Source organism: Manis pentadactyla, chromosome X, assembly GCF_030020395.1.
Source record: "Manis pentadactyla isolate mManPen7 chromosome X, mManPen7.hap1, whole genome shotgun sequence".
Lineage (NCBI taxonomy): Eukaryota > Metazoa > Chordata > Mammalia > Pholidota > Manidae > Manis > Manis pentadactyla.
The window spans coordinates 72,346,073-72,490,251 of record NC_080038.1 but is presented as its reverse complement, the minus strand read 5'-3'; the positions used below and the strand labels follow the sequence as shown (position 1 = coordinate 72,490,251).

The 144,179-nt window shown below is 37.3% G+C and overlaps 1 long non-coding RNA gene across 3 annotated transcripts; it reads left to right on the top strand.

The window, feature by feature from the left end:
• The first annotated feature begins 68,299 nt into the window (after positions 1-68,299).
• On the top strand, positions 68,300-131,758 carry LOC118934487 (uncharacterized). 3 transcript variants are annotated; one of them, XR_008995064.1, is made up of 8 exons: positions 98,119-98,846; positions 98,953-99,026; positions 112,549-112,646; positions 117,054-117,122; positions 117,205-117,299; positions 120,423-120,465; positions 128,823-128,963; positions 131,230-131,758. It is a non-coding gene; the product is annotated as an uncharacterized LOC118934487 (long non-coding RNA). The 3 variants fall into 3 exon arrangements; XR_005033488.2 differs by lacking the exons at positions 98,119-98,846; positions 98,953-99,026 and adding an exon at positions 68,300-68,568 and having other exon boundaries at positions 112,569-112,646; XR_008995065.1 differs by lacking the exons at positions 98,119-98,846; positions 98,953-99,026 and adding an exon at positions 68,301-68,568 and having other exon boundaries at positions 112,582-112,646.
• Positions 131,759-144,179: the final 12,421 nt, after the last annotated feature.

Here is a 144,179-nt window from a genome sequence, read left to right as displayed (position 1 = left end):
TTGCTTTTAAATGATAGAAATGGGATAAAAATCCTAGGCATATTTGGTTCCAAATACCATAGACATTTATCTATACCAAATTGCCTTTTAAGATATTTGCTATAATATCCTATGCTAGGAGTATACAAGTATAATGTTGCTTTATGAATGAAGATGCCTAGTGGCACTTAAACTAAACTTCTTCAGACAAGGTCTTGGGATGTACTATTACTACTCTATGGAGAATAATATAATAATTTCTCATTTTATTTAACTTGCATCTTCTTCTATGATAATACTTTTCTTTTACTACAACTTATTTTAGGTTTCAAGGATGTTTAGTACAGAACTCTGATCTTTTTATAATGTGTGTATATTATATCTATACACTCAGGGTTCATTTTTTCAACATGATATTTTTACTACCATAGCAGAGTTGATGCCCATATCATTTCTATGGAACGCCAAGGTAGATATCCAAGGAAGATTTTGAGAAAGGAAGATGGTCAGAATTTGTGGAACTGAAATTGCTAAAATTTTTATCAATCTTGGAAGAATATATTAAAAAATAAGGATGCATAGTAATTTAGAAAGAAGTTTTTACTTAGAGCTGGATTAATGAGCTTGAACCATAATTGAGAGGGTTCAAGTATAAAAAGAAAGGTTATGAAATATTTAGTGTAAGATATATAAAGTAAGTTTATTTAATTCCTGTTTGATTTTATCTCTTAATATATTTTGATAAAAATAAAATATTAATCTAAATTTTAGAAAACCTACATCTATAAATAAACCAAGTGACACTAAACACTACAAGATTATATTAAAGAGTACCAAAAGTATAACAAAGAGCCCCTCTTGACTGCTTAGGTTGCAATATGAACTTATCAAGTAAGCTAACACAAATGGAGTTCAGTATAAAGAAATTGGTTGTTTGCTAATTGTGTAATTAATAGATGAATTATTTATAGCACATAAAGAGGATGGAAGGCTACTGAGGAGCACCAAAATGAAATGACATTATCACTTTATTTTAATATAAGCTCGGAATATCTTTTAATATGATGTAGAATAAAAAGTTATTTTATTTTCTATGAAGTGATATCCATATGCTCCTAGAGTTTCATGAATGACACTCAATAGATGCAAAAATCCTCAACAACATATTAGCAAACTGAATTAAAAAATACATCAAAAGGATCATCCATTATGACAAAGTAAACATGGTAGAATATTCAGAAATTAATCAATGTGATATACCGCATTAACAAAAGGAAGGATAAAAACCATATGATCATCTCAATAGATGCTGAAATAGCATTTGACAAAATTCAACATCCATTCATGATAAACACTCTCAACAAAACGGGTAGAGAGGGAACATACCTCAACAAAATAAAGGCCACATATGACAAAGCCACAGCTAACATCATACTCAATGGTGAAAAGCTGAAAACTTCTCTGATATCAGGAAAAAGACAAGTACGCCCACTCTTTACACTTTTATTCAACATAGTACTGGAAGTCTTAGCCATGGCAATCAGAGAAGAAAAATAAATAAAAACATCCAGATTGGTCAGGAAGAAGTAAAAGTGTCACTATCTATAGATGACATGACACTATACATAGAAAACACTAAAGACTCCACCAAAAATCTATTAGAATGAATAACAGGATTCATCAAAGTTGCAGGATACAAAATCAGTATACAAAAATCTGTTGCATTCCTATATACTAACAACAAGCAGAAAGAGAAATCAAGAAAACAATTCCATTTACATCAAATAATTCCATTGCATCAAAAAGAAGAATATACCCAGGAATAAAACTAACCAAGGAGGTAAAAGACCCATACTCTGAAAACTGTAAGACTCTGATGAAAGAAATTGAAGAAGACACAAATAAATGGAAATCTATCCTATGATCATGGATTGGAAGACTCAATATTGTCAAAATGGCCACCCTGCCCAAAACAATTTACAGCTTCAATGCATTCCCTATCAAAATTCCAATGGCATTTTTCAATGAACTAGAGCAAACAGTCCTAAAATTTATATGGAACCACAAAATGCCCAGAATAGCCAAAGCAATCTCGAAAAAGAAGAACACAGCTGGGTATCATGCCCCCTGACTTCAAGCTATCCTACAAAGCTACAGTAATCATAACAATATGGTACGGGCACAAGAACAGACCCATAGATCAAAGGAACAGAATAGAGAGACCAGAAATAAGCTCATGAATATTTGGTCAATCAATATAAAGGAGCCATCAATATACAATGGGGAAAGACAGTTTCTTAAATAAATGGTGTTGGGAAAACTGTACAGCTACATGCAAGAAAATGAAACTGGATTACTATCTGACACCATGCACAATGTAAACTCAAAATGGACTAAAGACTTAAATATAAGACATGAAGCCATAAAACTCTTAGAAGAAAACTTACACAAACATCTCTTGAACATAAGCGTGAGCAATTCTTTTCTGGACACATCTCCCCAGGCAAGGGAAAAGCAAATCAAACATGTGGAACTACTTCAAATTTAAAAGCTTTTGTACAGCAAAGAGCATCATCAACAAAACCAAAAGGCAACCTGTAGTATGGGAAAATATATTCATAAATGATTTATCCAATAAGGAGTTAACATCCAAATTATATAAAGAACTTATACACTTCAGCACCAAAAACAAATAGCTCCATTAAAAAATGGGTTGAGGACCCAAACAGACATTTTTCCAAAGAAGAAATAGAGATGGCCAACTGGCACATGCATGATGTCATTTTTAAAAAGGGGGACCAAAAATAGGAACAAAGAAGACAGAAATTTATAGAATAAGGAAAAAAATCCCCCAACGAAAGGGTAATGTAATGTTGTGAGTAAAATAAGATGAATAATAGAAGGCATTTAGGAAAAGATAATAAATTCTGTATAGACCCATTCATTGCAATCTTCAACAGCAACTGTAATTATTGTATTTTGTACATTTTTTTTCATGGAAGGCTAATGACAGAAAGGAAATTTGACATCACTGAGAAAAGCTAACCATCTATCATAGGGTTAGCATAACTTCAACTGAATAGTATATAGTTTATGTATTTATGGTATCATATATAGTATTTAACATTTTTAATGATGATCCTGAGATCCTAAAATTCTAAAATGTGTCCTGAATTATAAAAGATTATGTTTAAAACAGTTATGGTACTAAATATAATTTATTATAACTGATTTATCTGAGAAATTATAAGCCATAAATGATTATCTGTGGCAACTTAAAGTTAGTCACAGTATTTCATTAACTTAAACATCTCACTGCTCAACATTGTAACTATATTGGATTTACTGCATAAAATTTAAATATAGTCAGCCAGCCCTCAGGTTTCCAAATTTCCAATTACAATAAATTTGGTTGTGACCAAACTATGTATTTTCCTCATTTGCTTACATGATGTGTGGCTATTGCCATGTCACTATCAGAGAAGGGAAAGGAAACAGGTAAGATCCATTTGTTAGAAAATATCTCCTGCTGAATTGAAAAATTTGGCTTTAGCTGATTTGATCAGGGAAGAAAGAGAGATCAATGTATCTGACAGCTGTGTCATTGTATTGCACACTAACTTTTGTGGCTCCCATGCTGGCCCTTGCTGTGACATAAGGAGCTTATGAGTCAGTTGTATAAGACAAGAACATAGTAGATGCCACTTTATAAACACAGTAAGTACAGGACAGTTAACTGGCTTGAAGGGTTCTCCTCTCAAAGAAACAGCCTGGATTTTTTTTTAAAAGAAATGTTTGCAGTTATCGCAATATCTTTAGGGAAATAATTTAAGTTATCACAGAACAATTATTACGTGTGGGTTTTTTTCCATTTTTTTTTCCTTTTCAGGGCTCTACAATTTCTATAGCCTACAATGAAAATAAGATAATAAGATATGGCTAAACAAAATACTGAAAACATAAACACCAGGAGCTACTTTTATAAACTAAGAAGAAAAGAGATTCACCTTGGATTTAATCCAGCATTTTCTACTTTTAAAACAGCAATAGATGTAGACTGTGTGTAAAATATATATTGTCAAATACGTCAAATAAAATCCTTTATCAACCAAATAATACAGCATGGTAATTCAATGATATTCAGCCAACTATGAATAAACCATGACCTAAGGGGGCATTTTCCTTTGATTACTCCCACCTTGTGTTTTGTAACATACCAGAATGATGATACTGATGGCAGCATTGTAACAGCACCAACCTCATTTTTAACAGGAAGTAAATATCTATGCATGAAGAAGAACCTAGTATTGAGTAACTATTACTTGTAGACACCATTCTACGTGCTTTATACATGTTGTTTCATTTATCTCATAGAAACCCCATGAGATAGATTACCTTCCCATTTTAAATGCATAAACCAAGGCTCAGAAAAGTATCCTGACTAACAGTTAATGAGAAACAAGGGATTTAACCTAGGTACCTGGGAACACAAGTTCCAATACTCTTTATTATAATCATCTATTCTTTCCACTCAAGTTATCTTTGTTTGCAGCTTTCATTGAGCACCTGATGCAACTAGTACCTGTGGAGATTTAATTTATACTGATACTTGGGTTCCAGAGAAAAAATTCTGATGGAATTGGCCTGGTCACTAGAAATCTAAAGATTCCCAGGTAATTTTAGCATGCAGCCAGAAGTGAGAACCAATGCTCTATGTGCTCATCTCATTTTCTAGACTTGATAGTTTGTGAGTAAAAATAGACCATTCCTTGCCTTCAAAATAGATATGAAACATATGAAATCCAACTAAATGTACAACCTACATTGTAGAAAAAAAAATTCTATAGATAAAAGCCGAATACTGTTTCTATAGCTGCACACAATATGGTACAAATGAATATAGTTTGGTTCTTCCTTAAGCAAACAAAATATTTACAAAATAGATGAATTACTGAGCAATTATAAAATATTTCCCCACTGTGTTTCTTTAGTGAGCTCCCCTATGAACTTAAACTATAATTTAACTAATTTTTTCACATTTGTGAAAGCAAAGTACATGAATTGCAAATGAGACAAAAACACATCCAGTGATGATGTAAATCCAATTTAAAAGCATCAATAACAAAAATAACCAGGTAATAAACTACTAAAACAGTATATAAATATTCATGAAGGAGTATTTAAAATAAAGTGGTGTTCATCAGGGAATATTTCCTAGAAAATAGGAATTTGAATGAGTGCTGCATGGAGCATGACACTCAAATCAAAGAAGAAGAAAGAGATGACATTACAGACACAAGATAAAAAAAAAAGCAAAGCCTGTAGAGGAGAGGGAAATGGAGAGAATAAGGAAATAGGAAAGGAGAAAAGAAGAGGGAAAAGGGAAGGAGGGAGAAATACATACTAAGTGGAAAGTTAAAATATAGAGCTCACAAACTTCAAAGTGTTAGTATAATATTGCAGTAAAAGTGTGTGCGAGGCGGCGGAATCTAACTGAATTTACTTCCAGGTTCTAGCACTTATTAGCTGCCTGGCCTTAAGGTAAGTTACATCCTTAACTTACATCCTTAACATAAGATATTTTGCATCCCTTTAAGTAAGTTTCAGTATCTGTAAAAAGGGGGAGAATAGTGTCTACACTTCATAGATTATTTTGAGGATTATATGAGTTATATATTAAATCCTTAGGACAGTCCCTAAGTGTTAGCTTTGTGTACGTGTATGTGTGTGTGTATGTAATCAGGCATGTCTGTGTGTACAAAAACAGGCAATACTTTCCATTTACATCAGGGAAAATGAAGTACACAAATGACTTGTTTAAGGCCAAACAACTGGAATGGATTATTCAATAAACTTTATAATGAAGGTATTGCAACTAATTTTCTGAATTAATTTGACATAAATGTAAATATTTGTGCTTGGAGATAAAGCAGTTGAAGAGGAAAATGTTTTACACTATTTAGAGACATGGATGATAAGACAGATGAGAAAGTCAGGATCTCTACTAAATTAGACAGTGAAACAAACTGAATTATTGACAAGAAAGGATTTCTTAGTTGTGCTGAACAAGAAAGGGATAATTTATTCAGTATCTTTGAAGGTCTAAGATAATCTTTGCAAAGTCCTTGGGAAAATTAGGGAAATAAGCAGAGTGGCCCCAGCAGCACTTATGATGGTTTTCAGCCCTACTGATGGTGTCTTCTCCCCTGACTCAGTTGCTCATTATTCTTAACATGTCATGAATTTCCCATTTTAATTGACTCTGTGTCATGATACAGGAAGTTAACTTCACTATTGAGTAAGTGTGCTAGAATGGGAGTGAAAAGACACAAATAATTAAAAACAACGGATTATCTCAATATTACGTTTAACTTTTAAATGCATGACATATTTTTATAGCAAATTGACCTTTTTAACTGTCTAATAAAGAGAAAGAATAAGATTAAATTATATCTTTAAATAGACATACATTGGCTAATAACTAGCAAGGAAAACCTACATGATAACATAATGACAGAAGGAGAAAACTAAAATCTAGACAGGAGTTTTTCCATAAAATAATCAACACATGAAAATTGAGACCTGACTACAACTATAATAACCAACTTCAAAATAGGTTTTTAAAGACACATATACCTAATTCATGTTCTACTAAGTCTGAAAAGAATGTTGGGCTCAAAGAAAGATGAGACAGGAGTAATTGGAAGAGGAGGATGAAAAGTTACTAAAATACACAAAGTGACCCATTGAACAAATAGATAAATTGTAGTCATCAGTGCTTAAATACAAGAAATAACTCCCTGACTCTACCGATTCCTAGCATATTTTTGTTCCATAGACTATTTTCTAATTATCATAGAGAAAAACTGCAAAACTATAAAATATAAGAAGAAGCTTTTCAGAACTTTATTGATTTTATGAATGGAGAATTTTTAAAAAAGGAAAAAATAGGATGTATATTACAATGAGTAGATTTTTTGCCTTTTGTTCCTTCAACAGAAGAAAAATAAATCTAATAGAATAGTCAATTTGGCCATAAACTTTAATCATTACAAGTAGCAAAATACTAACCTGTCCTAGGAATCTATCATATACCACCCAAAAAATCAACATTGAAATTTATTACCTACTTCAACAGTGTGAAGATTTCAGAAAACTGTTGTTATTCCATTTACTACCTAGAGATATAAAAATCTATTTCAATTGAATAAGGTGTAAACAACATATGGCACATAATATTTATTGCCCTCTTTATTACAATCAAGTATTCCATTTCACCACAACATCAATAGGCACAATGTTAAATTCCTAAAAGGATAAAAATAATACCAGTACTTAAGGAGGGTGGAGCCAAGATGGCGGCATGAGTAGGAGAGAGGGAATCTCCTCCCAAAAACATATATATTTTTGAAAATACAACAAATGCAACTAATCCTAAAAGAGAGACCAGAAGACACAGTTCAACAGCCAGACTACATCCACATGTGCAAGAGCCCAGCGCCTGGTGAAAGGGGTAAGATACAAGCCCCAGCCCGGCGGGACCTGAGCGCCCCTCACCCCAGCTCCTGGCGGGAGGAGAGGAGTTGGAGCGGGGAGGGAGAGGGAGCGCAGAACTGCTAAACACCCAGCCCTAGCCATCCACACCAGAGCGCAGAGACAGTGCATGCATGGAGGGCTGGAAACTAGGGAAACAGGGCAGCAAGACTTCTGAGTGGGTCCCGAAGCTGATGCCCCTGTGATAAAATAAAGCCAGGGCTTTTTGAAAGTGTTAAAGGGACAGGGACACAACAGCTGGACGGAAACAACACAGCTCACAGTACAGCAGCTGGAAACTCCAGGGAAACCCGGGCACACTAACCCCCTGGGCAACAGCTCTGAGACCCCTCACAGAGGTAAACAGCCAAACAGCCCCCCGTCCATTACCCCTCTGGGACACGGCCATAGCAGAGAAGCAGCCTGAGCCTGGCCATGCCCTCAGAAAGGGAGCTTCCACCATACCGGCCGGGCAAGACACAAAGACCCAGTCTACATGCAACTGCCCAACACAAGCCACTAGGGGTCGCAGTTGTCCCAGTAAAGAAAGGCCAGTAGCAAGTGGAAAGTTTGGCTCTCCCAGCTGACAGTCAATAGCACCTATCAACATGAAAAGGCAAAAAAATTTGATCCAGACAAGACTAACCCAGACAGCTCCGGCATCTGCTACATCTTCCTCTGAGAGGGAATCTGGGGAGATAGATTTAACCAATCTTCCTGAAAAAGAATTCAAAACAAAAGTCATAACCATGCTGATGGACTTGCAGAGAAATATGCAAGAACTAAGGAAGGAGAATACAGAAATAAAACAAGCTCTGGAAGGACTTCAAAACAGAATGGACGAGATGCAAGAGATCATTAATGGACTAGAAAACAGAGAACAGGAATGCAGAGAAGCTCATGCAGAGAGAGATGAAAGGATCTCCAGGAATGAAATAATTCTAAGAAAGCAGAGAGACCAATCGAAAAGGAACAATATCCACATTATAGGGGTACCAGAAGAAGAAGAGAGAGAAAAAATAGAAAGTGTCTTTGAAGAAATAATTGCCAAAAACTTCCCCAAACTAGGGGACGGAATGGCCTCTCAGACCACAGAGGTACACAGAACTCCCATGACAAGGGATCAAAGGAGGGCAACACCAAGACACATAATAATTAAAATGGCAAAGATCAAAGACAAGGACAAAGTATTAAAGGCAGGCAGAGAGAAAAAAAAAGGTCACCTACAAAGGAAAACCCATCAGGCTATCATCAGACTTCTCAACAGAAACCCTACAGGCCAGAAGAGAATGGCATGATATACTTAATGCAATGAAACAGAAGGGCTTTGAACCAAGACTACTGTATCCAGCACGATTCTCATTTAAACACGAAGGAGGGATTAAATAATTCCCAGACAAGCAAAAGTTGAGGGAATTTGCCTCGCACAAACCACCTCTACAGGGCATCTTACAGGGACTGCTCTAGATGGGAGCACTCCTAATGAGAGCACAGAAACAAACACCCAACATATGAAGAAGGGAGGAGGAGGAATAAGAAGGAAGAGAAATAAAGAATCATCAGACCGTGTTTATAATAGCTCAACAAGCGAGTTAAGTTAGACAGTAAGATAGTAAAGAAGCTAACCCTGAACCTTTGGTAACCACAAACTTAAAGCCTGCAATGGCAATAAGTACATACCTTTCAATAATCACCCTAAATGTAAATGGACTGAATGCACCAATCAAAAGACACAGAGTAATAGAATGGGTAAAAAAGCAAGATCCATCCACATGCTGCTTACAAGAGACTCACCTCAAACCCAAAGACATGCACAGACTTAAAGTCAAGGGATGGAAAAAGATATTTCATGCAAACAACAGAGAGAAAAAAGCAGGTGTTGCAATACTAGTATCAGACAAAACAGACTTCAAAAAAAAAGTAAAGTAACAATAGATAAAGAAGGACATTGCATAATGATAAACGGCTCAGTCCAACAAGAGGATATTACCATTATAAACATATATGAACCCAAGACAGGAGCACCAACATATGTGAAACAAATACTAACAGAATTAAAAGGGGAAATAGAATGCAATGCATTCATTCTTGGAGACTTCAACACTCCACTCACTCTGAAGGACAGACCGACCAGACAGAAGATAAGTAAGTAGACAGGGGCACTGAAAAACACAGTAGAACAGATGGACCTAACAGACATCTACGGAACTCTACATGCAAAAGCAAAAGAATACATATTCTTCTCAAGTGCACATGGACCATTTTCAAGAATAGATCATATACTAGGCCACAAAAAGAGCCTCAGTAAATTCCAGAAGATTGAAATCATACCAACCAACTTTTCAGACCACAAAGGCATAAAACTAGAAATAAACAGTACAGAGAAATCAAAAAGGCTCACAAACACATGGAGGCTTAACAACATAATCCTTAATAATCAATGGATCAATGACCAAATCAAAATGGAGATCCAGCAATATATGGAAACAAATGACAACAACAACACAAAGCCCTAAGTACTGTGGGATACAGCAAAAGCAGTCTTAAGAGGAAAGTATATAACAATCCAGGCATATTTAAAAAAGGAAGAACAATCCCAAATGAATGGTCTAATGCCACAATTACCGAAACTGGAAAAAGAAAAACAAATGAGGCCTAAGGTCAGCAGAAGGAGGGACATAATAAAGATCAGAGAAGAAATAAATAAAATTGAGAAGAATAAAACACAAGCAAAAATCAATGAAACCAAGTGCTGTTTCTTCGAGAAAATAAACAAAATAGAAAAGCGTCTAACCAGACTTCTTAAGAGGAAAAGAGAGTCAACACAAATCAACAGAATCAGAAACGAGAAAGGAAACATCACGACGGACCCCACAGAAATACAAAGAATTATTAGAGAGTATTATGAAAACCTATATGCTAACAAGCTGGGAAACCTAGGAGAAATGGACAACTTCCTAGAAAAATACAACCTTCCAAGACTGACCCAGAAAGAAACAGAAAATCTAAACAGACCAATTACCAGCAACGAAATTGAAGCGGTAATCAAAAAACTACCAAAGAACAAAACCCCCAAGCCAGATGGATTTACCTCAGAATTTTATCAGACATACAGGAAAGACATAATACCCATTCCCCTTACAGTTTTCCAAAAAATAGAAGAGGAGGGAATACTCCCAAACTCATTCTATGAAGTCAACATCACCCTAATACCAAAACAAGGCAAAGACCCCACCAAAAAAGAAAACTACAGACCAATATCCCTGATGAATGTAGATGCAAAAATACTCAACAAAATATTAGCAAACTGAATTCAAAAATGCATCAAAAGGATCGTACACCATGACAAAGTGGGATTCATCCTAGGGATGCAAGGATGGTACAACATTCGAAAATCCATCAACATCATCCACCTCATCAACAAAAAGAAAGACAAAAACCACATGATCATCACCATAGATGCTGAAAAAGCTTTTGACAAAATTTAACATCCATTCATGATAAAAGCTCTCAGCAAAATGGGAATAGACGGCAAGTACCTCAACATAATAAAGGCCATATATCATAAACCCACAGCCAACATTATACTGAACAGTGAGAAGCTGAAAGCTTTTCCTCTGAGATTGGGAACTAGGCAGGGATGCCCACACTCCCCACTGTTATTTAACATAGTACTGGAGGTCCTAGCCAAGGCAATAAGAAAAAACATAGAAATACAAGGAATCCAGATTGGTAAAGAAGAAGTTAAACTGTCACTATTTGCAGATGACATGACATTGTACATAAAAATCCCTAAAGACTCCACATCAAAACTACTAGAACTGATATCGGAATACAGCAAAGTTGCAGGATATAAAATCAACACGCAGAAATCTGTGGCTTTCCTGTACACTAACAATGAACCAATAGAAAGAGAAATCAGGAAAACCATTCCATTCACAATTGCATCAAAAATAATAAAATACCTAGGAATAAACCTAACCAAAGAAGTGAAAGACTTATACTCTGAAAACTACAAGTCACTCTTAAGAGAAATTAAAGGGGACACTAACAAATGGAAACTCATCCCATGCTCGTGGCTAGGAAGAATTAATATCATCAAAATGGCCATCCTGCCCAAAGCAATATACAGATTTGATGCAATCCCTATGAAACTACCAGCAACATTCTTCAATGAACTGGAACAAATAATTCAGAAATTCATATGGAAACACCAAAGACCCTGAATAGCCAAAGCAATCCTGAGAAAGAAGAATAAAGTAGGGGGGATCTCACTCCCCAACTTCAAGCTCTACTATAAAGCCATAGTAATCAAGACAATTTGGTATTGGCACAAGAACAGAGCCACAGACCAGTGGAACAGATTAGAGACTCCAGACATTTTCCCAAACATATATGTTCAATTAATATTAGATAAAGGAGCCATGGACATACAATGGCGAAATGACAGTCTCTTCAACAGATGGTGCTGGCAAAACTGGACAGCTACATGTAGGAGAATGAAACTGGACCATTGTATATCTCCATATACAAAAGCAAATTCAAAATGGATAAAAGACCTGAATGTAAGTCATGAAACCATTAAAGTCTTGGAAAAAAACATAGGCAAAACCTCTTAGACATAAACATGAGTGACATCTTCTTGAACATATCTCCCCAGGCAAGGAAAACAACAGCAAAAATGAACAAGTGGGACTATATTAAGCTGAAAAGCTTCTGTACAGCAAAAGACACCATCAATAGGACAAAAAGGAACCCTACAGTATGGGAGAATATATTTGTAAATGACAGATCTGATAAAGGCTTGACGTCCAAAATCTATAAAGAGCTCACACGCCTCAACAAACAAAAAACAAATAATCCAATTAAAAAATGGGCAGAGGAACTGAGCAGACAGTTCTCCAAAACAGAAATACAGATGGCCAACAGACACATGAAAAGATGCTCCACATCGCTAATTATCAGAGAAATGCAAATTAAAACTACAATGAGGTATCACGTCACACCAGTAAGGATGGCTGCCATCCAAAAGACAAACAACAACAAATGTTGGCGAGGTTGTGGAGAAAGGGGAACCCTCCTACACTGCTGTTGGGAATGTAAATTAGTTCAACCATTGTGGAAAGCAGTATGGAGGTTCCTCAAAATGCTCAAAATAGACTTACCATTTGACCCAGGAATTGCACTCCTAGGAATTTACCCTAAGAATGCAGCACTCCAGTTTGAAAAAGACAGATGCACCCCTATGTTTTTTGCTGCACTATTTACAATTGCCAAGATATGGAAGCAACCTAAATTTCCACCAGTAGATGAATGGATAAAGAAGATGTGGTACATATACACAATGGAATACTAATCAGCCATAAGAATCTGGAAAATCCTACCATTTGCAGTAACATGGATGGAGCTGGAGGGTATTATGCTCAGTGAAATGAGCCAAGCAGAGAAAGAGAAATACCAAATGATTTCACTCATCTGTGGAGCATAAGAACAAAGGAAAAACTGAAGGAACAAAACAGCAGCGGAATGTCAGAACCCAAGAACGGACTAACAGGTACCAAAGGGAAAGGGACTGGGGAGGATGGGTGGGTAGGGAGGGATAAGGGGGGTGAAAAGAAGGGGGTTATTAAGATTAGCATGCATAATGGGGGGGTGGGAGAAAAGGGAGGGCTGTACAACACAGAGAAGACAAGTAGTGATTCTACAACATTTTGCTATGCTGATGGATAGTGACTGTAAAGGGTTTATAGGGGGGACCTGGTGTAGGGGAGAGCCTAGTAAACATAATATTCTTCATGTGAGGGTAGATTAATGATAACAAACAAAAGAAAGAACGAAAGAATAGGGGGATTACTCCCTGATAGGATAAAGCTAACTGTAAATCAACGATTAATGCATGCTTTAAATATCCTTAATTTTTATCACTTAAGGGTGTTAGATGCTGGCTATGGAGGTACATTTTTCTGATAATATTCCTTTCTGTTAAAAAATTTAAAAAAAGCAGTTCCTGTGTGGTGACCTCCAGTGAGTTCTACACAATGGTATAAAGGGCATATCAAAGTGTGGGCAAAGGGTCTGTTTGTGTTTATACAGAGGATGAAAGCCTAATTTGGCTACCCAGAAAATGAACTAAGATACGATATGAAGAAGAACTTCCAACATCAGCACTCTCTGGAAGAGTCATACCAGAAGATGATCATCAAAATACTCAACAAAGATCCTGGCGCTGTTGCAGTTGTAGCTGCATTCATCCCACCGGTTCCTGGACTTGCCATGGGAATGAAGAAGGAGATATCTAAGCTGGCCTGTGCATACAGTAAAACAACAAATTTGTCTGGATCTATATTGTTGGAACTCAACCAAGAATTAGGAGAAGTGCAAGTTGCAGCACTCCAAAATCTTACAACTACAGACTATCTACTGTTAAAAGTATATATGGGATGTGAACAGTTCCCAGGATGGGTTGTTTTAATTTGTCTGATTTCTCTCAGACTGTTCAAGTTCCGTTGGACAATATCCACCATATCATAGATAAGTTTTCACAAATGCCTAAGGTGCCTAACTGGTTTTCTTGGTTTCACTGGAGATGGCTGGTAATTACAGGTATGCTTTGGTTATGTAACTATACTCCTATTATGTTAATGTGTGTGCGCAATTTAAGGAGTAGCTTAAAACCTATACATGCTGAAGTTACTCTACAAGAAGATATGTCAAAGAAATAATCAATCTTCCCATGATTTCTTCCATCTGCTACTTCTATAGCTTTTCTTCTTCCTTCCTAATTACAACCCTTAAATAGAATTCTTGCCTCATATCAAATTTACCGAGTATCATAATTCTTCCAAGTGGTAAAGATACCTCAAGACAAATGCTGGGCATAGAAGCTACAGGGCATAAATATGCAAAGAAATAAAAAGCTAACCATTTCAAACAATAAGGCTTCTCTCTCACTTACCAACTTTACATTTCCCTGTATGGCCCCGGAAGATGACTGGTTAGCCAGAGACGGGTAAGAGTCCTCAAGGGAGGAACAACCTAAGACAGGCACAGTCGCAGGGGGGCCATCAGGTGAGAAATTGGGGATCAACAGAGGTAAGCTTAGAACCTAACCCCCCCTGTTTTGAGATAAATCTTCTGCATCCGTGGATGTTTTATTGACCCTGTCTCGCTTGGATTAACACTTAGTCTACAGGCACACACGTGATCATCTACATTTGCTCTCTTACAACACTAAACTATGTTTTCTACCTTTATCTTGCATCTACCTACCACTTCAGCATTTTATTAAAAATAACAATAATAATAATAATAAGGGAGAAATGTGGGATTCACATATAAATCAAGTATAAAAATCAAATGAATATTCATATTTGACCTGATTGTTTATAGATCATAATGGGTGATCAAAACCGAAAGTTTCTGTGATGACTGCCCTTGTACTGTTCACCATGTAAGAACTTAGTCACTATGTAAGAATTTGTTCACCATGTAAGAACTTGTTCGTTATGCTTCAGAAGATTGGTGACTGACAAGAATTAGGCTTGGGGTGGATTAATGATTGTGCATTGAGCATTGAGTCCCCTATACAGAATTTTATTGTTGATCAATAAATATGAGAGATGCCCTCTCAAAAAAAAGATAATAATAATAATACCAGTACTCTACAAACAGGGCTATGTCTTTTTAGAACTCTGTAGGCTAGAAATTCACATTTTAACAGTATTTGTCATTAAAGGCCTCTGCTGTTTTTTTTTTCATAAATAACTGCTTGAATTACCACATAAGGTTTCACTACAAATTAGCATGAGTTATACTACCATCATAATACAAATATTTTTTCAGAGAGTTTTCTTGTCTTCCAGAAATGAGCACACAGAGGAGGTAGAAAACAAATATAACCACAAAGCAAATGGGTGAAAAGTTCACTTTAACTAAATTGGCTGAAAATGTACATGTACAAACTCTGCAAAGTATAAACTAGTGCACAGTTAGGAATTGTTCACTGCAGCAAAAGTTAGAGTTACCAAGTTATTTCTGAAATACTACAAATCACCACTTTATTGAGCACCTATTACATTAGAGAACACAAGAAAACATAAGCCATTATCCTTGCCTACAAAACGTGACAACTTAGTTAGGAAAGTAAGATACATACACCCAAAAAGTCATCTCACAACGCAAGCAGTACATATAATTAAGTACCCAATGAACTGCACAGAAAATGTGTACAAGGGTTTAGGAAAGGGAGAGTTATGGTGAGAAAAGCCTTCTAGGTATATACATTAAGTTTTATTTTGAAAGTCTGGTAAAATTCTGATGAATAGGTAATGCAGAGGGGGTGAATATTCCAGGAAGGGAAAATTATTAAAATAGAAGTGGAAACAGAATGTTAAAGACAACAGTAACAAAAGGGAAAGAAATGGAATACACAAGGCATGCACATGGGAGGCATAAGTAAACCAGACTGGTTTATGTAAAGTAGAAGAATTACAGGGGATATGTTTAAAATACAGTTGTCAGGCCATAGACACTAAAGCTTCTGAGCATGAAAGTGACATGATAAAAATGATGTCTTTTGTGAAGATTAATCTAGAATAATACAAAAGTGAATTATATGGAATAAAGCAATAAGGGAAAGTGAAGGAGCATGATGACAATAACGGAAAACAAAAGAATGAGGAGATGCAAAACATTTTAACTTCAGAGCCAGTTGCAGTTGGTGATGAATATGTATGAGAAATCAGGAGAGAAGGATTAACCAAGAGGACTAGATATTTGGCTTTTGTTAAATTATTTAACCTTCTGTGCCTCAGTTTCCTTATCTATTATAATGAGAATATTCTCTTGAGTTTGTTCCAAAATCAAAATGATTCCATGATTCAGTGACTACAGGATTTCAAGTTTGGGTGACAAGGAGAAAGAGGGTATTGATGACAGAAATTGTTTCATTTAGAACAGTGGTTCTTAAACTTTAGCCTGAATCAGAATCATCTAGAATTTCTGATTGGGAAGATTGGAGTGGGGCCACAGAATGTGTATTTCTAACTTTCCAAGTGACATTGATTCTACTGGTCCAGGGAGTATATTTTGAGAATACCTGGTTTAGGAAATGAGAAAAAATCCACCCAAATGAAAACTGTATACACTATAATTTGTAATGATTCTTATGAAAGCACTCTCAAATATTCAGGATATTATTATTCTTATCATTGGCACATATACTTAATAAATAAGTTTAGTAAAATTTTACATGAGAAAATGAAAGCACAGAATTATATAGTTCATATATCGTTATAGTTGATTTTTGTTTTCATAGCACTTTCTGCATAATATTTGTTACTTCATATTATTAACACTTCATATCTCATTATCATATTATTTGCTTTCGTGTCTGTCTCTTTCAATAGACCCTCAGGTCCTAAGGCATAGGCACATCTTATGTTTTATTATCAACATCCAATTCCTCAAACATACCAATAAAAGGAAAATAACAATGAGAAAGCATTTTTGCTTGAAGTAGCAATTTAAAAACCAGCTGTACACAAAGATTTATGCACAAAGATAATTAATGAAACTTAAATATCCAATTAAGGAAACGCTAGGTACATTATGGATGACAGACTATTAAGCATTTAAAATTATTTTAAAAGGATAATTAATAGTATTAGAAAATGTTCAGGATATCAAAATTGGTTACAAAATTTTATATAATATGATCCAATTTATGAAAAATATGACATATATAATACATATATAGGTAAAAAATATAAAATAACTTGGGTCACCTTTTGGTAACATATCAGTTTTTTAAAACTTTTTGGGCAATTTTGAAATTTTCTAAAACTAACATATATTTTATAACCAGGAAAGTATTTTAAATGAGTAAAAAAAAGTATGTAATAATTTCATCATCAACTTGAGGTTTAGTTGTGGTATATCAGAGTTGGAATAAATGATTTTTCAGTGCTTTTATTTGCTTCTTACAATCAATAAACATGTACAGAGAAATTGGGCAACCATAAGGCTGGGTGCCAAGGATAAACAGTATTCTGAAATCACTTTCTTTGGAATTTATCAATTGGCATATGAAGTTTCCTTCTAAATGCTAGATAACTCATTATTTCAAATGTTAGGGGTCTATCATATTTCCATCTTGAGCTTTAGCTGATGTATTTTCAAAATCTTTTCATTTCAGACATTCAGAATGGAATGTTTCTTCGGGATGAAGATGAAATCTAAGTACAATTCTTACTATGATTCTCCTTAAATTTGGATTTTTAGTTTATAATTTCTATTTGAGAATATTTATATTTGCTATAAAACATCTCTTCCCTTTTGATCATTATAAAGAATGAAGAGTGTTCATGACCATGAAAAACTTTCCTTTAAAACTTATTAATTAAGATGTCTAGCACAAAATTCAATAGCATTTATTTAAATAGGATACTATTTGAACAATCCAAGCCCCCACAATCACTTGTGCCTGGTATCATCAGATACTTGAAGCAAAAATCATCACTATGTGCATAAACAAGTACAAATCAATATAACTTTCATACCTCTGTGTTTCCTTACTAACACCTACTGAAAGGTTTGACAGAAAATATAAAATAAGAGCTCATTTAACATTAGCTGAAACAACATAGCTATAATATTTAATTACCATTCACTAGTGCCAGTAACTGGTGTTATAAGAAAAAATGATATTAACAGAAGGAATCAGTTTCTATTTTCCATAACTCTCAGTACAAGGTAATGGTCCCCAAGCTTTTTAAGTATGAAATACCCTTTTTTAATATGAAAAACTTTCCTAGAAGCCCATGACAGTTGTTGTCATATTCAGTGTTACTGACTAACTATAACAATAACAACTTTGATAAATTCAGTAACACTTAAGTAATTGTGTTTCGGGAATTTTATTGAAACTACAGTCAGTTCTTGTTGCAAATAAAAACCTGGATCACCTGCAGTAACTCAGAGCTCTTGATCCCTTAGGGAATTACTGCTCAAAGTTGTATATGCTAGGTAAAAATACACATAATGTAAATCAAAATGTTTGAAATACCTACCAAGTACCAGGCACTATATGATCAAACCTAGGTGTTAAAAGATAGACTCCCTATCTTCAGAAAGTTCAATATAGTGGGAAACACTAACCAAAAATTATGACTACAATGTGTCAGTATGAAGAATTATATAATTAATTATACAAGGAAGTAGTGAGGTGTTCAAGGTTCCTGTGGATGACATCTGAGCCAAGTCTTAAATGAAGAATAAGAATTACTGGAGTTTAAGAGAAGATGGAATTCCAGACTGAGTGAAAGCACAAAGCAAGGTCACAGAGGTGATAAATAACATCAAATGGACTTGGAGACAAAGCTCTAGATTGGTGCTATAAAGTAATGTATGAAGTGAGAAATTATAGAATATATGGCTAAAAGAGAGGAAAACGCCTAATCATAAAGTACCTTATATGCCCATGTTAAGGAGCTTGAATCTTATGCTGCAAATGATGGGGAACTATTAAAGGGTTTTTAAGCTGAGGTGTGGCATCATCAGACTTCTGCTTTAGATAGAGATTTCTGCTAGCTGTATAGATGGACTTGAAAGAGATAAGAATACAGGTAATGTTGAATAAAATGACTAAGTTAAGGAAGTTATAATAGTCCAGAAAAGAGATGGTGAGAGTCTGAGCTATGATTGTGGTAGCAGGAGTAGAAAGGAACAGATTCAAGAAATATTTGTTATCAAATCAGCAGGACCTAGTGACTGAGTATATGTATGTGAAATATAAAGGAGAAGAAATATATGATAAATCCTATTTGAGTAACTGGGTAGAAAATGGTGCCTCCAAGCTAGACTGAAGATACAGAAGGAAGAGCTCTTTATTTGAAAGTCAATTTTAAATATGTTGAAGTGCCTGTAAGAGATACCTAGCAAGGGTTGAATAATGGAGTATAAAGCTCAAGTGAGAAAAATATGGGCTAGACAGTTTTCTGAGTCATCATCATACAGGTAAAAGAAGATAAAAAAGCATTAATTAGTTCAGCCAAGGAGATAGTGTAAAAGCAGAAAAAAAAAGGTGTGTAACAGAATCCTGGAAACACCAGTATTTAAAGGTTGGAGAGAAGAGTCTATGAAATGTATAGAGAAAGTATAAATATGTACAAGGAGAGCCAATAAAATGGTTGCTTAAGAGTACTATAAAGTAGTGAGCTTCAGAGAAAAATGCAATCAACCTTGTGAAATAAAGTTGTGTTATCTAATAAGACATTTAAAAATGTTCATCAGACTTAGAAATTAGATATATACCAACAATATAAATAACAATAGCAGTTTCTATGGAGTGCAAGAGAAAATAAGGTTACAGTGAGCCATAAATTATTTTATTCATTCAACAGATATTTACTGAGTGCCTTCTATTTGCCAAGCATGATGCTATATATTGGGCATAGAGTGGTGAGCAAAACAGACATGGGTTCCTTTCCTTATGGAGGAACCATGTCATTATGCGCTTACCTCACCAATTCTCTGGACAACGGAGAAAAATAATTTTAATAAGGAATTTTTTTAATTAAGTAAATGACTTGAGACCATTTTCCTGGTTGAAGAAATACACTATATTCTCTGTTAAAAGGAAGACAGGTTATATATTTACACACACACACACACACACACACACACACACACACACACACACACACTATGCCATGATCCTGAATTAGCTGAGCTCCAGGAAAACCTGAAAGTAGCCTGGATTTTTTGCTTTCCTTTCTTTTCCCCCATTTTAACAAATGACACTGACAACACTTCCAACTTTTCTTGTAACATACCAGGAGAAACTATGAAACAGCACAAAGGAAGACTTATGAAATAATCAGTCAGTGAACTAAATGTTTGCTAGGAAAGATTTCATATTTGCTGTGACAATATATTGCTATGACAAAACAAACTATGGCAACAAGAGCAACAATTGATACTATTACAATTAGTCTACTACAGGAGCTGCTGCTCTTGATAAAATAATGACTATGATCTTTAACTGAACATTAGCTGTGTTTCTTGTGGTCTGCTAAGTACTGCTAAGTATATTAATCTCACTTAATCCTTTCTACAAGTACACAAAGAAGGTATAACTACTCTCATTTTATAGATAAGGAAATTAACTTGCCAAAAGTCACAGGTGGCAGAGTTAGGATATAAAAATAAGGACTAACTAAAGCACATACTTTTAAAAACGACCTTTTATTGCTTCTTAATATCTCTAGAAGCTTTAGGCTTAGACTGCTTTTTTTTTCAGATGGAGATAAATGAACACATTCAGAAATGTTTTTGAGGTAGAGTCATTGGACTTGGTGACATTCTGTGTGGAATGTAAGAAAGATGGAGGAGTGAAGAATTAATCTCTGTCTTCTGGCTGGAGCAGTATGTGCTAAAGTTGATATCATTTACTAAATTTGATTAAAGAGGGAAAACGGGTGTGTGTCCTGTGTGTGTGTCTATCTGTGTGTGTGCCTTCATGTTTGTGTCTGTGTTGAAAGTAGATGGAATTGTTAGGGCAGTTATAGACATGTTAAATAGGCAGTGGGATTTTTAAGGCTAGTTCAGAGGAGAGGTTCAGCCTGGAAATCTAGATTTGGGAGTAATCTCTGTATAGACGGTAATAAAAGTTACAGAAATGGAAGAAGCAATCTAGGAAAAGAGTATATAGACAGAAGAGGAACCAAGACAAATGCTCTATGAAATCCAACTTTAGAGGGCAGATAGACAAGGAGAAGCCAGCAAAGTAGACTAAGGAGTGGGCAAGAGGCAGGAATAAAACAAGAATATGTCATCATGGAAACTAAGAGAGGAGAGTGTGTTGTTAAAAAGGATATAGCCAACTTTGTGGCATATTCCAATGAACACTGGAATATGTAGTTCATCAAATAAAACATTAAATAAAGGCTGCTAAAACTTTTTGTAAGAAAAGAACATAAATTAAAACTATGTACCTTCTGAAGTCACTGTTGGCAGAAAGGCTTAAAACAAGAACTTTTTGTAAAATTCATGGCATTCAAGATAAAATTTTAACATTTATCAAACATTCTGTTCTAAATTGGATACACTCAAAATGACTGCTAAGTTCTGTTTGGTGTTAAGGATGTTAATGCAATAGGAAACATGGGGTTTATATTCAATATCTTCTAAGTTAATGCCATAAGTTAGGAAAACGCAGTAATCATGAAGCCAATAATTACAAATTAAAATGTCATGGTATTTTGAGATATTCAATTAACAAGTAACCTATTCTAAGCCTGTCAAGAACACAGAAAAGCACAGCTATCTATAGCTGGTTAAAATAAATGTTAAACAAGAATCTTAAAGACCCATGTTTCTCATATCACCAATGGTTGTTATAAGCACCTCCAAAATTTCTGATTATAATTACATTTTGTTAAATTAATAGCAGCTTAAGCAAAATAAAAATCTTACTGCATAACTAGATTGGTTTACATAGCATATATGAGGTTTTTCTATGTGTTAATTTATCTTTAAACAGGCTTGGAATTTTTTATTCAGTCATGTTTATCCTTTACATTTACCCTTACCTAGAAATGCTGTCACCTTTTTCTGACAATTAATATATGAGGGCACTAACACTGATTAATCACATATAACGGCTGCCCAAGGCATTTGGCTGATTCGTGTTTTATTTCATAAACCATAACAAATGTTGAGGCAACTTCTTGATTGAATGGAAGAGAATCTCATTAGAGAGGAGGAGCTCTTGGACCAAAAAGAGCTGTATTATTATTCCTTATTTTTTAAGGTAGAGATTCTAGGAAGGACAGGATCAATTGATAAGGAAATGGTTAGATGGGAGAAACTGACATAGAAGATCTGGAGTATGGGGAACATGAAAGGCAAGGGCAAAAACTGTGAAATTCTGGCAACTGTATACTATGGAGGGAGGAGAAGAAAACTAAAATGGTCAAAAATACTGCTAAGTGACTTTTATTACGGCTTTAGACTCATGCCCAAAGGTTGTGTCTAATTAGATGGCATTGAAATATTAAGAACATCTGACACAACTGAGCTTACTTACATGGTTATATAATGTAAATTGGGATATCTTTTTGGATAATTCATATTTAATTCCACAAAGTGATCATCAAAAAACAACTTTAACCTGAGAAGACAAAATAGAAAATGAAGAGATAACTCCACAGATTTACTAAAGATTCAGAGAAGCTATCTATCACTAACTTGCCAAAAAGAAATGATAAGAAACATACAGAAAAGAAGACTTTTTTCCCATCAGCTTAGGAGGAATACATACAGTTGATAATCTTCACTTTCAGGAGTTAGGTTTTATAAAGTCTTCACAAATGCTGAATTAGTGAATATTGAAACATAGTTCCTAGGGGAAATACAAGGTAAGATTCCTCAAGCCTCTTTTTCATCAACCAATTGTTTTCATCAACCAATGCATACATAACCTTGTTTGCACATGTTTCTGCTTTAACACATCTTATTTTATATATAACATTGACTCATTAACTTTGACTCAGTAACCAACAGGACTGGAACTCATGCCTGAATGAAGCTTATTAACACATGTATTTTCTCTCTAATGTATATCAGTTTTATTTGGCTTAGAAACAATAGACAGCACTTCAGCACAACACTTTAAACAGCAAAATCTAAAAAAGAAAAGTACAAAAATGTGAAAAACATGGCACTTAATAGATGGTGAAAAGAACATTAGTTTACAGTATGAGAGCTGAAATAAGAAGATAGAGCATTGCCTTATTTGACCTCATCTGGTAACCTGAATATTAGACAACTCAAATTTTTTACTGTTTTATGCACGTCAGTAAAGGACCAAAAAAAAGTTAGTTAAAACACTGAAAATATTCATTTGAAGTAACAAATAGATTTTAGTGAGTAGGCTAATTTGGAAATACGGAATTCATAAATAATAAATATCTACTATGCCTGGAAGTTATCACTCTATTTCACTAAGGATATGTAGGTTCATATGCTATACCTAAACCTGGAATTGCAGGATAGTAGCAGGTTTATAAAAAAATTTATTTGCCCCAGACCTACATCCAGTTAATTAATTCCCATCATATTTGCAGCCTTCTATAGAGGGCACAAACAATAAACATGGTCAATAATCAATACTTTTATCAATTAAAAGATATACAATATAAGACCAAGTTATTTTCATTGCCCAATTACTTCACAATAGTGTAATTAAAAGTAGATAACTTGATTTTGTAAAATGAAATAAATCTTTGGTTATATACAGCATGCTCTGACAATATGTACACACTGCACTTACACCCAAGCCAAAGGGGTAAAAATACCAGAACCAAAGCATTTTGAACACATGTATATTTGCCTATATAGAATATATCTCCTTTTTGCTCAGTCACTCATTAAATTAGTTCATACCATTCAATTATAGACCATAAGATTTTATTTTCAAATTATATTGGCGTATATAAAAATAGATATATGAAGACCCACATGGTTAAAATGTAAGACAATCTATTCCAGCCAGGAAATTGATTTCTTAAGCTTAGAGAGACCACATGTTCTCTTTTTCAAAAAAAGAAAGGAAATAAAAGTAGCACATCTGAGACCCATTTTTGCTAGATAGAACCAAAATTCAGTAACCCTAGTCATTTTTTTTTTGACACTCTGTTGTAGAATACACTTTCTGTCATTGTCTTGCTTATACAATTAGTTTTCTCCTTCACTTTCAGGAACAAAGTATGCACTTTAAAAACATTACTTTTTCCCTTTTAGGAAATAAACTTTTAATACTTTTATAATAAATGAGATGGAGTTAGATGTAACATAACATCACGGAGGGTGGAAGAAGACTTCATAGCAAAGGTAAAAATAATAGGATTTAGTGGTTCAATTACTTTGCACCATTCAAAGAAACAATAAATATAAAAATACAAAATACTAGGCTCTTTGATAACAAGCAATTACTTTAAATATATGGTCAATCTAAAATTCAGAGCTTGCCCTGTCTATTCTTTGGGTATTTTCTTCTGTAAAGCCATGTATAGTTGAGTCTCATTCATTTCTACTACTTAAAATAAGAGTCATTCATATACTATTATATAGTTAAACGTGTAGCATCTCCATCCTTTCCCCTGAATCTGCAGCCAGCTTGTCAAAAATAACAGTCTGTTTTTAAGGTAGTGCTTGTAATAAAAACCAGTTGTTCAGATGGCTCTGGAGCTTTTCTCTTAAAACCTTACTTATCTCCTCTCACTTCTGTGAAGGAAATGATCTTCATATTCAGTGCCATTCTACTTCCACTTCCCATTTCTGCATACTACCCTCTTTCAATGCCCCATTCTGATTCCTAAGGAGATACCAAGGTATAATTTCCCTTCTGGGCCTGCCCTTTCTAGACACCAATATATATTCCAGACCTTTCTTTTTCCTTCCTATATTGAAATTTACCTGTGTTCCATCTCTAGTTTTTAAAGTTTTTAGCCCTTAATAAACTAATTCATGCTACAAAGTTGCTGCCTATAATGTGCTATCCCTTTTGGGAATATTAAAACAGGATTATATAAGAATAACATTGGGACTTTCTGGTGTACAAAAGGATGGTAAAAATATTTGCCAGGATTAACATCTTTTTAACAACAACCTTCAAATCATACTGTGTCACATATAGGCAATAAGTTATAGTAAAAACAAAAAGACTAGAAGGGAGGAAATCTAGATTTTAATATTGACTCTAACATTATGTGTGGGATTTGGCAAGTTACCTCACCACTTTGAACCTGTGTTTCCTCCTCTGTGAAACGACAGGCTTGGACTAGATCATTAAGAGTCTTAGCATCCCCAACTTTATGTGATTCTATTCTACATAGACAGAAGGTCAACTATACTGATGACACTTCACAAAACTAATTGGCTTGCCTTGAAGGTATCTTTATTATAGTTTCCAATTCTGTAGTTATCAGTGAAGCATTTCATTCCCTTTGTTCTTCCAATATACATATGCCTTTGCCACAAAACTCCAGAGAAGCTGGGCTACTATTCTGTAGCCTATCTGAACACAGATTATTAAATATCACATACAATTTTTCTCCTATATCATGTGCCACCAACAATCTTCAATCCTCCTAGTTACTTCTACAGACCAAGAACTTGAGTTGAAGTTTATTTTATACTTTAAAAATAATCATAATTTCCTGAAACCTATTTTAGTTCTAGTCTATACCAAATCTAAAATCAATTTTATTTATACAAATTCTCCTTTAAATCACACCCAACTGACCAGTCAGAACAGGACCCAATGCTTTCAATTTCTAAAATGAATGATTCAATCTTAAAATATTCTCCAAACCTACCGAAACCAAAATGGTACTTCGTTTGGTTCAAATGCCTAAATTGGGTTCTTCTTCACTCTTCTATTAGAACTGTGTGGTAACTTGATCTTCTATTGAAGAAGACAGTTTTAGTTTAAAATTTAAATTTAAAAATTAGCCTAAAGTTAAAGGGACAAATAAAAAATACATGTTTGATCAATCCAAATTGTACTCACAACTTGTAAATTGTCTCAATCTTCTGCCCACTGAGTTTTTAAGGCATAATGAGATCTTAGAGTAGCATCAATGTGAGTTATAAAGTTGAAAGGGAAAAAATAATAATGTTAACTATTAGTACAGTAAAGTCTCTAATGATTTGCATTTGAATTTATGTAAAATAGTATAATGATGGCAAAAACGTCAACCAATAAACAAGGAACAACTGATTTCTCAGTCTCACTCATCTGGTTCTGCAATCTGTAAAAATATTTTAATATCACACGACTGTGAACTAACTTTTTTTAAAAATTTTATTTTGGTATCATTAATCTACAATTACATGAAGGACATAATGTTTACTAGGCTCCCCCCTTCACCAAGCCCCCCCCGACATACCCCCTCACAGTCACTGTCCATCTGCACAGTAAGATGCTGTAAAATCACTACTTGTCTTCTCTGTGTTGCACAGGCCTCCCGTGCCCCCCCACACTATACATGCTAATCGTAATGCCCCCTTTCTTTTTTTCCCACCCTTATCCCTCCCTTCCCACCCATCCTCCCCAGTCCCTTTCCCTTTGGTAATTATTAGTCCATTCTTGGGTTCTCTGCTTCTGCTGCTGTTTTGTTCCCTCAGTTTTCTTTTGTTCTTATACTCCACAGATGAGTGAAATCATTTGGGACTTGTCTTTCTCCGCCTGGCTTATTTCATTGAGCATAATACCCTGTAGCTCCATCCATGTTGTTGCGAATGGTAGGATTTGTTTTCTTCTTATGGCTGAATAATATTCCATTGTGTATATGTACCACTTCTTTATCCATTCATCTACTGATGGACACTTAGGTTGCTTCCATATCTTGGCTATTGTAAATAGTGCAGCGATAAACATAGGGGTGCATCTGTCATTTTCAAACTGGAGTGCTGCATTCATGGGGTAAATTCCTAGAAGTGGAGTTCCTGGGTTAAATGGTATTTCTATTTTGAGCATTTTGAGGAAACTCCATACTGCTTTCCACAATGGTTGAACTAATTTACATTCCCACCAGCAGTGTAGGAGGGTTCTCCTTTCTCCACAACCTCGCCAACATTTGTTGTTGTTTGTCTTTTGGATGGTAGCCATCCTTACTGGTGTGAGATGATATCTCATTGTGGTTTTAATTTGCATTTCTCTGATGACAAGTGATGTGGAGCATCTTTCCATGTGTCTGTTGGCCATCTGAATTTCTTCTTGAGAGAACTGTCTATTCAGTTCCTCTGCCCATTTCTTAACTGGGTTATTTGTTTTGTTTTTTTGAGAGGGCATCTCTCATATTTATTGATGAAATGGTTGTTAATAACAATAAAATTCTGTATAGGGGACTCAATGCATAATCATTAATCAACCCCAAGCCTAATTCTCAACAGTCTCCAATCATCTGAAGCATAACGAACAAGTTCTTACATGGTGAACAAATTCTTACATAGTGAATAAGTTCTTACATGGTGAACAGTGCAAGGGCAGTCACCACAGAAACTTTCGGTTTTGATCACACATTATGAACTATAAACAATCAGGTCAAATATGAATATTCATTTGATTTTTATACTTGATTTATATGTGAATCCCACATTTCCCTACTATTATTATTATTATTATTTTAAATAAAATGCTGAAGTGGTAGGTAGATGCAAGATAAAGGTAGAAAACATGGTTTAGTACTGTAAGAGGGCAAATATAGATGATCAGGTGTATGCCTATAGACTAAGTATTAATCCAAGCTAGACAAGGGCAACAAAACATCCACGGATGCAGAAGATTTCTCTCAAAACAGGGGGGGTGAGGTTCTAAGCCTCACCTCTGTTGATCCCCAATTTCTCACCTGATGGCCCCCCTGCGACTGTGCCTGTCTTAGGTTGTTCCTCCCTTGAGTACTCTTACCATCTCTAGTTAACCAGTCATGTTCCGGGGCCATAAAGGGAAATGTAAAGTTGGTAAGTGAGAGAGAAGCAATATTGTTTGAAAAGGTTAGCTTTTTACTTCTTTGCAGATTTATGCCCTGTGGCTCCTATACCCAGCATTTGTCTTGAGGTATCTTTACCACTTGGAAGAATTATGATACTCAGTAATTTCAATATGAGGCATGAATTCTACTTAAGGGTTGTAATTAGGAAGGACGATGAAAAGCTATATAAGTAGCAGACGGAAGAAAACATGGGAAGATTGATTATTTCTTTGACATATCTTCTCGTAGAGTAACATAAGCATGTATAGGTTTTAAACTCCTAATTAAATTGCGTACACACATTATCATAATAGGAATACAGCTACATAACAAAAGCAGACCTACAATTACCAGCCATCTCCAGTGAAACAAAAAAAAAACAGTTAGGCACCCTAGGCATTTGTGAAAACTTATCAATGATATGATGGATATTGTCGAACTGAATTTGAATAGATTGAGAAAAATTAGACAAATTAAAACAACACATTCCTGGGAACTGTTCACATCCCATATGTTCTTTTAACAGTAGATAGTCTATAGTCGCAAGATTTTGGAGCGCTGCATCTTGCACTTCTCCTAATTCTTGGTTGAGTTCCAACAGTATAGATCCAGTCAAATTTGTTGCTTCACTGTATGCACAGGCCAGCTTAGATATCTCCTTCTTCATTCCAATGGCAAGATCAGGAACCAGTGGGATGAATACAGCTACAACTGCAACAGCACCAGGATCTTTGTTGAAATTTTTTGATGATCATCTTCTGGAATGACTCTTCCAGAGAATGTTGATGTTGGAAGTTCTTCTTAATATCATATCTTAATTCGTTTTCTGGGTAGTCAAATTAGGCTTTGATCCTCTGTATAAACACAAACAAACCCTTTGCCCACACTTTGATATGCCCTTTATACCACTGTGAAGAACTTATTGGAGATCACCACACAGGAACTGCTTTTTTTTTTTAAGAGAAAGGAGTATTATCAGAAAAGTGTATTCCATAGCTGATCATCTGACACCATTTAAATGATCAAAGTTAAGGATATTTAAAGCATGCATCAATCATTGATTTACAGTTAGTTTTATCCTATCATGGAGTAATCACCCTATTCTTTCTTTTTTTTTATTGTTATCATTAATCTACAATTATATGAAGAATATTATGTTCACTAGGCTCTCCCCTATAGCAGGTCCCCCCAACAAATCCTTTTTGAGTCACTGTCCATCAACATAGCAAAATGTTGTAGAATCACTACTTCTCTTCTCTGTGTTGTACAGCCCTCCCCTTTCTCCCACACCCCCATTATGCATGCTAATCATAATAACCCCTTTCTTCGTCCCCCCCTTATACCTCCCTACCCACCCATCCTCCCCAGTCCCTTTATCTTTGGTAACTGTTAGTTCATTCTTGGGTTCTGTGATTCTGCTGCTGTTTTGTTCCTTATATTCCACAAATGAGTGAAATCATTTGGTGCTTGTCTTTCTCTGCCTGGCTTATTTCACTGAGCATATTACCCTCTAGCTCCATCCATGTTGTTGCAAATGGTAGGATTTGTTTTCTTCTTATGGCTGAGCAATATTCCATTCTGTATATGTACCACATCTTCTTTATCCATTCATCTACTGGTGGACACTTAGGTTGCTTCCGATTCTTGGCTATTGTAAATAGTGCTGCGATGAACAAAGGGGTGCATCTGTCTTTTTCAAACTTGAGTGCTGTGTTCTTAGGGTAAATTCCTAGGAGTGGAATTCCTGGTTCAAATGGTAAATCATTTTGAGCATTTTGAGGAACCTCCATATTGCTTTCCACAATGGTTGAACTAATTTACATTCCCACCAGCAGTGAAGGAGGGTTCCCCTTTCTCCACAACCTCACCACCGTTTGTTGTTGTTTGTCTTTTGGATGGTAGCCATCCTTACTGGTGTGAGGTGATACCTCATAGTGGTTTTAATTTGCATTTCTCTGATAATTAGCGATGTGGAGCATCTTTTCATGTGTCTGTTTGCCATCTGTATTTCTTTCTTGGAGAACTGTCTGTTCAGTTCTCTGCCCATTTTTTAATTGGATTATTTGTTTTTTGTTTGTTGAGGCGTGTGAGCTCTTTATGTATTTTGGACGTCAAGCCTTTATTGGATTTGTCATTTACGAATATATTCTCCCATACTGTAGGGTACCTTTATGTTTTATTGATGGTGTCTTTGCTGTACAGAAGCTTTTCAGCTCGATATAGTCCCATTTGTTCATTTTTGAGTTTGTTTCCCTTGACTGGGGAGATATGTTCAAGAAGAGGTCTCTCATGTTTATGTGTAAGAGATTTTTTGCCTATGTTTTTTTCTAAGAGTTTATGATTTCATGCCTTACATTCAATTCTTTGATCCATTTTGAATTTACTTTTGTGTATGGGGTTAGACAATGGTCCAGTTTCATTCTCTTACATGTAGCTGTCCAGTTTTACCAGCACCATCTGTTGAAGAGACTGTCATTTCCCCATTGTATGTCCATGGCTCCTTTATTGTATATTAATTGGCCATACATGTTTGGGTTAATGTCTGGAGTCTCTATTCTGTTCCACTGGTCTGTGGCTCTGTTCTTCTGACAGTACTAAATTGTCTTGATTACTGTGGCTTTGTAGTAGAGCTTGAAGTTGGGGAGCGAGATCCCCCCCACTTTATTCTTCCTTCTCAGGATTGCATTGGCTATTCAGGGACTTTGACGGTTCAATATGAATTTTTGACCTATTTGTTCCAGTTCATTGAAGAATGCTGTTGGTAGTTTGATAGGGATTGCATCAGATCTGTATATTGCTTTGGGTATGATGGCCATTTTGATGATATTAATTTTTCATAGCCAGGAGCATGGGATGAGTTTCTATTTGTTAGTGACCTCTTTAATTTCTCTTAAGAGTGTCTTATAGTTTTCAGGGTATAGGTCTTTCACTTCCTTGGTTAGGTTTATTCCTAGGTATTTTATTCTTTTTGATGCTATTATGAACTTAATTGTCTTCCTGACTTCTCTTTCTATTAGTTTATTGTTAGTGCATAGGAAAGCCACAGAGTTCTGTGTGTTAATTTTGTATCCTGCAACTTTGCTGAATTCCGATATTAGCCCTAGTAGTTTCGGAGTGGAGTCTTTAGGGTTTTCTATATACAGTATCATGTCATCTGCAAATAGTGACAGTTTAACTTCTTGTTTACCAATCTTGATTCTTTGTATTTCTTTGTTTTGTCTAATTGCCATGGCTAGGACCTCCAGTACTATGTTGAATAACAGTGGGGATAGAGGGCATCCCTGTCTTGTTCCCGATCATGGAGGAAAAGCTTTTAGCTTCTCGCGGTTCAGTATGATGTTGGCTGTGGGTTTATCATATATGGCCTTTATTATGTTGAGGTACTTTCCCTCTATACCCATTTTGTTGAGAGTTTTATCATGAATGGATGTTGAACTTTATCGAATGCTTTTTCAGCATCTATGGAGATAATCATGTGGTTTTTGTCTTTCTTTTTGTTGATGTGGTGGATGATGTTGATGGACTTTTGAATGTTGTACCATCCTTGCATCCCTAGGATGAATCCCACTTGGTCATGGTGTATGAATGATCCTTTTGATGTATTTTTGAATTCGGTTTGCTAATATTTTGCTGAGTAATTTTGCATCTATGTTCATCAGGGATATCGGTCTGTGGTTTTCTTTTTTGGTGGGGTCTTTGCCTGGTTTTGGTATTAGGGTGATGTTGACTTCATAGAATGAGTTGGGGATTATTCTCTCCTCTACTATTTTTTGGAAAACTTTAAGGAGAATAGGTATTATGTCTTCTCTGTATGTCTGATAAAATTCTGAGGTAAATCCATCTGGCCCAGGGATTTTGTTCTTTGGTAGTTTTTTGATTACCGCTTCAGTTTCGTTGCTGGTAATTGGTCTGTTTCGATTGTTTGTTTCTTTCTGGGTCAGTCTTGGAAGGTTGTATTTTTCTAGGAATTTGTCCATTTCTCTTAGGTTTCTCAGCTTGATAGCATATAGGTTTTCATAGTACTCTCTAAAAGTTCTTTGTATTTCTGTGGGGTCCGTCGTGATCTTTCCTTTCTCGTTTCTGATGCTGTTGATGTGTGTTGACTCTCTTTTCCTCTTAAGAAGTCTGGTTAGAGGCTTATCTATTTTGTTTATTTTCTCGAAGAACCAGCTCTTGGTTTCATTGATTTTTGCTATTGTTTTATTCTTCTCAATTTTATTTATTTCTTCTCTGATCTTTATTATGTCCCTCCTTCTGCAGACCTTGGGCCTCATTTGTTCTTCTTTTTCCAATTTCGATAATTGTGACATTAGACCATTCATTTGGGATTGTTCCTCCTTCTTTAAATATGCCTGGATTGCTATATACTTTCCTCTTAAGACTGCTTTTGTTGTATCCCACAGTAGTTGGGGATTTGTGTTGTGTGTTGTCGTTTATTTCCATATACTGCTGGATCTCCATTTTGTTTTGGTTATTGATTCATTGATTATTTAGGAGCGTGTTGTTAGGCGTCCATGTGTTTGTGAGACGTTTTGCTTTCTTTGTACAATTTATTTCTAGTTTTATACCTTTGTGGTCTGAAAAGTTGGTTGGTAGGATTTCAATATTTTGGAATTTACTGAGGCTCTTTTTGTGGCCTAATATGTGGTCTATTCTGGAGAAAGTTCCATGTGCACTTGAGAAGAATGTGTATCCTCTTGCTTTTGGATGTAGAGTTCTGTAGATGTCCATTAGGTCCATCTGTTCTAGTGTGTTGTTCAGTGCCTCTGTGTCCTTACTTATTTTCTGTCTGGTGGATCTGTCCTTTGGAGTTAGTGGTGTGCTGAAGTCTCCCAGAGTGAATGCATTGCATTCTATTTCCTCCTTTAATTCTGTTAGTATTTGTTTCACATATATTGGTGCTCCTGTCTTGGGTGCATATATGTTTATAATGGTTATATCCTCTTGTTGGACTGAGCTGTTTATCATTATGTAATGTCTTTCTTTATCTCTTGTTACTTTCTTTATTTTGACGTCTATTTTGTCTGATACTAGTATTGCAACACCTGCTTTTTTCTCTCTGTTGTTTGCATGAAATAACTTTTTCCATCCCTTGACTTTAAGTCTGTGCATGTCTTTGGGTTTGAGGTGAGTCTCTTGTTAGCAGCATATGGATGGGTCTTGCTTTTTTATTCATTCTATTACTCTGTATCTTTTGATTGGTGCATTCAGTCCATTTACATTTAGGGTGATTATTGAAAGGTATGTACTTATTGCCATTGCAGGCTTTACGTCTGTTGTTACCAAAGGTTCAAGGTTCGCTTCTTTACTATTTTACTGTCTAACTTAACTCGCTTATTAAGCTATTATAAACATGGCCTGATGATTCTTTATTTCTCTCCCTTCTTATTCCTTCTCCTCCGTTCTTCATATGTTGGGTGTTTTGTTCTGTGCTCTTTTTAGGAGTGCTCCCATCTAGAGCAGTCCCTGTAAGATGCCCTGTAGAGGTGGTTTGTGGGAGGCAAATTCCCTCAATTTTTGCTTCTCTGGGAATTGTTTAATTCTTCCTTCATATTTAAATGATAATCGTGCTGGATACAGTATTCTTGGTTCATGGCCCTTCTGTTTCATTGCATTAAGTATATCGTGCCATTCTCTTCTGATCTGTAGGGTTTCTGTTGAGAGGTCTGATGATAGCCTGATTGGTTTTCCTTTGTAGGTGACCTTTTTTTTCTCTCTGGCTGCCTTTAATACTTTGTCCTTATCTTTGATCTTTGCCATTTTAAATTGTTTGTCTTGTTGTTGCCCTCCTTGGATCCATTGTCAATGGAGTTCTGTGTACCTCTGTGGTCTGAGAGGCCATTCCGTCCCCTAGTTTGGGGAAGATTTCAGCAATTATTTCTTCAAAGACACTTTCTATCCCTTTTTCTCTCTCTTCTTCTTCTGGTACCCCTATAATGCGGATATTGTTCCTTTCCAACTATTCACACAGTTCTCTTAAAATTCTTTCATTCCTGGAGATCCTTTTATCTCTCTCTTCATCAGCTTCTCTGCATTCCTGTTCTCTATTTTGTAGTCCATTAATGGTCTCTTGCATCTGGTCCATTCTGTTTTGAAGTCCTTCCAGAGCTTGTTTTATTTCTGTATTCTCTTTCCTTAGTTCTTGCATATTTCCCTGCAAGTCCATCAGCATGGTTAAGACTTTTGTTTTGAATTCTTTTCAGGAAGACTGGTTAAATCTATCTCCCCAGGTTCCTTCTCAGGGGAAGATGTAGAAGATGTCGAAGCAGTCTGGGTTCGTCTTGTCTGGATCAAATTTTCTTGCCTTTTCATGTTGATAGGTGCAGTGGAGTGCTATTGACACGTCTATCAGCTGGGAGAGTCAAGCCTCTTTCCACTTGGCTCCTGGCCTTTCTTTACTGGGACAACTGCAACACCTAGTGGCTTGTGTTGGGCAATTGCGCTTACACTGGGTCTTTGTATCTTGCCCGGCCGGAATGGAGGAAGCTCCCTTGCTGAGGGCGTGGCCAGCCTCAGGTGGCTGCTCTGCTATGTCAGGGCCCCTGAGGGGTAATGGACAGGGGGCTGTTTGGCTGTTTACCTCCATGAGGGGTCTCAGAGCTGTTGCCCCGGGGGTTAGTGCACCCGGAGTTCCCTGGAATTTCCAGCTGCTAGACCTGGGAAGCTTCCGTCCAGCTGTGGGGTCCCTGTCCCTTTAAGACTTTCAAAAAGCACTCTCTTTTCATTGTCAAAGGGGCACAGGCTTTGGGACCTGCTCACGGGTCCTACTGTCCTGCTTCCCTAGTTCCCAGCACCCCATGCATGCACTGTGTCTGGGCTCTGGTGTAGATGGCTAGGCCTGGGTGTTTAGCAGTTCTGGGCTCCCTCTCCATCCCCACTCCGACTCCTCTCCTCCCGCCGGAAGCTGGGGTGAGGGGCGCTTGGCTCTCACCAGGCTGCGGCTTGTATCTTACCCCTTTCACCAGGCGCTGTGTTCTAGCAGGTGTGGATGTAGTCTGGCTGTTGTCCTGTGTCTTCTGGTCTCTTAGGATTAGTTGTATTTGTTGTATTTTCAAAAATATATATGCTTTTGGGAGGAGATTCCCACTGTCCTACTCATGCCGCCATCTTGGCTCGGCCCCATAACTATCTTTTAAAGATTGCCATCTTTAATCTCTACTACTTGGGACAGAGCTAACAAGGAAATATTACTGACATATTATCCTTGAAATGCTTGTTTGGTAGTGTTTTCAGTTGGTGGATATATGCCATGGAATAAACTAGAAATATATTACTTAACTATATAAAATTTATAGTTTTAGGAGGGATCGCGGGAAGATGGTGGCATGAGTAGTTCAGAGGAAATCTGCTCCCCAAAGCATATATATTAATGAAAATACAATAAATACAACTATTCCTAAAAGAGACACCAGTGGATGCCGTACAACAGCCAGGATACATCTACATCTGTGAGAACTCAACATCACACAAAGGGGGTAAGATACAAGCCACGGCCAAGCGGGACCCAAACACTCCCCAACCCCAGAACCTGGCGGGAATAAAGGAGTTGGAATGGGGAGGGAGTGAAAGACCAGGACTGCTAAACAACCACCTCTAGAAATCTGCACCTGGAGTGCAGACACAAGGTGCATGGGGTGCTGGATATTAGACAAAAGGAAAAGCAAAACCTGTGGGCAGGTCCTTGCAACTGGCACCCCTTAGACAAAAGAAAAGCGAGCACTTTCTCCAAGTCTTAAAGAGACAGGGACCCCATTGGTGGATGAAGTTGTCCCGGCACACTTAGCTAGCAGCTGGAAATCCCAAGGAACCTTAGGCACCCTAAACACTGGGAAGGCAGCACAGCTCTGAAGCCCCTCACAGCTCTAAGCAGCCTGCCAGTTATTCCTCCAACTGGCACGGACCCCGACACACCGACCCAGTAGCGGGAGGGTGGCAGCGTGTTCCGGGGGCGGCAGCGCTGGAAGGGAATGGGAGAAGATCGAGTGCGCCAACGGCGCCAGAGGGGACCAGGAGAGGTTTGTGTGAGCATGCAGCGGCGGCAACCAAATAGCCTGGGTGTGGCTTGCACGCACCAGCGGCAGTGGAGCCAGAGGAGCCCAGTAGAGGCCCATGCGGGAGAGCCACACACACACCTGAAGCAGAGACAGAGGGAGTAGGCATGCACCCAGCAGCCGACCGGAATCCCAGCCCAACGCACAGCCACCAGGGCCAGACCCAAAGACTGCTGCTGGCACACAGCTGCCAATCACAGGCACCGCTGTTGTGGACGAGTGCACCTGGCATGCCTGACACTCCCCACAGGGCTCCGTTCTGCTCTGACAGAGACCCCGCCCACAGCAGCTTAGGGGACTAAGCCAGTGGTGGCTCCAGGAGTGCGGGTAACCGACACAGGCAGTGGAGAAGGGCAAGGCATACAGCAAGCAGGAAAGGACTTTCTTCTCCCAGCTGACACACATGCAACCTGCCTAGAGCCACTGCTATCACCATGAAAAGGCAAAAAATTTAGTCCAGTCCAAGATAGTTTAGAAAACACCTGAGAGAGGATCTGCAGAGACAGACCTAACCAGTCACCCTGAAAAAGAATTCAAAGTAAAAATCATAAACATGATGACAGAGCTGCAGAGAAATATGCAAGAGCTAAGGAATGAAGTCTGGATGGAGATTACAGAGGTCAAGAGGGAGACTACAGAAGTGAAACAAACTCTGGAAGGATTTATAAGCAGAATGGATAAGATGCAAGAGGCCATTGATGGAACAGAAACCAGAGAACAGGAATGCAGAGAAGCTGACGCAGAGAGAGACAAAAGGATCTCCAGGAATGAAACAATATTAAGAGAACTTTGTGACCAATCCAAAAGGAACAATATCCACATTATAGGGGTCCCAGAAGAAGAAGAGAGAGAAAAAGGGATAGAAAGTGTCTTTGAAGAAATAATTGCTGAGACTTCCCCAAACCGGTGGAGGAAATAGATGCTCAGACTATGGAGGCACACAGAACTCCCAAGAGATGGAACCCAAAGAGGACAAAAACAAGACACATAATAATTAAAATGGCAAAGATCAAGGACAAGGACAGCGTATTAAAGGCAGCCAGAGAGAGAAAAAACGTCACCTACAAAGGAAAACCCATCAGGCTATTATCAGACTTGTCAACAGGAACCTTACAGGCCATAAGAGAATGGCATGATCTATTTAATGCAATGAAACAGAATGGCATTGAACCAAGGATACTGTATCCAGCACGATAATCATTTAAATATGAAGGAGGGATTATACAATTCCCAGACAAGCAAAAGCTGAGGGAATTTGCTTCCCACAAACCACCTCTACAGGACATCTTACAGGGACTTCTCTAGATGGGAGCACTCCTAAAAAGAGCACAGAACAAAACACCCAACATGTGAAGAACGGAGGAGGAGGAATAAGAAGGGAGAGAAATAACCATCAGACTGTGTTTATAATAGCTCAATAAGTGAGTTAAGTTAGACAGTAAGGTAGTATACAAGCTAACCTTGAACCTTTGGTAACCACGAATCTAAAGCCTGCAATGGCAATAAGTATATATCTTTCAATAATCACTGTAAATGTAAATGGACTGAATGCACCAATCAAAAGACACAGAGTAACAGAATGGATAAAAAAGCAAGACCCATCTATATGCTGCTTACAAGTGACTCACCTCAAACCCAAAGACATGTAAAGACTAAAAGTCAAGGGATGGAAAAAGTTATTTCATGCAAACAACAGAGAGAAAAAAGCAGGTGTTGCAATACTACTATCCGACAAAATAGACTTCAAAATAAAGAAAGTAACAAGAGATAAAGACGGACATTACATAATGATAAAGGGTTCAGTCCAACAAGAGGATATAACCATTATAAACATATATGCACCCAATACAGGAGCACTAATATATGTGAAACAAATACTAACAGAATTAAAGGAGGAAATAGAATGCAATGCATTCATTTGGGGAGACTCTAACACACGACTCACTCCAAAGGGCAGATCCACCAGACAGAAAATAAGTTAGGACAGAGAGGCACTGAACAACACACTAGAACAGATGGACCTAATTGACATCTATAGAACTCTACATCCAAAAGCAACAGGATACACATTCTTCTCAAGTGCACATGGAACATTCTCCAGAATGGACCACATACTAGGCCACAAAAAGAGCCTCAGTAAATTCCACAATATTGAAATCCTACCAACCAACTTTTCAGGCCACAGAAGTATAAAACTAGAAATAAATTGTACAAAGAAAGCAAAAAGGCTCACAAACACATGGAGGCTTAACAACATGCTCCTAAACAATCAATGGATCAACGACCAAATTAAAATGGAGATCCAGCAATATATGGAAACAAGTGACAACAAAAACAGAAAGCCCCACCTTCTGTGGGACACAGCAAAAGAAGTCTTAAGAGGAAAGTATATAGCAATCCAGGCATAGTTAAAGAAGGAATAACAATCCCAAATGAATAGTCTCATGTCACAATTATCAAAATTGGAAAAAGAAGCACAAATGAGGCTTAAGGTCAGCAGATGGAGGGACATAATAAAGATCAGAGAAGAAATAAATAAAATTGAGAAGAATAAAACAATAGCAAAAATCAATGAAACCAAGAGCTGGTTCTTCAAGAAAATAAACAAAATAGATAAGCCTATAACCAGACTTATTAAGAGGAAAAGAGAGTCAACACAAATCAACAGAATCAGAAACAAGAAAGGAAAAATCACGACGGAACCCACAGAAACACAAAGAATTATTAGGGAATACTATGAAAACCTGTATGCTAACAAGCTGGAAAATCTAGGAGAAATGGACAACTTCCTAGAAACATAAAACCTTCCAAGAGTGACCCAGAAAGAAACAGAAAATCTAAACAGACAAATTACCAGTAATGAAAGTGAATCAGTAATCAAAAAACTACCCAAGAACCAAACCACTGGGCCAGATGGATTTACCTTAGAATTTTATCAGACATACAGAGAAGACATAATATCCATTCTCCTTAAAGTTTTCCAAAAAGTAGAAGAGGAGGGAATACTCCCCAACTCATTCTATGAAGTCAACATCACCCTAATACCAAAACCAGGCAAAGACCCCACCAAACGAAAACTACAGAACAATATCCCTGATGAAAATAGATGGAAAAATATTCAACAAAATATTAGCAAACAGAATTCAAAAATACTTCAAGAGGATCATACACCATCACCAAGTGGGACTCAACCCAGTGATGCAAGGATGGTACAACATTCGAAAATCCATGAACATCATCCACCACATCAACAAAAAGAAGGACAAAAGCCACATGATCATCTCCATAGATGCTGAAAAAGCATTCGACAAAATTCAATATCCATTCATGACAAGCTCTCGACAAAATGGGCATAGAGGGCAAGTACGTCAACATAATAAAGGTCATATATGATAAACCCACAGCTAACATAATGCTGAACAGCAAGAGGCTGAAAGCTTTTCCTCTGAGATTGGGAACAAGACACGGATGCCCACTCTCCCCACTGTTATTCAACATAGTACTGGAATTCCTAGCCACAGCAATCAGACAAAACAAAGAAATACAAGGAATCCAGATTGGTACAGAAGTCAAACTGTCACTATTTGCAGATGACATGATATTGTACATAAAAATCCCTAAAGATGCCATTAAAAAACTACTAGAACTAATATTGGAATTCAGCAAAGTTGCAGGATACAAAATTAATACACAGAAATCTGTAGCTTTCTTATACACTAAAAATGAGCTAATAGAAAGAGAAATCAGGAAAACAATTCCATTCACAATAGCATCAAAAAGAATAAAATACCTAGGAATAAACCTAACCAAGGAAGAAAAAGACCTTTACCTTGAAAACTACAAGACACTTTTAAGAGAAATTAAAGAGGTCACTAACAAATGGAAACTCATCCCATGCTCCTGGCTAGGAAGAATTAATATCATCAAAATGGCCATCCTGCCCAAAGCAATATACAGATTCGATGCAATCCCTATCAAATTACCAACAGCATTCTTCAATGAACTGGAACAAATAGTTCAAAAATTCATATTGAACCGTCAAAGACCCCGAATAGCCAATGCAATCCTGAGAAGGAAGAATAAAGTGGCGGGGGGGATCTCACTCCCCAACTTCAAGCTCTACTACAAAGCCACAGTAATCAAGACAATTTAGTACTGTCAGAAGAACAGAGCCACAGACCAGTGGAACAGAATAGAGACTCCAGACGTTAACCCAAACATGTATGGCCAATTAATATACGATAAAGGAGCCATGGACATACAATGGGGAAATGACAGTCTCTTCAACAGATGGTGCTGGTAAAACTGGACAGCTGTATGTAAGAGAATGAAACTGGATCACTGTCTAACCCCATACTCAAAAGTAAAATTGAAATGGATCAAAGACCTGAATGTAAGTCATGAAACCATAAAACTTTTAGAAAAAAATATAGGCAAAAATCTCATGGACATAAACATGAGTGACTTCTTCATGAACATATCTCCCCGGGCAAGGGAAAGATAGACAAAAATGAACAAGTGGGACTATATCAAGCTTAAAAGCTTCTTTTCAGCAAAAGACACCAGCAATAGAACCAAAAGGTACCCTACAGTATGGGAGAATATATTCATAAATGACAGATCCAATAAAGGATCGACATCCAAAATATATAAAGAGCTCACACACTTCAACAAACAAAACGCAAATAATCCAATTAAAAAATGGGCAGAGGAACTGAATAGACAGTTAGTTCTCTAAAGAAGAAATCCAGATGGCCAACAGGCACATGAAAAGATGCTCCACATCGCTAATCATCAGAGAAATGCAAATTAAAACCACAATGAGATATCACCTCACACCAGTAAGGATCGCCATCATCGAAAAGACAAACAACACAAACGTTGGTGAGGTTGTGGAGAAAGGGGAACCCTCCTACACTGCTGGTGGGAATGTAAATTAGTTCAACCATTGTGGAAAGCAATATGGAGGTTCCTCAGAAAGCTCAAAATAGAAATACCATTTGACCCAGGAATTCCACTTCTAGGAATTTACCCTAAGAATGCAGCACTCCAGTTTGAAAAAGACAGATGCACCCCTATGTTTTTTGCTGCACTATTTACAATTGCCAAGATATGGAAGCAACCTAAATGTCCATCAGTAGATGAATGGATAAAGAAGATGTGGTACATATACACAAAGGAATATTACTCAGCCATAAGAAAAAACAGATCCCACGATTTGCAACGGCATGGATGGAGCTAGAGGGTATTATGCTCAGTGAAATAAGCCAGGCAGAGAAAGACAAGTACCAAATGATTTCACTCATATGTGGAGTATAAGAACAAAGGAAAACTGAAGGAACAAAATAGCAGCAGAATCACAGAACCCAAGAATGGACTAACAATTACCAAAGGGAATGGGACTGGGGATGATGGGTGTGATGGGAGGAATAAGGGCAGGGAAAAAGAAAGAGGGCATTACGATTAGCATGTATAGTGAGTGGGGGGCACGGGGAGCGCTGTGCAACACAGAGAAGACAAGTAGTGATTTTACAGTATCTTACTGTGCAGATGGACAGTGACTGTAAGGGGGTATGTGGGGGGGGGACTTGGTGAAGGGGGGAGCCTAGTAAACATAATGTTCTTCATGTAATTGTAGATTAATTATACCAAAATAAAAAGAAAAAAAAGTTATAGTTTTATTGTCTCCCAGTTAGAATTTAAAATGGAGTTACTGACTAAACCTAGAGTGGAAACAGGTATTAATCCTTACTCCTGTGTCTTAATTCTTGCCATTCTACCTATCTAGAATTATGTTCCTTTTCCGCTTTTCCTATCCTAATCTTTTAGGTCTGGTGGCTTCCATGAAACGTTGAGCATTCCAGTCAACACTGATCTCTTCTATATCAAGCCAGTGCTAAAAAGTTACCACTTAATGTTTCCTAACGGTTTAATATATGCTTTTTATTTCTACAACTGAGTTGTAACTTCCTTGAAGACAAGATTCATGTCTTAAATTTGTTTTTCATCCAGAGTTGCGGAAGAATAGAAGGTATCCAAAAATGTGCAGTAATTGATTAGATACAATAAAGGTATCTCCTAGTACGACATTAGTACAAAGGCAATATAGGGAGAATCTTTCTCCAAAGAAAAATTCCCAGGTTAATTAAAACTTTGACAGGTCTGCTTCATGAAGGAGAAACTACTGGTTGCAATAAAATCAGTGTATTCTCTGTGAACTCTGTTATCCCAATTTTTCCCATGACTATAAGCTTGAAAATGATTGTGTAGTCCATTATAGAGAGGTCCAATATTTAAGAGCTCTTACGACATTTCTTTCTGTCACTAAAATGCTTCCGATACTGTTATGATAATAAAACAGGACTTGTTTCCTGTGACAACTACATGTCATTTTGACATGGTCTTTTTTAGCTATTCACAATGAAAACCGTCTTTTTTTGTTAGGGGAAAGGTATTCTAACCAGAAAGGTACTTTAATACATGATATTTAATAACTGTAAAATTGCAGGCTTATAAGTCAACTAAGTTGTAATGACAGCGTTCACAAAGATATCAGAGTCCTAAAATCAGCAACAACTTTACTAGCACCAAAACCGATTAACTTTTATCATTATCAGACGAAAGACACCTAAAGTTCAAAAGAGAGTATTTTCCACTGCTAATTCTATTGGAAGTTGATTCATGCTAAGTTAGTAACTTGATCAAAAGTACTAGATATATTTGCTTAAGGAGAAATGTTTTTAACAGAAATTTTGGCTGTTAACAATAAGGGTTTCTCTTCTCTTAGCAGCCATTAATCTGTTCTAAATCTCTTATTCCTCAAACGTTTGCATATTTCTCCCAATCACAGAAATGTAACCGGATATGAAAACAGTTCTCTGAATGAAAGGAATAGCTCTAATATAAAAAGTAATAATAAAGCCTCATCAACATTTAAAGTGTTCTAAGCTTCAACTATATGCAAGGAAATCAGTTGGTTCCAAAGGTCAAAAGTCATGTAAGGACTAAAATGCCTGGATTCTAGTGAAGCTTATAAACTAACTGAAAAGATAAGACACACAGATAAAAATATAATAATTTAGGTAGTAACCGAAGTTGTTTACCATGGTGATGACCACAATGATTGTATCGTTCTGAATATTTGGTACCAAATTTCTAAATGATACCTTTTCAGAAGTTGATAGGCTTTTAGTAAATATTAAGAAACATGTGGTATCAGAACATTTATAAATTCATGTACCTGGTGTGGCCCCTCTTTGCATAATATAAGACTATTAACTAAATATTCATCTTAATTGAACTGCATCTTATGAATTCCTGTACAGCCTTTTGGGTCTAAACTACAGAAATCTAGGTTGAGCTTGAGATTCCTTGGTCAGGCATGACTTTAAGTATCCAAAGGGTTGTACTGAGGATGAATATAAGAATTATAGAAAGAAAAGTTAGAGAAAGGCTAAATACGAAAGGAGAAAGGAACACTAGTAGAGAAATACTGCAAGTTTAAACAAAAGAAAGAAAAAGTATAAAAGGATAATGTAATGGATAATATGCTTGTCAAATATATGTCCATAATCTTTCTTTCTCCCTCTAACCAAAGTGGAACTGCTTATTAAAATCATACTTTATTTATTAATGTACTTATCAGAAGGAATTTTTAGGATGATCCTTTCTACCCTGTTCATAAATTCATCTTAAATGATGGGTTATCTGAAGACTGAAATAAAAAATGAAAAGCTTAATTTACACCAGTTTGATATATGGTCTTTAACAAGTTATATAATCCCTCTGTTTTCCTCCAATTTATAAATTTATGTCTCTCTAAACTTTATATCTTACCTGCAGTTAGTGAAACTTCAGTTAGGTAGATGTGAAAAGTTGGGTGATTTCTTTTTTACAAAGAATTAAATCTGAAAAAATGAAATAGAAGATTATTAATTTTTGTGTTATCTGGATCATTGTCTAGTTCTGATTAAGCTTCAGTTTAGAACTTGACCTTAGAAAAGGGTCAATTTAATTCAGTTACCATAGAAACTCACTGTTTTTGTTTTCAGGCAACTGAGATACTTAGGTCTGAATAATTTGTGAAGTAAAATTTTAAGCTTTTTTTGGCCGAACAAAACATGGAATTTGAAACTTGTTATGGCCAAAGTGGTTATCTCAATAAAAGGTTCTATGAAAAGTCTGATAAATAACATTTGACTAAGTTGCTGTCAAGAATGCCCACAAGATTAGCTTTCATATTTCTACATTTTTTTCATAAATTCTTATTTTTTCTCTACATTCTTATCAGAATTTGCTTTTAATTGACTGCCTCTTTTATGCTAGTTTTATGGTGGATCAAATGATATGTATTTCCCTCTGTATCTTCATATGCCTTACACAATACCTATTTTAGGAAAGAATTATATAAATGGAAATAATTAACTTCCAGTGTATCTCAGCTGCAACTGACCAACCATGTTCTTTAAAATTGTGAGGTTCAGAGAGTATTAAATCATATGACAAACCTTCTAGACCAGGACTATGCAAATAAAGAGGCAATTAATTTGATATGCTTACATTTTGTAGGCTTTTGCCTAACACTGATCTTGTCTTATAGTCTTTCCTTTTGACTGACTAAGAGGATAACAAAGGATCAGACTCATAGTCCCTCCAATTCACTATTCTGTTTCTGATGTCAGTTGTGCAGTGCTACGCACAAAATAAGCAATCAATATTTCATTGTACTGTTTTTGAAATAAGCAGACAGGTCTGATTTCTAAGACACCAATCCCAAAGCCATAAAATGCATGTAAATTTAACTCCTTTTTGAAACTTCATTTTCAGCATATAAAACCTTTTAACATATATAGTACTTCTTTTATTTATCTTAAAATCACTATTTCTACCCTATGTCCCAGTAATTCCACTTCCGGTATACACCTTAGAGAACTTTTGCAAATATGTATAGTGAGACAGCATGTCATTGAAGCACTGCTTGTAATTGAAGAAAAAAATGAAATCAACCAATAAATGACTAAAATATGCCATATTTATATGATGGATTATTACATATACAAATGTAGACACATCAACGTGTAGATCTCAGAAACAATGTTGAGTAAAAAGTATGGAGCCTAGACATACAGTAAGTATAATATTTATTAAAATTAAAAACAAAATTTTACACATTACCCACGAATGCATATTCATGCATGGAAGGGATACACAGTACCTTATGAATGTAGTCTTCTGCAGGAGGGAGAGCAGCCATTATTGTGTGCGGTCAAAGCAGACTTCAATTTCATCTATATAGTTTTATTTATTTTATTTTAAAAAGGACTTAAATATGATAAAAAATATTAACTGTTATATATTATTCTTAGAGGAGGTAGAAACATGGATGTCTAATATATTATTCTTTATATTTCTATGTTTAAAAAACTCATAAACATAAAACTTCTTATAAAACTATGAAGAAAATCATGCAATATTGAGATAATAGGCTATTAAGCTTATTAAAAACAAAAAACAATGAGTACATCTGTCTAACATTGAGTAGGCTGTCATAGGAAGATCACTTGCACTTAGTTGCTCAAGATGCTAGAAACAAATTCTTATTTACTCTACCCAGATACTCCCATGATTTTTCACACTGATTCAATCCATACCTACTCATCCTTTCTATGTAGAAAAATATTAAACAGTCTATTCTGATCAAAGCCTTTTGAGCACTTGTAACTGACTTTCTTTGGCCCTTCTCCTAACATTATTTTTTACTTAAGGCATGGTGGACAGAAATGCCTAAATTTTTCAAGCATCAAGATACCAGGTTTTTATATCAATATGGCTTTCTTTTGTTTCAAATAACTTTCTTGATGATGTTTATGTCTTTGTTGAATGTGCTTTTTTTTGGCTGCAAAGGACATTACTTGGCTACCATTTCCAAGAACCTCTATTCTAAGCATTCTAACATTGAGGAAATCTCATTTAATCCTTGCAATAAACCTAGGAAATAAACATTATTCATGTCATATGCAAATATAGAAATTGAAACACAAAGAGGTTAAATAACTTGTTCAGGATAATCAGCTATTAAATGTAAGAACCAGAAATTCAAACCTAGCTTTGAACAACTTCAAATGCCCTGCTCTTTCCACTTCCTCCAAAGTGCACAATTTTATAACGACTTCAAAATCTCTTGCCTAGATTATAACTTTACCAATTTTAGTAAAGAATTTCAAAATCTAAAGATGATGTTGTGTTTTCCTCTTGTTATGGTTATTCCTGTAAAAGAGTAAGCTGAAAGATGTTTTTGTCAGTACTATTGTTATGTGTCTGTTGGTTTAATATAAAGGCAGGGATAGATGATTCCAGAGCTAGAACAGTGGTTGTTAACTGGAAGTGACTGTATCCTCCAGAGGATATTTGGCAATGTCTGGAGACATTTTTGATTGTCACAACTTGAGGTGGGGGGAGCTACTGGTATCTGGAGAGAAGAGGCCAGACATATTGCTAAGCATCCTACAAATACAGGACAGCCCCCCAAACAAACAACTGACCAGCCCAAAATGTCCACAGTGCTCGTGAGAAACACTGATCTGGAGGTAAGAATTGTAGACCACACTATAGATGATTTAAGAAAACATTTAAAAATCACAGAATGTGTGTTGGAAAATGTAAAGGGCTCAGAAATTTACAAAGCATGCTAACTCTACCTTAACCAATTACAAAATAAAGTTCTAAAACAATGGGAATGACTTTGACAGAATTTTGACTTAAGATTCCAGAATTTATCTAGGATGACAAGTGGTAAGAAAGTAATAGTAAATAAAAGCAGTATTTCGAACTAAGTGTGTAAGTTTTGTGGCCAGTAAAATGTGATACACGAGTACAGAATAGTAGTCTTAAGAGAGCCAGTGTTTTTTGAATTTTTACCTTGCCATTACCTGCCCTTCTGATAAGTCTTTTTTCCCCTTGCTTTTTCTTCTCTTAAGAGTTTTCTTCCAACAGTTCCTGGATGGTTAATAATAAAAATAAGGAAAAGGTTTATTGAAAATGAGTTTCTTTATGAGCACTTACCCCTATATTAAATAATTTCTGAATCATACAACTCTCAAACCAATTTGGAAGCTATTGAAGTGGGAAAGTATCTTTAATAACAGCAAGTGCTTTATTTTTTCTCATCCTATCATCCATCGACTCAGCTAATGATAACAAATTATAATTTTATTAGTCAAGTTTTAAAAAGGTTTCCTGGAAAAGAGAAATTTGTCTCAAATGATCTTAAAATCAAATGTTTCTAGAGAAATGTTCTGATAACTGTATTATCACCAAATATCACCATTTATTAAAATAACAATGAAACCTTCAAAATTGTCACTTATAAAAATGGTAAGTGGATGTATTTTTCCTAACTATTCAAGAGTATTTTTCAGTATTTTTCTATTCACTTGAGTCTTATATTCAGCTTCTCATCTTGTCTCCTTGTGCTCATCTCTCACTAACTACAAACTGAATAATTTTTCAGATCACCTATGGCAGCCACTCAATCCCATTCCTCCTGTCTTTGAAATGTTTGTTCCCACCTCATCTTCTATTTGTCTCAGCTTATAGACTTTTACCTCTTCTGTAGCTCTTCAGGCGGTCATTTGAAGAGTTCTAGACTAGAAAATTTTGCAAATCTAGTGAAAAAGCGGAACAATGTTAACAGCAAGGTGTTCTCTGCCTGTCTAGGAAAAAAAAAAAAAGGTCATAAGGTTTCCATTATCTTAATTTCTATTGCTATGTGATTTCTAGCAAAGTGCATCTTACAGAAACCAGAAAGACTGCTGGCCAGCTGGAATAATCTTTCATTTTACTGTTATAGTGAATGGGTACCTGAGCTATAGAAATCAAGAAACAGAAGTGGTCTTATTTATGATTCGTCTTTGCCAATTTGGTATACATACTCAAATGTACCAGATTAGAAATCAAGGAGTCCTGAACTGAATACAGACTACTATTTGCTCAAAACTTGTGTGGGCAAATCATATAATCTCTCTGAGCTTTATTGTTTTCCTTTTTTTCTAATTGGTAAAAAGAGGAGGAAAATGCCTTCCCAGGTTGCCTCAGATTACATTAAGTATCAAATGAAATGATGTATAAGAAGTATTTTGTAAACAATTAAGTTCCATCCAAACTGAGCTATTTTAGGTAACATAGGATTTATATTACTATTAGAATGTTAATTTCCATTACACAAGCAGAGGCAAAATATAGACTTCTGGGCCCTACTCCAATCTTATTCTATCAGAATCCATTGAGGTGAGGCCTGTATTTTTAACAAGGACACCAAAGTTTGAGAAATACTATATAATACTACACCATACTCATTTCTGGTATACTCCTTTCTTTCTACTTCAATGGAAGTGTAACAGTCATGTAGCATTTAATTTTCCAATCATTTTGAAATCATTTGCTAAAAGATAACCAAAATGTCTTGTCAGAAACCAACTAAAATTGCATTTAAAAATTAAGTAATTTAGAGAGGGATCGGAAGATGGCGGCATGAGTAGAGCAGCGGAAATCTCCTCCCAAAACCACATATATCTATGAAAATATAACAAAGACAACTCTTCCTAGAATAAAGACCAGAGGACACAGGACAATATTCAGAACACATCCGCACCTGAGAGAACCCAGTGCCTCACGAAGGGGGTAAGATACAAGCCCCGGCCTGGCGAGAGCCGAGCGCCCATCCCCCCAACTCCCGGAGGGAGAAGAATAGGCAGAGCGGGAGGGAGACGGAGCCCAGGACTGCCAAACACCCAGCCCCAGCCATCCGGGCCAGAGTGCAGACACAGTGCATGCACAGGGGGCTCTGGATACTAGGGAATCAGGGCAGCAAGAACAGTGAGTGGGCACCGGAGGCCGGGCGCCGGAAGACATAAGAAAAGCGAGCGAACAATTTTTTCTTTTTTTCTTTTTTGTTTTGGCGAGCGCTTTTTGGAAGTCTTAAAGGGATAGGGACCCCAATATTAGGGAAACAGGGCAGCAAGAACAGTGAGCGGGCACCGGAGGCCTGGCGCCGGAGGACATGAGAAAAGCGAGCGAACAATTTTTTATTTTTTTCTTTTTTGTTTTGGCGAGCGCTTTTTGGAAGTCTTAAAGGGATAGGGACCGCAATACTACGGAACAAGTGCAGCAAGACTGGTGAGCAGATGCCTGAGGCTGGCACCGGAGAATAAAGAAAAACAAGCGGCCACCTTTTTTTTTTTCTTTTTTTAATTCAAAAAAAATTTTTTTTCTCTTTTTGTGGTCATTGTTTTGTTCTGGCGGGTGCTTTTTGGAAGTCTTAAAAGGACAGGGTGGGACACATAATCCAGAGGTAGGGAATCCGGGGATCCCTGGGCACCCTAACCACTGGGCTGCAGGGAGCAGGGAGGCCCCTTATGGAGATAAATAGCCTCCTAGCCGCTCCGCCTCCAACGCGACTCCACCACATTGGAGCAGCTGTCCGAGCCAGGCCATGCCCACAGCAACAGCGGAGATAAACTCCATAGCAGCCAGGCAGGAAGCAGAAACCCTGTCTGCATGCAGCTGCCCAGCACAAGACACTAGAGGTCGCTGTTCTCCCAGGAGAGGAGGGCCACAAACCAACAAGAAGGGAAGTTCTTCCAGCCGTCACTCGTCCCAGCTCTACAAACTATTCCTATCACCATGAAAAGGCAAAGCTACAGGCAGACAAAGATCACAGAGACAACACAAGAGAAGGAGACAGACCTAACCAGTCTTCCTGAAAAAGAATTCAAAATAAGAATCATAAACATGCTGACAGAGATGCAGAGAAATACGCAAGAGAAATGGGATGAAGTCCGGAGGGAGATCACAGATGCCAGAAAGGGGATCACAGAAATGAAACAAACTCTGGAAGGGTTTATAAGCAGAATGGACAGGATGCAAGAGGCCATTGATGGAATTGAAACCAGAGAACAGGAATGCATAGAAGCTGACATAGAGAGAGAGAACGATCTCCAGGAATGAAACAATATTAAGAGAACTGTGTAACCAATCCAAAAGGAACAATATCCATATTATAGGGGTTACAGAAGAAGAAGAGAGAGGAAAAGAGATGGAAAGTATCTTAGAAGAAATAATTGCTGAAAACTTCCCCAAACTGGGGGAGGAAATAAATGAACAGAACACGGAAATACACAGAACCCCCAACAGAAAGGATCCAAGGAGGACAACACCAAGACACATAATAATTAAAATGGCAAAGATCAAGGACAAAAGAAAGAGTTTTAAAAGCAGCTAGAGAGAAAAAGTTCACCTATAAAGGAAAATCCATCAGGCTAACATCAGACTTCTCGACAGAAACCCTACAGTCCAGAAGAGAATGGCATGATATATTTAATGCAATGAAACAGAAGGGCCTTGAACCAAGGATACTGTATCCAGCACAACTATCATTCAAATATGATGGTGGGATTAAACAATTCCCAGACAAACAAAAGCTGAGGGAATTTGCTTCCCACAAACCACCTCTACAGGACATCTTACAGGGACTGCTCTAGATGGGAGCACTCCTATAAAGAGCACAGCACAAAACACCCAACATATGAAGAATCGAGGAGGAGGAATAAGAAGGGAGAGAAGAAAAGAATCACCACACAGTGTATATAACAGCTCAATAAGCGAGCTAAGTTAGGCAGTAAGATACTAAAGAGGCTAACCTTGAGAGGGGCGGAAGATGGCGGCGTGAGTAGAGCAGCGGAAATCTCCTCCCAAAACAACATATATCTATGAAAATATAACAAAGACAACCCTTCCTAGAATAAACACCAGAGGACACAGGACAATATCCAGACCACATCTGCACCTGAGAGAACCCAGCGCCTCGTGAAGGGGGTAAGATACAACCCCCGGCCCCGAGGGAGCCGAGCGCCCCTACCCCCAGCTCCCGGCGGGAGAAGAGCAGGCAGAGCGGGAGGGAGACGGAGCCCAGGACTGCCGAACACCCAGCCCCAGCCACCCGGGCCAGAGTGCAGACACAGTACGTGCCCAGGGGGCCCTGGATGCTAGGGAAACAGGGCAGAAAGAACAGTGAGCGGGCACTGGAGGTTGGGCGCCAGAGGACATAAGAAAAGCGCGCGACCATTTTTTTTTTTTCGCTTTTTTGCTGTTTTGTTTTGGCAAGCGCTTTTTGGAAGTCTTAAAGGGATAGGGACCCCAATACTAGGGAAACAGGGCAGAAAGACCGGTGAGCAGAGGCCTGAGGCTGGCACCGGAGAATAAAGAAAAACGAACAACCACCTTTTTTTTTTTTTTTTACTTAAAAACTTTTTTTTTTTTAATTAAAAACTTTTTTTTCGGTGGTCGTTGTTTTGTTTTGGCGGGTGCTTGTTGGAAGTCTTAAAGGGGCAGGGCAGGTAACTTAATCCAGAGGTAGGGAATCCGGGATCTCTGGGCAACCTAACCCCTGGGCTGCAGGGAGCAGGGAGGCACCTTATGGAGACAAATAGCCTCCCAGCAGCTCCTGCTCCAACGCCACTCCACCATTTTGGAGTAGCTGCCCGAGCCAGGCCATGCCCACAGCAACAGCGGAGATTAACTCCATAGCAACCGGGCAGGAAGCAGAAACCCTGTCTGCGCGCAGCTGCGCAGCACAAGCCACTATAGGTCGCTGTTCTCCCAGGAGAGGAGGGCCACAAACCAACAAGAAAGGAAGTCCTTCCAGCCATCACTCGTCCCAGTTCTGCAGACTATTCCTATCACCATGAAAAGGCAAAGCTACAGGCAGACAAATATCACAGAGACAACACAAGAGAAGGAGACAGACCTAACCAGTCTTCCTGAAAAAGAATTCAAAATAAGAATCATAAACATGCTGACAGAGATGCAGAGAAATACGCAAGAGAAATGGGATGAAGTCCGGAGGGAGATCACAGATGCCAGAAAGGAGATCGCAGAAATGAAACAAACTCTTGAAGGGTTTATAAGCAGAATGGATAGAATGCAAGAGGCCATTGATGGAATTGAAACCAGAGAACAGGAACGCATAGAAGCTGACATAGAGAGAGACAAAAGGATCTACAGGAATGAAACAATATTAAGAGAACTGTGTGACCAATCCAAAAGGAACAATATCCGTATTATAGGGGTCCCAGAAGAAGAAGAGAGAGGAAAAGAGATGGAAAGTATCTTAGAAGAAATAATTGCTGAAAACTTCCCTACACTGGGGGAGGAAGTAATCAAACAGACCATGGAAATACACAGAACCCCCAACAGAAAGGATCCAAGAAGGGCAACACCAAGACACATAATAATTAAAATGGCAAAGATCAAGGACAAGGAAAGAGTGTTAAAGGCAGCTAGAGAGTAAAAGGTCACCTATAAAGGGAAACCCATCAGGCTAACGTCAGACTTCTCGACAGAAACCCTACAGGCCAGAAGAGAATGGCATGATATATTTAATACAATGAAACAGAAGGGCCTTGAACCAAGGATACTGTATCCAGCACGACTATCATTCAGATATGACGGTGGGATTAAACAATTCAAAGACAAACAAATGCTGAGGGAATTTGCTTTCCACAAACCACCTCTACAGAACATCTTACAGGGACTGCTCTAGATGGGAGCACTCCTATAAAGAGCACAGCACAAAACACCCAACATATGAAGAACCGAGGAGGAGGAACAAGAAGGGAGAGAAGAAAAGAATCTTCAGACAGTGTATATAACAGCTAAATAAGTGAGCTAAGTTAGGCAGAAAGATACTAAAGAGGATAACCTTGAACCTTTGGTAACCACGAATTTAAAGCCTGCAATGGCAATAAGTACATATCTTTCAATAGACACCCTAAATGTTAATGGGTTGAATGCACCAATCAAAAGACACAGAGTAACAGAATGGATAAAAAAGGAAGACCCATCTATATGCTGCTTAAAAGAAACTCACCTCAAACCCAAAGACATGTAAAGACTAAAAGTCAAGGGATGGAAAAACATATTTCAAGCAAACAACAGTGAGAAGAAAGCAGGGTTTGCAGTACTAATATCAGACAAAATAGACGTCAAAAGAAAGAAAGTAACAAGAGATAAAGAAGGACACTACATAATGACAAAGGGCTCAGTCAAACAAGAGGATATAACCATTCTAAATATATATGCACCCAACACAGGAGCACCAGCATATGTGAAACAAATACTAACAGAACTAAAGGGGGATATAGACTGCAATGCATTCATTCTAGGAGACTTCAACACACCACTCACCCCAAAGGATAGATCTACTGGGCAGAAAATAAGTAAGGACACGGAAGCACTGAACAACACAGTAGAGCAGATGGACCTAATAGACATCTATAGAACTCTACATCCAAAAGCAACAGGATATACATTCTTCTCAAGTGCACATGGAACATTCTCCAGAATAGACCACAAACTAGGCCACAAAAAGAGCCTCAGAAAATTCCAAAAGATTGAAATCCTACCAACCAACTTTTCAGACCACAAAGGCATAAAACTAGAAATAAACTGTACAAAGAAAGCAAAGAGGCTCACAAACACATGGAGGCTTAACAACACGCTCCTAAATAATCAATGGATCAATGACCAAATCAAAATGGAGATCCAGCAATATATGGAAACAAATGACAACAACAACACTAAGCCCCAACTTCTGTGGGACACAGCAAAAGCAGTCTTAAGAGGAAAGTATATAGCAATCCAAGCATCTTTAAAAAAGGAAGAGCAATCCCAAATGAATGGTCTAATGTCACAATTATCGAAATTGGAAAAAGAAGAACAGATGAGGCCTAAGGTCAGCAGAAGGAGGGACATAATAAAGATCAGAGAAGAAATAAATAAAATTGAGAAGAATAAAACAATAGCAAAAATCAATGAAACCAAGAGCTGGTTCTTCAAGAAAATAAACAAAATAGATAAGCCTCTAGCCAGACTTATTAAGAAGAAAAGAGAGTCAACACAAATCAACAGTATCAGAAAAGAGAAAGGAAAAATCACGACGGACCCCACGGAAATGCAAAGAATTATAGGAGAATACTATGAAAACCTATATGCTAACAAGCTGGGAAACTTAGGAGAAATGGACAACTTCCTAGAAAAATACAACCTTCCAAGACTGACCCAGGAAGAAATAGAAAATCTAAACAGACCAATTACCAGCAACGAAATTGAAGCGGTAATCAAAAAACTACCAAAGAACAAAACCCCCAGGACAGATGGATTTACCTCGGAATTTTATCAGACATACAGGGAAGACATAATACCCATTCTCCTTAAAGTTTTCCAAAAAATAGAGGAGGAGGGGATACTCCCAAACTCATTCTATGAAGCTAACATCACCCTAATACCAAAACCAGGCAAAGACCCCACCAAAAAAGAAAACTACAGACCGATATCCCTGATGAATGTAGATGCAAAAATACTCAACAAAATATTAGCAAACCGAATTCAAAAATACATCAAAAGGATCACACACCATGACCAAGTGGGATTCATCCTAGGGATGCAAGGATGGTACAACATTCAAAAGTCCATCAACATCATCAACCACATCAACAAAAAGAAAGACAAAAACCACATGATCATCTCCATAGATGCTGAAAAAGCATTTGAGAAAGTTCAACATCCATTCATGTTAAAAACTCACAGCAAAATGGGAATAGAGGGCAAGTACCTCAACATAATAAAGGCCATCTATGAGAAACCCACAGCCAACATTATATTGAACAGCGAGAAGCTGAAAGCATTTCCTCTGAGATCGGGAACTAGACAGGGATGCCCACTCTCTCCACTGTTATTTAACATAGTACTGGAGGTCCTAGCCACGGCAATCAGACAAAATAAAGAAATACAAGGAATCCAGATTGGTAAACAAGAAGTTAAACTGTCACTATTTGCAGATGACATGATACTGTACATAAAAAACCCTAAAGACTCCACCCCAAAACTACTAGAACTGATATCGGAATACAGCAAAGATGCAGGATACAAAATCAACACACAGAAATCTGTGGCTTTCCTATATACTAACAATGAACCAACAGAAAGAGAAATCAGGAAAACAACTCCATTCACAATTGCATCAAAAAAAATAAAATACCTAGGAATAAAACTAACCAAAGAAGTGAAAGACTTATACTCTGAAAACTACAAGTCACTCTAAAGACAAATTAAAGGGTACACTAACAGATGGAAACTCATCCCATGCTCGTGGCTAGGAAGAATTAATATCGTCAAAATGGCCATCTGCCCAAATCAACATACAGACTTGATGCAATCCCTATGAAACTACCGGCAACATTCTTCAATGAACTGGAACAAATAATTCAAAAATACATATGGAAACACCAAAGACCCCGAATAGCCAAAGCAATCCTGAGAAAGAAGAATAAAGAAGGGGAGATCTCACTCCCCAACTTCAAGCTCTACTATAAAGCCATAGTAATCAAGACAATTTGTTACTGGCACAAGAGCAGAGCCACAGACAAATGGAACAGACTAGAGAATCCAGACATTAACCCAGACATATATGGTCAATTAATATTTGATAAAGGAGCCATGGACATACAATGGCGAATTGACAGTCTCTTCAACAGGGGGTGCTGGCAAAACTGGACAGCTACATGTAGGAGAAAGAAACTGGACCATTGTCTAACCCAATATACAAAAGTAAACTCAAAATGGATCAAAGACCTGAATGTAAGCCATGAAACCATTAAACTCTTGGAAGAAAACATAGGTAAAAACCTCTTAGACATAAACATGAGTGACCTCTTCTTGAACATATCTCCCCGGGCAAGGAAAACAACAGCAAAAATGAACAAGTGGGACTATATTAAGCTGAAAAGCTTGTGTACAGCAAAAGACACCATCAATAGAACAAAAAGGAACCCTACAGTATGGGAGAATATATTCGAAAATGACACATCCAATAAAGGCTTGACATCCAGAATATATAAGGAGCTCACACGCCTCAACAAACAAAAAACAAATAACCCAATTAAAAAATGGGCAGAAGAACTGAACAGACAGTTCTCCAAAAAAGAAATACAGATGGCCAACAGACACATGAAAAGATGCTCCACATCGCTAATTATCAGAGAAATGCAAATTAAAACTACAATGAGGTATCACCTCACACAAGTAAGGATGGCTGCCATCCAAAAGACAAACAACAACAAATGTTGGAGAGGCTGTGGAGAAAGGGGAACCCTCCTACACTGCTGGTGGGAATGTAAATTAGTTCAACCATTGTGGAAAGCAGTATGGAGGTACATCAAAATGCTCAAAACAGACTTACCATTTGACCCAGGAATTCCACTCCTAGGAATTTACCCTAAGAATGCAGCAATCAAGTTTGAGAAAGACAGATGCACCCCAATGTTTATTGCAGCACTATTTACAATAGCCAAGAATTGGAAGCAACCTAAATGTCCATCAATAGATGAATGGATAAAGAAGATGTGGTACATATACACAATGGAATACTACTCAGCCATAAGAAAATGGCAAATCCTACCATTTGCAGCAACATGGATGGAGCTGGAGGGTATTATGGTCAGTGAAACAAGCCAAGCGGAGAAAGAGAAATACCAAATGATTTCACTCATCTGTGGAATATAAGAACAAAGGAAAAACTGAAGGAACAAAACAGCAGCAGAATCACAGAACTCAAGAATGGACTAACAGGTACCAAAGGGAAAGGGACTGGGGAGGATGGGTGGGTAGGGAGGGATAAGGGGCGGAGAAGTAGGGGGGTATTAAGATTAACATGGATGGGGGGGTAGGAGAAAAGGGTGGGCTATACAACACAGAGAAGGCAAGTAGTGATTCTACAACATTTTGCTATGCTGATGGACAGTGACTGTAAAGGGGTTTATAGGGGAGACCTGGTATAGGGGAGAGCCTAGTAAACATAATATTCGTCATCTAAGTGTTGATTAGTGATACCAAAAACAAAGCAAAACAAAAAAGGGCAGTTCCTGTGTGGTAACCTCCAATGAGTTCTACACAAGGGTATAAAGGGCATATAAAAGTGTAGGCAAAGGGTCTGTTTGTGTTTATACAGAGGATCAAAGCCTAATTGGGCTACCCCGAAAATGAACTAAGATACGATATGAAAAAGAACTTCCAAAATCTGTACTCTCTGGAAGACTCATGCCAGAAGATGATCATCAAAAAATCCCAACAAAGATCTACGCACTGCTACAGCTGTAGATGCACTCATCCCACCAGTTCCTGGACTTGCCATGGGAATGAGGAAGGAGATATCTAAGCTGACCTGTACATACAGTAAAAAAAAAATTTGACTAGATCTATACTGTTGGAACTCAACCAAGAATTTGGAGAAGTGAAAATTGTAGCGCTCCAAAGTCTTACAACTACAGACTATTTACTGTTAAAAGAACATATGGCATGTGAACAGTCCCCAGGAATGGGTTGTTTTAATTTGTCTGATTTCTCTCAGTCGGTTCAAGTTCAGTTGGACAATATCCACCATATCATAGATAAGTTTTCACAAATGCCTAAGGTGCCTAACTGGTTTTCTTGGTTTCACTGGAGATGGCTGGTAATTACAGATATGCTTTGGTTATGTAACTATACTCCTATTATGTTAATGTGTGTGAGCATTTAAGTAGTAGCTTAAAACCTATACATGCTGAAGTTACTCTACAAGAAGATATGTCAAAGAAATAATCAATCTTCCCATGTTTTCTTCCGCCTGCTACTTCTATAGCTTTTCTTCTTCCTTCCTAATTACAACCCTTAAATAGAATTCGTGCCTCATATCAAATTTACCGAGTATCATAATTCTTCCAAGTGGTAAAGATACCTCAAGACAAATGCTGGTCATAGAAGCCACAGGGCATAAATATGCAAAGAAGTAAAAAGCTAACCTTTTCAAACAATAAGGCTTCCCTCTCAATTACCAACTTCACATTTCCCTGTATGGCCCCGGAAGATGACTGGTTAGCCAGAGACGGGTAAGATTCCTCAAGGGAGGAACAACCTAAGACAGGCACAGTCGCAGGGGGGCTAACAGGTGAGAAATTGGGGATCAACAGAGGTGAGGCTTAGAACCTCACCCCCCCTGTTCTGAGAGAAATCTTCTGCATACGTGGATGTTTTATTGCCCTTGTCTAGCTTGGATTAACACATAGTCTACAGGCACACACCTGATCATCTACATTTGCTCTCTTACAACACTAAACTATGTTTTCTACCTTTATCTTGTATCTACCTACCACTTCAGCATTTTATTAAAAATAATAATAATAAAGAGAGAAATGTGGTATCCACATATAAATCAAGTATAAAAACCAAATGAGTATTCATATTTGAACTGACTGTTTATAGTTCATAATGCATGAGCAAAACTGAAAGTTTCTGTGATGACTGCCCTTGTACTGTTCACTATGTAACTTATTCATTATGTAAGAATTTGTTCTACATGTAAGAACTTGTTTGTTATGCCTCAGAAGATTGGAGACTGACGAAAATTAGGCTTGGGCTGGATTAATGATTGTGCATTGAGCACTGACTCCCCTATACAGAATTTTATTGTCCTTAACAACCATTTGATCAATAAATATGAGAGATGCCCTCACAAAAAAAAAAAAAAAAGGACAGACTTCCAATGGTAAAATAAATAAGTAACCGGGATGTAATGTATAGCATAAGGAATATAGTCAAGATATTGTAACAGCTTGGTAGGGTGATAACTGGCACCTAGAATTATGTATATAAATGTTTTACCACTGTGTTGTAAACTTGAAACTAATGTAATGTAATACTGTGCATCAACTACCCTTCAATAAAAAATAATTATTTAAAAAAAAAAAAAAAAGAGGCTAACCTTGAACCTTTGGTAACCACAAATTTAAAGCCTGCAATGGCAATAAGTACATATCTTTCAATAGACACCCTAAATGTTAATGGGCTAAATGCACCAATCAAAAGACACAGAGTATTAGAATGGATAAAAAAGCAAGACAAATCTATATGCTGCTTACAAGAAACTCACCTCAAATCCAAAGACATGTACAGACTAAAAGTCAAGGGATGGAAAAACATATTTCAAGCAAACAACAGCGAGAAGAAAGCAGGGGTTGCAGTACTAATATCAGACAAAATAGACTTAAAAAAAAGAAAGTAACAAGAGATAAAGAAGGAAACTACATAATGATAAAGGGCTCAGTCCAACAAGAGGATATAACCATTCTAAATATATATGCACCCAACACAGGAGCACCAGCATATGTGAAACAAATACTAACAGAACTAAAGGGGGATATAGACTGCAATGCATTCATTCTAGGAGACTTCAACACACCACTCACCCCAAAGGATAGATCCACTGGGCAGAAAATAAGTAAGGACACGGAAGCACTGAACAACACAGTAGAGCAGATGGACCTAATAGACATCTACAGAACTCTACATCCAAAAGCAACAGGATATACATTCTTCTCAAGTGCACATGGAACATTCTCCAGAATAGACCACATACTAGGCCACAAAAAGAGCCTCAGAAAATTCCAAAAGATTGAAATCCTACCAACCAACTTTTCAGACCACAAAGGCATAAAACTAGAAATAAACTGTACAAAGAAAGCAAAGAGGCTCACAAACACATGGAGGCTTAACAACACGCTCCTAAATAATCAATGGATCAATGACCAAATCAAAATGGAGATCCAGCAATATATGGAAACAAATGAAAACAACAACACTAAGCCCCAACTTCTGTGGGACACAGCAAAAGCAGTCTTAAGAGCAAAGTATATAGCAATCCAAGCATCTTTAAAAAAGGAAGAGCAATCCCAAATGAATGGTCTAATGTCACAATTATCAAAATTGGAAAAAGAAGCACAATGAGACTTAAGGTCAGCAGAAGGAGGGACATAATAAAGATCAGAGAAGAAATAAATAAAATTGAGAAGAATGAAACAATAGCAAAAATCAATGAAACCAAGAGCTGGTTCTTCGAGAAAATAAAATAGATAAGCCTCTAGAAAGACTTATTTAGAAGAAAAGAGAGTCAACACAAATCAACAGTATCAGAAATGAGAAAGGAAAAATCACGACGGACCCCAGATAAATACAAAGAATTATTAGAGAATAGTATGAAAACCTATATGCTAACAAGCTGGGAAACCTAGGAGAAATGGACAACTTCCTAGAAAAATACAACCTTCCAAGACTGACCCAGAAAGAAACAGAAAATCTAAACAGACCAATTACCAGCAATGAAATTGAAGCAGTAATCAAAAAACTACCAAAGAACAAAACCCCCGGGCCAGATGGATTTACCTCGGAGTTTTATCAGACATACAGGGAAGACATAATACCCATTCTCCTTAAGGTTTTCCAAAAAATAGAGAAGGAGGGGATACTCCCAAACGCATTCTATGAAGCTAACATCACCCTAATACCAAAACCAGGCAAAGACACCTCCAAAAAGGAAAATTACAGACCAATATCCCTAATGAACGTAGATGCAAAATTACTCAACAAAATATTAGCAAACCGAATTCAAAAATACATCAAGAGGATCATACACCATGATCAAGTGGGATTCATCCTAGGGATGCAATAATGGTACAACATTCGAAAGTCCATCAACATCATCCACCACATCAACAAAAAGAAAGACAAAAACCACATGATCATCTCCATAGATGCTGAAAAAGCATTTGACAAAGTTCAACATCCATTCATGATAAAAACTCTCAGCAAAATGGGAATAGACGGCAAGTACCTCAACATAATAAAGGCCATCTATGAGAAACCCACAGCCAACATTATATTGAACAGCGAGAAGCTGAAATCATTTCCTCTGAGATCGGGAACTAGACAGGGATGGCCACTCTCCCCACTGTTATTTAACATAGTACTGGAGGTCCTAGCCACGGCAATCAGACAAAACAAAGAAATACAAGGAATCCAGATTGGTAAAGAAGAAGTTAAACTGTCACTATTTGCAGATGACATGATACTGTACGTAAAAAAACCTAAAGACTCCACCCCAAAACTACTAGAACTGATATCAGAATACAGCAAAGTTGCAGGATACAAAATCAACACACAGAAATCTGTGGCTTTCCTTTACACTAACAATGAACCAACAGAAAGAGAAATCAGGAAAACAACTCCATTCACAATTGCATCAAAAAAAATAAAATACCTAGGAATAAACCTAACCAAAGAAGTGAAAGACTTATACTCTGAAAACTACAAGTCACTCTAAAGACAAATTAAAGGGTACACGAACAGATGGAAACTCATCCCATGCTCGTGGCTAGGAAGAATTAATATCGTCAAAATGGCCATCTGCCCAAATCAATATACAGACTTGATGCAATCCCTATGAAACTACCAGCAACATTCTTCAATGAACTGGAACAAATAATTCAAAAATACATATGGAAACACCAAAGACCCCGAATAGCCAAAGCAATCCTGAGAAAGAAGAATAAAGTAGGGGAGATCTCACTCCCCAACTTCAAGCTCTACTATAAAGCCATAGTAATCAAGACAATGTGGTACTGGCACAAGAACAGAGCCACAGACCAGTGGAACAGACTAGAGAATCCAGACATTAACCCAGACATATATGGTCAATTAATATTTGATAAAGGAGCCACGGACATACAATGGCGAAATGACAGTCTCTTCAGCTGATGGTGCTGGCAAAGCTGGACAGCTACATGTAGGAGAATGAAACTGGACCATTGTCTAACCCCATATACAAAAGTAAACTCAAAATGGATCAAAGACCTGAATGTAAGTCATGAAACCATTAAACTCTTGGAAGAAAACATAGGTAAAAACCTCTTAGACATAAACATGAGTGAACTCTTCTTGAACATATCTCCACGGGCAAGGAAAACAACAGCAAAAATGAATAAGTGGGAATATATTAAGCTGAAAAGCTTCTGTACAGCAAAAGACACCATTAATAGAACAAAAAGGAACCCTACAGTATGGGAGAACATATTTGAAAATGACACATCCGATAAAGGCTTGACGTCCAGAATATATAAAGAGCTCACACGCCTCAACAAACAAAAATCAAATAACCCAATTAAAAAATGGGCAGAGGAACTGAACAGACAGTTCTCCAAAAAAGAAGTACAGATAGCCAACAGACCCATGAAAAGATGCTCCACATCGCTAATTATCCGAGAAATGCAAATTAAAACTACAATGAGGTATCACTGCACACCAGTAAGGATGGCTGCCATCCAAAAGACAAACAACAACAAATGTTGGCGAGGCTGTGGAGAAAGGGGAACCCTCCTACACTGCTGGTGGGAATGTAAGTTAGTTCAACCATTGTGGAAAGCAGTATGGAGGTACATCAAAATGCTCAAAACAGACTTACCATTTGACCCAGGAATTGCACTCCTAGGAATTTACCCTAAGAATGCAGCAATCAAGTATGAGAAAGATCAGTGCACCCCTATGTTTATCGCAGCACTATTTACAATAGCCAGGAATTGGAAGCAACCTAAATGTCCATCGATAGATGAATGGATAAGGAAGAGGCGGTACATATACACAATGGAATACTACTCAGCCATAAGAAAAGGGCAAATCCTATCATTTGCAGCAACATGGATGGAGCTGGAGGGTATTATGCTCAGTGAAACAAGCCAAGCGGAGAAAGAGAAATACCAAATAATTTCACTTATCTGTGGAATATAAGAACAAAGGAAAAACTGAAGGAACAAAACAGCAGCAGAATCACAGAACTCAAGAATGGACTAACAGGTACCAAAGGGAAAGGGACTGTGGAGGATGGGTGGGTAGGGAGGGATAAGGGGGGGAGAAGTAGGGGGGTATTAAGATTAACATGCATGCGGGGGGTGGGAGAAAAGCGAGGGCTGTACAACACAGAGAAGGCAAGTAGTGATTCTACAACATTTTGCTATGCTGATGGACAGTAACTGTAAAGGGGTTTATAGGGGGGACCTGGTATAGGGGAGAGCCTAGTAAACATAATATTCATCAAGTAAGTGTAGATTAGTGATACCAAAAAAAAAAAAGGCAGTTTCTGTGTGGTAACCTCCAGTGAGTTCTACCCAAGTGTATAAAGGGAATATAAAAGTGTAGGCAAAGGGTCTGTTTGTGTTTATACAGAGGATCAAAACCTAACTGGGCTACCCCGAAAATGAACTAAGATACGATATGAAAAAGAACTTCCAACATCAGCACTCTCTGGAAGACTCATGCCAGAAGATGATCATCAAAAAACCCCAACAAAGATCCATGCACTGCTACAGCTGTAGATGCACTCATCCCACCAGCTCCTGGACTTGCCATGGGAATGAAGGAGATATCTAAGCTGGCCTGTGCATACAGTAAAACAACAACTTTGACTGGATCTATACCGTTGGAACTCAATCAAGAATTAGGAGAAGTGCAAATTGTAGCACTCCAAAATCTTACAACTACAGACTATTTTCTGTTAAAGGAACATATGGGATGTGAACATTCCCCAGGAATGGGTTGTTTTAATTTGTCTGATTTCTCTCAGACTGTTCAAGTTCCATTGGACAATATCCACCATATCATAGATAAGTTTTCACAAATGCCTAAGGTGCCTAACTGGTTTTCTTGGTGTCACTGGAGATGGCTGGTAATTACAGGTATGCTTTGGTTATGTAACTATACTCCTATTATGTTAATGTGTGTGCACAATTTAAGTAGTAGCTTAAAACCTATACATGCTGAAGTTACTCTACAAGAAGATATGTCAAAGAAATAATCAATCTTCCCATGTTTTCTTCCGTCTGCTACTTCTATAGCTTTTCTTCTTCCTTCCTAATTACAACCCTTAAATAGAATTTGTGCCTCATATCAAATTTACCGAGTATCATAATTCTTCCAAGTGGTAAAGACACCTCAAGACAAATGCTGGGCATAGAAGCTACAGGGCATAAATATGCAAAGAAATAAAAAGCTAACCATTTCAAACAATATTGCTTCTCTCTCACTTACCAACTTTACATTTCCCTGTATGGCCCTGGAAGATGACTGGTTAGCCAGAGATGGGTAAGATTCCTCAAGGGAGGAACAACCTAAGACAGGCACAGTCGCAGGGGGGTCATCAGGTGAGAAATTGGGGATCAACAGAGGTGAGGCTTAGAACCTCACCCCCCCTGTTCTGAGAGAAATCTTTTGCATACGTGGATGTTTTATTGCCCTTGTCTAGCTTGGATTAACACATAGTCTACAGGCACACACCTGATCATCTACATTTGCTCTCTTACAACACTAAACTATGTTTTCTACCTTTATCTTGTATCTACCTACCACTTCAGCATTTTATTAAAAATAATAATAAAGAGAGAAATGTGGTATTCACATATAAATCTAGGATAAAAATCAAATGAGTATTCATATTTGAACTGACTGTTTATAGTTCATAATGCATGAGCAACATCGAAAGTTTCTGTGATGACTGCCCTTGTACTGTTCACCATGTAACTTATTCACTATGTAAGAATTTGTTCTCCATGTAAGAACTTGTTTGTTATGCCTCAGAAGATTGGAGACTGACGAAAATTAGGCTTGGGTTCGATTAATGATTGTGCATTGAACATTGACTCCCCTGTACAGAATTTTATTGTTGTTAACAACCATTTTATCAATAAATATGAGAGATGCCCTCACAAAAAAATTAAGTAATTTAGATTACAACTGCAGTTGTTATTATATTTTTAATTTTAAAGAGAGAGCTTATTCTTTCTAACACAGTGGATTGCAAAATATTCAGAGAACTAGGAATGATAAACCATGAAAATAACTCAGTTTCCTGGAGGAATTATAGTAATTTACATTAGCTTTACTCATGTCAAATTTTAACATAGTCAGTAGCTGCTGAGTGAACTTTAGATACCATATTGACTATGGATATCTCATTATCCCAGTGAAAAGTCAGAGATCTTTAAAAAAAAATCTTTTAGTGTCCATAGATGAAATTTACTGTATCTGAATTTATCAATATGTGACTGATGTTGCTTCAGGTTAAACCTTCACATTTAGAGTTAAGTTCCAGAAAAACAATTTGGGAGGCTCCCATACCTATTCTTTTTATCATTATAGTCCTGTTCTAAAGGTGAGGAGAAAAAGGTAGTTGCCTAGTTAGGTGCAACAGGGGAAGGAGGTATTACTAAATCTGGTTGAGTGGAATAAACAAAGCCAAAATCCAAGACAACCCAAAACAGTAAGAAAGATGAATAAACAATGAATGAAAAATTGTGCCTAGAGTGAGAGAGTAAAGTTACATTTTTAAACATTACATCTGACTTTAAAAAAGGTTAACCTTAATCATCACTTTGATAAAATAAGCATTTCCAGATTTCATCCTAACATGTTTAGGAGCCTGTAGATAAAATGAGAGTTCCTGTGGCCAGGATTCTCACCTGGCCCTGGTTGACTAGCTCACTGCACACCTGTGGGCAATACATGGCTGTTGACTCTATAAAAAGAGCTCCGCCCAGTGCTCTGGGCACGACATGGTGGCAGGGCTGCAAGGCTGCAGGAGAGCAGAGTAGAGGCTGGAGTGGTGGCAATGCTGAGGACAGAGGTCCAGAGGACGGCTGTGCAGGCAGTGAGACCCAGAGGATGACTGTGCGGGACAGCTGTGCAGAAAAGCTCAGAGGACAGCTGTGCAGACAGAGGGGCCCAGAGGCAGAGACTGGCTTGCTGCATACAGACTCGCTCTAAGTGAATGGGATTCTAGTGACTGACCTGCCACCTGGAAATAAAGATGGGTATAACCCTTTCAACCCCAAAGAGCATTCTGCTGTCAATTTTTTTTGGTCACACTGAATCCACAGTGAACTTGCCCGGGGCTGAAACTCACTGGCAAGACAGACTAAAATTAAGTTCTTGATCTTAACTGTTAAATCAGAGTTTGTGTTAATATAACACTAATATATTCTTAGAGGCTGTATTAACCTGGGCATGACCCCTAATATTCCTTATCAGGAGAATGGATGAATAAATTATGATATATTCATACAGTGGAATACTTTACAGCAAAGAAAGTGAATGACCTATGGTTACACACAATAACACAGATAAGTAATATTATGATGAGTTACAAAAGCAAGCCCAAGAAGAAAAAGCAGCATTTACACAAAGCACAAAAACATGCAACACTAGCATATTGTTTAGGGATGCAAATACATGGTGAAACTATAAAGAAAAATGGAAATTTTACATAAATTCTAGACAGCTGCCTTTACAGAGGGAAGAAAAAAATGTGATTAGGAAACAGGTATACAAGGGAATGTAAAGGGAATGGTAATTTTCTTAAATTAGGTGATAGGTCCCAGGTGTTTGCTATATTGCTTCTTATTTTGTACTCATGTTTTACAAATATTAGTTTATAGGTATTAAATACTTAAAAACAATGAAAACTTCACGTCTTCCCATTCTAGGCTTTCTCTGCACTAAAATCAGTTTATGATCTTAACAGATTTCAACTCTGCTTTCAATGGCAGCAGTTATAACTGAACATACATATACTTTAAATAGTTCCATCACTGTGCCTAGGATCAAAAAATTTTCTTAATCTAACTTTCAGAAATAAGATAGCTAAGAAAAGAACTGGAGGGCAATTTTTGGAGTCAAAATTAATTCAGACCTCATAAAAGTTCTTAATCTTCTAAGTTATTAGTCAAGCAAAGATACAAAGTATGTTTTTCACTTAAGATGGCCATCAGTAAAAATTTTCCTAACACATATCTTCAGATCTTAATTTTACTGAAATCTTCATCCTATCCTAAGGATCCTTCTCTTACGAAGTTCTACAATACGCAAAACACTTTTAAAAACACTGCTTTAAAAAGGTCTATTCTTCTAAGTTACCTACATATAAGTAAAAAAAATGTCTTTAGTAAAACTTGGAAATGTTTGTTTTAATGGATTGTTGTGGTTTACCGCTGGACTTATTGAGAGAGCTGTGTTAATACATACTAAGCATCTAGTGATGAACATTTTAAGAAATATGTTTTATCTTTACACCAAGAAGAAAACTTCTCAGTAACAAAATTATTTATCTAGCAAGGAAAGTGAGGAAACAATAATTAAATCTGCCAAGTTTTGCTGCTCTCTATAAAAATAAATCTTGCATCTCAAAAACAGATATCGAGAGATCAAAAAGTAAAAGAAATCTTTACACAGTTTCATTTATGGTAGTGGTTTCCAAATTGCACTTTTCTACAATATAATATTCAAAGAGGTTTGTTTTGCCAGCATCCAGGGTTTATAATTAGTTAATAATCTGAAGCCTACCAACCATCATTAACACAAACAAGTAAAACAAGAGCTTTTAGAACCATTTTGGTTCTATAGGAAATAGTCTTAAAGAGAAAAAGAAGCTTAGTCAATTATATATTCACTATTTTCCCCACATACTGAAATTTTAAAGATGAAAACATTTTAATGTCAAACTTATAAAATTTCTAAGAGAATATTTATTTTAGCTATTTTTTTTCAAAGTAGTATCTGTTAGCTCTTCCTTGCAATGTCCAAGAGTTTGAATTGAAATGTAGCCACACCAGTGCCTGATTCCCTTCTTTCCAATAAATCTAGATATGGCGTCTAATAAATTACTTTGTCTATTTAAAAAAGCCACATACAAAACGGCAACCACTATTTAGTGTTTCAATTAACCTCCCCGCTCATTATAGTTCAGATTTCATAGAATTTTCATATTTTGCCATCTAACAAAAATATTAATAATCTATTTAATATGAATACATATTTCACAGAAACTGCACCTCTTAAACCTAGACTTTCTTGTCCTCCTCTTCTAACTTAACATTTTAAAGATAATAATCCTTTCTAAAACTTCAGCTGAACCTCACAACTCAAAATTACCAACCCCGCTAGTCACGTAGGCCTGTATATCTTACGATCATACACATTTTTAAGTACTTTAAAAGCCCTATACCTTTTTCCTTCATCGGTAAGACTTAAGCTCTGAGGACAGGAATGAGGGGCCAAGGATAGTGTGAAATCTGAGGGAAGAGGTGGGACGGAATGATAAGAAGAGTTCGGAGCACGACGAAAGAACTAGGAGGTTAGTGGGGTGACGAAAACCGTTAGGCGCTGGGCTGGAAGAGGGTGCACGCGACTAACTCAAGGGGGAAGGGCGGATCTCCTGCCCTCGAGCCCGCCAACGCCCCCAAGCGACCGCAACCCGACCTAACCGCCTCTTCCAGAAGGAGCCATTTTGGCGCTGGTCCAGCCCCGGCCCCCGGGCACAGAGGTCTCCACCCCCACCCCCGGCCCGTCGCTCACCGAAACAGGAAGTGGGGCTGCAAACCTGGGAACCCGGCGGACCGCCGCTACGAGCTAGGACCGCACTCCGAGCTCCCTCCCATCAAACCCGTCCAGCTGTCCCGGGCTGTCGCCTCCCGAGAAGAGTGGTGGGACCTTGTCGAATATGGAGAGTATCCTTTCCCGTCTGAAAGCTGCTGCTGGGGCTTAGGGAAGCGGGGGCAGGGGCTCGGGCCGTGGGAGGCGCCTGGTAGTGACCTTTCAGGTCTAGTTGTGGAGGGGTGAGGGCACTGACGCCGATTGGTAGGCGAGGGCAGCTTGTTTTGTTTTGTTTGTTGTTTGCCTGGGAGCCGCCGCCATCCTAGAATCGGGACGTGGGGGCTGCTTTGGCAAGAGTCGGAGGAGTTACGGTACCGTTTAGAGAAGACTCTAAACGCGAACTCTCCCTTGTGGAGGGCTGCTGTCACCTGTCCTCAGTTAATGGAGCTTACTTCTTAGAAATCGAGGGAAAGTGGTGCAGAAACAGGCAGCAGGAGTTGGACAGAGATTTGGGGCGGAGATATAGATTCTGAAGGTATAGGGAGGGCAAATAGCTTTTGTGGAACTTTTTCCTTTTTCTGGATGGACATGACTGTTAATGAGGTAAAGTGCTTAATACCAGCCCTCCAAAGTGCTTGTTTGTTAAGAATCTTACTTGACACACATGGAGACTCAGAATTCCCTAAAGCTATAAAAATTAATCACGTGTTTATTCAAGTTTGCACACGGGTTACTAATTAAGCAGTGAGGTCGGAGTTAGGACCCAAGCTCTGTGAGACTCTGAATTAAAGAAGGATGAAATTGTTCTTCACAACTGAAATACTATCACATGATTTCCGTGTGTCTCTAATTTCTTCTCTTTCCAGGAGTTGGCATTGTAGAAAATAAGAGTAGCTTGGTATCTTGCCATTGAATGAAACTTGGCAAAATGACAAAATGTGGGTAATAGTAATTGTTTGATTGCGCATATTAAAGCTCTTTGTCCTTCATTAGTTTTTTTTTTTTTTTTTTTTTTTTAAATAATTATTTTTTATTGAAGGGTAGTTGACACACAGTATTACATTACATGAGTTTCAAGTGTACAACACAGTGGTAGAACATTTATATACATAATTCTAGGTTCCAGCTATCACCCTACCAAGCTGTTACAATATCTTGACTATATTCCTTATGCTATACATTACATCCTGGTTACTAATTTATTTTACCATTGGAAGTCTGTCCTTTTTTTTTTTTTTTTTTTTTGTGAGGGCATCTCTCATATTTATTGATCAAATGGTTGTTAACGACAATAAAATTCTGTATAGGGGAGTCAATGCTCAATGCACAATCATTATTCCACCCCAAGCCTAATTTTTGTCAGTCTCCAATCTTCTGAGGCATAACAAACAAGTTTTTACATGGAGAACAAATTCTTACATAATGAATAAGTTACATAGTGAACAGTACAAGGGCAGTCATCACAGAAACTTTCGGTTTTGCTCATGCATTATGAACTATAAACAGTCAGTTCAAATATGAATACTCATTTGGTTTTTATACTTGATTTATATGTGGATACCACATTTCTCTCTTTATTATTATTATTTTTAATAAAATGCTGAAGTGGTAGGTAGATACAAGATAAAGGTAGAATACATAGTTTAGTGTTGTAAGAGAGCACATGTAGATGATCAGGTGTGTGCCTGTAGACTATGTGTTAATCCAAGCTAGACCAGGGCAATAAAACATCCACGTATGCAGAAGATTTCTCTCAGAACGGGGGGGTGAGGTTCTAAGCCTCACCTCTGTTGATCCCCAATTTCTCACCTGATGACCCCCCTGCGACTGTGCCTGTCTTAGGTTGTTCCTCCCTTGAGGAATCTTACCCGTCTCTGGCTAACCAGTCATCTTCCGGGGCCATACAGGGAAATGTGAAGTTGGTAAGTGAGAGAGAAGCCTTATTGTTTGAAAAAGTTAGCTTTTTACTTCTTTGCATATTTATGCCCTGTGGCTTCTATGCCCAGCATTTGTCTTGAGTTATCTTTACCACTTGGAAGAATTATGATACTCGGTAAATTTGATATGAGGCACGAATTCTATTTAAGGGTTGTAATTAGGAAGGAAGAAGAAAAGCTATAGAAGTAGCAGGCGGAAGAAAACATGGGAAGATTGATTATTTCTTTGACATATCTTCTTGTAGAGTAACTTCAGCATGTATAGGTTTTAAGCTACTACTTAAATTGCACACACACATTAACATAATAGGAGTATAGTTACATAACCAAGGCATATCTGTAATTACCAGCCATCTGCAGTGAAACCAAGAAAACCAGTTAGGCACCTTAGGCATTTGTGAAAACTTATCTATGATATGGTGGATATTGTCCAAATGAACTTGAACAGTCTGAGAGAAATCAGACAAATTAAAACAACCCATTCCTGGGGACTGTTCACATGCCATATGTTCTTTTAACAATAAATAGTTTGTAGTTGTAAGACTTTGGAGCGCTACAATTTGCACTTCTCCAAATTCTTGGTTGAGTTCCAACAGTATAGATCCAGTCCAATTTTGTTGTTTTACTGTATGCACAGGCCAGCTTAGATATCTCCTTCCTCATTCCCATGGCAAGTCCAGGAACTGGTGGGATGAGTGCATCTACAGCTGTAGCAGTGCGTGGATCTTTGTTGGGGTTTTTTGATGATCATCTTCTGGCATGAGTCTTCCAGAGAGTGCAGATGTTGGAAGTTCTTTTTCATATCGTATCTTAGTTCATTTTCGGGGTAGCCGAATTAGGCTTTGATCCTCTGTGTAAACACAAACAGACCCTTTGCCTACACTTTTATATGCCCTTTATACCCTTGTGTAGAACTCGTTGGAGGTTACCACACAGGAACTGCCCTTTTTTTTTTTTTTTTTTTTTGCTATCACTAATCTACACTTACATGACGAATATTATGTTTACTAGGCTCTCCCCTATACCAGGTCTCCCCTATAAACCCCTTTACAGTCACTGTCCATCAGCATAGCAAAATGTTGTAGAATCACTACTTGCCTTCTCTGTGTTGTACAGCCCTCCCTTTTCTCCTACCCCCCCATGCATGTTAATCTTAATACCCCCCTACTTCTCCCCCCCTTATCCCTCCCTACCCACCCATCCTCCCCAGTCCCTTTCCCTTTGGTACCTGTTAGTCCATTCTTGAGTTCTGTGATTCTGCTGCTGTTTTGTTCCTTCAGTTTTTCCTTTGTTCTTATATTCCACAGATAAGTGAAATCATTTGGTATTTCTCTTTCTCCGCTTGGCTTGTTTCACTGAGCATAATACCCTCCAGCTCCATCCATGTTGCTGCAAATGATTGGATTTGCCCTTTTCTTATAGCTGAGTAGTATTCCATTGTGTATATGTACCACATCTTCTTTATCCATTCATCTATTGATGGACATTTAGGTTGCTTCCAATTCTTGGCTATTGTAAATAGTGCTGCAATAAACATAGGGGTGCATCTGTCTTTCTCAAACTTGATTGCTGCATTCTTAGGGTAAATTCCTAGGAGTGGAATTCCTGGGTCAAATGGTAAGTCTGTTTTGAGCATTTTGATGTACCTCCATACTGCTTTCCACAATGGTTGAACTAACTTACATTCCCACCAGCAGTGTAGGAGGGTTCCCCTTTCTCCACAGCCTCGCCAACATTTGTTGTTGTTTGTCTTTTGGATGGCAGCCATCCTTACTGGTGTGAGGTGATACCTCATTGTAGTTTTAATTTGCATTTCTCTGATAATTAGCGATGTGGAGCATCTTTTCATGTGTCTGTTGGCCATCTGTATTTCTTTTTTGGAGAACTGTCTGTTCAGTTCCTCTGCCCATTTTTTAATTGGGTTATTTGTTTTTTGTTTGTTGAGGCGTGAGAGCTCCTTATATATTCTGGACGTCAAGCCTTTATCGGATGTGTCATTTTCAAATATATTCTCCCATACTGTAGGGATCCTTCTTGTTCTATTGATGGTGTCTTTTGCTGTACAGAAGCTTTTCAGCTTAATATAGTCCCACTTACTCATTTTTGCTGTTGTTTTCCTTGCCCGGGGAGATATGTTCAAGAAGAGGTCACTCATGTTTATGTCTAAGAGGTTTTCGCCTATGTTTTCTTCCAAGAGTTTAATGGTTTCATGGCTTACATTCAGGTCTTTGATCCATTTTGAGTTTACTTTTGTATATGGGGTTAGACAATGGTCCAGTTTCATTCTCCTACATGTAGCTGTCCAGTTTTGCCAGCACCACCTGTTGAAGAGACTGTCATTTCGCCATTGTATGTCCATGGCTCCTTTATCAAATATTAATTGACCATATATGTCTGGGTTAATGTCTGGATTCTCTAGTCTGTTCCATTGGTCTGTGGCTCTGCTCTTGTGCCAGTACCAAATTGTCTTGATTACTATGGCTTTATAGTAGAGCTTGAAGTTGGGGAGTGAGATCCCCCCTACTTTATTCTTCTTTCTCAGGATTGCTTTGGCTATTCGGGGTCTTTGGTGTTTCCATATGAATTTTTGAATTGTTTGTTCCAGTTCATTGAAGAATGTTGCTGGTAGTTTCATAGGGATTGCATCAAATCTGTATATTGCTTTGGGCAGGATGGCCATTTTAACGATATTAATTCTTCCTAGCCACGAGCATGGGATGAGTTTCCATCTGTTAGTGTCCCCTTTAATTTCTCTTAAGAGTGACTTGTAGTTTTCAGAGTATAAGTCTTTCACTTCTTTGGTTAGGTTTATTCCTAGGTATTTTATTTTTTTTGATGCAATTGTGAATGGAGTTGTTTTCCTGATTTCTCTTTCTGTTGGTTCATTGTTAGTATACAGGAAAGCCACAGATTTCTGTGTGTTGATTTTGTATCCTGCAACTTTGCTGTATTCCGATATCAGTTCTAGTAGTTTTGGGGTGGAGTCTTTAGGGTTTTTTATGTACAGTATCATGTCATCTGCAAATAGTGACAGTTTAACTTCTTCTTTACCAATCTGGATTCCTTGTATTTCTTTATTTTGTCTGATTGCCGTGGCTAGGACCTCCAGTACTATGTTAAATAACAGTGGAGAGAGTGGGCATCCCTGTCTAGTTCCCGATCTCAGAGGAAATGCTTTCAGCTTCTCGCTGTTCAATATAATGTTGGCTGTGGGTTTCTCATAGATGGCCTTTATTATGTTGAGGTACTTGCCCTCTATTCCCATTTTGCTGTGAGTTTTTAACATGAATGGATGTTGAACTTTGTCAAATGCTTTTTCAGCATCTATGGAGATGATCATGTGGTTTTTGTCTTTCTTTTTGTTGATCTGGTGGATGATGTTGATGGACTTTCGAATGTTGTACCATCCTTGCATCCCTGGGATGAATCCCACTTGGTCATGGTGTATGATCCTTTTGATGTATTTTTGAATTCGGTTTGCTAATATTTTGTTGAGTATTTTTGCATCTACGTTCATCAGGGATATTGGTCTGTAGTTTTCTTTTTTGGTGGGGTCTTTGCCTGGTTTTGGTATTAGGGTGATGTTAGCTTCATAGAATGAGTTTGGGAGTATCCCCTCCTCCTCTATTTTTTGGAAAACTTTAAGGAGAATGGGTATTATGTCTTCCCTGTATGTCTGATAAAATTCCGAGGTAAATCCATCTGGCCCGGGGGTTTTGTTCTTTGGTATTTTTTGATTACCTCTTCAATTTCGTTGCTGGTAATTGGTCTGTTTAGATTTTCTGTTTCTTCCTGGGTCAATCTTGGAAGGTTATATTTTTCTAGGAAGTTGTCCATTTCTCCTAGGTTTCCCAGCTTGTTAGCATATAGGTTTTCATAGTATTCTCCAATAATTCTTTGCATTTCTGTGGGGTCCGTCGTGATTTTTCCTTTCTCGTTTCTGATACTGTTGATTTGTGTTGATTCTCTTTTCTTCTTAATAAGTCTGGCTAGAGGCTTATCTATTTTGTTTATTTTCTCGAAGAACCAGCTCTTGGTTTCATTGATTTTTGCTATTGTTTTATTCTTCTCAATTTTATTTATTTCTTCTCTGATCTTTATTATGTCCCTCCTTCTGCTGACCTTAGGCCTCATCTGTTCTTCTTTTTCCAATTTCGATAATTGTGACATTAGACCATTCATTTGGGATTGCTCTTCCTTTTTTAAATATGCTTGGATTGCTATATACTTTCCTCTTAAGACTGCTTTTGCTGTGTCCCACAGAAGTTGGGGCTTAGTGTTGTTGTTGTCATTTGTTTCCATATATTGCTGGATCTCCATTTTGATTTGGTCATTGATCCATTGATTATTTAGGAGCGTGTTGTTAAGCCTCCATGTGTTTGTGAGCCTCTTTGCTTTCTTTGTACAGTTTATTTCTAGTTTTATGCCTTTGTGGTCTGAAAAGTTGGTTGGTAGGATTTCAATCTTTTGGAATTTACTGAGGCTCTTTTTGTGGCCTAGTATGTGGTCTATTCTGGAGAATGTTCCATGTGCACTTGAGAAGAATGTATATCCCGCTGCTTTTGGATGTAGAGTTCTATAGATGTCTATTAGGTCCATCTGCTCTACTGTGTTGTTCAGTGCTTCCGTGTCCTTACTTATTTTCTGCCCAGTGGATCTATCCTTTGGGGTGAGTGGTGTGTTGAAGTCTCCTAGAATGAATGCATTGCAGTCTATATCCCCCTTTAGTTCTGTTAGTATTTGTTTCACATATGCTGGTGCTCCTGTGTTGGGTGCATATATATTTAGAATGGTTATATCCTCTTGTTTGACTGAGCCCTTTATCATTATGTAGTGTCCTTCTTTATCTCTTGTTACTTTCTTTGTCTTGAAGTCTATTTTGTCTGATATTAGTACTGCAACCCCTGCTTTCTTCTCACTGTTGTTTGCTTGAAATATGTTTTTCCATCCCTTGACTTTTAGTCTGTACATGTCTTTGGGTTTGAGGTGAGTTTCTTGTAAGCAGCATATAGATGGGTCTTGCTTTTTTATCCATTCTGTTACTCTGTGTCTTTTGATTGGTGCATTCAACCCATTAACATTTAGGGTGACTATTGAAAGATATGTACTTATTGCCATTGCAGGCTTTAAATTCGTGGTTACCAAAGGTTCAAGGTTAGCCTCTTTAGTATCTTACTGCCTATCTTAGCTCGCTTATTGAGCTGTTATATACACTATCTGGAGATTCTTTTCTTCTCTCCCTTCTTGTTCCTCCTCCTCGATTCTTCATATGTTGGGTGTTTTGTGCTGTGCTCTTTCTAGGAGTGCTCCCATCTAGAGCAGTCCCTGTAAGATGTTCTGTAGAGGTCGTTTGTGGAAAGCAAATTCCCTCAGCTTTTGTTTGTCTGGGAATTGTTTAATCCCACCGTCATATTTGAATGATAGTCGTGCTGGATACAGTATCCTTGGTTCAAGGCCCTTCTGTTTCATTGTATTAAATATATCATGCCATTCTCTTCTGGCCTGTAGGGTTTCTGTTGAGAAATCTGACGTTAGCCTGATGGGTTTCCCTTTATAGGTGACCTTTTTCTCTCTAGCCGCCTTTAACACTCTTTCCTTGTCCTTGATCTTTGCCATTTTAATTATTATGTGTCTTGGTGTTGCCCTTCTTGGATCCTTTCTGTTGGGGGTTCTGTGTATTTCCGTGGTCTGTTTGATTACTTCCTCCCCCAGTGTGGGGAAGTTTTCAGCAATTATTTCTTCTAAGATACTTTCCATCTCTTTGCCTCTCTCTTCTTCTTCTGGGACCCCTATAATACGGATATTGCTCCTTTTAGATTGGTCACACAGTTCTCTTAATATTGTTTCATTCCTGGAGATCCTTTTGTCTCTCTCTATGTCAGCTTCTATGCGTTCCTGTTCTCTTATTTCAATTCCATCAATGGCCTCTTGCATTCTATCCATTCTGCTTATAAACCCTTCCAGAGTTTGTTTCATTTCTGCGATCTCCTTTCTGGCATCTGTGATCTCTTTCCGGACTTCATCCCATTTTTCTTGCGTATTTCTCTGCATCTCTGTCAGCATGTTTATGATTCTTATTTTGAATTCTTTGTCAGGAAGACTGGTTAGGTCTGTCTCCTTCTCTGGTGTTGTCTCTGTGATCTTTGTCTGCCTGTAGCTTTGCCTTTTCATGGTGATAGGAATAGTCTGCAGAACTGGGACGAGTGACGGCTGGAAGGACTTCCTTTCTTGTTGGTTTGTGGCCCTCCTCTCCTGGGAGAACAGCGGCCTCTAGTGGCTTGTGCTGCGCAGCTGCGCGCAGACAGGGTTTCTGCTTCCTGCCCGGCTGCTATGGAGTTAATCTCCGCTGTTGCTGTGGGCGTGGCCTGGCTCGGGCAGCTACTCCAAAATGGTGGAGTCGCGTTGGAGCAGGAGCTGCTGGGAGGCTATTTATCTCCGTAAGGGGCCTCCCTGCTCCCTGTAGCCCAGGGGTTAGGGTGCCCAGAGACCCCGGATTCCCTACCTCTGGATTAAGTGACCCGCCCTGCCCCTTTAAGACTTCCAAAAAGCACCCGCCAAAACAAAACAACGACCACAAAAAAAAACAAGAAAAAAAAATTTTTTTAATTAAAAAAAAAATTTTTTAATTAAAAAAAAAAAAAGGTGGTCTTTCGTTTTTCTTTATTCTCCGGTGCCAGCCTCAGGCCTCTGCTCACCGGTCTTTCTGCCCTGTTTCCTTAATATTGGGGTCCCTGTCCCTTTAAGACTTCCAAAAAGCGCTCGCCAAAACAAAGCAGCAAAAAAGCAAAAAAAAAAAATGGTCGCGCGCTTTTCTTATGTCCTCTGTCGCCCAGCCTCCAGTGCCTGCTCACTGTTGTTGCTGCCCTGTTTTCCCAGTATCGAGGGCCCTGCGCTCTGGCCCGGATGGCTGGGGCTGGGTGTTCGGCAGCCCTGGGCTCCGTCTCCCTCCCGCTCTGCCTGCTCTTCTCCCGCCGGGAGCTGGGGGGAGGGGCGCTCGGCTCCCGCGGGGCCGGGGCTTGTATCTTACCCCCTTCGCGAGGCGCTGGGTTCTCTCAGGTGTGGATGTGGTCTGGATATTGTCCTGTGTCCTCTGGTCTTTATTCTAGGAAGGGTTGTCTTTGTTATATTTTCATAGATATATGTTGTTTTGGGAGGAGATTTCCGCTGCTCTACTCACGCCGCCATCTTCCGCCCCCTCCCTTCATTAGTTTTTAAATTTGAAATACAGAAAGACATTTGGTGAGAGGACTGAAATACATAAGCCATATTGATAACATACTCTATCTGAACTGCCCAGGGTAAACCAAGAATAAAAGTAAATCCCTTGATGAGGTGCAGAAATAGGTCATGTCACCAAGAGTAGATAACTAAAAGGCCTAGTTATCACTACAGTTTAAAGGATATAATGTATTGAAGTGTCAGATGATTTTTTTAAAAAGCAGCATCAAAAAGGAAAGAGCGCTGAACTGGGAGTCAGAAGATCACCTTCTAATCCCAGTTCCACCTCTTGAGAAACATGTGAGTTAGGGCAAGTCTTACAGCCTCTTGTCAAGCATCCTTCACCCCTCTGTAAACATACTAACTGATCTGCCAACCTTATAAGGTTGTTATGAAGATAAAATGAAGTGAGAGGGCTTATGAAATTGTAGTTTTGAACGAAATAGAATGCGGATTATTATCTCTTTCCCCAGAACTTTTGGAAGGATTTGAATAGCTCTAAAATTGCTTTTGTTTTCTAATAATGCAAGTTGTTTTTTCTCTACTTTACCCTATGTGATTCCCAATAAGAAATTAAATGAGTTACTAATTTTCATTCACTGAAAAGTATGTATGCCTGACTATAATTAAAACTTATGGCACTGCTATCAATAGTTTAATACCTAACACAAATAAACTATTAACTACCTTTCAGTCTACCAAAGGAAGTGAAGAGGTTAACTTAATTCTTACCAGATGGCAGTAATTACTTCTGGTTCTTTTTTGTTTAATCCAGACCTTTTCCTTGGAGTCTAGAGGAGGAAAATGACATATGGACTCAGACCTGTCTTCCATAAATAAATAGCTTGAACAGAAACTTGAGTAACATTTGTCACCTATATAAAAATGCAAAAATCTCATTGTTACAGTATGTAAGAAGACTAAATGTGCTAACACAATTGAATTACCATGGTAATTCAATCTGTCTCCAGACAATTAAACATACTGAATTTGTCATGGTGGATTAAATCAAATCACACTTTAAAGAACTTGGTGGAATAGTCAAGTGTATATACTGTAGCATGTTCATATAGGTGTTTTACAAATATAGAACTAATAGCAGTATGTGTGCAATATTAACACAGTGTGTTTCATGAGTAGTGTGTGGATTAACTATAGGAATGAAACAATAGAACAGAAATCATTAAAGGATACTTCCCTCTCTGTGCTCTTCCCCTCACCCCCACCATGTTTCTACCCTTCTGGCATTTTGCTGTTTTTGTTGAACCTAGCTCAAGCACACTTCATTTCCAGGAAGTTTTCCATGTCATCTTCCTAATCTAACCCACCATCTACAACAAACCTAGAAATCTGAGATCATCAGTTCCCACTAGTTCCTCCTCTGTGCTCCTTTCCCCATGTTTTACCCACCCCCCTCATTTTAACCATTTTTTTCACTATTGTAACCATATTTTTATTTATCTACCTTAGCCTGTGAGTTCCTTGAGGGTGGGTCCTTATCTTTCATCTTTGAATTCTCATTTCCTTGCATAGCACTCTGCCCATGGTGGATACAAAATGGGCAAATACCTTCTGTTAAGAATAAATTAGCATATATTGAGTCTGTTGTGAGCTGAGCAATGCACCCAGGCTGTCAATAGAGACCCATTCCCGACTTGGAGCAACTTTTGATCTGAGTCAGAACACACATGTGTGGGAATTAACAGCAACATGAGGTAGCACATACTAACAGATGAATGCTAGAACAGCAGTTCTTGATACTGTGAGGACTTACTAAACTCCTTGAAATTGTATGCAAAATTTTGTGTGTTAGCATGTGCCTTTTCCTGGATGAAATATCTATAACTGTTTTCTTCAAGGGATTCTAACCTGAAAAAGTTGAGAGGTAATGAAGTAGATATTAGGTACTGTAGACATTCTAAAGTAGAGAAATGCATATTGTGAACTCGACTGGTCTCATTGTCTCCTTTTGTAATCATCCTGACAAATGAGACTGTGTTATAGGTAGTTTGCTGGCTACCTTAAAAATGTCTGTTTCCCATTATAAATGGCTTTATATTCTAAAGCAGAACTAATTACATGTCACAATCACTGAGGCTTTGCTAGTGTTGGCAAATGTATTGTGGCTTTTTTTTTGAACGAAGATAATTAATAATATTTCAAATTTGCTTTTTAAGTATTGTTACCTGACAGTAGTTTTATAATTTATGGCTTGGCTATCCAATAGAATGCTGTGTCTTGTAAGAAGTAGTACATGTAGGGATTACTTGTAGTTCATCATTTGAGTCCATTTAGGACTAGTCCTGGGGCAATTTGCTATGCAAGTTATATTGCAAAGAAGGAAATAAGAGTTGAGTTGGATTAGAGCTTCTTGTTCTTTTATTCAGCGGTTAGTTACTACTCAATTATCCATCTTTAGGCTTTAGTTTTCATGTCTGTTCACATCTGTAAAATGAGGAAGTTGACAAGTGATCTTTAAGGTTCCTTTCAGTTCTGATGATCTCCCTGCTTTTCTGTGATCCCAGACTTTACCTCCCAGAGATATACAAGGGCTGGTCATGGTGCTGGGAGCTGAAAAAGGGGAAAGTTGGATGCGTATTGCTGCTGCTTCTCATCCAATGTATGAATAAACAGTCTATGGTATTAGTCCTACTGATTTATTTGGGGGTAGGCAGGTGTTAGTGGAACATTTTTATTTACTTCCTCTTAATTTTTTTCAAACCTCTACTCCTGTGTGCCCAAAGGATTGCATAATCATACTGTTGGCGCTTGGAATCAATTTTATTTATTTCTTCTCTGATCTTTATTATGTCCCTCCTTCTGCTGACCTTAGGCCTCATTTGTTCTTCTTTTTCCAATTTTGATAGTTGTGACATTAGACCGTTCATTTGGGATTGCTCTTCTTTTTTTAAATATGCTTGGAGTGCTATATACTTTCCTCTTAAGACTGCTTTTGCTGCGTCCCACAGAAGTTGGGGCTTAGTGTTGTTGTTGTCATTTGTTTCCATATATTGCTGGATCTCCATTTTGATTTGGTCATTGATCCATTGATTATTTAGGAGCGTGTTGTTTAGCCTCCATGTGTTTGTGAGCCTTTTTGCTTTCTTTGAACAGTTTATTTCTAGTTTAATGCCTTTGTGGTCTGAAAAGTTGGTTGGTAGGATTTCAATCTTTTGGAATTTACTGAGGCTCTTTTTGTGTCCTAGTATGTGGTCTATTCTGGAGAATGTTCCATGTGCACTTGAGAAGAACGTGTATCCTGTTGCTTTTGGATGTAGAGTTCTGTAGATGTCTATTAGGTCCATCTGTTCTAGTGTGTTGTTCAGTGCCTCTGTGTCCTTACTTATTTTCTGTCTGGTGGATCTGTCCTTTGGAGTGAGTGGTGTGTTGAAGTCTCCTAGAATGAATGCATTGCATTCTATTTCCTCCTTTAGTTCTGTTAATATTTGTTTCAGGTATGTTGGTGCTCCTGTATTGGGTGCATATATATTTATAATGGTTATATCCTCTTGATGGACTGAGCCCTTTATCATTATGTAATGTCCTTCTTTGTCTTTTGTTACTTTCTTTATTTTGAAGTCTGTTTTGTCTGATACCAGAATTGCAACGCCTGCTTTCTTCTCTCTGTTGTTTGCTTGAAATATCTTTTTCCATCCCTTGACTTTAAGTCTGTGCGCGTCTTTGGGTTTGAGGTGAGTCTCTTGTAAGCAGCATATGGATGTATCTTGCTTTTTTATCCATTCTATTACTCTGTGTCTTTTGATTGGTGCATTCAGTCCATTTACATTTAGGGTGATTATTGAAAGGTATGAATTTATTGCCATTGCAGGCTTTAAGTTTGTGGTTACCAAAGGTTTAGGGTTAGCTTCTTTACTGTCTTACTGTCTAACTTAACTCGCTTGTTGAGCTATTATAAACACAATCTGATGATTCTTTATTTCTCTCCCTTCTTATTCCTCCTCCTCCCTTCTTCATATGTTGGGTGTTTTGTGCTGTGCTCTTTTTAGGAGTGCTCCCATCTAGAGCAGTCCCTGTAGGATGCCCTGTAGAGGTGGTTTGTGGGAGGCAAATTCCCCCAACTTTTGCTTGTCTGGGAATTGTTTAATCCCTCCTTCATATTTAAATGATATTCGTGCTGGATACAGTAGTCTTGGTTCGAGGCCCTTCTGTTTCATTGCATTAAGTATATCATGCCATTCTCTTCTGGCCTGTAGGGTTTCTGTTGAGAAGTCTGATGATAGCCTGATGGGTTTTCCTTTGTAGGTAACCTTTTTTTTCTCTCTGGCTGCTTGTAATACTTTGTCCTTGTCTTTGATCTTTGCCATTTTAATTATTATGTGTCTTGGTGTTGCCCTCCTTGGATCCCTTGTCATGGGAGTTCTGTGTACCTCTGTGGTCTGAGAGGCCATTTCTTCCCCTAGTTTGGGGAAATTTTCAGCAATTATTTCTTCAAAGACATTTTCTATCCCCTTTTCTCTCTCTACTTCTTCTGGAATGCCTATGATTCTTATATTATTTCTTTTATATTGATCACTCAGCTCTCTTAAAATTCTTTCATTCCTGGAGATCCTTTTATCTCTCTCTGCATCAGCTTCTCTGCGTTCCTGTTCTCTGTTTTCTAGTCCATTAATGGTCTCTTGCATCTCGTCCATTCTGTTTTGAAGTCCTTCCAGAGCTTGTTTTATTTCTGAATTCTCCTTCCTTAGTTCTTGCATATTTCTCTGCAAGTCCATCAGCATGGTTATGACTTTTGTTTTGAATTCTTTTTCAGGTAGACTGGCTAAATCTATCTCCCCAGATTCCTTCTCAGGGGAAGATGTAGCAGATGCCGAAGCTGTCTGGGTTAGTCTTGTCTGAATCATATTTTTTTGCCTTTTCATGTTGACAGGTGCTATTGACTGTCAGCTGGGAGGGCCAAAATTTTCACTTACTACTGGCCTTTCTTTACTGGGGCAACTGCGACCCCTAGTGGCTTGTGTTGGGTAATTGCGTGTAGAGTGGGTCTTTGTGTCTTGCCTGGCCGGGAGGGAGAAATTTCCCTTTCTGTGGGCGGAATTTGTCTCAGGCTGCTTCTCTGCTTTCGCAGCGCCCGGTGGGGTGATGGATGGGGGGGCTGCTTGACTGTTTGCCTCCGTGAGGGGTCTCAGAGCTGTTGCCCAGGGGGTTAGTGCACCCGGTTTTCCCTGTAATTTCCAGCTGCTGTACTGTGACCTGGGTTGTTTCCGTCAAGCTGTTAAGTCCCTGTCCCTTTAAGACTTTCAAAAAGCCCCCGCTTTTCTTTGTCACAGGGGCATCAGCTTCAGCACCCGCTCTGAGGTCTTACCCCCTGTTCTCCCAGTATCCAGGGCCCCCTGGGCATATACTGTGTCTGCGCTCTGGCCCGGATGGCTGGGGCTGGGTGTTCGGCAGTCCTGGGCTCCGTCTCCCTCCCGCTCTGCCTATTGTTCTCCCGCCGGGAGCTGGGGGGAGGGGCGCTCGGGTCCCGCCGGGCCGGGGCTTGTATCTTACCCCTTTCACCAGTCGCTGGGTTCTCGCTGGTGTAGCTGCAGTCTGGCCACTGTCCTGCGTCTTCTGGTCTCTCTTTTAGGGCTAGTTGTGTTTGTTGTATTTTCAAAAGTATATATGTTTTTGGGAGGAGATTCCCACTGTCCTACTCACGCCGCCATGTTGGCTCCGCCCCCGGCGCTTGGAATCAAATGGTGTTCTGCGCTACTTTGTTTGGATAACTACTTGCACTTGTTGCTCCGTCTGCTTCAGGGAGACAGGACAAGAGATTTCTACTCTGAATTTCTGCTAGTAAACTGACTATAACAATTTTTCTTGAGGAAGCAGATTGAAATCTTAAAGCAAGGTTTCCTTCTGTATGCATAATAAATACATTGTACCCTAATGGTTCTTATTTATTTAAATTTTAAAGCAATAATATGTTAAGATATAGCTGATTCCATCCTTTGCCTATCAGCAGTGTAATTGTAAATAGATGCAAGCACATAGAGTGTTCTAAAGAGACAGTGGAACTTTTTATTCCCTGACTAACCATATTGCCCAGTTAAGATAGGTGACTTAGCAAAGTCATGAGGTGGTAGTGACAATTTATTGAATACCTATTATGTGCCAAACTTTGTGCTGGGGATTTTATGTATATTACCTCAAACCCTCAAAACAAAACTGGAAGACAGGTGATAGTATTCTCATTTTATAGAAGAGGAAATTAAAGCCCAGAAAGCCACAGAGCTTATAGGCATAAACGATCTGGGCTAGGCTGCAAAGTCTGCTGTGTTCACTTTTCCAGTGCCTTGAAAATGTACAGTGCAATTCAGTTACATTTGGTGAAGTCCTAGAGTTATAATAACTTATTTTTTCTATAAATTGACATTCCACTTGAGATTTTGCTTTATAAAGAGTTTGAAAAACTGAATCTACACAATCACTTTAGGGATGACCTAGCTTAGATTCTTTTGAAGATGAATATGATTCATAGATATTTATTAAAAAGTATACATATATGAAGTAATGTTTTACATTCTGTAAATTGGATGATGGAGAGTTAATACGTTCTGAAAATTTGAAATAATTGTAATGTTCAGATGATTCATTAATGTCATTTATCAATCCAAAGGGCCAAGTGAGTTGATTTTTTGATTTTGCATGGATTTTAAGAGGAGGAGGGAAACCATTTGCCATTAATGGAGGTTTTTAAAAGGCCAGTTTCTTATAGTCAGTGTTATTATTTATGTTAGCTAAAAAACAAGCATGGTTGTGTGTGCAGAACCTCACAAGGGTTAAGACCAAGGTGGTAGGAAGGGGAGGAAGAATGGTATGGTAAAAAAAGGAAAATGTTTGTAAAACCACACAGTCAGGTAATTGATGGCTGCCAGCATCCCTGAAGCACAAGGTGTTGGGTCCTGGGATTACCCAACACCTACTTTAGGGTCTTATGCATCATTCTGTACATGTTAACAAAGATTACTCTTCAGTATTTATAAACTTAACGTCCATGAAAATAAAGTATTTCAGCCATTTGTCTTTTCAGTCGACAAATGTTATCTTAATGGCAACCACTTTGTCAAATTGAATTTATGATTAATGAGTGAAAGAGATTATTTTGCCAGTGTTATCTTTCCAGATAGAAAAATACCCTGGGATTTATAGCCAACTGACATATCTAAAATATCACACAGTATATCAACTCTGGTTCATAGCTCAATTTAGTAATTGAATTGATGCCATTATTTTCCACATCAGCAATCAATTTTTCCCATTTCAACATTGAGTATATTTACTTATGGTAGTATATGTACAGAAAGGATGAGTATTGAATAGCAGACACCTGAATTTAAGAATCTCTTATCCAAGGGTTAGAGGCAAGGTTTTAGATCAGGGATGTTTTTATTTCTGGCTGAGAGTAAAAGATTCATCATCAGAAAAACACTGGTGGTACAAGCTGTCTGGGCTACACGGACACATACAAATATATTTGACAGTGGTAGTAGTCTAAAATATGTAGTCCTCTGTGGATTTATGTGCTTATACTTATTTATGCTTAAACTGTACTAAAACTGTAATCTCGTCTACCATATTCTGCTGTAAGGTTGAAGTCAGGGAATTCATCTCATTCATTTCTGAATGTATAGAACTATTTGGAGCAGGAACTGGTAGCAAATCACATCCCCTTAATGTACATCTAGCCTAATAAGTAGTATTTCTTAAATAGAAAAAAACGTGACCATTTGTGTGTGTTTGTGTATGTATACACCCATGCATTTTCTGCTTTTATGGAGCTGAATTGTTCCTCAGAATTTATTAAAACAAGTGTAATAATAAGGCTGTAGTTGTCAGTAATTATGATTTAATCAATATTCTTAGGCTTTATTTCACTAATCATTGTTGAGTTGTGTGAAATAACTTTCATAGTTTATTCCCCCAGCAACTGAAAATCAATTACTTTTTAAATTATTTGAGTTAGTTTAAAATGTAATTTATAAGTACTCAAGAGTTTAAAGTTTTAGAGTATTTATTAGCCCCGATATCCTTTTAAAGGGAAAATATCATTGACTGAACTTAAAAATAGTTTGATTATACAAGCAAGTAACTTTATATTGAGCTCCTTTCCAAAAAGAAACATTAAAAAATTGCCTTATTCCTCATTTTTATGTACTTTTATACTTTTAAGGGGTGAATGTTTTAAACAATAACTATTCCATATAACTGGTGATTGAGAAAATTACCATAAACAGGGAAACAAGTTTTGATTTGAGTTGCCATTTGTTTTAATATTCAAATCAGAATTCAGACTTCTTTAAATTTTAGAAAGGCAATAAAACACATATAACATAATGCATTGTATCTTGGTGGCTTGAGGCAGCACCTCATAATCACACACATTAATATTTTTACACTGAAATATGAACATTGGGATAAATTAAGCACTACATAACTTGTTGAGATCAAGTGTTATCATCAAATTTGCTCTTTCAGGTCATGTTTTGCTACCGAATTTTATGTATAACTTTCTGTTTTCAGAACTTTTTGGGTTTTGGAATTGTGGATAAGAGATCATTGAGATAAATATATATACATATGTATATGTATATATATAATACCAACAGAAGCATTCATATATATATCTCATAATCAAATAGAGCTCCCCTGATCTTAATATGTTGTTTATGACAATGGAAGCATTCCAGTTTTTAAATTTTCCCATGGAAGAGGGTACTGAATAAATGTTGATGTTTTCTAAACCTAGATGTACGTGAAAACCACGTCACCTGGTAAGCTTTTAAAAACTACAGATTTCTGAGACCCATGCCAGATCTGTCAATTTGAAAATTCCAGAGAATGGGCCCCAAACTCTATTTTTTAAATAGCTTCATTGTTGATTGTGATACTGCTGGTCTGTAATGAGGTTTCAACATCCAGTCAAAATGGGAAATATAAAAAGGGATAATTTAAAAGGTATTTTCCAAAGCTATATGTGTTCAGTTTTTAAAGCTGTCCTTTATTCAGAGATTCTTCTTCCTACATTTTTGGTGTTGATACATTTTTTTAATTATATCACTCCATGAAATTCAAGTCTGGGATCCACTGTGACATTGGATTCCTAACTCTTATAGCAGTGGTCCCCTCACCCCACCCCACACACTTTTTTTAAATGAAATCTTATGTGGAATCCTAATATATAACACAAACAGCATTGTATTAATATAAACTTATTTATAAGCTTAAATGTATAGTTGAGTCCCCTTGCCCAGCATCAGTGGTGCTTTTCTCCCAGTATGTCATGTACCACTGCAAAACACTTTTCTACTATTCATTTACTTAAAGCTGTTGAGTACTTCTGTTAAGCACTGCACTAGGCTGATTATATAGGATGATTAGGCCTCATCCTGACTCATCTTTATTCTCAAGGTGTCCATAATCTAGTTGAGTCAGATATATAAACAAAGTAATAATGAAGTACAGAAAATTACATAATGTGATATATAAAGTAACATGGGAGTACAGAGTAAGTAGCTACGGATGCTGTAAACTTTGAAATAGTGTTTCTACAGAGTATTCTGTTCATGAATAGAATGTATGAAAACAGTCGTGGAGAGCAGCTATTTTATATTAAATTTATATCAAGCACAAAAAGGTTCAGACACATTCCTAGTGGTGGTGTCCATATACCACTATAATTTAATACATGTTTATTTGGCTTTTTCTTCTTTTAATTTTCAAAGAACCCTCCTTTTTAAAATTCAAAGATACCATCTCATGAAACAAGGACTATAAACTCTTAATGTAATCTTTTATTTGACACAAAAATTATTTAACTTTAATCATCACCTACCCCCACAACCCCCCAAAAAAAACAGTTAGTAATCACTGGGCTTACAAAATAAAGCATTACCAAGTCATCTCCCTTTTTTAATTTTTAATTTTTTAATAATTTTTATTAAAATATAGTTTATATACAATATTGGTTTCACATGAACATCATAGTGATTCATTAATTATATACATTATAAACACTACTGTAAGTGTAGGTTACCATCTGTCACCATACAAGGATATTACAATATTATGAGCTTTATTCCATATGCTGTACTTTCATTCCTCTGAATATTTTATAAGTTGAAGTATGTACCTCTTTATCACCTTTACTTCTTTCATCCCACCCCCCCAACACCTCCATGATGACCAACCATCCCTTCTCTGTGTTTCTGAGTCTATTTCTTTTTGCTTGGTTAGTTTTTCAGATTCCACATATAAATGAAATCATATGGCATTTGTCTTTCTCTTGTCTAACCTATTTCCCATAGCTTAATACCCGCTAGGTCCATCCATCTTGTTTCCCAAATGGCAAGATTTCTTTTTTTATGGCTGAGTAATGTTCCATTGTATATGTGTACCACCTCTTCTTTATCCATTCTTCTACTAATGGACACATTGGTTGCTTCCACATCTTGGCTATTGAAAATATTGAAGGAGTGAACATACATGTGCATGTATCTTTCTGAATTAGTGATTTCATATTCTTTGGGTAAAATCCAAGAAGTGGAATTGCTGGGTTGTATTGTATTTCTATTTTTGATTTTTTGAGAAAATCCAGTACTGCTTTCCCTAGTGGTTGCACCAATTTGCAATCCAACTAGCAGTGTATGAGTGTTCCCTTTCCTCCATAAACTCACTGACACTTGTTGTTTCTTCTTTTGTTAAATTTTTTACTGAAGTATCATTGATATAAAATTTAATGTTGTTTTCAAATGTACAACACAGTGCTTTAAGAGTTGCCCATATTTTTAAATCCTTACACCCTCTAGTGTGGTTACTGTCAACATAGAAAGATGTTACAGAATCATTCACTATGTTCTACATGCTGTACTACTTTCCCTGTGACCAAGTTATATTTACGATTCAGAATTTTTGTGCTATCCCCCTCACCCGCCCCAAACCCTCCCCTATAGTAACTACCAGTCACTTCTCAGTGTCCAAGTCTACTGCTGTTTTGTTCATTCTGTTTTGCTTTGTTTTTATATTGTACAAATAAGTGAAATCATGTTGTCTTTCTCCACCTGGCTTATTTCACTGAGCATAATTCCCTGTTGGTCTGTCCACATTGTTGCAAATGGCAGGATTTTTTTTATGACTGAATAATACTCCATTGTGTATGTGTACCACATCTTTATCCATTCATCTATTGACGGTCACTTTGGTTGCTTCCATATCTTGGCTATTGTAAATAATGTGGCAGTAAACATAGGGATGCACATATCTTTTTGAATCAGGGATTTTGTTTTCTTTGGGTAAATTCCTAAAAGCAGAATTATGGGGTAAATGGTATTTCTGCTTTTAGTTTTTTAAGGAACCTCCATACTGCCTTCCACAGTGGTTGTACCAATTTACATTGTCACCAACAATGTAGGATGATACCCATTTCTTCACATCCTTGTCAACACTTGTAATTTCTTATCTTTTGCATAGTGGCCATTCTACGTAGTGTGAGGTGATAATCTCAGTGTGGTTTTAATTTGCATTTCCCTGATGATTAGTGATGTGGATCATCTTTTCATGTGCCTGTTGACCATCAGTATTTCTTCTTTGGAGAAATGTCTCTTCAGATCCTCTGCCCATTTTTTTTTCATCAGGTTATTTGTTTTTTGGGGGTTGAGGTGTATGAATTCTTTATATATTTAAGATGTTAACCCCTTACTGGATACATCATTTACAAATATATACTCCCATACTGTAGGTTGCCTTTTTGTTCCACTAATGGTGTCCTTTACTGTACAGAGCTTTTTTTAGTTTGATGTAGTCCCACTTGTTCACTTTTGATTTTATTTCTCTTGCCTGAGGAGATGTGTGCAGGAAAAAATTGCTCATGCCTATGTTCAAGAGATTTTTTGCCTATGCTTTCTTTCAAGAGTTTTGTGGTTTCATGTCTTACATTTAGGTTTTTGATCCATTTCAAGTTTACTTTTGTGTATGGAGTTAGACAGTAATCCAGTTTCATTCTCTAGCATGTAGCTGTCCAGTTTTCTGAGCACCATTACTGAAAAGGCTGTCATTGCCCCACTTTATATTCATGGCTCCTTTATTATATATTAATTGACTGTATATGTGTGGGTTTATATCTGGGCTGTCTATTCTCTTCCATTGTTCTATGGGTCTGTTCTTGTGCCAGTACCATACTGTTTTGATTACTGTGGCTTTGTAATAGAACTTGAAGTTAGGGAGCGTAATCTCCCCAGGTTTGTTCTTCTTTCTCAGGATTGCTTTGATATTTGGGGTCTTTTTGGGTTCCATATGAATTTTATAACTATTTGTTGTAGTTCATTAAAAAGTGCTATTGGTATTTTGATAGGGATTGTATTGAATCTGTAAATTGCTTTGGGCAGGGTGGCTACTTTGACAGTATTAATTCTTCCAATCCAAAAGCACAGGATATGTTTCCATTTATTTGTGTCTTTAATTTCAAGTGTCTTACAGTTCTCAGATACAGGTCTTTATTATTTCTTCTCTTTTGATACTAGCCATGTTGACAAGTGTGAGGTGATATCTCATTGTGGTTTTGATTTGCATTACCCTGATGACTAGTGATGTGGAGCATCTTTTCATGTGCCTGTTGGCCATCTGTATTTCTTCTTTGGAGTAATGTCTGCTCAGGTCCTCCACCTCTCTTGTACACCAACAGCTCCCCACAGAAGCTAAGAGCCTTCTCACTCACCTTGGTTTTATGAACCTTTTTCCCTTTCACATTCCGGAGTTCTTTCTATTCTCACATCTGCTCTATTGGCTCTATTTTCTGTTTAGAGAGGAGCAAAGACTTTTGCTTTGATGGAATCTGCAAGTCTGACTTAACTCTGACATCACATCATGAACCCACCTCTCCTGCTTAGCAGGCAGCCTGTAGGAGCAACATAGCCTAGGGCCAAAACCTCTTCCCCAAAACTCTCTGTTCAATTTTCTCATGTTTGTCCATAGTGCTGATACTCCATCCAAACTGGCTGACTTTGGCTCTCTGCATTTCCTTTCTGACCTCTGCTTCTCTCTCTGGGATCTGATTCTGCCCTCCTCGTCCATTTGACAGCAGGCTCAACGTCACCCTGTCCTCTCTGTGACTTTACCCATCACTTTCCCACTTTATTGTTAAATACTTCTTTCACTGTCCCCCTCCCATAAGCCTTACTCCTTGCCTGCTTATTACAAGTCCACTTAACTTCTTTTCATCCTTCCATCCTCATCTCCCTTTTCATTCTGGATCAAGGCTTCATCAGCCATGACTCCCCTTTTTCTCCTTTTCTGTTGCTCCATAGTGCACACACACACTTCTGGCCAGAAAGATGGAACTGGAGAAGTTTCTGAACTTCAGGGATGCTTTGTAGTAGAGGCCATCATCCCAGGATTCCTAAAATGATTTTGAGTCATGGTCTCTAGACTTGAGAAGGAGGCTTGCCCTGATACCACTGGTGTTGTCCTAGACCCACAAAGTTATGACTCCCAGTTGCCAAATTATTTCTTTTATTATTGACCGCTTAGTATGCCTTTTTCCTTCCCTTCAGCTCTCTAACTATTTGCCTGGCCTGATCAAGCCTCCTTCAGGCTCCCATAAAGACTTCTCTGTTAGTCTTTGTTATACCCACCATATCTCACAGGACAACCTCAAATCACCATAAGCCCCTTTTACCCTTCACTAGGAAGCTACGAGACTCTAGTCCACTGTATTCCATTTGTAGATGTCTGAGGTGGGATGAGTTACAGTCCTGGGCAGCCAGCTGTGCCAAGACCTCTGGGATAGACACTCTGGGCTCTCTAACCCATTCCACAGAACTATATAGTCTTCTGTTTTGCTCTCACAGACGTCTGGGACAAGAAGAGTTGAGTTTCAGGTCTCAGTCACCAAGACCACTGGAATAGACCCTGGGACACTGGGCTCTCTAACCCAATCCTTTCTTCCTAGATAGGCCACACCATTGGTCTGCACTCTCTCCCACTGGTCCCAATTCGACCCTGAGACTCTCAGAAAGAAAAGACTAACAATATTCTTTTACAATGCAGTTTAGCCTCAATACCAACTGGGAAACCAAGAACAGGAGCTTAATCCTAATGCCCTTATTCAGTTACATCTTTTCTGTAAGTGGGTGGGCAAATAGGCAGAGCTCCCTTACATTCAAGCTTTCTTCTATTTCAAAAGCCAAAAAGACCTCTGCCAAGCTTGCAAACTTGATACTGAATTCCCTACAGCCCCTCTCCCTACTTTCCTTCTGTGCCAATGTCTAGAAATAATCCAAGGACAGGGCCTCTCCTCCAGCTCCTTCAGGCTCCCAGTAGCCTAGCCCCAAGGTCAGAGTTGCTAAAGTCCTTCCCCTGGTAGAAACAGCCAGTAAAGTTTAGCACTGTGCTGATTCAAACCCCTTTTCATTAACTGAGTTAAAGCAGCTTAAAACTAAATTTAGCAGTGCAAATCTAGATAACTATATTGATCAGTTTCAGCATATTAGTCTAGTTTATAATCTTACCTGGAAAGGTGTTATTATTATTTTAGGACAACCACTCTCTAATCCTGAGCAAGTGAGAGTTATTAAAGCTCATAAATTTGCTAGCAGCCTTCACTTGCCTGATACTAAGTTTCCTTATAATAACAAAGATGCTTTGTAAAAAAGAAACCACCTCCTCCTGTGCATAAAGACAGGGCTAAAGAATGCTACTGTTAACAGTTTACAATAGCTTACTTTTGTACTTAATGTTTTACCAAGTCTTTGAAAATGTAAGAAAACAAAATCTTAATATTAAAAGAGCTAAGTTTTGCTAACAGCTGTGTAACCATCTGTATCTGCCTTTAAAATCTTTTATTGTCACTTTAGTTAAATAGATAACTAAGTATTGTTTCAAAATGACTTATAATCCTATTTAAGCAAGTGCCTTTTTTGATGTTTTTGACTTCCCAAAATCAAATTCAAAAGGTATTTTTACCTCTAGTTAACTGAGATTTTTCAAAGAGCCCCTAGAACGTCAGAAAATTTTCTCCTCATAAAAGAAAAATAGTTAACTCAGCTTATTCATTTACTATATCATTATTTAAGAAACATTGTCAAATGAATGATGCTAAATTTTAGATTATTGACCTATTAACCAAATTTTCCTGTTAGTTGCCTTATGATAAACTCTCCTCAGATCTTTAGCCATTGCCATTTCTAAGTCTTTTGTCACTTACAGTTAGTTTTACTACAAACCAGTAAAAAACCCAGATTCAAGCACAATTACATAAGATTCAGTAAACTGAAGAAGAAAACTTTAATTTTTATGACATTTTGTTTCAAATATTACTAATCTTTTAAAAAATTTCTACTTTAAAAGTTTTCTCTTAAGCTAACTTGCAATTTAGTAAATTATACCTTTATAAACAAAATTAAAACATTTATTTTTCTCTAATCACTCCAGAATTTAAAAACTATTTTAATATTTCATAGCAATATTTTTATTTGCATAAGTTCAATAAGAATCTTTTCTCCTTGTGACAGAACACAATTGAAAACACTAATTATATTAAAAAAGCTTTGAGTAAAATATCATATTTGAAAGACATTCTGTAACCCCAGGGGAAAAATATGTTCCCAGCCTGGGACAAATAACTGTAACACCTGCTGGAGCTCTGCATATGTTTTCCAGCTAGTGGGTAAGGGAAATAACCCTGATTAGGCCAAACTTCCCTGATGGCTGCTGTCAACCAATCCAGAAGCACCTGATTCCCTAAAATGTGATTGGTACTTTACAAGCACTGCTGGAGGGAAGGGTGAGTCATCAGGGAAGCCAGTCTACCCATTTCAGAACACGACATAACAATGTTTTTCACCCCCATATCCCAAAGACGCAAAAGCCATGTAGGCAGAGGTTGTGATGGCTTTTGCCAAAACTGGATGCTCATGTCCGCCATCTCATCCTGGGTGTGGGGGTTTAGCATGGAGTCCTCCACAGTCTGGGGAGAGGGTTGCTCGTCCCCCTTGAGAAGCCCGCAGTTATTGTGTTTTTATATTCTTAGTTACAACTAGGTGGGCCTTTAATATGGGAGGGGCTGGTGCCTCCCGTGGTGGCCTCATCAACTGTTTGGCCCTTGGCCCCACCTCATTACCTTCCCCTGATATCTCCTCTACCGTCTCTGAGGCTGAAGGCACTGATTCCTTCCTTCCTCTCCCCAACAGCCTCCTGCAATGGGGATTCTCCTGCCTCCTCCCTTACTGCTAATGTATCTTCCAGGAGTACAATCAGTCTTCTCAATAGCTTTCTTAAGGGCATCCCATAGATCATCACCCAACTCCTTCAAGCGATGCAGAAGTGTGTCTCCTTGATAACACTTTCCACTATCTTGAGTAACAAACATCCCACAATTCCAGATGCTACATGACCAGTCAGTGCCTCTAAGCAGTCTTCTATCTCACAGAAAGCTAATTCCACAGCTTCCGGTGTCTCCATACTTCCCCAATTCTGTGGAAGGCCCCACCCCTCTAGGAGGTGCTTTACCCTAGACCAATTCCCCACTATGGGCTCCCCAAATGGAAGACCCACTGATGGGAGGTTACTGGGTGAAGCCAAAGCCTGCACTGCTGCCAGAAGGAAGGGTGAGTCATCATTCCCCTCACTATAGCAGCTGCTGGGGCCTCCCTACCATCCATAGGGGGGTTTCCAGGTTCCCACCATCTCTTGGGACAGCCCACCCAAGCATTGCACCCATGAAAACATTTCGGGTTCAGAGGTCCTGCTGCCTCCTGCCAGGTGTAACTTGGGGGGAGAGGGGAGATATGTTCCCAGGGTGGGGCAAATAACCTTTGAAACTAAAATCAGTTAAAGGGAGAAATGATGTGGAAGGAACCCATTTATTGCTTACAGTCATCTACTTCTCTCCTGTGTCTCTCATGACCTAGCTGCAAAAGGGCCCCACCAAAACTCTCTGGTCCAGATAGGCTCTCGCTCCATTCCTCCTTGTAATCTCCTATGGATATGGAGATGGACTACTCTCCATCCCTTGGAAACACCTCCTATTGATATGGAGATGCACTAAGTTCAGGCAAGAGATTCTGGAAATACTGCAGTTTTACCCACACATGCATAGACTCAGATAATAATGAGCCATCTTTATGGAACTAAAATTGACTTTATACAGCCAATAAAGCCCCTTAGAAGAGTTAGTGTAGTACCTTGTTTACAAAGTTCCCAGCAGCCTTAACAAGTGAGTAAGGAAAGTCACTTCCTAGCAAGTTCAAGCACTTCAGAATATCTTAGAAACCTTCAGAATAGTTCACCCAAATCTACAAGTACTGCACATGAAATCTGATAGCAACTCTCTACCTTAGCTTTCCTAGCCCGGAAAAGCCTTTAAAAGTTCAATCTGAAATTCTTTATAAAAAATTCCATCAAAGCACATTTGAAAAAGCCTGTGTAATCAATTGCAATTCTTGCACTTATGTAAATACTCAAGCCAAGTGTTCTAAAATTAAAGTTATTTTACAAATAAATTAGTGCTAATATCGTTACCTCTAAAAATGAAACCAAATTTAGAGAGAAAATTGTTTCAATAGTGCATCCTTATCAATATGGAATTCTAGTACTAATCACATAAAATAAACTAGATCCTGAATTCTATCTAGCTATCTCCAAACATTTCCAATTTTCTCCCATCATTTCACTTTAGAGTCTTTCTATCCCTAGCGCTTATATTCAGACCATGCTTAATTCATCTTCTAATCAAATTTGTGTCTTCTTGACTAGGGGCACTCAAACTGGAGATAGTCATGGGACAAGGATTCCAACCCATACTCAGATGACCACACATCTGTCTTCATAAGACTGCTCCACAAACACCCCTACAGCCAGTCTGAATCTTCCTTACATCAGCAAATAGCAAGCAATTGAGACCCTTAGATAAACACCCTTTCTTTCCTAACCTCTACCATCCCAACAGTCAGCAAGGAGAAAGACCCAAAAGACCACACTGTCCCCCATGAACAAGAAGTAGCTAGACCAGGCCTCTCACCTCATCCCAATAATTTGAGTCCCAACTGCTTGAGGGGAGAGTGTTAAGCAGAAAGACAAAGCCAGTAAAACTCACTTAAAGGGACTCAAAGAGTTAACCAGATAAAACCAGAGAGCCAGAAAGCACATAGAGTTAAAGTCCCAAAGGCCAGGAGTGACTTAGAATGTCCAAACATTTCCCAGATAAAGAAAAATATCAGAGCGCAGCCCATGTCTTCATTGTACCAAGTAAATCATGCCATTGTAAAATCTTACAATGCCCAGCTTGTTCTTTAACTTAACCTATATGTAGTTCGTCCTCTTCTTCCAGCCCCTTTATCAAGTAACTTTGTAACCAAGACAGAGACAGCCCCCCAAAGTATAAATAAACCTATGTAAATAAAGAATGCCAAGATCCAAACCAACATAGTCACCTAAAAAACCCTATTCTTAAGACAGAACTTCAAAAGAATTGTAAATCTCCTGTATACATCATTAGCCTTATGCTCACACATACATTGGCCTTATGCTAACCCTTCCCCAAAGAAGCCCTATAAAACCCCAGACCCTAAATCTTAAGCATGCCTCCTCTCTGAGGTTGCCTTCACTCCCCTTTCTTCTAGTGTATCACCCTCTCTGTTCTCCAAATTAGTAGAGAGGTGCTGCTGAGAGCTCTGATCTAGTGCAAGTTCCCATCACCTGAATAACCCAGACAAGACTGCAGTCGTGCTCTTTAGTAGCCTGCCTAAAAATATCCTTTCTTTGTTTTGGGAAGTTCTCAATATAATCTCCAGGGCTCTGCAGCTCTGCCAAATCCTTAGTTTCCATGCCTTGCATATTTAAGCAGACACTAGATGCCAGGTGATCCTGGCTTTAAGAGTTAGCAAGAGATTTGCCTAATACCAAGCAAGAGTTCAATAAGCTTCCCTTTCCTCTGTCTGTTTTCCTTCCTCTCTGCTTTATTCAAGTAAACTGGCTTTTGCCTACTTTGATTCCAGCTTACTCCTCCCCTAGAGTGTATTCAAATAAAAATTTCACTTTGCTTCACTAATGTGTCTCTGCCCTTCAGTTCTTTGTTGCATCAGAGACAAGAACCAAAGGGAACAAACTCAACCCCTAACAGTTTTAGTATTAGAGTGATGCTAGCCTCATAAAATGAGTTTGGAAGTATTCCCTCCTCTACTTTTTGGGACTACTTTAACAAGGGTGGGTATTAGCTCTTTAAAGGTTTGGTAGAATTCACCTGTGAAACAATCTGCTGGACTTCTGTTGTGAGATTTTCGATTACCAATTTAGTTTTGTTAGTGGTTGGTGTGTTGAGGTTTTGCCCCCAGGGTCATTGTTGGAAGGTTGTATGTTTGTAGGAATTCGCCCATTTCTTCTAGGTTGTCTAATTTATTGGCATATAATTTTTCATTGAATTCTCAAAAAATTCTTTGTATTACAGTGGTACCAGTTGTAACTTCACGTTTTTAGGTTATGATTCTGCTTGTGTCCTTTTTTTCTTGATAATTCTGGCTAGGGGTTGTCTATTTTATCTTCTCAAGAACCAGCTCTTGGTTTCATTGACCTTTTTTCTATTGTTTTATTCTTTATTTGATTTATTTCTGCTCTGATCTTTATTATATTCCTTCTACTCACTTTGGGTTTCATTTGTTCTTTTTCAAATTTCTTTAGTTGTGAGTCTACATCGTTTATTTGGGATTGTTCTTGCTTATTGAGGTAGGTTGTGTTTTGCTATGTACTATCCTGTTAGAACTGCTTTTGCAATATAAAACATTTTGAATTGTTTGTTTTCTTTTGTTCCTGTGTATTATTTAATTTCCTCTTCAATTTGTTCATTGATCCATTAATTATTAGAAGCATGTTTAGTCTCCATGTGTTTGTGAGGTTTTTTTGTCTTCTTTCTTCATGGAATTAATTTATATATACTGTTGTGATCTCAAAAGATGCCTGATAGAATTTCAATCTGTTTGAATTTATGGAGACCCTTTTTGTGGCCTAATATGTAATCTAGTCTCAAGAATGTTCCATGTGCACTTGAGAAAAATGTGTGCTGGTGCTTTTGGGTGGAATGTTCTGTATGTATCTATTAAGTCCCTCTTGTCTAATATGTCTTTCAGCACCTCTGTTTCCTTATTTTCTATCTGGATGATCTCTCTATTGATGTAAGTGGGGTGATGAAATCTAATGTGATTGTGTTGCTATTTCCCATTTAGATCTGTTTGTATTTCTTTCATAAATATAGGTGCTCCTATGTTGGGTTTATAGATATTTACAACTGTTATATCCTCTTGTTGAACTGATCCCCTTTTCATTGTGGAATGCATTTATTTGTCTCTTTTTACTTTCTGGGTTTTGAAGTCTGCCCGATATAAGTATTGCTACTGCTTTATTCTCCCTTTTATTTTCATGAAGTATTTTTCCATCCCTTCACTTTCAATCTGTGTATGTATTTAGGTCTGAAGTAAGTCTCTTTTAGTCAGCATGTAGATGAGTCTTGTTTCTTTATCAATTTTTCCATCCTATGTCTTTTGATTGGTGCATTTTGTCCATTTACACTTAAGGTAATTATTGATAGGTAAGTGCTTATTGCCATTTTATTGTGTGTGTTTTTTTTTGTAATTCCTCTGTTCCTTTCTTACTCTGTAATGTTCTTCTGTGATTTGATGGTTTTCTTTAGTGTTATTCTTGGATTACTTAATTTTTTGTGTATCTGTTATAGGCTTTAAGTTTGTAGTTTCCATAGGGTCCATAGTTTCCTAAATATATAAAAGTCTATATTAACTTGATAGCTGCTCAATTTCAAACAGAGTCAAAAAGTATGGATTTTTAATTTTCTTTTTCCTCCATACTTTATGTATGTCATAATCTACATCTTTTGTGTACCCCTTGACTAATTTTGGGCATTGTTGATCTTACTATATTTTTAACTTCATACTTGGTTAGTAAATAATTGGTCTACCTTTACTGTAGGTTTATTTTCAGTGATGAAAAATATTTAAGCTTAAGAACATTTCAGTCTACAGAGGACCCTTTAACATAACCTGTAAGGCTTATTTAGTGGTGGCAAGTTCTTTTAAATTTCATTTATCTGGGAAAATTTTAATCTCCCCTTCAATTCTGAATGGTAAACTTGCTAGGTAGAGAATTCCTGGTTGTAGGTTCTTCCCTTTAATATATTAAGTATTTCATTCCACCCCCTTCTGGCCTGTGAAGTTTCTGCTGAGAAATCTGCTAATAACCATGTGAACTTTCCCTTATAGGTAACTGTCTCCCTTTCTCTTGCTGCTTGTAAGATTCTCTCTTTAATCTTTCCTGTTTTAATTAATATATGTCTTGGTGTTGTTTTCCTGGGGTTCCCTTTTTTAGGGGTTTTCTGTGCTTCCAGGACCTGGATGTCTATTCCCTAGATTGGGGAGATTTTCAGATATTACTACTTCACAGTAAGTTTCTACTCCTCTGTCTCTCTCTTCTTATTCTGAGACCCCTGTTATATGAATATTGTTACATTTGGAGTTGTTACACAGCTCTCAGAATCTTCTCACTCTGTTAGTGATGAACATTTAGGTCGTTTCCATTTTTTTCTGTCATTATAAACAATACTGCTATGATCATTCTGGTACGTATTTCCTTTGTCAAGTATGGACAGCTTCTCTATGGTATATATCTAGGAGTATGCTGCATTGCAGAATATGTATTCTTTCAATTTTCTATGTAGATGTGTTTCATCTAAAAGTAATGATACTTCAATTATTTCTATTGTAATCTGTATACTTTTTGTTTATCATGCTAGGACTCCAGAATAATGCTTTAAAAAACACAGAAATATATATATAGCAGAATAATTTTCTTGTTACTGATTTTAAAAAGAATTTTGATGCTTTGCAATCAAAGATGATATTTGCCGTGAATTTTTCATATGCCTTATTTCAAGTTAAGGAAGTTTCTTTCAGTCATAGTTGGCTAGGAGTTTGGTCATGAACCATTCATTTGAATATTGGTTTGATTAATCCATTGAATGTTGGATTTTCTTTGTTTTTTCTCCATATCTTGAGAGCATCATCTGTGTTTTCCTCTTTAATCTTAAAACACATGGGTATATCTTCTAACAATATTAAACTATCCTTGCATTTCTAGGATAAACCTGTCATGAGTAAGATGTATTTAATACATTGCTTGATTGCTAATATTTTGTTTAGTGTTTTTTCATCTGTTCATTAGTGAGTTTGGTCTGTAATTGTACATTCACATGTACTACCTTTTTTTTATTTGAGTATCAAAGACAAGAAGTGTTTCTCCTTTTTTCTATTCTTTGGAATAGTTCTGTAAGATAGGAATTGCTTTCTTAACTGATAGATGTAATGCAACAGTAAAACCATCTGGGCTTCTGTCGGTTAGTTAAAATGTTTTCCCATATTAAATCAGGGACGTACAATTATTCATTTAGTTCATATAAGTAATATTGTTTTAGGATTGTCCACTTTGTCTAAGACTTCCAATTTATTGGCACATTGTTCATCATTATTTTAAAATAGCTATGCTGTGTCTGCAGTTATTTCCCCTTTTTCATTTCTACACTGTTTATGCCTTTTCTTTTTCCTTCATCAGTTTCTACAAAGTTATGTTAATATTATTTGTCTTTACAGGGAACTCAACTGTGGGCTTTTTGATCCTTTCTGTTATATCTTTGTTTCTATTTTCTTTTGTAAGTTATTTTCTTCTTACGCTTCATTTGAGTTTATTCTGTATTTTTCCTGACTCTGTGAGATGGATGCTTAATTGTGTTAAGTTTCAGCCTGCCTTCCTTTCTCATGTGAATTCTTAAGGTTAGAAAATTCCATCTAAGTATGGCATTAGCTCTACATCCCACAAATCACATCCACTCATTTTCTTGTCACTCAATTCTAATTATTTTAAATTTATTTTCATTTTAATTTCTTCTTTAATCTGTATGTAGATACAGCATTTTTCATTTCCAAATATTTATTTTAATGAACTTTTTATCTTAGAAGGATTTTTAATTCTTACAGAAAAATTGTGGAGAGAATTCCCTTCATTCATTCATTCATTCATTCATTATTGAGTTGTGGTTAGAAAACTAGTTTTTCTGATATTATTTCAGATTTACTTTGTGGGCTAGTACATGATCAATTTTCATATGTCTCATGTGCTTAAAAATGATGTGTATTCTCAAATCATACTACCAATACGGTACAGGATTGGCTATAATTATATGTTTATTAAAATAAGAGTCTTAATAAGGTATTATATAACTTCTATATTTGTAGTTATTGAGAGAGTTTTGTGAAAAATCTCCCAAGATTGATAATTTTGTCTGTTAGTTATATATATATGTATATATATATATATACACACACACACACACACACACATACATATATATATACACATACACACAGGCACTTTGGAGCTATGTAGAGGTACATGGAAATTGTGAATTTACTTTTTATTTTAATAGTGACCCCTGCATTTAAAAAATTCCTAATTCTTCTTCTGGGTACTCTGATTGATACTAATAAAGATTTACATGCTTGTTTTAAGTTAATATTGGTCTGTTATAATATTTTTCTTTCTTTTTATATCCAACCTTTCTGTCTTTATATTTTAAAGTCCTGTTTAAAGCACATAGTTGTAATTTGTCTCATTATTTTTTTAATCCATCCTGACATTTTGGGGATGTGTCTATTATTTTATCATTTCTGCTTATCCTGTTCTTTCTGTGATTCACTTCTCTTTCGCTGCCTTCTTTTGGACTTACTAAGTGTCACCTCATATTTCCTGCTACTATTTTGTAAGTTACATGCTACTTTCTTAGTAGTGCCCTTCAAATTTTAACATGCATAGTTAATTTCTAAACAGAAACTCTTTTCTTCTCTTGAATAATACAAAGATTTTTAAACAACTTTTAATAGTTCTTTATTTTTTAATGTACATACAATAAAATGCACGGTTTTTGTGTACAGATTGATGAATTTTGACATTTGTATATACTTGCATAACCATCACCCAAATCAAGATATCAAACATTCTATTTTTTGACTTTTTAATTTAAAAATTAAAAATTAAAAAATTTTTAAATATTTAACTAGTCACCCCATCCTCTATCTTATGTTTTTATTGTCTAGTTATGTTTGTTCTACCTTTTTTATCTTCAAAATTAGACATCAGAATTTATTTGGATTTACCCATGTGTTTACCAATCTCTGTACTCACAAAGCCTTTCATTTCCTAATTTTGTTTCTTGTGAATTACAGTTGGTCATCATTATTCATGTATCTGTATTCGCCAATTCACTTAATCAGTAAAATCTATTTGTAGTCTAAAAATTAGTCCTGTGCACTTTTGGGGTCATTCGTGGGCATGCTCAGAGAACTGAAAAATTTGAGTGGCTGGAAACATACATTCCCAGTTGCGATTGAACAGTGGAATGCTCTGTCTTCTTATTTCACCTTTCGTACCATAAACAAGTGTCTTTTTCACTTTTTATCTAGTGTCACTTTTTTAAAATTTTTTGTGCTTTTTGGTGATTTCACTGATCCCCAAGTATAGTGTTGAAGTGCTGTTGTGCATTTTTAGGTGTAGTTCTATGATGTGCCTGATGGAGAATATATGTGTGTTAGATAAGCTTCTTTCACACATGACATAATGCTGTTGGCCATAAATTCAGTGTTAATAAATCAGCAGTATATCTTAAGTAAGATGTGTTAAAACAGAGGAATACACAAAACAGGATTATGTATTGATGAGCTGACAAAAATATTTTGACCAGAAGCTTTCAGAAACCTAACCCTTTATTTCCTCTTGGAGTAATGGTTCCATACTCAACTAATTCACTGTTTGCACTGACTTCATGAAACATAACTACTGTGAATGATATGAATCTACTGTATATCCTTTGGAAGTTACATTAGCATTTTTTTATTTTGATATCATTAATGTACAATTACTTGAACAACATTATGGTTAGTAGACTTCCCCCATTATCAAGTCCCCCCCCACATACCCCATTACAATCACTGTCCATTAGCATAGTAAGATGCTATAGAATCACTACTTGTCTTCTCTGTATGTACTGCCTTTCCCATGCCCACCCCCACTACATTGTGTACTAATAGTAATGCCCCATTTTCCCCCTTATCCCTCCCTTCCCACACCCCCCACCAGTCCCTTTCCCTTTGGTAACTGTTAGTCCATAGTCCATTCTTGGGTTCTGTGAGTCGGCTGCTGTTTTGTTCCTTCAGTTTTTCCTTTGTTGTTATACTCCACAGATAAGTGAAATGATTTGTACTTGACTTTCTCTGCCTGGCTTATTTCACTAAGCATAATACCTTCTAGCTCCATCCATGTTGTTGCAAATGGTAGGGTTTGTTTTCTTCGTATGGCAGAATAATATTACATTGTGTATATGTACCACCTCTTCTTTATCCATTCATCTACTGATGGACACTTAGGTTGCTTCCATTTCTTGGCTATTGTAAATAGTGCTGCGATAAACATAGGGGTGCATATGTCTTTTTCAAACTGGGCTGCTGCATTCTTAGGGTACATTCCTAGGAGTGGAATTCCTGGGTCAAATGGTATTTCTATTTTGAGTTTTTTGAGGAACCTCTATACTTCTTTCCACAATGGTTGAACTAGTTTACATTCCCACCAGCTGTGTAGGAGGCTATCCCTTTCTCCACATCCTTGCCAACATTTGTTGTTTGTCTTATAGATGGTGGCCATCCTAACTGGTGTGAGGTGATATCTCACTGTGGTTTTAATTTGCAATAGCTCTGATGATTAGCGATGTGGAGCATCTTTTCATGTGCCTGTTGGCCATCTGAATTTCTTCTTTGGAGAACTGTCTGTTTAGCTCCTCTGCCCATTTTTTAATTGGCTTATTTGCTTTTTGTTTGTTGAAGTGTGTGAGCTCCTTATATAATTTGGATGTCAACCCCTTATCAGATATGTCATTTATGAATATATTCTCCCATACTGTAGGATGTCTTTTTATTCTACTGATGGTATCCTTTGCTGTACAGGAGCTTTTTAGTTTGATATAGTCCCACTTGTTCATTTTTGCTTTTGTTTCCCTTGCCTGGGGAGATATGTTCATGAAGAAGTTGCTCATGTTTATGTCCAAGAGATTTTTGCCTATATTTTTTTCTAATAGTTTTATGGTTTCATGACTTACATTCAGATCTCTGATCCATTTTGAGTTTATTTTTGTGTACAGGGTTAGAAATCCAGTTTCATTCTTTTACATGTAGCTGTCCAGTTTTGCCAACACCAGCTGTTCAATGGGTAGTCATTTCTCCATTGTATATCCATGGCTCCTTTATCGTATATTAATTGACCATATATGCTTGAGTTTATATCTGGACTCTCTATTCTATTCCACTGGTCTATGGGTCTGTTCTTGTTCCAGTACCAAATTGTCTTGATTACTGTGGCTTTGTAGTAGAGCTAGAAGTCAGGGAGCGTAATTCCCCCTGATTTATTCTTCCTTTTCAGGTTTGCTTTGGCTATTTGGGGTCTTTTGTCATTCCATATGAATTTTAGAACTATTTGCTCTAGTTTATTGAAGAACGCTGTAGGTATCTTGATAGGGATTGCATTGAATCTGTAGATTGCTTTAGGCAGGATGGCCATTTTGACAATATTAATTCTTCCTAGCCAAGAGCATGGGATGAATTTCCATTCATTAGTGTCCTCTTTAATTTCTCTTAAGAGTGTCCCATAGTTTTCAGGGTATAGGTCTTTCACTTCCTTGGTTAGGTTTATTCCTAAGTATTTTATTCTTTTTGATGCGATTGTGAATGGAATTGTTTTCCTGATTTCTCTTTCTGCTAGTTCATAATTAGTGTATAGGAATGCAACAGATTTCTGTGTATATATCCCACATCTTGCTGAATTCAGATATTAAACCTAGAAGTTTTGGAGTGGATTCTTTAGGGATTTTTATGTACAATGTCATGCCATCTGCAAACAGGGACAGTTTGATGTCTTCCTTGCCTATCTGGATGCATTTATTTCTTTGTGTTGTGTGATTGCCATGGCTAGGACCTCCAGAACTATGTTGAATAAAAGTGGGGAGAATGGGCATCCTTGTCTTGTTCCTGATCTTAAAGGAATAGTTTTCAGATTCTCGTTGTTAAATATAATGTTGGCTGTGGGTTTATCATATATGGCCTTTATTATGTTGAGATACTTGCCCTCTATACCCATTTTGTTGAGAGTTTTTATCATGAATGGGTGTTGAATTTTGTCAAATGCTTTTTCAACATCTATGGAGATGAACATGTGGTTTTTGTCCTTCTTTTTGTTGATGTAGTGGATGATGGTGATGGACTTTAGAATGTTGTACAGTCCATCCTTGCATCCCTGGGATGAATCCCACTTGATCATGATGGATGATCTTTTTGATGGGTTTTTGAATTCAGTGTGCTAATATTTTGTTGAGTATTTTTGCATCTATGTTCTTCAGGATATTGGTCTGTAATTTTCTTTTTTTTGTGGTGTCTTTGCCTGGTTTTGGTATTAGAGTGATGTCCTTGTAGAATGAGTTTGGGAATATTCCCTCCTTTTCTACTTTTTGGAAAACTTTAAGGAGGATGGGTATTAGGTCTTCACTAAATGTTTGATAACATTCAGCAGTGAAACCATCTGGTGCAGGAATTTTGTTCTTAGGTAGTTTTTTGATTACCAATTCAATTTCTTTGCTGGTAATTGGTCTATGCAGATTTTCTGTTTCTTTCTGGGTCAGCCTTGGAAGGTTGTATTTTTCTAGAAAGTTGTCCATTTCTTTTAGGTTTTCCAGCTTGTTAGCATATAGATTTTTATAGTATGCTCTAATAATTCCTTGTATTTCTGTCGTGTCCATCATGATTTTTCCTTTCTCATTTCTGATTCTGTTTATTTGTGTAGCCTCTCTTTTTTTCTTGATAAGTCTGGCTAGGGGTTTGTCTGTTTTGTTTATTTTCTTGAAGAACCAGCTCCTGCTTTCATTAATTCTTTCTATTGTTTTATTCTTCTCAATTTCATTTATTTCTGCTTTAATCTTTATTATGTTCTTCCTTGTATTGACTTTGGGCCTCATTTGTTCTTCCTTTTCTAGTTTCATTAATTGTGAGTTTAGACTGTTCATTTGGGTTGTTCTTCTTTCCTGAGGTAGGCCTGTATTGCAATATACTTCCCTCTTAGCACGGCCTTCGCTGCATCCCACAGTTTTTGTGTTGTTGAATCATTATTGTCTTTTGTCTGAAAATATTGCTTGATCTCTGTTTTTATTCGGTCATTGATCCATTGATTATTTAGGAGCATGTTATTAAGTCTCCATGTGTTTATGGGCTTTTTCATTTTATTTGTGTAATTTATTTCTAGTTTCATACCTTTGTGATCTGAGAAGCTGGTTGGTACAATTTCAATCTTTTTGAATTTACTGAGGTTCTTTTTGTGGCCTAGTATATGATCTATTCTTGAAAATGTTCCATGTGCACTTAAGAAGAATGTGTATCCTGTTGCTTTTTGATGGAGTGTTCTGTAGATGTCTGTTAGGTCCATCTGTTCTAATACCTTGTTCAGTGCCTCTGTCTCTTTATTTATTTTCTGTCTGGTTGATCTGTCCTTTGGAGTGAGTGGTGTGTTGAAGTCTCCTAAAATGAATGCATTGCATTCTATTTCCCCCTTTAATTCTGTTAGCATTTGTTTCACATATGTAGGTGATCCTGTGTTGGGTGCATAGATATTTATAACAGTTATATCCTCTTGTTGGACTGACCCCTTTATCATTATGTAATGTCCTTCTTTGTCTCTTGTTACTTTCTTAGTTTTGAAGTCTATTTTATCTGATACAAGTACTGCAACTCCTGTTTTTTCCTCCCTGTTTGTTGCAGGAAATATCTTTTTCCATCCCTTTACTTTCAGTCTCTTTATGTCTTTGGGTTTAAAGTGAGTCTCTTGTAGGCAACATATGGAAAGATCTTGTTTTTTAATCCATTCAGTGACTCTGTGTCTTTTGATTGGTGCATTCAGACCATTTACTTTTAGGGTGATTATTGAGAGGTTTGTACTTATTGCCATTGCAGACTTTTGATTCATGGTTACCAAAGGTTCAAGGGTAATTCCCTTACTATCTAACAGTGTAATTTAACTCACGTTGTGTGCTATTACAAACACAACCTAAAGGTTCTCATTTTTTTTCCTCCTTTTTCTTCCTCCTCCATTCTTTGTATGTTATGAATCATATTCTGTACTCTTTGTCCATCCCTTGGGTGACATCTGTTTAGCCTTAGGAATACTTCCATCTATAGGAGTCCCTCCAAAATGCACTGTAGAGGTGGTTTGTGGGAGGTAAATTCTCTCAATTTTTTCTTGTCTGAAAATTGTTTAATCCCTCCTTCAAATTTAAATGATAACCTTTCCGGGTATAGTATTCTTGGTTCAAGGGCCTTCTGCTTCGTTGCATTAAATATACCTTGCCACTCCCTTCTGTCCTGTAAGGTTTCTGCTGAGTCTGATGATATCCTGATGGGTTTTCCTTTGTATGTGATCTTTCTTCTCTCTCTAGCTGCTTTCAAAAGTCTGTCTTTATCCTTGATCTTTGCCATTTTTTATTGTTATATGTCTTGATGTTGTCTTCCTTGGGTCCCTTGTGTTGGGAGATCTGTGCACTTACATGGCCTGAGAGACTATCTCCTTCCCTAGATTGGGGAAGTTTTCAGCAATTACCTCCTCAATGGCACTTTCTATCCCTTTTTCTCTCTCTTCTTCTTCTGGTACCCATATAATATGAATATTGTTCCATTTGGATTCATCACACAATTCTCTCAATATTCTTTCCTTCTTAGAGATTCTTTTTTCTCTTCATACCTTAGCTTCTTTGTATTCCTCTTCTCTAATTTCTATTCCATTTACTGTCTCTTCTACTATATCTAATCTGCTTTTAAATCCCTCCATTGTATGTTTCATTTCAGATATGGAATTTCTTAGTGATTGAATCTCTGACTTAAATTCATTCCTGAGTTCTTGAATATTTTTCTGTACCTCCATAAGCATATTTATGATTTTTATTTTGAACTCTCAGGCAGATTGGTGAGTTCAGTTTCATTTGTCCCATTTTCTTGGTTTTGTGAGATTTTGGTCTGAACCATGTTCTTTTGATGTTTCATATTTCTCTGTGGTGCCCACTACTGCCCAGAAGCTCCAGTCTTTGGAGCTGCTCTGCCCCTAGAGTGAGGTTGGGTGTCATAGGGGAGTGGAGCTGGTGTCTGTGGGGGAGGAAAGATCTGTTTCCTGATTTCTTTCTGCAGTGCCTATCTCCAGTGTCAGAGCCAGTGGACCAAGCACACCAGTGTAAGCCTCTGTACTTTGTGTCTCTAGCTGTTGAAGGTGGGGCCTCCCTGTGGCTAGCGTGATGCCAGCACAGTGACTGCAGGTTTTTGACCCAGTGTTGGCAGGCTAGGAGGAAGGCGCAGCATGCTGCGTATCACAGTGGGGAGCCTTGGAGCTGAGTAGTCATCCAGGGAGATGGGGTACTTGAAGCTCCTCAAATTTTCCAACCAGCTGGGCAGAGCGTGCCCAGAGAAGCTTGTCCAGCTTTCCCCTCCCCCATGCAGCAAGCTCCGTGCAAACCCTTCTCCTTCAGCGGCCCTCTCACTGATAGGAAGCCTCTCAGACCACCTGCCTTTCTCTTCTCCAGGGTGGCCGGCTGTGGATACCCTCCTGCACAAATGGCTGAAATCTGTCTCTCAAGCACTCCACCTGTCTGAGCTCCCCAATGTCCAGAGCACCACACAAGGTCGGTTTCTGCTCCCAAAGCAGATCTCCAGGGCTGGATGTTCAGCAGTCCTAGGCTTCCACCCCCTCCCCTGCTCCATTTCTCTTCCTCCTGCCAGTGAGCTGGGGTAGGGGAAGGGCTTGGGTCCTGCCTGATAAAGATTTTCTTACGTTACCCTGTTTCGTGAGGTCTGCTCTCTTCGTGAGGTCTGTGTGCAGTCTGGTTCAGCCTTCTTTCTTGTTGTTGTTTTAGGGTTAGTTGTATCAATTAACTACATTTTCATACTGTCTTTGGTTTTGGGAGGAATTCTTCATCTCATCTCTCATGCCGCCATCATGAATCTCATGGTTTACATTAGCATTTTGTTTGAAAATTCTGCTGTTTGATTTTTATTCTTTTGTAAATAATCTGGATTTTCACTGTGGCTCTTCTAAAGTTGCTTTAGTCTTTCGTATTCCAAGGTTTACTATGTACTATGATGTATCTAAGTGCAGATATTTTTTTTTCATCCCACTTTGGATTTTTTGTGTGTGTGCTTCCTGAGTCTAAAATTTTTATACCTCATCAGTTATGGAATACTCTAAGGCATTTATTATCTCTTTGAATGTAAACTTTTGCACCTTCTCTTTATTATGTCTTTATGTGATTCCCAGTTATTAGACCTTTTATTCTATTTTCTTTATCTGTTATCCTCACTTTCATATTAAACTAATTTTCACTCAGTTTAGTTTTATATTCAGCTTGTGTATTTTCTTCTCAGCTTTATCTAATTTTCTTTATCTTGTTTGCTCCACCTCAAGCTCTGAGCCAAGGCCCATAATGACAGTTAACCATTACATCCCATCTTCCTTTGCCAGCTGATACATTTTTCTATCCCACCCTTATGCTGATATTGTAGCCTTTCAAAGTTCTAGCTCTATTTGAACAGTTCAGTTCTTGCACTTCACTTTTGTGGGCTCTATAGGGGGCTTCAGCTTCAAGGGCTTCTGTGTTTACTTACTGCTATTTCCTTCTTTCTCTTTGCTCAGACCCCTGAGGATTTTCCTTCCCTTTCTTCCAGTTAAGCTCTATATTTAAAAGGCCATTTGTTATAGTTTACCCAGTATGTCAAGATGTTTCTCTAAATCTGTAAGGTTCCATATTTGTGGAAATGGTTCATGTCTTTAGGATAAAGGGGGAGGTAGGTATTAAATGGAATTTTGTAATGAATCTCCATATTTTTGGTCACTATTTTATACCATGATCAATTTTACCTATTAATATTAAATAAGAGTTGTCTGTAATACGCATTCAGCAGTCAGTCCTCAATATTAGTACTTGGTAGAAAATTGAAGTTTAAGGGATGCTGAAATCATTCTTTAAAAAGAACACTATATATTTAATTACATAAATTCACCTAAAATAATTGGCTGATTAATTCAGCTTTTAGCTATAGTGACTTTTTCTACAGAGACAGCAATTCTAATTGGGAGATGATTTGGGAAATGAAAAAAATTATTCCTTTTCCTTTCTTAATTTCCATCTATATTCAGACTCAGATTCTCAGCAGGTCTAGATTTTTGCCTCCTTCCCCAGGTGACACTTGGCAATATCTGTAGACTTTTTTGGGTAGGGGAGGGTGCTGATGTCATCTTGTGGGTAAAGTCCAGGGATTCTGATAAGAGTCCTAGAATTCAAAGGACAGCCCCTAAAACAAAGCATTATCTGGCCTAAATTATAAATGATGTTTTGGCTGAGAAACCCTATTTATAAAGGGAGTTATAACTTAGTCACCTAGCTGAAATTGATAAATCTTATTTATAAACTGTATTTTAAATTAAAATTACTCATACACATGGGAGATTCATACACATGTACTTACTTCCTTAACAATTCTGGGTATATCTGTTATTGATGAAAGAATACCTGGGGTACCAAGGTCATCCCTCTCATTATCCATATATAAGGATAATATATATATATCCATATATAAGCCATTGGAAAGTGAACAAGTAGCTACATTTAGCTTTAGCTTAGATAAATAAAACAATCAAGTAATTTTTGTTTTCTGATAGTGATATAATCAACCCAATTTCATCCCTTTAATCTGTATGGTGTATATATATATACCTACCTTCTCCATAAAATAACCCTACATCTTTTTTATAGATGTCCTTAAGAAATACAGAATCAAGGTCTTAAAAATAGATTTTACCTGTTCTTAAAGGGTAGAAAACACATAGAATCTTCCTAACTAGTGATTTAGTCATGACACAAACAAGTTAGTTTTGAAGTAGTCCATATCACTTTTCCATATTCATGTGCATGTACTTCATATTTTTTTTATATGTGTCATGAAAATGAAAGATTTATGGTATTGCTTTCTCATTGTGGTCTTTACTGAGCAGGGTACTTTCCTTCCTATTATGTTTTTTCTTTTTTAATTTAACATTGTAATCTTAAAAATATTTTTGACTTAAAAATTGGAAAAACAGTAGGGTTATTTTATGCCTTTCACCAAGTTTCTCCTAATGTGGACATATTATGTAACAATAGTATAATTGTCAACAAAAGGAAATTCAATAATTGCTACAATATCACTAACTAAACCACAAATCTTACTGGTTTTTCTGGTAATGTCCTTTTCGTGTTCTAGGATCCAATGCAGCATCCCATGTTGCATTTAGTTGATATGTCTCCTTAGTCTTCTCTACTCTGCCAGTTCTTAAGTCTTTCTTTGCTGTTCATGAAATTGATACTTGAAGAATACTCTGGTCAGTTATATTGTAGAATGTCTCTCAGTCCAGGATTGCCTGATGTTTTTTATTTAGTGGATTTAGGTTACGTTTTTTGGCAACAACATCATAGAAGTGATACTGTGTCCTTCTTAGTTCATCATCTCAAAAGGTAAATGATGTTAAAATGTCTTATTACTGATGATGTTATGCCGGAGTCCAGCTCCAGCGAGTCCAGGAGTCCCTGAAGGATGGACGGCGTAGGTGACTAACCGAAATGAATGAGGACAGAGACACTAGCAAAAGCTGGGCCTGGCCTTTAATGAAAAGTAGCAGCTTGTTTTTATACTCTTTGATTACATAAAGTAAAGTGCAGGCATTGATCATTTATTTGACACATAGCATGGTTACATGAGTTTGGAAAGTTAGATTAAATCACTTGGCCTTATTCCTAGTTATTGTGGTCAGAAAATCTTGCAAATGTTAGGTAGGTGCCAGACTCTTGGTTTCTTTACATATGACTATCTAGAGTTCACTATTCTATTATTTTTATGTAGGACCCTCATTTTTTCATTGTTATACTCACATTCTTCATCTCCAGTAGGAAAGAAAGCAGCTCTCTCTAAAAGGACATGATGACTTTTTGGCAGGCAGGAACAAATTTTATGGACTGTGCCTCAGACCCATTTTCAGTAAGACTTACAGTGGATATTTTTCTGATCTGGAGTTAGGTAATGCCCTGTTCTCATTTGTTTTATAGTTTGCCAGGCTGTTCTCTGGCAAACTAGCCAAAGAATATCATTTGTTCTCTGTACCCACCTGTCACCATTAATCTTTGAAAATGCCATTTGGAGGCCACATAGGGGTGGGGGAAGGGACCTCAACCCAGGTAAATTTTCCATCATTTTTCCCATAAACTTGGATCCAGTACTCATGGGGTCTCACTTTCCCATCATTGGGGGTAATCACAAGGGCAGTAGTGGTTTTTTCCAATTTCCTTTAGGGCCAGTACCCAAAATTTTCAGGGAGAAATGGATATGGTCTCTTCCCTGAAGGGGCAGCTTGAATTGAAACCGAAATAATCAAATTTATTAGGGACATTTTGAGCAGGAGGGATATTGGAGTTTCTCCTTTGGGAAGGACGCTGGGCAGTCCCTTCCATCCAACTGCCAGGACTGTGTCATCAGGCTGGCGGTTCAGACCGGCTCCTGACAATGTTATCCTTGGTAAGGTAGTGTCTGCCAGGTTTCTCATGTAAACCTGCTATTTTTCCCTTAACAATTAATAAATATATTTATTGCTTTTAGCATATTTTTAGTAGAGGACAAATGTGGAAGAGATAAAAATTGTTTCCTCACTTTGTGAATAGTTGGTTTATATAGGATAATCTTACAAGTTTTATAATTTAACACCTTGTTTATAGGTAGTTGAGAAATTGCTTTTCTGAGTAGCCTTACCATGTATTTTCAGAACAACTATTTAACTTAGAGTTTGCTCCACAAGAACTTAATAGAAATGCCAAGAAATGCAATAAAGAAGAAAAGGCTGAAACGATAAAGACTAAAAAGGTAAGCCATTTTTATATTTTTCTTTCTTTTAACTCCTGAAATTAGCACAATCAATCATGACTGAGTGATTGTTTCAGTTTATTTTACATTGTAGAAAGATTACTTTAGTATTATAAACCAAATATCTATTTAAATAAATTATTTGACATAGTTAATAATGGCTCTTTTCTTTGCATTACTTTTTCTGCATTATTTTTTTGTATGTCCAAGTGTGGCTTACATGACAAAGTGTAAATGTTCTGTTGCTTAACTGTTCTGTTACCTATATCTAAAGACTGTCCTTTGGTTTGTAGCCAAAACCACTCTTACTCAGAAGTATAAAACCTAAGTGTAGGAATAATACTTGACATTTTTGGCTCGTTTTAATTTCTGTAGACTCTTAAAAGAGTTTTCTATCTAAATAGTACATAACATTAATGTGTATTATGGTTTGTGTATCATGTATCTTCTAGGAGGTGTCACAGGACTCAGCATATAGCTGTACTCATGTCTGTGATATATTATGATAGAAGGGTACAAAGCAAATCAAAAAAGGGAAAAGCACATGGGGCAAAGTCTAGAGGAAGCCAGGCTCAAGTTTCCAAGAGTTCTTTCCCAGTGGAGTCATATAGAACAAACTTAATTCTTCCAGGAACCAACGGTGACAACTTGTGTAAAATGTTGTCTACCAGAGAAGTTCTCCAAGGCTTTCAGTGGTGCTCATGTAGGCATCCTTTGCCTAGAACACACCAAAATTCCAGACTTCCAGAAGGAAATATGGAGGTTGGCATAAAGCACATTGTATACTAAAACACTTTAGGCACAGTAAGCCACTAATAACAGTTCTGGGAATAATGGGAACCCACCACAATTCCAAGACTCTAGATGCCAAGTAATGCCAAACTAGCAAGTAGATCTTTCTAAGGATAATAGTCTCAGGCTTGCTATGTTAGCTCTTTCTTGCACAATTGTATTTATATATGGTTTCAATACTTTATTACCTTAGGTGTTCAGATCTTTGTTAAGAGTCTATATCCAATTCTTAAATGGAGTCACTTTGGGTATTTTGTATATACTTTTAATAGAGAGAACTTCAAGGGAAGAAAACTTTCAGAACAGAGATAGAAGTAGGCCAAGTTAGAAGAAAAAGTAAACTTAAAACTCATGTATTAGGATTATCCTTCTCTAAAAACCTGAGTTCAATTTGCAAGGATAGAAAGCATAGAAAGGTTTTTGGTCTAACATTTTTGTATATTGAGATTAAATAAAGTGATTTTTGAGGCTTCAAATATCACAGAAGCATAGCAGTAGTAAAACATGCAAATTCCCAGCAAATAAAACTCCAGGACCAGATGGCTTCACTGGTGAACTATACCAAACATACGAAGACTTAATACCAATCTGTCTCAAATGCTAATAAAAGATGGAATACTTCTAAACTCCTTTTATGAGGCCAGCATTACCCTGATAACAAAACCAGACAAGGAAACTACAAGAAAAGAAAATTATAGGCTAGTATCCCTGATGAGCATAGATGCAAAATCCTCAACAAAATACTAGCAAACCAAATTCAGTGACACAGTCAAAGGACTATACATCATGTTAAAATGGGATTTATTACAGAGGTGCAAGGATTGCTTAATACCCACAGATCAATCAGTATTATACACAACATTAATAAAATGAAGGATAAAAAGCATATGATCTCCATATAAACAGGAAAAGCATGTGGCAAAATTCAACATCCATTAATGATTACAACTCTTAGTAAAGCAGCTGTAGAGGGAATATACCTCAACATAATAAGGACCATATATAATTACCCACAGCTAACATCACACTCAATGGTAAAATGCTGAAAATCAGGAATAAGACAAGTGTGCCTACTCACACAGGTTTTACTCTACATAGTACTGGAAGTCCTCGCCACTGCAGTCAGACAAAGAAAATAAAAGGTATCCAAATCACATTTGACAGTAAAACTGTCTCTATTTGTTGATGATATATTATATTTAGAAGATCCTAAAGACACCACTCAAAGCCTGTTAGAACTAATAAATTCAATAAATTTTCAGGATGAAAAAACTCAAAATACAAAAATCTGTTGTATTTCTAATAAGAGGTTAATATCCAAAATATGTAAAGAACTCATATAACTCAATAGCAAAACAATCTGATTAAAAAATGAACAGAGCATCTGATGAAAAAAACATACAGATGGCCAACATATACATGAAAAGGTTTTCAACATTACTTATTAGGGAAATACAAATCAAAACCACTACAGCTATTACTTCATACCTGTTAAAATGACTGTCATCAAAAAGACAAGAAGCAACAAATGTTGGGAAGGATGTGGAAAAATGGGAGCCTTTGTGCACCATTGCTGGGAATGTAAATTGGTGCAGCCAGTATGGAAACATAATGGAGGTTCCCCCAAAATTAAAAATAGAGCTACTGTATGATCCAGCAATTCCCCGTTGGGGTATTTATCTGAAGAAAATGAAAACACAAACTCAGAATGATATTGGCATTCTCATGTTCATTGCAGCATTATTTACAGATACCAAAACATTGAAACCTAAGTGTCCATTGATTGATGAATGGGTGAAGAAAATGTGAAATATATATATATACAATGGAATATTATTCAGCTATAAAAAGAATGAAGTCCTACCATTTGCAACAACATGAATGGACCTTGAGGCCCTTATTCTAAGTGACATTAAGTCAGACAGAGGAAGGCAAATACCACACAATCTCACTTATGTTTATATGAAATCTTAAAAAAACAAAAACTCATAAAGAGAACAGATTGATGGTTGCCAGAGGTGACAGGTATGTGGGAGGGACAAGGGTAGAGGAATGAAATGGGTGAAGGTAGTCAAAAGGTACCAAATTCAAGTTATAAGTCCTGGGGATGTAATGTACAGCATGATGACTATAGTTACTAATACTGTATTGTATATTTGGAAGCTGCTGAGAGTAGATCTGAAAAAGTTCTTATGCCGAGAAAAAGAACTTGTAACTATGTTTGTGGATGTTAACTACAGAAAAAAACTTGGAAAATGAGGTTGCACATGTGAGTATATTTTACACATTGGTGTTTACGTTACTGAAGAATTGGAAACTAACCAAATACCAACCATCAGGGATCTTAATTGATCTGTGTTCTCAAATTTTAGTCACTTGTATAATTTCTCAGTTTTGTTGTATTGGAGGATCATCTGAACTACTTAATATTTTTCTTAAAATGACTTTTAAATATAGCCCTGGCCTAAGCTATTACATCAGAAAAAGCATGGATCTATACTAGTTACATGAATTTTAAATATATTTTTAAATAAATACATAATTAAAATGAAGATACTTAGGTCTTTTTAACATCTAAAATCATTTTATGTGCTATCAGTAGTGTTTGAACTACACAGGGGAAAAACCTTGGTGAATGGTCCATCATAAAACAAAGGCTTTAGAAATGATGTATTTATATATTTATTGACCAAAAAATATTTTTTTAATTATTAGGTGAGTAAACAGTATTCTCTATGCATGCACTTCTATATAAATTTATGTTGTAAATTGGTTTATTTACTTGGAATATTATATACTAAAATATTTACAGTGGCAATAGCTCAATGATAAAATTATGGAAAGTTTTTTAAATTTTATGTTCTTAAAATATTAGCATATATTTTCTAATCATAATTATATATTATAGAACTATAAATTCTTTTATTTCCTAAAAATATAATTGTAAAAGTTCTTAAATATTATTAAAAATCATTTAATTTGGGGTTGTTTGCCTTTTTTTTAATGATCTGTGTTTTCTTCCCTTTTTTTGCCACGATTTACTTTTGCTCATTGTCTTCACCACTGTTTACTTTTACTCTGTTTAATACAGGCTATTTAGAATGGCAATAGAGAGGTTGCAAGAATACATGCTGATAATGCAATCCCCTAGAAGAACCACATAATTAATGTTTTGAGAGTGAGCGCTAGGATGGGTGCCGTGGCAGCGAGAGTTCAAACTGCAGTAACAATGGCAAAGTAAGGTTTAATATCTGTAAATAATAGAAACTCTTGATTTAAGTTTAAGGAGAATATTAAGAGTTGTCAGAAATCCAAATCTATTGCAAAAAAGTGCTGTAGGATGCTGGTGAAGGCCTACATGGGTAGGACAGACACAAAGTACTTATTAAGGAATATGATTTGGACTGTGGCTTTTAAACTGAGGTATAATTAGCTGTCTTTCAATGGAGAGTCAAAGGTAAAATAGTCAATTTCTAGACCACAAATACATACTGTATAGTTTTACTGTTAAGGAAAGGGTGGACAAATTTCATAAGCTGTTCTGTACACTTAAACAATTACATAAATTTTGTGATTACTTATAAAGATACTCTATCTTTTTTTTACTCCCAGTAGGTAACCAAGTCCATGGCAGGTGTAATTAAGTCTATGGATGCTACACTGAGGAGTATGAACCTTGAAAAGGTAAAAGAAAAAATAATAATTTGATATTCAGAAAGCACCTTTTCAGTGTAAGTTTTTGTCATGACCATATTTTTTGTTACAGATTCTGCCCTGGTGGACAAATTTGAAACACTGTATGTTCAAATACAACAAATGGAAGACACAATGAGTACCACTACAACCCTAACACCATCACAAGTGAGAATAATTCTCTACTTAGAATAACTTTTAAAAATTATCCAACTTGAAAATACAATGGCTTTTTGAGTCTAAATCATCTATCTATAAAATGTGAAGTAAACATGGCATGTCCTCAAAATGCAAGTAGGAAATTATGTTCTGCCCCTGGATTCTTGATATTTTGGAAGACGACATTCTCTATATTGTTTTGATAGAGAATTATACTAGGTCCCATGTCTGGGGAGTCTGGAACTTGGTTCTTCCTTGCTGTCAGTAGTCCTTATTAATGAAGGCATTGCACTAGAGGCTCAGTAAGGCCAATGGGTATTAGGTATTATCCTAAACTTCAGCTAATTCATTTCATTACAAATATTCTTTGCTTCCTACCTACTGAGGTGTGTTATTTATGTACAAATCACAGATGAACAAATAGTAAATTACAAGAACAACTGGTTTTCAAAAAACTAGGATGTTTTCTAAACCTGCAACTTCGAGATGTGCTACAGAGAAATTAAAATTTGAAATGGTTTGTATATGACACAAGCCAGAAACAAAGTTTTGTGAAATTTATTCAGATAGAAATTTTCTTCATTATCATCTTTCAGTCTAACACATATCACAACACTATCAAATGAACAAATAACTTGTTTTCAATACTTTGGATGCTAATATGGAAAAAATAAAATTTACAAAGTAAATTAGAAATGAATTAGCAGCTGTCCATCAGAATTTTACTGGCGATAACTGTTTTCACAAAGAGGTAAATAATGAGAGTACAAGCTCATACTCAGATATTCTAATTAAGAAAGAATCATGTGTATGTCTAATAGTGAGCATATATTTAAACCATTACTTTTATACCTCCTCCAGAGCCTTGCTCTGCAGAGTGGTGCAAGAATCAGGAACATCTGTATCATCTGGGAGCTCATTAGGAATGCAGAATTCAGACCACATCCATAGACATTGAATCAAAATCATTTTAACAAGTTCCCTAAGTAATTTTTATGCACCAAGTCTGAGAAGCACTGTCCTAGAGTTTCTGATTCTTACTCAAGCTCATTACCTGATCCCTAGGTGATTTTTTGTTGGTCAAGTTTAGGAAACAAGTGATTTGGAAAAAAAAATGACTTGAAGTTACGACACTTGGATCTCCAATCCTCACTCTGCCACTAATTAACTTTGGGACCTTAAGATACAACCTTTGGCCTCAGTTTCCTTAACTACGCATTGTAGGGATTGAATTTGATATCTAAATGCCTTTGCCTCTCAAATATCTTGAGATTCATTCAACCAACATTTGCTGAACACTTTGTTTCAGGTATTGTGCTAGGAGTTGGGAACATTCAACTATGTACAAAACATTCTTCATAAAAACTCAACCAAAACTTAAAACAGAAATGGAGAGGGATCTAGTTGAACACACTTAGCTGACCACATTCTCATGTCCTGCTAATGAGTAATTAGAATTTAAATTGGTATATCCACTTTAGAAAAGCAATTTGTCTAGTCTTTTCTTAATATAGCAGCCAGAGTGATTCTTTTTTAAATGAGTCATATCATGTCATTTTTTCTGCTCAGATCCCTCCAATGGCTCCACATCTCCCTCAAAATAAAAACCAAATTATTTACAATGGCCTATAGGATCTGCTTCATCGTGTTTCCTGTACCTCATCTCCTATTCCTGTTAATCATTCTACTGAGGCACTCAGCCTAGGCCTCTTTGTTATTTCTTAAACACACCAAGTACATATTTGTCTCAAAACCATTCCACTTGGACTTTTGTCTGTCTAAATGTGCTTTCTCCATCTTGCAGTCATCCTCATTGCCCACTGCCCCTTTCCATCAGTTCTTTAAGTATCATTTTCTCAGTGAGTTCTTCCCTGAACATCCTACTTAAAAGTACATCAAGCACACACCCACCATACCCTGTATTCCCTGTCTACCATCCCTGCTTTATTTTTGTCTATAGTACATATCATCTAATATAATACTGATGCATCGCTAGGACTTAAAATGATATCTGGCATAAAGTAGGTGCTCAATATTTGTTGAATAAATCAGAGTATGTAAAATGCATGTAGCCTATAACCTAGAACTTGTACTTCCAAATTTACACACAAAGAAATGCCTATGTGATGGTACAAAGATACCTAGGCATGAGAATGTTCATTGCACCATTGTCTATAATTGGGAGAAATTAGGGGGAAAAATCTAAATGTCCAGAAATAAAATTGGTAAGTAAAACTGAGTATTTTACTGTATTACAGTATTATACAAGAGGGGGTGAATAAACTAGATCTCTAGATCTCAATATAATCAGATCTAACAAGGTTGAATGAGAAAAGCAATTTGCAGAATAGTGTATATAGTATCATACCACTTAAGTAAGTTTTAAAAGCACACAATGCTATTTCAGATATAAAGACAGTAAAATGTAAATGCTCAAAAGTATTTGATCTGTTATTTTCTGCATTTTCTGTATTTTGGAAATACATTTAAAGTGAATAAAAAAGAACAAGAGAAACTAAGACCCAACAGCAAGGTTAGTGATTTGCTTAAAAGCATAAACCTTGTTAATGGTAGAGCTGGGACTACATCTTAGAACTCCCATCTCTATGTTCAGAATATTTTCAGCAACTAAGTTAAAAACAAGAGTATTTTGATCAATCAGACTCTATTCCTGAGAACTGTACTGTAGTAAAATATCAATACTTTTATTTACTTCTAGATATTTTTAAAGAGTAATCCTTAATATCAGATTTGCATCAGTTAGAACGATTATGATAAATCAAGTTTAAATCTATCACTTGAAATATAAGTAGAGAGGTTTAGAACAGCTTTATAAATAGGTTCACTTCATTAAAGAGCTATATTACTCAGATTCAAATTACATGTGAATATCACTGCTAACATTTTTCATATAACCTCATTGTTTAAGGCTTTATAATTTAACATTATTCAAAAATAAATCATTTTCTGAAATAATTGAGCTCCCTCTGGTGGTAAAAAGATATATATATATATTTAAAAAGCTTGCTTTTGAAAATTGTAAACTAGTTCCTTTTTAAAGCAAAATTAGAAACAAAAACCACCCGAAAAGCAAATGCCATTAAAATAGGAATTCTCATTTTCTTATTCTAGATCCAGGTGGATATGCTGCTTCAAGAAATGGCAGATAAGCAGGGTAAGAAATTATTCAGGCATTTTTTGGATAATCTTATGTTTTAATATGTAGAGGTCCTAAAAATTATGTAATATGGATAAAAATATTTGCCTTTACCACCAATGGTCAGAGTTAGGTTTTTGACCCTAGAATTTAGTGTTGAGAAGACCTTTGGAACAGTCATCCACTTTTTTGAATGCTCATAAAAATGTGACTTTGTTTATATCACCCTTGTATTTTCTTAAAAATCTTTTAGATGTCTTCATTTAGTGTGTGATAAGAAATGAGGAAGTTCGAGACGTGGAGCCAAGATGGCGGTGTGAGTGGAGCAGCAGAAATCTCCTCCCAAAGCCACATATATTTATGAAAATATAACAAAGACAACTCTTCCTAGAAGAGAGACCAGAAGACACAGGACAACATCCAGACCACATCCACACCTGCGAGAACCCAGTGCCTCGCGAAGGGGATAAGATACAAGCCCCAGCCCGGCGAGACCTGAGCTCCCCACACCACAGCTCCGGGCGGGAGGAGAGGAGTCTGTGCGGGGAGGGAGAGGGAGCCCAGGACTGCTAAACACCCAGCCCTAGCCATCCGGACTAGAGCGCAGACACAGTACATGCGTGGGTTCCTGGATACTAGGGAAACAGGACAGTAAGACCTGTGAGTGGGTCCCTGCGGCTGGCGCCCTGGGGACAAAGAAAAGTGAGTGCTTTTTGGAAGTTTTAAAGGTTCAGGGACCTCACAGCCAGATGGAAGTGTCCTGGGACACTTAGTCCAGCAGCAGGGAATCTGGGGAACGCTGGGCACTCTAACCCCCTGGGCAGCAGGGAGCATGGAGGCCTGTCACAGAGATAAATAGCCTCCTGGCAGCTCCCCCTCCAACATGGCTCCACCATATTGGAGCAGAGGCCCGAGGCAGGCCACACCCACAGCAACAGCAGAGATAAACTCCATAGTAGCTGGGCAGGAATCAGAAGCCCTGTCTGCACGCAGCTGCCCAGCACAAGGCACTAGAGGTCAGTGTTCTCCCAGGAGAGGAAGGCCACAAACCAACAAGAAGGAAAGTTCTTCCAGCTGTCACTCGTGCCAGCTCTGCGAACTATCTCTATCGCCATGAAAAGGTAAAATTTCAGGCAGACAAAGATCACAGAGACGACACCAGAGAAGGAGACAGGCCTAACCAGACTTCCTGAAAAAGAATTCAAAATAAAAATCATAAACATGCTGACAGAGATGCAGAGAAATATACAAGAGCTAAGGGATGAAGTCCGGAGGGAGATTACAGATGCCCAGAAAGAGATTACAGAAGTGAAACAAACTCTGTAAGGAATTATGAGCAGAATGGATAAGATGCAAGAGGCCATTGATGGAATAGAAACCAGAGAACAGGAACGCATAGAAGCTGATGCAGAGAGAGATAAAAGGATCTCCAGGAATGAAACAATATTAAGAGAACTCTGTGACCAATCAAAAAGGAACAATACCCACATTATAGGGGTACCAGAAGAAGAAGAGAGAGAAAAAGGGATAGAAAGTGTCTTTGAAGAAATAATTGCTGAAAACTTCCAGAAAATGGGGGAGGAAATAATCAAACAGACCACAGAAATACACAGAACTCCCAACAGAAAGGACCCAAGGAGGTCAACACCAAGACACATAATAATTAAAATGGCAAAGATCAAGGACAAGGAAAGAGTTTTAAAGGCAGCTAGAGAGAAAAAGGTCACCTATAAAGGAAAACCCATCAGGCTATCATCAGACTTCTCGACAGAAACCTTACAGGCTAGAAGAAAGTGGCATGATATATTTAAGGCAATGAAACAGAAGGGCCTTGAACCAAGGATACTGTATCCAGCACGATTATTATTTAAATATGAAGGAGGGATTAAACAATTCCCAGACAAGCAAAAGTTGAGGGAATTTGCCTCCCACAAACCACCTCTACAGGGTATTTAAGAGGGACTGTTCTAGATGGGAGCACTCCTAAGACTAAACAGATGTCACCAGAGAAAATAAAATCATAGCAAAGAAAGAAAACCAACCAAATATTAACTACATGAAAAAAGTAAAATCAACTACCCACTAAAAGCAGTTAAAGGAAACACGAAAGAGTGCAGAATAAAACAACCAATATATAAAGAATGGAGGAGGAGGAATAAGAAGGGACAGAAGAAAAGAATCTCCAGACAGTGTATATAACAGCTCAATAAGCGAGCTAAGTTAGGCAGTAAGATACTAAAGAGACTAACCTTGAACCTTTGGTAACCACGAATATAAAGCCTGCAAATGGAAATAAGTACATATCTTTCAATAGTCACCCTAAATGTAAATGGACTGAATGCACCAATCAAAAGACACAGAGTAATAGAATGGATAAAAAAGCAAGACTCATCTATACGCTGCTCACGAGAAACTCACCTCAAATCCAAAGACATGCACAGACTAAAAGTCAAGGGATGTAAAAACATATTTCAGGCAAACAACAGAGAGAAGAAAGCAGGGGTTGCAGTACTAATATCAGACAAAATAGACTTCAAAACAAAGAAAGTTACAAGAGATAAAGAAGGACATTACATAATGATAAAGAGCTCAGTCCAACAAGAGGATATAACCATTCTAAATATATATGCACCCAACACAGGAGCACCAGCATATGTGAAACAAATACTAACAGAACTAAAGGGGGATATAGAATGCAATGCATTTATTTTAGGAGACTTCAACATGCCACTCAACCCAAAGGATAGATCCACTGGGCGGAAAATAAGTAAGGACACGGAGGCAATGAAAAACACACTAGAACAGATGGACCTAATAGACATCTATAGAACCCTACATCCAAAAGCAACAGGATATACATTATTATCAAGTGCATATGGAACATTCTCCAGAATAGACCACATAGTAGGCCATAAGAAGAGCGTCAATAAATTCCAAAAGATTGAAATTCTACCAACCAACTTTTCAGACCACAAAGGTATAAAACTAGAAATAATTTCTACAAAGAAAGCAAAAAGACTCACAAACACATGGAGGCTTAACAACATGCTCCTAAATAATCAATGGATCAATGAACAAATTAAAATAGAGATAAAGGAATATATGGAAACAAATGACAAAAACAACACAAAGTACCAACTTCTGTGGGACGCAGCAAAAGCAGTCTTAAGAGGAAAGTATATAGCGATCCAGGCACACTTGAAGAAGGAAGATCAACCCCAAATGAATAGTCTAACATCACAATTATCGAAACTGGAAAAAGAAGAACAAATGAGGCCTAAAGTCAGCAGAAGGAGGGACGTAATAAAGATCAGAGAAGAAATAAACAAAATTGAGAAGAATAAAACAATAGAAAAAAATCAATGAAACCAAGAGCTGGTTTTTTGAGAAAATAACCAGAATAGATAAGCCTCTAGCCAAACTTATTAAGAGAAAAAGAGAATCAACACACATCAACAGAATCAGAAATGAGAATGGAAAAATCATGACAGACTCCACAGAAATACAAAGAATTATTAAACACTACTATAAAAACCTATATGCTAACAAGGGGGAAAACCTAGAAGAAATGGACAACTTCCTAGAAAAATACAACCTTCCAAGACTGACCAAGGAAGAAACACAAAAGTTAAACAAACCAATTACGAGCAAAGAAATTGAAACGGTAATCAAAAAACTACCCAAGAACAAAACCCCCGGGCCAGACGGATTTACCTCGGAATTTTGTCAGACATACAGAGAAGACATAATATCCATTCTTTTTAAAGTTTTCCAAAAAATAGAAGAGGAGGGAATACTCCCAAACTCATTCTATGAAGCCAACATCACCCTAATACCAAAACCAGGAAAAGACCCCACCAAAAAAGAAAATTACAGACCAATAACCCAGGTGAACGTAGGTGCAAAAATACTCAACAAAATATTAGCAAACCGAATTCAAAAATACATCAAAAGGATCACACACCATGACCAAGTGGAATTCATACCAGGGATGCAAGGATGGTACAACCTTCTAAAATCCATCAACATCATCCACCACATCAACAAAAAGAAAGACAAAAAAGACATGATCATCTTCATAGATGCTGAAAAAGCATTTGACAGAATGCAACATCCATTCATGGTAAAAACTCTCAGCAAAATGGGTATAGAGGGCAAGTATCTCAACATAATAAAGGTCATATATGATAAACCTACAGCTAACATTATCCTGAACAGCGAGAAGCTGAAAACTTTTCCTCTGAGATTGAGAACAAGACAGGGATACCCACTCTCCCCACTGTTATTTAACATAGTATTGGAGGTCCTAGCCATGGCAATCAGACAAAACAAAGAAATACAAGAAATCCAGATTGGTAAAGAAGAAGTTAAACTGTCACTATTTGCAGATGACATGATATTGTACATAAAAAACCCTAAAGACTCCACTCCAAAACTACTTGAACTGATATCGGAATACAGCAACATTGCAGGATACAAAATTAACACACAGAAATCTGTGGCTTTCCTATACACTAACAATAAACCAATAGAGAAATCAGGAAAACCACTCCATTCACAATTGCATCAAAAGAATAAAATACCTAGGAATAAACCTAACCAAAGAAGTGAAAGACCTATGCCCTGAAAACTGCAAGTCACTCTTAATAGAAATTATAGGGGACACTAACAAATGGCAACTCATCCCATGCTCATGAATAGGAAGAATTAATATCATCAAAATGGCCATCCTGCCCAAAGCAATATTCAGATTTGATGCAATCTCTATTAATTGCCAGCAACATTCTTCAACGAACTGGAGAAAGTAGTTCAAAAATTCATATGGAAACACCAAGGACCCCGAATAGCCAAAGCAATCCTGAGAAAGAAGAATAAAGTAGGGGAGGATCTCACTCCCCAACTTCAAGCTCTACTACAATGCCATAATAATCAAGACAATTTGGTACTGGCACAGGAACAGAGCCACAGACCAGTGGAACAGATTAGAGACTCCAGACATTTTCCCAAACATATATGGTCGATTAACATTTGATAAAGGAGCCATGGACATACAATGGGGAAATGACAGTCTCTTCAACAGATGGTGCTGGCAAAACTGGACAGCTACATGTAAGAGAATGAAACCGGACCATTGTCTAACCCCATACACAAAAGTAAATTTGAAATGGATCAAAGACCTGAATGTAAGTCATGAAACCATAAAACTCTTAGAAGAAAACATAGGCAAAAATCTCTTAGACATAAACATGAGTGACCTCTTCTTGAACATATCTCCCCAGGCAAGGAAAACAAAAGCAAAAATGAACAGGTGGGAGTATATGAAGCTGAAAAGCTTCTGTACAGCAAAAGACACCATCAATAGAACAAAAAGTACCCTACAGTATGGGAGAATATATTTGTAAATGACAGATCTGATAAAGGCTTGACATCCTAAATATATAAAGAGCTCACCCAACTCAACAAACAAAAAACAAATAATCCAATTAGAAAATGGGCAGAGGAACTGAACAGACAGTTCTCCGAAAAAGAAACTCAGATGGCCAACAGACCCATGAAAAGATGCTCCACATCGCTAATTATCAGAGAAATGCAAATTAAAACCACGATGAGGTATCAGCTCACACCAGTAAGATTGGCTAACCATCCGAAAGACAAACAAAAACAAATGTTGGCGAGGTTGTGGAGAAAGAGGAACCCTCCTACACTGCTGGTGGGAATGTAAATTAGTTCAACCGTTGTGGAAAGCAATATGGAGATTCCTCAAAATGCTCAAAATAGACTTACCATTTGACCCAGGAATTCCACTCCTAGGTATTTACCCTAAGGATGCAGCACTCAAGTTTGAAAAAGACAGATGCACCCCTATGTTTATCGCAGCACTATTTACAATAGCCAAGAATTGGAAACAACCTAAGTGTCCATCAGTAGATGAATGCATAAAGAAGATGTGGTATGTATACACGATGGAATATTATTCAGCCATAAGAAGAAAACAAATCCTAACATTTGCAACAACATGGATGGAGCTAGAGGGTATTATGCTCAGTGAAATAAGCCAAGTGGAGAAAGAGAAATACCAAATGATTTCACTCATCTGTGGAGTATAAGAACAAAGGAAAAACTGAAGGAACTAAACAACAGCAGAATCACAGAACCAAGGAATGGACTAACAGGTACCCAAGGGAAAGGGACTGGCGAGGATGGGTGGGTAGGGAGGGAAAACGGGTGGGGGAGAAGAAAGGGGTGTTATGATTAGCATGCATAATGGGGGTGGGTGGGAGAAAGGGGAGGGCTGTACACACAGAGAAGACAAGTAGTGATTCTGCAACATTTTGCTGTGCTGACGGACAGTGACTGTAATGGGGTTTGTGGGGGAGACCTGGTATAGGGGAGAGCCTCCTAAACATAATATTCTTCATGTAACTGTAGATTAATGATAACAAAAAAAAAAGAGAAAGAAATGGGGGATTACTCCCTGATAGGACAAAACTAACTGCATATCAACGATTAATGCATGGTTTACATATCCTTAATTTTGATCATTTAAAGTGTTTCAGATTATCAGCTATGGAAGTACATTTTTCTGATAATATTCCTTTCTCTCTCAAAAAAAAAAAAAGTTCCTGTGTGGTGATCTCCAATAAGTTCTTCACAATGGTATAAAGGTCATATCAAAGTGTGGGTAAAGGGTTTGTTTGTGTTTATACAGAGGATCAAAGCCTAATTTGACTACCCAGAAAACGAATTAAGATATGATATTAAGAAGAACTTCCAACATCAACATTCTCTGGAAGAGTCATTCCAGAAGATGATCATCAAAAAATTTCAACAAAGATCCTGGCGCTGTTGCAGTTGTAGCTGCATTCATCCCACTGGTTCCTGGACTTGCCATTGGAATGAAGAAGGAGATATCTAAGCTGGCCTGTGCATACAGTGAAGCAACAAATTTGACTGGATCTATACTGTTGGAACTCAACCAAGAATTAGGAGAAGTGCAAGATGCAGCGCTCCAAAATCTTGCGACTATAGACTATCTACTGTTAAAAGAACATATGGGATGTGAACAGTTCCCAGGAATGTGTTGTTTTAATTTGTCTAATTTTTCTCAATCTATTCAAATTCAGTTAGACAATATCCATCATATCATTGATAAGTTTTCACAAATGCCTAGGGTGCCTAACTGGTTTTCTTGGTTTCACTGGATATGGCTGGTAATTGTAGGTCTGCTTTTGTTATGTAGCTGTATTCCTATTATGTCAATGTGTTAATGCAATTTAATTAGTAGTTTAAAACCTATACATGCTTATGTTACTCTACAAGAAGATCTGTCGAAGAAATAATCAATCTTCCCATGTTTTCTTCCATCTTCTACTTCTATAGCTTTTCTTCTTCCTTCCTAATTACAACCCTTTAGTAGAATTCATGCCTCATACCGAAATTACCAAGTATCATAATTCTTCCAGGTGGTAAAGATACCTCAAGACAAATGCTTGGCATAGAAGCCACAGGGCATAAATCTGCAAAGAAGTAAAAAGCTAACCTTTTCAAACAATATTGCTTCTCTCTCACTTACCAACTTTACATTTCCCTGTATGGTCCCGGAAGATGACTGGTTAGCCAGAGACGGGTAAGATTCCTCAAGGGAGGAACAACCTAAGATAGGCACAGTTGCAGGGGGGCCTTCAGGTGAGAAATTGGGGATCAACAGAGGTGAGGCTTAGAACCTCACCCCCCTGTTTTGAGAGAAATCTTCTGCATCTGTGGATATTTTGTTGCCTTTGTCTAGCTTGGATTAATACTTAGTCTATAGGCACACACCTAATCATCTACATTTGTCCTCTTACAGCACTAAATTATGTTTTCTACCTTTATCTTGCATCTAGCTACCACTTCAGCATTTTATTTAAAAAATAATAATAATAAGGGAGAAATCTCTGATTCACATATAAATCAAGTATAAAAATCAAACGAATAATCATATTTGACCTGATTGTTTATAGTTCATGATGCGTGATCAAAACTGAATTTTCTGTGATAAGACTGCCCTTGAACTGTTCACCATGTAAGAACTTACTCACTATGTATGAACTTGTTCACCATGTAAGAACTTGTTCATTATGCTTCAGAAGATTTGAGACTGTTGAGAATTAGGCTTGGGGTTGATTAATGATTGTGCATTGATTCCCCTATACAGAATTTTATTGTTGTTAACAACCATTTGATCAATAAATATGAGAGATGCCCTCTCAAAAAAAAAAAGGATATTGAGCATCAAATATAGCATTGGAAAAAAAAGAAATCAGGAAGTTCATTGAGGGAGGCATATCAGTACCTTCTGTGTTCAGTATATATCAAATGTTTGGATTTTTTTTAAGGATCTTCTAGAAGAACACTGCTATCATCAGGTCATTAAGTCTAAAGCCCACTTTAAGTCATACAAACTGAGCAGTATGTGCAAAATGTCTTAAGGGGTTGAAAAGATGACATTATTGAAGATGGTCATTTGTTTTATAAAGGTAAAAATTGAGACTTTTGTGATACTGCTGTTAGAAATAGGGTCTGTTAACAGGCTGTTTATTTCAGGCCCTTCATGTTTGAGGGGAATGATTTGACCATGGTAATTAATACCTTTACTACAGAAGTCATGTTATATCAGTATCCTCTGTTATATTATTTAGTTCAAGAGAACATTATAGTAAAGGTTAAAAATACATTTTTTCAAAGAAAGATTTAAACTGGTGATACTATATTTTTATACTTCATCTTCAAAGGTAGAGTAATATATTAGAGTTAATGCATTATTTTCTCCTGGGAAGACAAGATTGGAAAACAGAGTTGATATTATTCTGGTATTTAAGCTAATACCTGATTAGAATGAACACTTAAATTTATCAGCTATTTAGATCACTGATATCACTGCATTAAAACCTGATTAATAGATGAAGGATAAAAAGGCATAAAATCTCAATTATTATATAAATTAGTCATGGGAATGAAAGTACAGCCTAAAGAATATAGTCAATAATTCTGTAACATTCTGTGTTGGCAGATAGTAATTACACTAGTTGGGGTGAGCATTTAATAATGTAGATTAAACTGTACAATCGCTGTTGTATGCTTGAAATCAATATTATATAGCAACTATACTTCAGTTAAAAAAACTGGTTAATAAATCAGGGTTGCAATATTTGAGAACTGGAGGTTAGATTGTATACTGTTTTACTTTGTTAGTATCCTGACATAGCCCATATACCAACAGGGAGGTAGCAAGAAAGATGATTTTTGTTAAGTATTATCAAAGATACCAAGATATTGTGTATCAGAAGACTCCATCTTCATAGTAGGCTAAGGACTTATTTCTGTTCCTACCACAGACTAAATAAAAAGATTGAGCTTGGAAATAAAGCAAGGGAGGTTTTATAAAGTGAGTATTGCCACATTATAGCCTTGCTGACCCACAGTGGAACTCTGTTCAATAGGTAACTTTTGATTATATTTAGATCAGGATTTATCAACCTCAGTACTATTAATATTTTGGGCCAAATAATCCTGAGAGCTGTCCTATGCATTTGTGGGATATTTAGCAGCATTTCTGGCCTCTACCCACAAGATACCAATAGCATCCTTCCCCCAGTTATGGTGGTCAAAAATGCTTCTAGACAATGGTCAAATGTTCCCTGGGGGTGAGGGGCCAAAATCAATAGAGATTAGTATGTCAATAATGGGTCATGACTGGAGGAGTAGAAATAGGTAGAACCATTGATGTCGAAATAATGAAGCCCATCATTAAAGATGTTTAAGTACCCAAATTCTCTATGTGATTCCCTCAACAAATTTTTAGTATACACATCTTTACTTTTGAAATAACAATCTGTCTATAGACTCTCCTAGTGACTCTTAAAAGTTACTGTATACCCTGTAGTGTTTCCAACCCTGAGTTAGCATATACTGGCTTAGAGATGGGCAGTAAGGTGAGTTCATACCCTAGAGGATTAGTTAAAATGGAGTTAATATTGTGGGCCTTGAATGCAAACAAACCTGGGTTCAGATCCTATCACTAGGGTGTTCTTGGGCAAGTGTATGTAGCTTTTCTAATCCTCAGTTGTATAGGTGGATGCAAGTAATAATTCCTACTTATGAGTAACTCAGGAGCTACATATTGAAATTGAAGTTAGCTCAAATGTTAGATATATATCCTGAGGCTGCATTTGTCAAGCCTGATTTATCTTTTTGGGGGCTGTCTTATTTTTCCTTCACAGTAGGAGACATGTAGTAATCTCCAGTAAACAATACATTGGATAACCATTGTTTTTAGTTTTTAGTTTTTTGTTTAGACCAAATCATTTTCCTGTCTTATATTAGCTTTACTATCATAAGATTATCCACCTGGATCATCATTAGGGATCAACAAAAACACTTCAAAATTAGTAAATTCATTTATCCTAAGGGTCATTCAGAAGATGCTTAAGCTCTATTTGCATTTATAGAACTGAACCAGTTTTGTTTTTATTTAAGGTAAAATGGTAACTGGAATATTTAAATTTGGAATAAGCTATTTTTATTTCTTATTATAATTAGATAAGGAGGAAAAGGTCTATATTAACATTCATTTATGCTAATTTTAAATTATAGCCTTGATCTTGATATGGAATGACTACAGGGTCAGACAGGTTCTGTTGCCACAAATGTTGCTTCCACAGAACAGGTAGAAATCGGATTTTATCTTGATTGATATGAACTTGATATATGAATTAACTATATGTCATATATGTTTATTGTAAGGCTGGAGGCACCAGGGGAAGGGGTGAGCCTGCTGGACAAGCTCAGGCCTCACCAAACAAAGTGAAGAGACCAACAGGTTCCGGTCTGACAACATTCCAGAAACTGATCAGATAACATTCCTAATAGAGCCCTCCCCAGGCTAGAAGAATAGTGGTAACTGTCCAATACCTGGCTTAAAGCCAATGAGAAACCCCCTCATACCCTAGGCGAGCCAATCCTCATGTCACTGTATACCTTTGCTCTCCCTCCCCCTTCCTTCTTTAAAAACTTGCTGCCTGTCCTGCTGGGTGTGACTTCCCCAGCCTCCATTTCTGTAGACTGGGAAACCTCACCCAGGAACTGCACTCAAATAAACTACCTGGCCCTTTGTTGCCTCTGGTTGCCTGCTTATTTTAGCTAGAATTTATCTTACATTTGGTGCCAAAATCCCGGGAAAGAGCATGAGCATAGGGCCCTGACCGGCCACCGGTGGCCCTGCCCCCTCCTTCCCCGACCCAGGACCTCAGCCTTCTCTCCGCTGCGTGGACTATTTTCTGGTGGGTCCCCCAGTTTCCCCCAGTCTGTCTCCCTAACTCCATTTCACCTGGTCCATTCGAAATCATAGCTATGTCCAGGTTAGGGCATTCGGCCCATGCTCTGTGGGCATCCAGCCCACCCCTGGCCCTGCGGTGGGGGAGACGTCCCTCACCCAGTCTCCCAGGACATCTCCCCTGACTTGGTGCACTTGGGATGCTGGGTGCTCCTCTCAGCGGGATTAGTTGGGGGAGTGATGCAGACATGGGGAACCAGCCCTTGAAAGCAGAGGCTTAGACCCCGCTGTGGTGTCTCATTTCTAATTTGGCTACTCTATATTTGTCCTGGGAAGTTCACAAATGGAAGCTAGTCTTTCTTTGCTCTGAGGCCGGGCCTCAGTATCCCTTGGACAATCAATCTCGCTGGCCCCCTGAGGGAACTTGCTATTTTGGCCTCCTCACCGACTTGACTAATTATTGCCACTGGGGCAGAGAGTGGGGTGAAATCCCGTATGTGCAGGCTTTTTGGTATTTGCGCTCCTGCCCAGACCTTTATGTTAAGTGTCCAACAACTCAAGTTCTCCTGGCCCCATCTCCAGTTAAGGATTGTGAGCCTCTTACTCTGCCCAGTCCTTCTTCCTTTTCAGATCCGCTGGAGGACCTTGGTCTCCCACCTCTTTCAGCTTGCTACCACAACCCCTCTCCACCACCATCTTTAAGTTCTTTATCCTCCCCCATGTTGCTGCTATCTTAAAGTCCTACATTCTCAACCATGCTGTCGTCCTGCTCCTGTCCTCTTCTGGTGGCTGCACCACTCCCTCCCCCTCTCCTTTCACCTTCACCGCCCTCTTCCCCCACCAGAACACACTCCTCCCACCCTCTAGTTCCAGAAGCCACAGACAAGAAGCTAAAAAGAAAGAAAGCAATTAAATATCAGGTAACTCAAATCTTTATATGTCTGCCTGTGTATATGTTTTTATATGAAAAGTGTTGCTAACTGTAGTCATTATGTCTCAATTTGTATGTGTGTCTAAGTGTGTAAATGAAAAAGATTTTTCTACCTCTGGATGGTATTAATAAAATTGATTTAAAAACAATCCCTTCGGGCTCTCTTGTCCCCTCCTGGCATGAGCCAGAAGCTCTATTCTCTCACTTTATTTCTAAATAAAAGCCTGTTCCTTGCTCCCCTACCTTGACTGCTTGTGAAGCTCATTTTTTGGCTTCACGAACAAGAATCCTGGCATCATCTTTGGGGGCTCGTCCGGGATAACTTCAGAGCCTGCTTCTTCAGGTCGCCGTGGCCTCAGTGAGGCAGAGGACATCCCTAATTCCCTTCTAACTTCATCAATTTCACGGAACCCTATGCTCACCACCGCAAGATGGGAGCATCCTTTTCAAGGTTAAAGCCAGACACGCCTCTGGCATGCATTCTGAGGAACTGGGAGCAATTTTGATCCCCAGACCCTAAAAAAAGTGCCTTAGTACCTTATCTTCTTCACACAAGCCTAGCCTCAATACAAACTCTCTAATGGAGAGGCTTGACCCCTGAGAGAAGTATGTAAAATAATAAAGTTATGCACCTAAATTTATTTTAATGCAAGGAAGGAAAATAGTCCAAAGTCTTGTGAACTACTACAATATGGAACTAGTTTTCTAAATTATTTTGGTGGAAATCAATTCTACTTACTGGGTTCATTATCTTCAAAAATTGGGAAGTTTTTAAACTAGACTCCCTGAAACAGAAGAAATTTATCTTCTGCAATGCAGCCTTGCTTTAAATGACTGGATCTAGAATTGTACTTGCATTTCATTTCCAGCCTCCTGGAGACACACAGTCCCTATCAGTTCAGAGCCTTCATTGGCCTTATTAGTCTGGGGCCATCTAAACCTTAACCCAGTTATATAAACTGCTCATCCGTAGAGTGTATTCTTGAAAACTGAGATACTTTTAGTCAAATAAGCTAAAAGGAAAAGCAATTGGATATCAGTAACTCAAATCTCTGTATCAGTTTATCTGTCTGTGTATATGCTCTTTTATGAAAAGTGTTGCTAACTGTAGTCATTATGTCTCAATCTGTATGTTTGTGTCTAAGCATGTAAATGAAAGATTTTTCTACCTCTGGATGGTATGAATAAAATTGATTTAAAGAGAAGTGCTTGTGAAACTTGGGCATTCTAAAATTTCCAGAAAATTCTAATAGAAAATATTAAGGATTAATGCTAATTTAAGTTAAACTGAAACGGACATGTCTTTATGGTTATCAGCTGCCTAAGTTTACCTAAAGTCATTTAAGTTGATATTATCTGCTAAATCTTTCAAGAATAAAATGCTTAGAGGTTTGACTTTGTCTAAACAGTAAAGGTTTTGTAAGTAATCTAGTATAGTTGTTAAGAATGAGTGAACTAAATAAGTGTGGCAAGTGAACACCTTAATAATTGTGTTACAGTGTGTATACATACCTACAGCCTGAGAATCTTTGTGGTAACCTAAAACCTTAAAATTTTGTTAAGAAGATATACTTTGTGCTTAGTGAGAGATTGTGCTGTAAAGCTCATGGTTACAGAAATTATAAAATGTGTTCATAAATTTGTCAATCTAAAGAATGCTAGTGTAACAGTTTACAATAGTCTGCTTCTCAGTATTCACTAAAAATTAAGGTACCTAACGGTTTTAAGTTCTAATTAAAACTACTTAAAATAATAAGGAAAACATTTCTGCATGCTAAATAATGTGTCTTTTGATAAATAAAGTAACTTTGTTCTAAAAATAAAATAAAATAAAATAAATAAAAATAATCCCTTGTGAAAATTGAGCATTCTAAAACCTCCAGAAAATTCTAATAGAAAATATTAAGCATTAATGCTAATTTAAGTTGAACTGAAATGGACATGTCCTTATGGTATCAGCTGCCCAAGTTTACCTAAAGTCATTTAAGTTAATGTTATCTGCTAAATCTTTCAAGAATAAAATGTTTAGTGGCTTGACTTTGTCTAATATTCAGTAAAAGTTTTGTAAGTAACCTAGCATATTTGTTAGGAATGAGTGAACTAAATAAGTGTGGCAAGTAAACACCATAATAATTGTGTGTTACAGTGTGTATACCTACCTACAGCCTGAGAATCTTTGTAGTAATCTAAAACCTTAAAGTTTTGCTAACTTAAGAAGGTATACTTTGTGCTTAGTGAGAGATTATGCTGTAAAGCTCATAGTTATAGAAATTATAAAATGTGTTCATAAATTTGTCAATCTAAAGAATCTTAGTTTAACAGTTTACAATAGCCTATTTCTTAGTGTTTGCTGAAAATTAAAGTTCCTAATAGTTTTAAGGTCTAATTAAAGCTACTTAAAGAAGAAAACATCTCTACTTGCAAAAAAACAGATGTGTGTTTTAATAAGAGAAAGTATAAAGAATGGAAATTTGTTTTGTTAAGGGTAAAAGAAGGTAATTGTTCTAAAGTACAGCTATTTATTTAAAGATAACACTGAATGTAAAAGGAAAGTTGTGGAAAGCTTGTGGAAAAATTGATATAGTCATGCTATGTGAAATTAAAGCAAATGAGTCTCAATGTCAAGTACACAGTAAAATTTGAATTGTGTTTTTTCAGTTAAAAAGACAAAGTTTTCTTAAATTGTTAGTCTTCTCTTAATGTTGAAATATTGCAAAAGATTTTCTAATTGTTTTATCAAAGCAGTTTCTCATGCTTAAAGTCTCAATGAGTTGTCCGAGTATTTAAGAAAATGAGATCTTAATACTAAAAAAACTAAAATCTAAACTATGCTAACAACTGTGTAAACTTTATTCACCTTTGAGGTATTTTGTTGTCAAATAGATAAGTATTGTTTCATAGTGACTTATAATTCTATTTAAGCTATTTAAGCAAGTGCCTTTAAACTTTTAACAGCTTCCCAAAATCGAATTCAAAAAGGTGCTTTTACCTCTAGTTAACTCTGATATTTTCCAGAGGGCCCCTGAAACATGTCAGAGGAACTTTTTCTCATTGGAGAAAGTATTTAGCTAATTTAGCTTATTTATCTGATATATAATTACCTGCTTAATTACCTGGAAAGCACTGTCAAAAAGAATAATGCTAAACTTTGTTACTGAATGTTTTGTGTTACAGAAATATCAAAATTTCCTTATGTCAATTGTCTTTCAGTAAGCTCTCATCAGATCTTTAACCATTGTCATTTGTAAGTCTTTTGTCATTTATAGTCACTGTTTTATTACTCCTAAGTTAGTAAAGAACTAGATTTCAGCAGAACAGGTATTAGTTACATAAGATTAAGTAAACTAAAGAAGATGATTTTGTGGCTTTTTGTTTCAAATATGCTGATGAAGTGTTTTTAAGCTTTTTCTCTTAAGCTGATAACAGTTTAGTAAATGACTACCTTTATAAGGAGAATTGAAACTTTATCTTTCTACCTGATCCCTCCAGAATTTAATAACTCTCAGTGACTCTTTTTATATTTCATGGCAGTATGTTTATTTGCACAAGTTCAATAAGAATCTGCTTTCCTTGTAAGAGGGCCAATTAAAAACACTAGTTATATTACCAAAGCTTTGACTGGAACATCATACCTGAGAGACACGTGTGTAAACTCAGATATGAACAGCTTTATGGAACTAAGGTTGACTTTATAAAGCCAACGAAGCCCCTTGGAAGAACTGGCCTGGTGCCTTGCTTATGAAGTTCCCAGCAGCCTTTCCAAGTGAGTAAGGAAGGTCACTTTCTGGCAGGTGCAGGAACCTCAAGATGTCTTGGGGACCTCGAGAAGAGAAGAATTCACCCAAATCTACAGGTACTGCAGGCAAAACCTGATGGCAGGTCTAGCTTGGCTGTCTAGCCTCGAGAAGCCTTTAAAAGTTCAATCTGAAATTCCTTACAAAAAGTTCCAGCAAAGCACATTTTAAAAAGCCTATGTAATCAATTGCTCTTCTTGCTGCACTTATGCAAATAATAAAGCCAAGTGTCACTTATTTTCTTAACCTGGGCTACTTCTAATAAAAATGAAGGTGATTTTAGAGAAAAGTATTGTTTCAATAAAGCAGTCCTATCTATACTAAATCCTAATACTAGTCATTGAGATGTAAACTCAATCCAGAATTCTAGTTTCCCCATGATACCTGGCTATGATTCTCAATTAGACTCTTCATATTTCTAGTTCTCATATTCAGCCATGCATTCTTAAACTCATCAAGTTTGTCCTTCCAGAATAAAAGCGCCAACCTTCCGAGGCCCTCTCAACTGACCAGTGGTGGAAACCTAGCTGCCCCCTTTACTGCACCCCCTCTCAGCATGAAGCAGCCAGAGCAATCATTGCCCCCTTTCCCTAGCAGCATCTAGAGTCTCTATCTGTAGAGAGAAAATGAGACAAGGACCATAAGCTTAGACAGAATAAAGTGAGAGCCTCTAGAGAAAGCAAGGCAGGATATTAAAGCAATGTAACTACATGCTAAGAACCCCCCCCCCACGACGTCCCTTATCAGCTGGAAATAACCAGATCGAGTCAGCGCCCATTATGACCAAAAGGCTAGAATGTAAGGCTGGAGGCACTGAGCCTGCTGGACAAGCTCAGGCCTCACCAAACAAGGTGAAGAGACCAACAGGTTCCAGTCGGACAACATTCCAGAAACTGATCAGATAACATTCCTAACTAGAGCCCTCCCCAGGCTAGAAGAATAGTGGTAACTGTCCAGTACCTGGCTAAAAGCTAACGAGAGACCCCCATGTACCCTAGGTGAGCCAATCCTCATGCCACTCTATACCTTTGCTCTCCCACCCCCTTCCTTCTTTAAAAACTTGCTGCCTGTCCTGCTGGGTGTGACTTCCCCAGCCTCCATTTCTGTAGACTGGGAAACCTCACCCAGTAACTGCACTCAAATAAACTACCTGGCCCTTTGTTGCCTCTCTTCGCCTGCTTATTTCAGCTAGAATTTATCTTACATTTATATTTTTATATAAATATATATATATATATCTTTTTCTTTTATAAAGTATTTTTCTGCTGAAATATCATAAATTAGAAAAATATGGCCTTTAACTGCTTAATGATGAGTTTCTATTTTCATGCACATTTAATTTAGAGATTGAATTTACTCCCTTTTATAGCTTCTACTTTATTAAGTTGCCAATTATTCTGAAATGTTTAAAAAAGCAAACTCTTAATGTTGGTTTTTGTGTGGACTTCTGAGACAAGATTTTAAACCTTATTTAAAATATGAGTTATTTAGCATATTAGTGATTTATATTTGTTACAATCTTGTGATTTTTAAATTTTACTTTCTTCAGGATGAACTAACACAGAAACTTGTCTGTGTGATCAAGTTTAATTTAAAGAATTGTTTTTTGTTTACTTCACTTGTTTCTGAACTATTTTGTGTGTATGTATAGATAAGTTGCACTCCAGGTACACTAAGAACACCATATATTATGGAACACTTAAACACTATTTATATATAATGCTTTCTTTTGCTACGCTATATTTTCAATACTTTAATTCCAGAGAGTTTCTATCTTGACAGATTTTATAGTTTTGTATGTTATGTTGAAAAGTATGAGAATTTTTTTGTAGCTGTCTTTGAACAAGCTAGCATATTGCTTATTGTGTATGAAATATCTTCCTCAAAAACTCCATCAGCAGTCTAGCACTGAGGTACTATAGAATTAGGTACATTATACAGAATAGAATATAGAATAAAGGTTCTGGTGTTTTCTTAATTCAAAGCAGTTTTAAATATCTGCCTTCATTCACATGTGATGTGTAAAAATAAAATGGAATACATGTTTACTTAGTACATATACATAACCAGAAACACCTCATTTAGTGTCATAAAATTGACTATGCACTTGTATTTTGTGTTTTATGTTTGCACTTGTTTTTGATATTCAGGCAGAAATTTATTTGAGTTTTAATCTGTGTTTATCAGCTTTTAGATTTAGATTATTAGTGCAATTTTTGCCCATTAATCTAATGACTATGATTTACATTCCTTAAATTTTTAAAAATTTCATTGATAATTTTCCTGTGTAACTAGAAAAAATCTGCAACATTCTATCAGAGAAATTAAGATTTGTTCATTTTTAAAATTTTCTCTGCTAAATACTGTTAGGTAGAAGAATAGATATGAGCAGGGTGGAGAGAGAGTAAGGCCAATAAATTCCACCAAAAGGGACTCACAGAGTTAACCATTTAGAACTAGAGAGCCAGAAAAGACTCAGAGCTAATGAGTTAACAGTTAAAGGTCCAAAGGCCAGGAGTAACTTGGAATATTCAGATACTCCCCAGATAAAAGTATCCAAGAACATAGCCCATATCTTCATCGTGTCAATTAGATCATGCCACTGTAAGATTTACTTTAGCCTGCTAAAAGGCCCAGCTTATTCTTTAACTTAACCTATATGCTGTTTTTTTCCTCCTCCTCCAGCCTCTAATCCATGTAATTTGCAACTTGGGCAGGAGACAAGTATCATGATTAATTTTCCAAACAAGCCCAGATATAAACGGCATAGTAAAAACAGGAAAGATTCTATCTTAAAGCTAAGATTGCATTTTAAAACCGAGGAAATTAGGGAGTAAGATTCTTAACATATTCTTTAGCATACAGTTAATAACTCAGACCACCTTGGGGGCAGGGCAGGTGGTTTTGATTGATATGTTCCCAGAGGGAAGCTGCTATTCTGGGAAGGAACTGAATCAGTAAATTTCTTGTGTTAATTTTGCAGAATTACCTGGAGGACTGATAATAGAAAAGAAGAGACATAATGGCTCTCATCAGAGATAAACATGTTGAGACCACTTTACAAGTCCACACCCCTAGCCCTTTGTCACATTCCTGAAAAGTCCTTAAAAGGGGAACCCCCAGCCTTTCAGGATGCATCTCCTCTCTGAAGTCACCTGCATTTTATCTCCACATCTCAGGGTGCACATCCTCTCTGATTATGCCTGCACTTTCTGAGTGCATAACCTTAAATAAAACTTCTCAATCTTTCAGGGCATGCCTCCTCTCTGAGGATGCCTGCTTTTCAACCTTTCAGCATGCCTCCTCTCTGAGATCACCCACACTTTCTAAGTGTGTAACTTTAAATAAAACTTTTACTCTGCTTCATTACTATGTCTCTGCCCTGCAATTCTTTGTTGTGGCAGGGACAAGAACTGAGTAAAATAAACAACCGCCCCCCCCCCAACAATACCACCATTAAGACTCAGAGAAATTTAACCTTTCAGACTTTCAAATGAAATTGAAACACATTCTTAATTATTCTATTTCTGCTCAACCCTTGTGTCTTGCCAATGGGTTTCAGCCCAAGGCAAGTTCGCTACGGATTCAATGTGACCAAATAAATTGATAGCAAAACGTTCTTTGGGGTGAAAGGGTTTATTACCCGGCTTGTTCTCCTGGCGGTAGATCAAGCACTAGTCTCTGCCTCCACCCAGAGCACTGGGCTGAGCTCCCTATATAGCGCAATAATAGCTTATTGCCTAAAGGTGTAGAAGCAGTAGCCTAGCAACAGGCCAGTTACATCATCAGGTGGTTTAAATTCAGTGATGATCCTGGCCATAGGAACCCCAACTTCCCCACACCTTGTTAGAGTGTATTTTTAAAAGATTAATTTGTATGGCCTTAATATCATTTACATTTTCCATAGGATTCTTGATTGGTTTTTGACAGTCGTGGCCTATGTTTTTAAATCAACCAACAACAACAAAAAAAATTGAACCACCTCAAGTTACAACTACTGTAATTCCTGATTAAATGTGTTTCTTCTTTTACCTTAACTATTTAATAACTAGAAGAAAGGAAGTGGTTGTATATAAATTAGAATAAAATGTTTTTCCCAGCCATGTGAGTAACTTCTAACCCAGTGGGTTAGGAGCAGGACATCAGTATAGAAGGACAGGAAAGTCATAATGTTGTAAAGAAGACTAGACTCTTGGAAGACCAGGATCCTCAGGGAAAGCATTCAATGACCAACTGTACTACTTGCCATGTCCCCAAGAATATCTATTTTTTACCCAACAAAAATGAACAATTTAAAATGTGCTGGCAATTTTCTGATACAACAGTCACAGATGTGAAAAATGACCAAGTTATATTTTAGTAAGTATACTACTAATCTAGGTTAAATAGTGTTTTTCCTTCCTTACTGCATGATTGATTCACAAAAGAATTCCAATGTTTCATGAAATTTTATTGAAGAGCAGATCTGTTTAGAAAATCTTTCCATTGTAAGTCATGAAGGCATTCAAAGTGCAGTTATGGAGATTCTTTTTCACTAAGTATTCACCATTAATGTGTTTCCTACTGTAAGCAATAGTATATATAAATGAAGATTATTTTCACTTGAAATGAAAAATTACTCCTTGTGAAGTTTGGGTTAAACCTATTTAACTTTCTTGGTACTTGAATGTATGGTGTGATCTCAACGTGATAATCCTCCATTTTGTTTATAACTGATGCTTTGTCCTTTCTATTTAAAGGATAAGTTTGTTTATATTGGAACATCCTGGGGAACCATAGAACGTAATTACTATAGACTAAGTATCTATGAAATAGTTTTCTTATTTTCCATTGGTGGGAATTGTAGCTTTTCTTTTGACTTCAATAAATCTAGAATATAAATTATTCTGATCTAAACATAACTGCTCATAGTTTTATTTGATTAACAGCTATATCAGATTTGTATTTTAAAAATATTTTTCTCAATAAAAATTTATGTCTTACAATTTGTTCTTAGATCAATAGCCCTACAACCTATAAACTCTTGCCTTTTTAATATCTATTTCAAATTTGATAAGTGACTAAGTAATTGAAAAGTTAAGACAAACACCATGGGTGTGGAGAAAATTGCAGTATCTCCAGAATCTCTCACCTGGCTTTAGTGCATCTCCATAGAATAGCTGTTTCCATGGGGTGGAGAGGAGTAGTCCATCTCCATGTGAATAGGTAATTACAAGGGTGAGCAAGGGCTTATCTGGACCAAAGAGGTTGGGTGAGGGGCTTTTACTTCTGCAGCTAGGTCATGAGAGACATGGGAGCAGAAGTGGACTGCTTGTAAGAAAAAAATGGGTTTCTCCCACTTTATTTCTCCCTTTGACTGATTTTAGTTTCAAAGGTATTTTGTCCCAGGCATTTTTCTCCCGAGAGTTACATTGGGCTTAAACAGAGGGTGAAGGCCTCCAGAAGAAGCAAAACAGGATAATTACAGTCAGAACAATGTAACAATGTGCAGAGAAACTCCTACCTAACTGTTCAACATTAATCAAAGTCAGAGTCACACAAATTCTTTAGGTTAGAAATACCAAATTAGGAATATATGCAATTTTCAGTGGGATTGGTTTAAAACAAAGAAGTAGTAGCATTCGGGCTCGGACCAACAATAACTAAACACGTCAGTTAAACCTAAAGATATAAACCCCTAGACAACACCCAACCACGGACTCTTGTCTCCTCCTGGAGTGTGCCAGGACCTCTGTCCTCTCACCTTATATCTAAAAAAAAGCATCTCCCTTGCTTTCCTACCTTAAGTGTTTGTGAAGTTCATTCTTCAACTCCGTGAACAAGAACCCCAGCATCAAAGTAACATGTCAGACTATACTGCATGAAAGGTAGGTATAATGTACCTTGCATTCACCTTCAGTTTTAATTCCATCATTCTTATTTTCTCCTATTTTTTCTAAGCATTTGACTATCATTTGGTAGATATATAAGGTCAAATGCTCAGAAATATTTACTGCACCTTCACCCTTTAGACAATGTGGCCATTATTTAAAGAGTTCTTTAAAAGCATCTGTGGAGCAAATGAGTGTTCCTATGGCCAGGATTCTCACCTGGCCTAGTTGGCTTTCTCACTATACACATGTGGGTAATATGTTGTTATTGACTATATGAAGAGCTCCACCCAGTGCTCTGGGTGATACAATGGCACTGCTGCTGCAAGGCTGCAGGAGAACAGAGACAAGTGGTGGCAGTCCCAAGGACAGAAACAGATGGCTGCAGGGGTGGAGAGGCCCAGAGGCAGAAACCGGCTTGCTGCATGCAGACTTTCTCTAAGGTGGACAGGATGCTTGTGCTTGACCTGTCACTGTAGGAATAAAGTTAGGTATAAACCCTTTCACCCCAAGAACATTCCACTGTCATTTGTTTGGTCTCACTGAATCCATAGTGAACCTGTCTGGGGCTGAAACCCATTGTCAAGACAATTGGCAATGTCAGGATTCATTTTAGAACAGAACAGGTTGCCCTCATGGGAGCAGTGTTTCAGCAGGTTGCCCCAATGGATGGGGAGACATTTGAGTGTCACCCAATGGACATGTGGCCCAATGTGGCTTGCCTACTAAAGGACTGGGCCCCTCTTCAAGACTGGGAAGAGGTGGAGGAGACGCCTGAGGCAGTCAAGTTGGCCCTCAGCAAAATAGGGAATTCCTTAAAAAACACTATGCCCATGAGGCTGTCAGAACTGGGGAGTGTTTTTCTCTCAAAATATTGAGAAAGATATCCTGCAAGGAGCATGAGAAGAGGCAGGATGAAAACATGAGCTGCAAGGTGCAATTAAGGAAGTAAAAATTTGTGGATGACTGAAACAGCATCACAGTCACTACAAGGTGTTGTGGATATGGTAAAGGATGTAGTGGTAGCCTGAGAAGAAGAAGCGTGAGAAGTAGCAGCATGAGAAGCAGCAGTCTGAGAATGCGAGCTGTGAGGTGCCGTGGGGCAGGTGAAGAATGTAGTGGTGCAATCAGCCCCAAGATTTTATGAACAATTGGGGGTGGAGGTCCTGCTGGTGCTGGAGGCATCAGTCCCTCCTCAGTTGAGACCCCACCTGGTTGAAAGACGGTGGAAAGCCCAAAAGAAAAGAAAGGCTTGGCAACAGCAGATGCCTCCAGGAGAGGTGCAGCCTCCTTCCCAGGTCGTGGAGCACTCTATGTTTTGCTCCTATACTCAGGCTCAAGCAATGAAAGCACAGAAGGAAATATGGTCTGCTGTTAGAAGGAAGGATTTAAAGGGCCCCATGAAGGTCATGAGGATGCAGATATGGGTTGATTTAATAAAGGCAGGAGCAGACAGAGAAATGGGATGGAAAGTCAAGTATAATCTTAAAGGAACTGTGGTAACAACTGACACCCAAGCATTTGTTTTGGCCACCCACTGAGGACAAAGAAGCAGAAGCCAGAGACAAAGCAATGACTGGCCTGTGTGTCTACAAGAATTTCTGCTGGAGAAGGTGGGTAATTAAGGACCACCCAAGGTCGTTTTGGTTAAATGATCTGAGTAGAACTGGTTTGAATACATCTGGGATGACCACTTGGTGGCAGTAGATCTCAGGCTTGGATATCTGGTTCTTGAGGGTTATTAAGTTCTGTTATTTGTATATTTCTGTAGCTTCTATTGTTATTGTGGAATTTGGTTATAATATTCCAGGTTTTTCGCACAGTGA